We start from the raw sequence: 144,179 nt of genomic DNA on the forward strand, positions 1-144,179 counted from the left end.
TGGCTTTTAATGTGTTTGCTTACACTTAGTGTTTTTACATGGGGCTGATTTCTATGATTTTATAATTTTTTAGCTACATATTTTGTTTTTATTCTTTCAAATGTTTGTGCGCTGCTTTGAGTGCCATTTTAGTGGAAAGGCAGAATATAACTGTCGTAAATACTACCTACCTACCTACATGCTTTTAAGTTAGATTTTTGGGCATAAGGGTTACATCCAGATTTTGAAGTACACGGCGGTCTGGCACTTGTAACACCAGCACTCCTGAAAGGAGAAGTGTTAAATGTTTTTTAAAAAACAAACCAAAAACATTGCAAAAAGGAATTTTTTTCCTGCCCCAACTTACCTTTCCCTTACAAGTAGGTTAGCAAAGTGCACCTCTCTTTTAACATCACAACCAGCATGTGAGGAGGGCTAAACTGAGAAATTAAATGGCTTGTCAGAAGTGAGCCTCATTTCCTTAATTGCATAAGTCCTGCCTTTTAAGACCACGTCTTATTAAGAATGTACCAGAATATACTAGACAGCTTAAAAATTCAACATCAGTGAAACACGGACAGAACACCTGCATCTCCAGAAAATAAAATATAAGAATGGCAGGGGAGTTACAACACTCCAAAGCAAAGCAGCTAAACACCACCTTAGTTTGCAAGAACCAAAACTGCATATGAGTTTTTCCACCCTTATGCATGGACAGTATGTGTTCTGCTTCAGGTCCTTTTACAAGTCAGAGTCAATATTCTTTGTCAGCAAACAGTGCAATTCTGTATCTGCCTACTCAGGAGTTTAATCACTTACACTGAGAGGCAGTGTGACATAGTGGTTAAGTACTGATGAGCCATGAAATTCACCAGCTGCTCAGCTATTTTCAGCCTGACTTACTGCAGAGTTGTTCTGAAGATAAAGTAGGGACAATTATGCATATTGCCTGAACCCATTAGAAGAAAAGATATAAATGTAACTAATTATAATGAATGAAATATTTCCAGGTATGTATATGATTCCATTCCAAACTACTCAAAGAACCTCTCAAAGCCTCTATGCAGACAATATACAGTATCTTCAAAATATGAAGACCATGAAATCTTCCACACATTTTGGACCCATTAGATTGGCTGCATGGAATTCTTCCTATGGCTACCTCTGTATTCTTGGATAAATAAGGTTCTATCTTCATGGAATGAAGTTTTTGAGAGCTGCAACAATTTGTTATTTGAATACGCATTTTAATACTGTGTTGGCTGTACATTTTTGGTGATAAAATGTATGACTGACTGATAAAAATGTAAAAATATGCAGATTTATGAAAAATAATTTTATTACGTTAACACCTTGTTTTTAACAACATTGATTCTTTAAATTCAGAATACCTGTGTCATTCATGTAAAATAGTTTGATACAGTACGTTGTATGGTATAATTTTTCCTCAAATTCTAGGGTCCTCCTAATACTTTAACCTTCTGCTTTAATAATGGCGCCCCTAAACAAACGTGCGAACATATTTAAAAATAATTAATAAAATTTAAAATCCACTACATCAAGCCAGCTCTCAAAAAATAATGCCAAAAATATCTGAATGAATGCCGCACTGTTTGTTTTTTTGCAGGGAACATCATTCATGCTTTTTAAATTCCAAAGCATGCTCACAAATCTGTTAATACCAACAGGAAAAATAAAACACTGCCTGTGACAATCATTTTAGTTTGTTTGCTGAACCAAACAGGTTTATCTTAGTAACACACTCATTTTACTATCAAATAGCAGCTTTAATACCAGTCAAGTCATAGATCTGAGAACAAAATAAACATACATTGCAAATTAATCTTTGGGAGGCTTGTAAATCTGCTGGAAAAATGCTCATGTTTTTCTCATTGTGTCTTTTAAAAAATCTCTTTGCAGCAAATTTGTTGGTCAAAAAACATTGATCAATGTGGAAAATGAATCAACCCACAAAAAAGTCACTAAAAATCAATGTGTATCAAAACTTCCTCAATTGGAGCCACGGTTAGTTTGTATTCATCTCCTTCACACATACTGTATGCTTCAAATACCAGTTAAGAGATTTTGTGTACTATTGGTCAGGTAACGTTGTTAACATCAATAGAATTCACAACAACAAAAATGCTTGCCCCTAGCACATTTCACAGCTTCAACTGCTACAGACTGTCACTGAAAACAATGCATTGGTCAGTCTGAACCATGTCAAGTAAACTATGGAAGTAGCATATCCACAACACAAACTGTGCTAGTACTTTCTTTTCAAGTCTAATTCCATAAACGGGTACAATCTGAGGGAGCCACTACTCACAGCCTGTGAAAAGTAGTGGAATGTGGCTATCAGACATTTTGAAAATGCGAAAGTTACAGTACATTCTTGCGGCCCAAAGCCAGGTTCCAGGCAGACAGCAGTACGGCCAGTCCTGCAGCCTTAGCGACAGTGCATTGACTTTATTCGGGTGCAGCTCAGTACCGGTGCGTCTGGTGAGAGTACTGTGGAGGCTGCTGGGAGGTAGTTGAATATCCCATGCTGCTCTGCGGCTGTGATGTGCTTGGTCCAGGGTTTGGATAGGCAGCATGGGGATTGGAACGCTGGACAAAGCATTGGGAAAGGAAGAAAGAGAAGGAATTAGTTACAAAAGTGTTGCTTTTCAAGCTGCACATGTATCTGAAGACCTGCAGTGTATTTTACAACTGATATTAAGGCACCTTCTTGCTTAGAATCATTACTCTCAATATTTGGCAGTGGCTTCAAAAAGTTTTCTGATGCTCCACTACCCTGTTAAGTCAGTGTTCACCTGTGGACTCAAACTCATTACATGGCCATGTTTCTCAAAGCCACTGGCCAATGGGCAGTAAGATTTTGCGAGTATCTAAGAATTGTATTATACTACAGAAACCTTGGGGCTATTTGGCATTTTGTTTCCAGGCATACAGTAGATGACTCTGCATTTTCAATTTCTCCTCATAGCTGTGATAAATTGAAACATCACAATATAGCGAGTGTGCAGGGATATGTTGCCTAGCCATACTCCAGTTATGGCAATGGGTGATTGCGCATCTACAAGATATATTTCCAGAATGAACAGACACAGATGAAAAATTTACACTGTGGCCCTACAGATATTTTGGGGCTGAAACTCCCAAAATTGCTCACCATTTGCTATCCTGGTTAGGTCTGCTGGGAATGGGAAGCTAAAAACCCCTGGAAGACTACAGTTGCCCATCCTTGCTCAGATTTACTTTTTTCCCGATGAATTATGCACCATGAAATGTTTTAAAGGAGAATAAAAATCTCTCTAGAAAGTCACATTATTAAAAATGAAAGAAGTACTCAACTATGGCAAGAAGCAATTGGTTTCAAGACAGGCGTGCTGTCAACGAAATACTTTTCCTTTTAAACACATTTCTCCCAACACTGAATGCTCTGATTGCTCTGATTTATATAGTTAAGCAGATAGTGAGTACCTGGCATCAATATCTTTCTCAAACTTCTGACATCTCAAATTTGTCTTAAAGAGTTTCCTATTCTATAATTTAGCAGACAGAAACTGTTTGGTGCTGTTTTTCCTCATGCACAGAACTTCTGCTGGACATCTTGAACCTTGTCTTAAAAGAGTTTCTTCCCTCTTACCCAGGTGAGAGGGGAGTGATTATGTGGTTCTGTTTATTTTTCTTTCCGGATGAAATCCTGAACTTGTCTTAAAGTTTCCTATGAAACTGCTGGCTATGAATGAGCTCTTTCCTTGTTATGTTGAGCCAGTGTCTCCTGCAACTTAACTAGAAACCATGGATGTTTACATTACTTACCCACATGAAAAACTCTCCCTTCTATATGCATCCTCATTCCCTACATCAATCCAAGTAAGCTGATTTAAGATATTTATTGGAAATGGGAGGTAGGAAAGCCCAATTCCTTGAATGGAACTTGGTTTTGTTTACAGAAGGAAAGACATGATAAAAGCCAATGTCCCTACACAATCTCTTCCTAGGATACATTCTTAGTTTTCAAGCATTTCCTTGCTCTATTTGTTCTTATGTTAAAGAACCAGAAGACCTGGTGAACCTTCCACTGTGATTTTGAAGGCTATAATTCACTTCCAAAGGCAATCCATACTGCCAGTTAACTAATGTGACATCAAACACTTCAAATGTAAGTAAAACCTAGCAACTGCATTGCAGAATACAATGGAAATTTCAACATCTATTTTGTAGCAACACGTTTGACAGATGCAGTCCCTGCACTCCAGCCAGACACTCACAAGCAGAGTATGATGGTCATTTCCAGTTGATTTTTTAAAAAAGAAGATAGAAATAAGACCTACTTTGGCACATGCAGAAAAGCTAGTTACTTCTGCTTTTGTCATATGCCACTATTAACACTGTCTGTTGTGTGAAGTTTAATTTAGAGAGACTGTCCTAAGTAAATTATTATTTACTTATTTTGTATTCTAGACCCCAAAGGCCTAGCCCCTGAAGTCCACCTTCAACAAGGACATTATGTGTCCTATTTTGATAGTTCCACCAGCTGTTTTTGTTGTTTTTGAGATGGATAACCAAAACCACAACTTCTCCCCTTTAGCTACAGTAGACTTACAGGTTTTGCTTCTTTTATATTTCCTCACTGACCTACAATCCTGCTGTGAACTATAGAGAGAAAGAAAAGAAAAAGAGAGTTTACTTACCTGTAACTCTGGTTCTTCAAGTGGTCATCTGTGAATTCACACTAATGGGTTTAATCTGCGCTTGCGCAGAGGTCTCCGGAATATTCTAGAGCTTTTTGATACCGTCCTAGTAATTACCTGAGTTCCCAAGAATAGCCCGCCGCTGCATCAAGAGATACAGGAGTGACAGGCAGAGAGGAAGATGGACGGGAAGTGTGAATGCACAGATGACCACTTGAAGAACCAGAGTTTCAGGTAAGTAATCTCTATTTCTTCTTTGTGGTATCTGTGAATACACACTCATGGGTGATTAAAAAGTTGACTTACTGGAGGAGGGGCGTCACGGAAGAACAGAAGAAAGTACAGCTCTCCCAAACAATGCACCCCTCTTGGCTCTCCGGTCAAGATGATAGTGGGAGGCAAACGTCGACGGTGTTGCCCATGTGACAGCTTTACAAATGTCCAAGAGTGGTACTCTGCAAAGAAATGCTGCAGAACTAGCCGTAGCCCTAGTAGAATGGGCTTTAATACCGATAGGTATAGGCTGTTTGGCAAGTTGATACGCCAGTTTTGTGGCGGAAACAATCCAATGGGAAATCATTTGAGAGAAGATACAAGAACCTCTGTGCAGGAGGTGTGGCATTATAAACAGTTGTTTCGATTTGAGGAAGGATGAAGTCCATGATATAGAGAAGGCAAGTACACATCTGGTGTCCAGCATGTGTAGAGATCGTTCTAGATTAATCGTAGGTGATGGGAAAAAAGTAGGTAGGATAATAGGTTGAGAGAGGTGAAAGTGCGACACAATCTTTGGCAGGAAGGTGATATCAGGGAAGACGGTGACCTTGTCGGGGTGAAACTGAAGAAATGGAGGATCAGTCCTGAGGACAGTGAGCTCAGAGGCTCATAGTACTGTGGAGGCTCATAGAGCGTGACCCGTTCGAAATGTCAGTATCTCCTGGAAGGCTCTCGAGATGCCAGAGACCGAGTTGCGGTTATGGGTTGTATGGCAAAACTGACAAGTGGAAGGTTGGTAAGATTCTCTGAGACAGAAAAGGGAGAGAATGTGGCCGTCTGAAAGGGGGACTTTGTTGGAGCACGATGTGCACTTCTTGAAAGGGGGAAGAGGGGCCATAAATGGCGGAGAAAGGGGAAGGGGCCAGTCGGGGGAAACTAGAAGTCTCTTACAATTTCCTTTATTGTAGAAGACCGCAGAATCAATAAGGATAGCATTTTAAATCAGATATCGAAAAAGACAAACGAGAGCTCGATTAGGGGAGAGACCTCAGTGGTGGCAAAATGGAACTGAGGGAATTACCAGAATGGGAGGACCATGTGGGCTAGGGGGGCAGTCCTTGATGAACATATCATAAAGCTCTAAAATATTCCGGAGACCTCTGTGCAAGCACAGATTAAACCCATTAGTGTGCATTCATAGAGACCGAGAAGCAGCAGCTCCCAATTTGACATACTTTTCAATGTAAAACGTATTTTCGATGAAACCGTCACCCCTGAAATAATTGCATATCAAGCCACTAGGGGTGGGTGGGCTTCCTCAGGTTGTATCTATGTCCCTAGGATCCACCCTGTGACTCATTATTTTAAATAAAGGTGGGATTGAAATAACCAATCTAGCTGGAAGTTTCAAGCATTTCCCCCCAAAAAACTAGATTTAGAATTGAAGGTGCCTCTTTACAAAACCATCTGACTGTGCCATTTTAAAAATGGAAATCTGGTGTTTACAGGGAGCTGGGAGAGGGCACAGTGAGGCTATATGCAGCATATGGACCATATTTTGCCCATCCCTAATTTTGGGCTTGAAAGGTAATATATTTTTTATTTTATTTATTGCATTTATAATCTACTTATTGCTTTAAAAATAGCACTGAAGACAGCTGAAAAGACTAACAGACAAAACCTCATTTAGCTAAAAATCATAAAACCAACCCACTGTAAATCCATTAACATTGGTTAAAACAATAGTGGAGGGTTAGTCTAAAAATACTTCCTTCTTAAAATCAGCCAATGTGGAAGCAGATTACAACTCAAGAGGGAGTGCCTTCCACAATTAGGAAGCTAAACAGGAGAAGGCCCTTTCCTGCATGTTTCTTAGATGGACTCTGGAACTGTTGGTATTTTTAAGAGGGCCTTTTTGGATGATTTTAAAGTATAGACAAGCTCATAGCAAGACAGGGATCCCTTAGACAGCTGAGCCTCAAGCTGTTTAAGGCTTTAAAGATTAAAATGAGTTCCTTGATTTGTGCCTGTAGGCAACTGGTGACTGGTCCAGGACTTCCAATACCAGAAGCATATAATTACAATACTGTGGCACCTCTTAGCAACCTAGCTGCTGTGTGCTGCGTTACTTAAAGTTCTTAAGACTCTGTTCAAGAGTAAAACCATACACAGTGCATTGCAGTGATCAGGACACAGTATAACAAAGGCATTACTATGTCAGGTCAACTCAGCAAAGGTTGTAGCTGTTGCATTAGGTGGGACTTGTGCAAAGGCACTTCTCATCACTGTTGCCATCTGGGAATCCAACAACAGTGCAGAGCCACGGAGAACCCCCAGACTACAAATCTGACCTGTTTGGAAGTGTATCATCTTCTATAATAGGTTGAAGCCCAATTCCTGAATTTGACTTTCTATTGACCTGCAGCACCTCTGTCTGGTCTGGGTTTAGTTTCAGCTTGTTAAACCTCACCCAGTCTACTATCAACATTCAAGTGTCCTGATTGCTTTCTCAGTGTTAGGGAAGGAGGAGGAACAGAACTGGGTGTCATCAGCATATTGGTGACACTACAGTCCTAAGCTTCACATGACCTCTCACAGTGGGTTTATATAGATCAGCGGTCTGGGAACAGGGGTAAATTACCCCAAATGGGGTAAAAATGAAAATCCTGGGGGTAATGAGCAGAGTGCTACCATCCACCCACCCACTCCCACCCCCTGCAGCCGAACCTCAAACTGGAGAATGATTAAAGTAGTAGGAACCCCCCCCCCCAACTCTGTGTTGGTTGTCCCTAACAAACATGTCATTGCTAGCACCACTCTGGCAGCCACTGATGATGATTAAATCCTCTGCGAGCTAGCAAAAATGTAATGCAACTTGCTAGGCACATTGGACACCTTACTACTCCCTATACTACCCCATGGCTGGAGTGCAATGTGTTCCAGCAAAAACAGTGCACATCTTTATTAAATTTGGTGCATCCTGCTAGTTCAGTACATACCCTGGCAGCCATTGATACTGATGATATATCCCGCCAGTTCGGTACACAGCCTGTGTAGATTCAATAATATTTTGAATTTAAATAATGTATGATTTCCTTTCTTTCAAATCAAGGGGGTAATGTTGGCGTATATAAATTTTTGGGGGGTAAAAGGTAAAAAAAAGTTCCCTGACCCCTGATATAGATATTAGGTAATATACAGGATAAGATGAAGCTCTGAGGACTCCACAAGCCAATGGTCATGGCACTGAACAGTGTTCCCCCAACACCACCTTTTGTGTACATCCTGACAGGAATATGGTGCCTCCAAGACCTGACCTAGCCAAGTGATTGAACAGGATACCATTGTCAATGGTATCAAATGCCATTTATAAGTCCATGAGAATTAAAGAGACTGCTCTCCCTTTAATCAGTCCCTGATATAGGTCATCTATCAACACAACCAAGGAAGTCTCAGTATAGATAATCAGTATCATCAGGAGTTAGAGGGCCATGACTTTCTAAACCAGCCAAAACCTGTAAATTTGAGACTGGCCTATAGGAATTCTGGGTCAAGGGCAGGTTTATTTAACAAATATTTTGTGACATCTTCCTTTAGACAGGAAGAAACAGACCCTTCTCTTAAGGAAGCATTTATCACCTCCCTTAACCATGGCATCAGTCCCACCTTGGCAGATCTGATTAGCTAAGAGGGGCAAGGATTGGATGAGCAGGTGGTAGCCCTCATCATTCCAAACACTTTGTCCACATGCTTGAGATTTACAAGCTGAAAAGAATCCCAGCTAAAAGGACAAATGGTTGCCAACATTACATCAATATGACCTACCCCAATATCAAAGTCCAAGTCAACGTGAATCTGACAAACCTTGCCTGCAAAACCCAGTACCCCTGTGAAGGAGGCCTGGAACAGTTTCAAAAAGTAACTGGTCTGCTTTGCACGGATGCAATTGTACAAGATACACAGGTTCTCTCACCAGTCTTTCTCTCTCCAGTGCATTTTTTAAAATGTTACAGCAAGTTTATGATTAGACTTGTTTCAAGTTGTTCTACAGTGGTGCTCTAGCCTTCACTTATTTGGTTTCTCTGAAACAGGGAGATGATCCAGCTCAACAAGTGGGGAAGGAATGTTTAGGAGTGATACTGTCAACCACCCTAGCTATTTCTGTATTCCACTAATCAGTAAGGGCTTCGACACAGAATGTATCTTCTATGGAGGGCCTGCTGCAGGTGCTCAGCTATTTCAAGAATGATTGAAGAACACACTGAAAACATCACTGAAATATTTTAATATTGATCATATCAATTGAAAGGTTCACCCGAAATACTGAGATGCCTGGTGAAATACTGTCAGACAAGGGGCTAATGAATTTAAATTTAAAAAAACCAAGAATGCAAAAGAGGAAGTGAAAAACCAATGATGTGACATCATGACAGCTCAACAAGCCCAGGATCAGCTAATCTGTTCCACTGTTTCAGCCAAGCTTGTAGACAAGCTTGTAGAGGGCTAGTTAGCTGCCTGCATGTCCACTATGCAATTGCTCAATTTTCACCGCTTACTACAACTTCTCCCCCCCCCTCCCCAAATTTTTCCATTTGAATCTGATAGAGACAATCTTCTTTGAAAAGTAAGTATGGACTACTACATGGGCTTAACAGTACCAACCAACTAAATATGAAGATCTCAAACTGAATTCAGGAAATTGTTAGGATCCATCTTGAACAGACCACAGAGGTTCACACCAGCAGCCTGTCTAAAACTAACCAGATGGTGATCTGCCCTCCTTCCTCCTCCTCCTCCTCCTCCTCCTCCTCCTCCTCCTCCTCCTTTAGATCACCACTTCAACCAAATAAAAAATATTAGATCCAATGTATGCTCTACTAACTGGGATAGGTCCATGGTTGTCATGGCAAACATGGAATCCTGAGCCATTTCTAACTGAACAACTTCAGTATGCTAAATAATAGTAATATGCCTGAGGTAGTTCAGTGCCACACGAGATTGCCCTGGATAGCTCAAAGAGGGAGACTGTTTGACAGTGGGGTAGAGAGTATACTAACATAATCCCAACACTGTCCTAGCTACCCAGTCAATGCAGCATACATTCAAAACTTGCTGAATGTTGGATGGAACATTTGGTTTGTGACTGGAGCCATACCATCTCTAACCTGGTGAACAGAATTGGGTGAGACAGACCTCTTTAAAAAGAGGAGTTCTAGACTAGAAGATCTACCTTTGTTTCCACCACACTTCCTTTGCCTAGATTCCAGCCTGAAAAGAGGGAAGGCCAGCCAACAGCCTGCTTTCATTTCCCTGTAATGTCCAGGTTGGAATCTCCCATTGTATCTCCCCTTGCTGGTGACTGATTACCTCTCACATTCTCTCTAAATTTCCACTCTCCCAAACACATCTTCCTGGTCTATTAACACAGAACGAAAACTGAAACCTTCACCTTGTCAACTCTGTTAATCAGGGAGACTGGCCTTCAGCCTTGTGACCCACAAGTGGCACCCCCAGCTTCCTGAAATGCATTTAAGAATGAACTAGTAGCCATCAAACCTGATCCCATGAAAGGCTTAGATGAACATAAAAGTCTGCCTCAATCAAGACTGCCACAGCATTCTACACTGCACAGTCTCCTAGGGAAGCCACATATTCAGTGTGTCATAGTAGACCTGCTATAACTGCAACTACTATAACTCTATATTTACTGAAAGGCAAAGTGTTTATGCTATTCAAATTTGGGACTACCATCCCTCAATAAATCATGAAGCCAGAACTTTTTTTCCTGAAGAGGCCACTGTTTCTGTTGAAGATAATAGTTTCATTAGCATTCCAGACAGATTTGGGAAATTGACTTGCTTTCCCATTCAATATTGATTGGTACACAGTAACAGAAAACTGCAATACTTCAAGACTTAACAATTTATTGTAAAAATCAATCAGAAAAAAGAAAATATATTAATGAACAAATATCTAAATCCACAGTGCTCCCTCCCATTAAAACCATTTTGGAGTAACAACCTATATGAGGAAGGCCAGAAAGAAAAAGACAAGGAATTGAACCGTTTGGGTGGTGGCCCTCAGTGGTTACTAATGGAAATATGCCGGGCTGAACATACCCTCTAATTTTCAACCCTGCTGGGTGGGGGCTCCACCTCTGTCGTGTGACCCCCCCCATGCACAGGGTCTCCTCGTGACCAGAACCAAAGAGGTTGAACGTGATCACTACACGGAAGGAAGTGGAGTCACACGCACCCAGCTTAGAGATCCTTGGCCAGGGTTCTTCATCATCATCACCACCACCACCACCATCATCAATTTATTTGCTTTATGTACTGCCCATCTGACAGCCAAGGCCACTCTGGGCAGATGTTCAGGATATTGATGAAAACAGAACTATTCAAAGCTACCTTAACAACTGAGTTTCCTGGAGGCTGTTAATGTTAATATTTAATTTTTCCTTCTAGAGTTTTTTTTTCTTTCTTCTATGATTTTTAAAAAAATCATCATACTGTTGAATTTATTGTTATGGGGGAGGGATATCTGTGAGATATATAAGTGTTAACTTGTACAGTGCCCAGAGTAGTTCTTATATTAATGGAGTGGTACATAAATCAGATAAATCAATTAATAAATAATCCTTTGTGTGTATATTTACAGAACAGTGGTGACCACTACTATGATGAAGCTCAGTGCAGATACTGGAAACAAAGCCATCAATTTCGACACATGGGCTGACTCCACTGAACGTCATTGCACTTCAGGAAAGGTAAAGTGATGTAGAAGTTCTCCTGGAGACGGGTCATTCACGTTACCAGGGCCAAAAGTCACAGGGAATCATTACTGGCTGAGGGTCAAATTAGCCAGGATATATGTGATACAACATACCTGCCGCTGCTCAAAATAGGGAGACACAACTGGTCCATTTTCTCTCTTAGATAGATCTGCAGCAGACTGGAAATATGCTTTTTCCCTTCTCTCAGCAAAATGGCACAGAAAGGTCTCATTTCCAACCTGCTTCTCAGAGATGGGACCTTCTGCCAGGGGAGAGGGGACAGGGCACAATGAGGTGGACAGAGAAACCCCCCCCCCAAAAAAAAAGGCTTAAAAAGGCTTATCTGGACCAGGGACTCCACATGTCTGCACTGTCAAGTCAAATAATAAAGCCAAGTGGTGAGTGGTGGAAAATGGAAAAAGACCAGAAGCTGTAAAGATGGCTGGTTTCGACACTTAATTATAGTCAATCGTCATGATTGCACAAATCACCTTATCAAGGTCAAAGAAACTGAACCATATGTACAAATATCCACTTGCTTGGTTTGAGTTTGACTGATTAACTAAATTCATATCTTCTCTCTGACCCACAGTGGAGCAAAGATACCAAAGTCTATTTTATATTTTTAAATAAATTGGGTTACTGGAGGTAGAAAGAGGTCATCCATATAATATAGCCCATGGAACATGGTTACTATTGACAATACCAAAGAAAAACTTTTAATTTAACTATTAAATGCTGATTCATATAAATGAACACACAACAACTTTTACTCAGTATGGACTGAAACCCTCTGTTAATGTAAATTGTTCACAGTTCAGTATACCCAAGCCAAAATTAGAAAGCTGAAAACGGAAATACCTGATAATCTGAGGTCATAATAAGTCCACCTGAGGTAGTGGTAGGAGGAACAACTCTGACTTTTTTCAAGGGAGGCCCTTGTGTATGACTGTTGTCTTGGTTCCCTGGATGACCAGTTCCATTTGTATGGTTATTGCCCTGCTGCTGCTGCTGGTTCTTCTCAATTGGTTAAAGAAAAAATGTAAGATACAACTCAGTAGTAGTTCATGTGCAAGGGACTTTAAAGCCTGTGTAATGCTAAAATAGGTAGAGAGAAGTCACCAACTACTTAAATATTGTTTTAGATCTCACAGTACTTGTCAACACAAATTACATCCAACACAAACACACCATGCAATTCTATAAAAGTATTTATTTATAAGTCTGAATTTATTTATATAGGCCATATTTTCCAAGAATTCATTATGGAACTAGAGTTTTAGGCAGATGAGTTCACAAGAAGGAAATTAGAATAATCACTATTTTCCCTCTCTAAAATTGTAGGTAATAAAAATGTTTCCATTCAGAAGTCTTCTTACAACCACCCTCTTGGACCTTAATAAATAAACCAGTACTAAAATTCTAATCATGTTTCACAATATCTGGCTATTGGGACCATACATTTTTCTGCAGCTTCAGTGAAAGCAAAGCAATAAATATGGCTGCATTAATTTGTGTTTTTATTACTGTATCTATTTTCTTTTAAGTAAACTGGTCCTCAGGGAATGTCTGTCCCATAAAATTAAAATTAATTTTCATTCTGCAGTTGGGATTGAAATACAGACTTTCACAAAAAGATAGGATCCACAATATGTGCCAAAAAAGCCGCCTAGAGTGGCCCGGTGGGCCAGATAGGCGGGGTATAAATCTAATAAATAAATAAATAAATAAATAAATAAATAAATAAATAAATAAATAAATAAATAAATAAATAAATAAATAAATAAATAAATAAATAAACAAACAAACAAACAAACAAACAAACAAAATGAGCTCTGTCTCTAAGCTAATCTCAAATTGTTTCAGTTTTGTCCTTTAGTGTCTCAACACTCTGCTCTGCACATTTTTCATATGTATCCTAAACTGTGTCCACATGCCATTACACAGCCCATTAGGTTAGCTACGCTGTTAAAAATTGTGCAGTGGTATTCTTATAGAAATCAACCCTGAGTGCTCACTGGAAGGATAGATCCTGATGCTGAGGTTCCAACACTTTGGCCATCTCATGAGAAGACTCCTTGGAAAAAACCCTAATGTTGGGAAAGTGTGAAGGCAAGAGGAGAAGGGGACGACAGAGGGCGAGATGGATGGACAGTGTCATTGAAGCTACCAACATGAATTTGACCCAACTCCGGGAGGCAGTGGAAGACAGGAGGGCCTGGCGTGCTCTGGTCCATGGGGTCACGAAGAGTAGGATATGACTTAACAACTAAACAACAACACTTCTTATAGATCAAGAAAATACTTCAGTTATTTTTATCTAAGTCTACAAATAATGTGAGAATCAAATATTTGATTAATACAAAGTCTTAATTTCTTATATTTTATATTTTACCTGTTATCTACATATTACTGTATTTTCTATATAGTACTGTATTTTCGCTTAAACTAAATTTTTAGTGATTTATTTCATGCTACTACCTTTTTATTTTGGCATGATTAATTAATAAAATGATAATAGTCAAGGATGTAACGAACATGAAAAGAACAACTCAACCAAGTATTCCTGATAAATTATTTGAAACAGAACTATTAATCCTTCCGTAAACACGACTTTCCCAATCAGGCAAATTATAACATTAGACAAACAGATTAACCAAATAGATCTTCTAAATGTACGTCTCTCATAATGGCTTTTAATTCAATACCTACTTTGTCTCCTTTGTCATCAGGCTCTTCTTCAGTTAAAAACTCTCGTTTTGGATATGGTATCTGACAACCTGCAAACACACTACAAAACCCCACAACCAGTTTTAATGGATTAGAGAACAGATACAAGCAAGGTATATTAGAGCTGTACATCGCCCATCCATACAGTTTATCTTAAGTATGGCCCATGGTTAGTAATACAGATGGGGATATTCATATTCATAAACGAATGCAAATACTCCCATCCCAGGCCTACCTAATGCAGGTTTAGCTCTCAGAACCGGCCTGTCTACTCATGTGCTCCTAGCCTCCTGCTCTTCCCACCAATCACAGAAGTAGTTCCGCCGTCTCCTGACTTGGCTGGCCACTTGAGGCAGGGGGCAGGAGGACAAATCTCCCCGCACGGCTGCTGAGTGGCCAGAAGAGTAGGGAGATAGCAGAACTACTTCTGTGACTGGCGAGAAGAGCGGGAGGCTGGTGGCGCAGTGGCGTGTGAGTGGACAGGCCAGTTCCGAGGGCAGACCCACATTAGGTGTAATATAATGGCTATCACACTAGTCTAAGCTGTGACCTACTTCAAAAAACATATACAAAATCATATGAAGCAGGGAGTTTATTTATAAAGTGTTTCATAAAACCAACCTTTTAAAGTTATTATCTTCTAGAGAAAAAATTATACCTTTGTGCACTAAAGGTTTGTTGGAATAGCTAACAGCCAAGGATAGACCATGCACAGTTGTGCTCCCTGTTTACAGACCTTCCTACCTAGGCATGTACAGTTAGTCCCTTCAAACTTGGTTTTCAGAAGTACTCAAAACCCCTTGTTTCAAGTGGTTTTGATTTAAATGTGTTTTGACTTGAATCAGGCTGCTTGATTCAAGTGGTTTTGGAGAAACTTAAAAAACCAACCAACCAACCAAAAAACCAAACAAACCACTGATTGGATTATTTTTCAGTGTGGTGGGGGACTTGGCGTTCTGTTTCTTAAATTTGTAATAATTTTATAAAAGTGCTACATTCTAGATAATCCAGACAACTCGCTCATGGTCAATCAAAAGGTGATGAGGAAAAGAGAACTTAAACTGTGCTGAATGGAGTTACACTTCCCTTCAAATACAGGTTTGCATCTTGGGTATACTCCTGGACTTAACCATGAGCCTGAATGCCCAGGTTTCAATGGTGGACAAGAATGCAGCTGCACAGTTGAAGCTGGTCCATCAGCTATCCATGTTCCTTGAGATGTCTGATTTGGCTACACTGAGACATGCTTTAGTTACATCATACCTGAATTACTGCAATGTGCTCTACATGTGACTACCTTTGAAGTCATTTCAGAGATTTTAGCTGGTTCAAAATGCCGCAGCCAGATTGCTGACTGGGACTAGTTACAAGGCACATAAAAGTTCCTTGTTACAACAGAGTCACAGGCTACCAGTCTGTTTACAAGCCCAATTCAAAGTGCTGGTTATGACCTATAAAATCCAATATAGCTTGGGTCCAGCCTATCTGAATGACTATATACAGTATAGTATTTTCAAATGAGCATTCCTGACTCCTAAGATTTTCAGTGTCTGACGGGGACATGAGAGAGGACCATCTCTGTGGCTGTTCCCAGACTGTGGAATGCTCTCCCTTGGGAGGTTAAACTGGCTCCTTCCCTCTTTCCCTTTCAGCAACAATTAGAGACTTGCCTTTTTAGGTAAGCTTCTATTATCTAAATTGGGCAAGACTGAATCACTTCTTTTTAAAGCTTTTAAATACTTAGATAACCCTTTTAATTACTATTACATGTTTAGTAGTTTTTTAACCTTATAGGTTATTGTGTTTTTAATTTAACTGTTTAATCACTGTGAGCTGCATTCAGCCGCCATACCAGGAGAAAAGTGGCATAAAATGAAACAAATGAAGTGTATAAAATCAAAGAAAAACATGTTATTTAATTCCATCCTTATACAGTGGTGCCTTGCTTAGCGATGTTAATTCGTCGCTATGCGATATTAAAAAGCCCATAGAAACGCACTGAAACTCCTTCAATGCATTCCTATGGGCTTAAAACTCACAGTTGAGCGAAGATCCTCCATAGCGCCGCCATTTTTGGTGCCTCTAAAGCGAGGAATCCATCCCAAAAAAAGTGGGCGGCCATTTTGTTTACTCGGCGGCCATTCTGAAACCGCCATCAGCTGTGCGAAAATGGGGGCTTTGCAATGATCGCTTCCCTGCGATCATCGCAAAGCCATTGCTTTTGCAATCGCAAAAAGTCCATTGCAAAGCGATTTCGTCGTAAAATGGACGATCGCTATGCGAGGCACCACTGTATTATTCCTTTGTCTTGGATGAATCTTGTTCAGAAAAGCAACTTGTACATATCTAAAGTTTAAAAAAATAAACAAAGGCCTACTATTTATAATGAAGAATAAGTAATCTAAGGAGCCAGGTGGGAGAAAGTAATTACTAGAACCTGTTTCAAGACATTTGAAGTTATCCCAAACACATTTCCCCAAGTTATGACATATCATAAAAGTGATGCAAAGCAACCTAAACAAGATCAGATACAGTATTCTACTCAATGATGGCACTTTCTCTTTCTATTCGTATATTCAAGGCTTAAAATAAATTTAAAAAAGCTGACGGTGTCCTTCTTGCCTATTAGTGATATGCATGGTGAAACCATTCAGGTTTGATTCATTTGGGGTTCTTAGGAGGGGATGCTTCATTCGTTTTCGTGTCTTTCGTTTACTGGTCCTTACTTTAAACATGAAAGGGGCTGGCTCTTTCAGGTTCTTTTATTTCCCCCCAATGTGTGTTTCTGCACTAGTCCAAATTAAGCCCTACAGAACTCTGAAAACAATTACAAAAAAAAAGCAGAACCAAGGCAAAAGGCCACCATCGTAAGAAAGAAAAATCAGTCATCAACAGACCTCTGCAGGTGCTAATTGTGCTTTAAAGTCCACATTCATTATTATCCCACCACCCTCTTCCTCCTCAGTTCATCATCAGGTAACAACAGGTGAGAAAGAGGCATCATCAGTCATCATCAAACTCATGAAGAGTGGGAGGACACTATTTTATATTATCATATTCTTCTTCCTCTTCATCAATGATGATGGCAGGCTGTTGCCTTGCCTGCTTGGGACTGGCAGCCCAACTCCCTCAGTCCCTAATCTTTAATGCACTGCATATGGTGTTACAACTGCCTGCAAACCACAACAGCAACAAGTTCCTGTCAGACTCCACCAGTAACCTCTGGAGTACAAGAAAGGATACTTGTTGCCCTCAGAAGTGGGTAAAGGAGGGTTAGAATTCATTGGCTGGCATTGTGCACAGTCATTTCCTTCCTCCTTCCTGAGGCTTGGCTCCCAGCAAGTGGACTATGCACTGCCTGGCCTCGTGGCCAAACCCAAGTCTCAACATAGTACACTCTCTTTCCCCCACCCATTAGTTACACAGATAAGGCCAACAAAAAGACCAGTCCTTTTTGCCTTATGTCATGTCCCTAACTAGCTACATTTAGGCTCCTGGAATTTCCTCTTCCATCCAAAGGTTACTGGTGGGATCTGACAGGGATGTTGTTGCTGTGGGTAATAGTTACTGATAAGCACTATATGCAAGTGCATTGAAGATTAGGGAGGAAGGGAACTGAGCTGCCAGCCTGCTAACTTCTCTAATTTCTCAGGAAACTAATTTTAAAGTTTTTTTTTTAACTTTTTTTCAGTCTACAGGTGGGAAAAACTTCTCATTTTTTCCTGCAAGTCTAACGAACTTTTGTTTTATTGCTTTCTAGACTTAAGCTGGGCCAGTAGTAGTGCTGGGCAGTCTAAACTTGTTTTACAGGCAGGGGTAACTCTGAATAGGCAAATTAACCTTGCAGAAAACCAGTTCTTCCCCACACCTGCCAAGAATGCAGGAATTGTGTGAACTCATGACATCCCATGAGAGACCCTATGGTGCACTGTTTAAACAGCAGTACTGGATTCAAGCCTCTGCTCAAGATCCGAATTCAATACTAACAGGTTCAGGCAGCTGGCTCAAGGTTGAGTCAGCCTTTCATCCTTCCAACGGTGGTAAATGAATACCTAATTCACTGGGAAGCCAGTTGTTTTTGCATAATTATGTAGTAAACCACCCAGAGAGTACCCTACCACAATAGCGTGGTATATAAGTTGAAACAACAGGCCATCTTTGGGCCTGAACACAAAAGAAGAAAATCAAGGAAAATGCAGCATTACACTATCACCCTCAGCACAAACTCACCCACAGACACAAACTCAGAACAGTATGTCACTCCAAAAGCTGCCAAAATATATTACCATCAACCAAATGTAAAAAGATTGTGAAAGAACTCCCTGAAACAATTTAGCAAGCAGAGCAATAATCACCCCCAAATTCAACTTTAAACTGCACCAATAATAAAATAATAAATTAACCAAGTAGCAGTGTAATATCCAACTGGCAAAAACACAGAATCAGTTTAGCAAAAACACTCCAAAATTCAATTTTAACACAACAAACATATACAGTGGTGCCTCGCATTACAATGTTAATTCGTTCCAGCGAAATCGCTGTAGAACGAAAACATCATAAAACGAAATTAAAAAGCCCATAGAAACGCATTAAAACCCGATTAATGCGTTCCTATGGGCTTGAAACTCACTGTCCAGCGAAGATCCTCCATAGCGCGGCCATTTTCGCTGCCCATGCAGCGAGGAATCTGTCCCAGAAAACAGCAGGCGGCCATTTTGTTTACCCGGCGGCCATTTTGGAACAGCTGATCAGCTGTAGGAAAATCGTCGTTTTGCGAGAATCGGTTCCCAAAGCAGGGAACCGATCATCGCAAAGCAAAATTCCCCCATAGGAAACATCGTTTTGCAATCGCTTTTGCGATCACAAAAACTTCATCATTATGCAATTTTGTCATAAAATGGAGCGCCCGTTAAGCGGAGGCACCACTGTATAGTAAATAACCGCAATGTTTAAAAAAACCAAAAAACAAAAGAGCAGTGTCCCCTCCTCATACACACAGGGGAAAATATCAAAATAGAAACCTACACACACAGCCCTCTCCCAAAAACCAGTAAAAGAAAGCCAAGCAATAAGGACTGGAAATATAACCCACCCAACCCAAACTCTTAAAATATGGGTTTGAGGAGATTTCTCCCTCCCATATCACTTTGATATATTATCACTCAGTCCAGCAGGATAGGTACTCCAGGCAGCAATGGGAGAAAAAACAGGAAAAGGGTGAAATATAAAAATATTCCTCCTCAAAAAAGAAGGAATCCAAAATTGAGTCCTAGGCAGTGGAGCAAGCAAGGAGTCCACCAAAAGAGAATATAAGGAGCCCAGTGTAGCAGAACATCAATCCCACAAGGAATAACCACTAAACAGCAAAGAGGAGACATTTCTCTTTTTCCAGGTCCTTTTAAGGATTCAGACTACCAGCCCCTCAAGATGTTCTGAATTCTGACTGGCAGCTGACACCCTTGTCATGAGGCTTGTGACACCAGGAATGGGGACTCGACTCACAGGACTCGCTGTAAAGTCAGACTTCAGTTACACAGGTGACTTGACTCAGACTCAATTCCTGACTCAGAACCCATCCAGTCTCCTTCTTTTCGGGGGGGGGGGGAAGCTTGGTTTTGATAGGGACTTGGACATGGGACTCAGGTCTTGGTACCAAAGACTTGGACTCAGACTTGGGGGACTTGGACCTAAAGACTTGGCAACATCCCTGTATGACACTATCTGATAGAAAAATCAATGAGGTGATTTTACAGAACGGATCAAATGAAGGTAAAACAAAATGGGAAATCCAAATGACACCCAAATCATTCAAGGCCCTCTCACTCATCAAAACAGATTGTTTGGATTTCAGAAGTTCTTTTTCAAAAATTAACGAATGGACACGAAAACGAAAGTATCTTTAGTGTTGCTTTTAATTAGCGACAACACAAAAGTCCTATCCATCTGGCTTATTCTATTTCCTGCACCAAATTAGTTCGCAAGCAACTTTTTCTACTATTTTTACCATTGACACTGCACTAAAATCCATACTGAAGCCATTTTAAAGGAAACAGTGAAGGATTTTGATTTCTAACTAAAGCACAACTCCTCTAGATCTCCTGTAACTATCATCAAGTTTATTTTTCATATTTAGGTCTACTGAATGTAAAACAGTATCAAAATCTCCAATACTAAAATGGAACAATAATCTGAGTTTTCTGTTCTGTAACTTAACTTACACATCATTAACTAACCTTTCAGTTAAACTGTTAAGGAAAAACACTATGGAACTTTCATGGTTCTACAGCAGTTATACTCGTGTATAACGTGTGTTGGGTTGTATTTGCTTCCAACCATGAGATTATACAGCATGAATATCTATTTAAACAAAATGCATTGATGATCTGTGTTATTAGAGAGAAAACACCTTTCAAAGGGTCACACTGCATTATCTGTTTTATGCCTCTGAATGAGAAAGTAGCTTACGAATGGTCCTAGGTGACCACCCACCCATGAACTTTATAAATCTACTTATAAGCCCTTTTGATTTTCCCACAATCTGCATCATGCAGCTTGAGACCACTATGCTAGGCATTTTATAGAGAGCTTAGTTTTATATGTGTGTTATGTGCCATCTATTTAGAACTGATTTATAGATACCCTAATCTGGTTTTCAAGATGAGAAAGATGTTTAAAGAATGATTTTACCAGTTTCACCACCACTGCCCAGTGAGTTTTCATAGCCAAGAAGAGATCTGATCCCAGGTCTCCTGGGCCCTAGTCCACCACTCTATCTACTTCACCACACTGGGTATCATAGAGAGTGTAGAGGGTGAATAATTATGCCTTATACACAGTAGTTCCTCCCTTTATGTATCTGTATCTTTCAAATTGGTCAACTACCTATAAAAGCCTCTCCAGAATTCTTTGGTCAACTATTTGCAACTTATTGTTTCCCTTGAATTGCAAGATAAGATGTAGAGTAGAGGACTGGATGGGGAAAAGGTTTCCTCTAAAGGCAGCCAGGTAAGACCAGACAGTTTGATGTAATACTACCATGTTTATTTAGAACTTGGTATGCTTCACTTAATTTCATTCTCTGAAATGGATTTCCACAGAATTTAGAAACTTAACATGCCTATGCATTAATAAATATAAGGCAAAGCAGGTTCGAATACTTTTGCCAATTTGCCATTAAAAGGTATTAGTCATATCTGCCAGAGACTAATTTGAAAGTCTAGCTCACATGCATAGAGTAGGAATACTGAGGGGAAAATTTACTCCCTTCTATTTTTAAAACCATAATGAAGAAAAAAATGAATATTCTTTACACCCCAAATCCAGTTGTGATGTAATGTTTTCCCTCTGAGTCTATCCAGTGAATTTACAAAGAAATGTAAACTAATTATAAAATCATCTTGCATTTGAGAAGGAAGAATTGGGCCTGCATGCAGTAAGCAGTTGACTATGAAGATCTGTAGCATGCATAATCAACCTGTCAGATAATAACAGGATTTATGTGATGACTAACAGGATCAAAGAGTCCTTTAAGAAAAGATTAATAAGAACATTACATTAAAATGTCAAATGGCACAGTAAAGCAAGTTCTCACTGCCTGTCAGTAGTGAGAATTTCAGTTACTGTTATTCTCAGTTGCTCCTACTCCATTCCACATGTGAATACTGAAAGCAATAAAGCATTGATTTAAAAAAATGTAGCTATTATGTTGACCACTTACTCAGATGTAGGAAGTGGATCTTCCAAGAAATAAGGATCCTGCATAGCCTGTTCTGAGGTAATTCTCTTTATTGGGTCCATAGTAAGCAATTTCTGTAGCTAAGTATAGTTAAAACACAAAATATTTGGTGCTGTCAAATCAACTGGGAAAAGATTTTACTATACTTTGAACATGCAAACTTCCTAGGCTCAGACCATGTCCTATGTATCTCTCTAATGTCTCTGACTTAACCTCTAGGATCTCCAGGTAGGTCTGGTAAAGACCCCTACATGAAGTTCTGAAAGGCACTGACAGTCATTATACAAGATGGAGAAATACCTTAGGTTTAGTATAAGCAGGCTCACACTAATCATCTATAGATCCATAACCTGAGGTTTGGACTAATATATACGTAGTGAGTTTTATGAGATACCACCCACAAAGAAGCTGCAATTACAGAATGACTTGCTTGCTCATAGAAATGAGTTGTAGAATATGTCATAGCTATATTTTAAGATATGCAGTGCTTTGTATTTCTACTTCAGAAATTATTCAGCAGTGTTGCCATGACCTGTGAAGGCCAAAACCCACATCACACTAAATGCTGCTGTTCTTTCCCTTTGCTGTCTCTGAGATATGCTTAATATCCTTCTTGATTACACCAGCAATACATCCAACCTACTTGGAGAGATGATCTTGGAAGGTTGTATTTAAGCCAATGGGAATAGAAGGCAACTTGTTTTGTTGGCAAGCAACTTTTTATATAAGACAGCAAGATGAAAAATTTCAAATTTAAGATGAATCAGATATGTATTTTACATACAGTATCTACGGACTGATCAACTGACAGATGTGTAAATATATCTGCAATCTGGGGCTTAGTATTTCCCCAACTGTTGATCTTTTCTATTTAATCTGAATTGCCATAAACAGAGCAAAGAAAAACAGTGGCTATAAAATCAGTATTTCTACAAAACACCATAACTGCTAACTTTTCATCATTAAAGGGCAAGCGCAAAACCACTTTATCAAAATACAAACTAGATCTAGTCTGCCAACACTCCACCATATATTACTTTAAGTATACATTAAGATGAGCCAACATCTACCTTCTCAAGCTTTACATTCTTAAGCAGTTCTAAGAAGACAATTCCCTTATCTTTCTAAGAAAGCAACTGCCTTTTTGTCCCATTTTAAATTGGGTTACTTTAAACGTACTTGGAGAAGTCAGAGCTTACTGTTTGGTTTTAAGGCAGAGTGTCTTTAAATGAAAAAAAAATTACAACCAATTTATGATAAAATGCTGTTAAGATAACATTAAGCTGCATATATTGTCCTAGAGTACAAAGAAGACTAAAATGTTCTAGTGATGTGATGAACAGCAGCATACTTGGGTTATCTATATGTCGAAGTTGCAATGTGATACATTTGCCACACTAATCCATGACTACCAATCCACTCATTTCACTGCATTCCTTCAAACAGTTCAAGAATAGGAACAGAATGAACAGAAAAGGAGGAAGAAAAAAGGAAACTTATCACTGGCCTGCCTGGTCCTAGCTCTCACTTCCCCAGTACAAAGGCTGGCAGAACATATCATACCTGATGGAGGAAAACATTAATACTTACTTGTCAACAGTAAGCTGACTGCCAAGACTGGGAGTTAGTAAGGCTACTGTGGTATCTTATAAGAACAGGATTTGTAGCCATATATTTTGGGTTAACACTAAGAAGCTACATTTCAATTATTCATCTCTCACTGATCCTGTCAGATAATCTGAGTTCTGTGCTGTTAAATTGAATCCAACTCATAGTAACTCTAATAGGTAAGCTTTCAAGGTAAGTGAGATATTTAAGAAGTGGTTTTACTACTTCCACAGGCAGACACCACCCTGTGAATTTCCATGGCCAAGCTGAGAGTCAAACCCAAGTCTCCTGAGGCAATCACTCTATCCACTACACTGCACTGGGTATCTGTCAGATAAACTAGTCCTAATTAATTCCCAACACTCCAAAATAAGGAATTAGATCTTGGGATTTCAGTTCCCGGACCTATACCACTATGAAACAGAAAACTTCACAATAATTCAACTGTACAAGAAAAGTTTTTCTGCAGATACAGAGAAAAGAAATCCTTTTAGCAATTCAAATTACAGCTTTTCGAAACAGTGTACAAGAATTCACTGGTGAGTGATTAGACACTATCAGAAGCTTACCAAATGGAATGCTTTGCTATCTGGCTTAACTTTATGCTTTTCCATATATTTGATAAGGCTGCAGTTGGTATACCTGAAAGGAAACATTGATTTATAACAAATTTCCTTTATATTAAACTGGACAGTAAGTATGGTTCTTTTATGAGACTAACAGGATTTTGTCCCAGTAAAAAAAATCAGTCATTCTGAACTGGCTAAACCATTTATGATTCAAAGAGGTGCTGTAAGAAAGTAGCTTTAGGCCACATACTCATTTTATACATGATAAATAGAAATTACTTTTCATTACCTCAAATCTGGTTCTAATATCAGAGCACAAAATGCTGTGAAAACCCATTAGAACAGTAATCAGCCACTCACATTCTTTCTTATGCAATACTAGAAAACATGCTTCAGATAATAAGGAGCTTGGTATAGGGATATGTCATCCTTTTTTGGGGACTCCCAAATCCCAGAATTCTGCAAGACTTCCCAGAAAGAATTCTGGGAGTTTCAGCCCAAAGCCAGACTCCTATATTTCACTCATCTGGACTGAAGCCTACCTCAGACTTTGCTTCCTGTTCAAAAAAGAAACAAAGCAAAGTATGCTACTAATATATTGCCCCATAGTGCTTAAAGCTCTCTCTGGGTGGTTTAAAATTTAATTATGAAGAATACACACTGTCCACCTCTTGAGAGCTGGGTATTCAATTTACTGACCTCAGAGGGATGATGTGCCTGTGGGTGTCTTCTTGTGGGCTAGAAATCCCAGAATCCTGCTTGGAGAATTCTTGCAAAATTCTGGGAGCTGACCTCCATAAAAAGGCAACAAATGGCACACTACAAGTTTGGTAATGGTTTTCAAAAACATTAGAAGCTCATTCTTTCAAACATATACCTGGAAGCTGAAGAACTGTAATGTTTAATGCTGCAGGTTCTATTCAGCTAAGCCATATTTTTATATATATGTATTCCATACTATGCAACTAAGTAAGGTGGGTTACAGGTTTGTTTTAAAGAGCTTCATAAAGACTTGTAAAGCATACTGCGCAAACATATACAAAAGCCAGCAATTATTTTGAGTCATGGTATAAACACTTCTACCTGTATACAACTCTCCTCTAGCTTCTGGGCTTTTGCAGAAACAGCACAGAACTCAATTATTTTATGTACAAGAGCCCAGAACAAAGTGAAATGTTCATTCCTGCCCATGTTCTCTGGTATTCACCAAAATTTCAAAAATATTAAATTGGAGAAGTGATGTTTGTGTGGCTATTTAGGCCCACAAAAGGATAAATGGTGAAGAAACCTGAATATTGAATGGGTGGACCCCTGATACTACCAGATACATCAAAATTTCCCAGATGATTTTTCGTGAAACTCACGTATTTCTTCGAAAATCTTTCATTAATGTTGAATGTTCAGGCATCTTTTTAATATCTTCCCAGTCTTTATCTATGAAATGAATATTAGTATAGGTTGATCTTTCTTTACATAAAAATATAGTACATCATCACTTGCACAGTGAATTTACACACCTGTACTCTTTTCTCTTAATCTATGTAACTTTTCTTACTGTTGACACTCAAGGAAGCTTAGTGGAAAAAATAATCTCCTCAAGAGATGGGCACGTATTTAAAAAAAATAATCAAATTAGTTAAAAAATCACTAATTTGTCAATTCATACTCATATGAATCAATGGCCCTGACAAATACAAATCAATGAATTTTTAGTGATTTTTGATTTGTTGATTCATTTAGCTATAAAATGACACATACACACACAGCACCTAGAGACACCAAAATTGCAGGAAAGCTTCCTCTGTTCTATAATCCCTCCAGGTTTGGTGAAAATTAGGTTTCAGATGTCCGAGGTATACATCCATAAATAACCCCCCCCCCGAAAAGTTCCACTACAGATACGTAGACCCCAAAGTCACAGAGAAGCTTTCCATGACTCTTCTACAATCCGTCAAAGTTTGATGAAGATTGAGTCTCCCCAAGCCAGCCATTAAAGGGAACTTTCCAGGGTATAACTTGGATGACTGAAGCCTAATCTTCACCAACTTTGGAGGGGTTGTAGCCAGGGGAAGCTTCTCTGTGATATTTGTGCATCTAGGTGCATGGGGGGGGGTCTTTTCGGGGGGGGGGGTCCTCCCTGTGGGTATATAACTTGGACATCTGAAACCCAAACTTCACCAAACCTGTAGAGAAAAGTCAGGGGAAGCGTTCCTGTGAATTTAATGTCTCTAGGTGCTTGAGGGGGGAGCACTTAAAGGTTTTTAAAGTAAAAAAAATATGAAATGATGAATTGATTTATTGAGTTGTCAGCAAAAATCATAAATTCATAATCCATTGACCTGAATGAATCACAAATCAAAATGAATCACCATTTTTCTGATTTGTGCCCATCTCTATTCTCCATTCACAGTTGTCTTATTACTTTAAATGAGCAGGGTCCCATTCCCCCTCCCCCGAATCTTATATCACTTGTTACAAATTTATAAACTTATATGGACTTGCTTTGCTATAAAATAATATCCCAAGTAGGATACACTGAAAATTAAAGCAATCTATGTTACTCCTTACATGCTGTAGTAATTCTATTTAAAAAGTATAACATTTTAACAAGCCATAAAGACTAGTACAGTAGATTTAGAAAGGATACTAATTTGGCTTCCCAATTTATGGTTCTTTATTTCAAGGAAATGAAAAATCACAAACAAAAAGAGATCTGAAGCTGGGATAGTACCAACTGTGTAACAGTTGGAAAAATGTAGATTGATGGTATTTGCCAATGGCTGCTGTGAATATTTTCAAGCCTAGCAACATTTCAGCAATTGCAGCAAGAGTCCAGACATCTTAAAATGATACAGAAGATAGAAACACTGCTCTTCCTCTGCCCCATCCAACTATATTAGGAGTCTTTAATATTTTTATATATAGGCGCCACAAATTAACTCCAACCTACAACATAAGACCCACAACTCTTAATTTATTTCAGATTCCTTTCTTGTCCGTTTTAACTTTGGTCAATCTGTCTTGCTCCTACTCTCTCCCAATTTTTACCCCCCTCTCCCCTTAAGAAACCAAGAAAAATCTTTGCAATGGCTCCGAATTAAACAGTCATCTAATTGGGACTTAAGGGCCCATGTGACAAAGACAAATGAGCTACGTGACAAGTGTTCATTATGAACCAGTTTGACAATTTTTACTTTTATTAATATGAAGTTGCATTTTATAGCAGCACTGAATTTAGCATTAAATCTTGTTTTCCACATTGCATTTGTACATCTTGCTGGCTGACAATTTGATTTGCTAAAACAAAACATATATCCTGGTATATAGACGGAATGAGAGAAATAGAACATATACCTGCAGGAAATCCCATTACATTGAATATTCTGTCCAGCTGATCATGATGATATGGATTACTAGTTTTTATATCCTCTTGTCGGCAGTGGAATATTGGCTCCGATGTTAGCAGCTCTGCAAATATACACCCTATAGCCCAAATATCTTTACAAAAAAGGAGGGGGGAAATCAAATAGGTTTTCTAAAAGGAGAAAGCATTGTCTGAGAAATAGTAGTAGATACTACAGATTCTGCTTAATGTGATTTGAACATTCTGTAGTGTATTTGCAAGTTCTTTTTACATCACAATTCTAGACATGACTATAAAGAATAAGTCCAGTATCTAGCCAGCATAACACAGAACCACATTGTTTGTATTAGTGTTGCTGTGCAAACAAAAATAGTTTTCTCATGGATAGCAGCAACATATGAACAGATGGTTTCTTATCTATAACTAATTTGCACATTACAGTGCTTTCTCCATTATGCTTTTAAGATTTTAGCATGCCATAACATTAAAAAAATTAAATAAACTAGAAATGTCACTTAGATCAAAGCAATTTATACTAAACTAATTATTAAGTGCAGGTTCCATAAAGATCAGTCTATCTAAAATAACACTTCTGTCCCAAAGCAACAATATTTCCCATTTCTCTACCTGTTCTTTCCACTATCAGTAGCTAACAACATGGAACAGAAAACACATTAACAGGAAGATGTGAGTTCTACCACATATAAGATAAAAGAGCAGAAAAGGATGTTATACTGTCATTGTTACTTTATCACTGTGGACTGGGCCACAGACACAAATCTCCTATCCTCCTGTGAATGCCCCCTCACATGCATGCACGCAAGCGTGTTCTGCCCCCCGTGAGCACGACATGTGTATTTGCACAAGCGCCCCCACGGGCGCGACATGCTCCCCCAACCAGTCTGCAGTTGGGAAAAGGTTGGGACTACTGTATTAGACCACTAAAAATCATACAATCTGCTAACTTTTGTGAATCAAAGTCCACTTTCTCAGGCAGGCACCCGTGTCTTGTAAACAGTGCAGAGAAATTACAGTGGTGCCTCGCAAGACGATTGCCTCGCGGGACGATTAATCTGCAAGATGATTGTTTTTTGTGATCAATGTTGTGCTTCGCAAGACGATGGTTTCCTGTGGACGATTTTTGCAAGATGACGATTTCCCCCATTGGAATGCATTAAACAGATTTCAATGTATTGCAATGGGGAACCGCGTTTCACAAGACGATGTTTTCTATGGACGATTTTCGCAAGACAACAATTTTTCCATTGGAAGGCATTAAATGGATTTCAATGCATTCCAATGGGGAACCCCGTTTTGCAAGACGGTGTTTTCGCAAGAGAGCATTTTTTGTGGAACAAATTAACATCGTCTTGCGAGGCCCCACTGTAAGAGTCCCAACATTTCGTGGCAGATGGTTGTGCCAGCCTTGTTTCTTAACAGTAAGTTAGAAAATGTGCAGGCTGATTTTCAAATTACAGGTCTGATAGCTGCTGACTGATATCACACCTCAACTTCAACTCTATGTGGGAGATAATGGCTAGGTTTCTTTTTTTGAGAAGCTGGGTCTGATTCTTCTCCTCAAAAGTCCTCAGGCTCCCTGGGGATCCCTTTCATTGTGAGGAAGGTATTGGAGGCTGTAGGATGGGAAGGGACGTGGTGGTGCTGCAGGATCAGAAGACCAAGTAGTCGTAAGATCGAATCCACGTGATGGAGTGAGCTCCCGTTGCTTGTCCCAGCTCCCGCCAACCTAGCGGTTCGAAAGCATGCAAGTGCAAGTACATAAATAGGGACCACCTCGGTGGGAAGGTAACAGCGTTCTGTGTCTAAGTCGCACTGGCCATGTGACCACGGAAGATTGTCTTCGGACAAAACGCTGGCTCTATGGCTTAGAAACGGGGATGAGCACCGCTCCCTAGAGTCGAACATGACTGGACAAAAATTGTCAAGGGGAACCTTTACCTTTACCTAGGATGGGAAGGGGAAGTTTTAATTTCTGAAAAACACTGCTGCCATTAAAGACTCTCCCTTCCTGCCCTGTGGCTCCCAACATCTTCACCACAATGAAAGGTATTCCAAAGAAGCCTTGGGATTTGGGGAGGGGGTGAGATCAGACATTTTTCACTTCAAAGGAACTGCCATGGCTAACCATGTTGTCAACCTTATGCAGTGTAAGTTAAAGCAAAAGGATTTCAGCTGTAGTTTGGGAGAAAGGAAGGAAGAAAATGCTTTCTTTAGTAATATGAGCATTTAAAGCTGAAACTGGCAACTATGACTCTCCAGAAGTTGATTTCAACTGCCTGAAGTCTCAGACATCACTGGTAACCGTGATGGATTATGGGAGCTGCAGTCCCAAACCTGGAGAGCCATGGTTGCACCCCCCACATTTAAAACAACTTAATAAAATTCTCCTGAATCTGTCAAACAAGACTAGTTACCACAGCTTTAAAAATATCTGTTTCCCCCTCCCCCCGCCCAAAATATCCTATGAGCACTTTTGCAGTTACTTAAAATATCTAAGATTTAAAGAGAGAGAAAGATTGAGAGAATGTTGATGAACCAGTCAGAAACATTTTGGGGGCGGGTGATGGGTGGGACAGGTATGTTCAGTAACAGTAGCAACCAAAACACATATTCAGCTGATTTAGTTCTAAATATACACCTACTAGAAACAATGGCTGCAATCCAGGCTTGGGCAAACTGAATAATTCTTTTACAATATCTCTTCCCTCAGCTGTAATCACTGCCCTATCCTGACTGCCCAAAAAACTGCTCTTGAGGGGCCACTTCAAAATTGCATGTGGTCATTCTGCTCTCAGATGTCTGGATCAAAGGCAACATTTTTCTTTCATTGTTCAATAATGCAAGCCAGTAAATAGCTAGGGTAATTCCATGTCTAATTAATGAGAGCATCCTTGAATTTAAGAGAATTTTTGCCAAGTAGGTATACTGAAATCACCTGTGTCCTATTTTAGATAGAATGATGATGTTTGGGCAACCTGTAGAAGTGATGGAAGTTTCAACAAAAAGGAGCAGTAAGGTACAACTGACCAGTTCCCCTAAATCTTAAAGCATAAAATGTTTTACTAAAACTCTAAAATGGTAGGACAGAACACCTCTTGCATGTTTGAAGCAAATAACCCAATAAAAGAGTCACAAGAAGAGACTACAATATAAGATTGTAATTCTGATAAATCAAATGAACTAGCAAACACTTACCAATAGCTTTGGTATAATGTCTTGCTCCAAGCAGTAATTCTGGAGCTCGATACCAGAATGTTACAACTACTGGATCCAAATCAGCTAAAGGCTTCAAAGGTGAATTAAATAGCCGGGCAAAGCCCATGTCAGCTGTAAAAAGGAGGGAAACGTGCTTTAAATATAGGCATCGAGGCTATTTGATATGAATGAGATCGAATGTAACACAGTGGCAGAAGTCCATTTCAGTGTAATGTTTCAAAATTTGAATTGAGTTTATTATACAGAAAGTGAAGCATTACTGAATTACATTTAACATGAACTCTTGATCAGGATTCACCAACACTCTGAATCAAAGCTGATCAATTCTCAGAAAATTGAGAAATCTAGAGTCCAACCCACTGACAAATAGTGTGGATGTTTTGTAATATATAAGGAAAAACAAAAGCAGGTCAGTTTTAGGATGAGAAGATTTCTAATTTTTATAAAACAGATTAGTAAACTGACAAAATTCAGTTCTTATGAACAGAGACAATAAAGCAGCTGGTGTCTTTCAGATAATACAGAAAACTGATACAGGCAATTAATAGAGGTCATTATAAATTAAAGCTGGTTTTTCTTCAGGGCAAAATGGGAAGAATTTGTAATTCCTGGTGTACTCTAGTCCTATTCAGGCATCATGAAAACATTACCACCTACCACTTGAACAGGAATGGTTACTGCTTACCAGGAAAGCCTTTGCACATAATGCTGTATTTGGGGAGACTTCCATGAGATTTAGAACCCACTATGATAAAGTTTCTGAATTATATGGCCACTTCTACAAGTAAAGGTAAAGACCTTCCCATTGCAGCCATTCATTTTTTAATTCTGGAGGCCTCCAGTTAGGGCTATGCAGTGATTTCATATCAATAGCAGACCTTGTCTCTATTTTCAGGGTGAGTGTTACCATTTCTATAATGCCTGAATAGGGCTTCTCTTCTGTTAATAATTCTCACATTTGGAAGAATTGTCTCTGCACTTATCATCTTAAAAAAGGATGTGTTACTTCAACAATTAAGTATTTTTCTTCTGGTGTAAAACCAATGCTGTTCAACAGCAAAGGTGCAAATGTTATGCCACTTACTCATCTAATGGCAACAGATATGAGACTCTAAGGTTATAATTAGAGGGAATATATAGAACTGAGCCAGCTTTAAGAACATTAGGCATAAGTGTTTTCAAGGAGCAAGACCACATATTTCCACCACAGATAAACTCTGTGTAGTTTGATCTACAGGCTGAAAGAGAGGTTACCTACCTGTAACCATGGTTCTTCTAGTGGTCCTCTGTGATTTCACACAAGTGGGTTGTTCTGTGCCTGCACACAGAAGTTTCGGAAGTTTCTAGAGCTTAAAAGAGATTTGACAATAAGACATCCCCTCGTGGAGTGCATGCTCCACCCTCCAAACTTCCCCTCAGTTCCTTCCAAAAGTCCGCAGCTGTCAAAGTAGCAGTATATATAAAAGACAATGTGACGGACAGAGGGGAGGAAGGGAGGGATATGTGAATTCACAGAGGACCACTAGGAGAATCCTGGTTACAGGTAGGTAACCTCTTTCTTCTTTGTGGCCTCTGTGAATGCACACAAGTGGGTGACTGACAAGCTCACTTACTGGATGGTGAGACATCACGGTAGAAGAGATGTCAGGATCACTCTGCCAAATGCAGCATCATTCTTAGCTCTGACATCAAAGCGATAATGCTTGACAAAGGTCGATGGATTGGACCAAGTCGCTACTCGGCAGATATTTGGTAGTTCTATTCCATGGTGGAGAGCAACAGATGTTGATAATGCTCTGCTGGAATGAGCCTTTAAGTGTTCAGGGGGTGATTTGCCTGAAAGTTCCTAGGCCCTTGAAGTAGTCTGAACTATCCAATGAGAGATGGTCTGAGCTGATGCTGGAGCGCCCTTGTGAGGACCTTGGAAACAAAGGAAAAGTTTTGGATACTTCCTAAATGCATTTGTCCTGTTGATATAAAAGGCTAAAGACCTTCGGATGTCCAGCATATGGAGCATGCACTCGATGGATATAGAAAGAGAAGGGAATAAAGTTGGTAAAATTAAAGGTTGATTCAGGTGGAAATCAGAGACTACATCTGATCTGTTGATCGTAATAAAGTAAATAGAGACAATCTTAGGCAGAAATGACACATCAAAATACATGGTGACTTTGTCTGAATGGAATTGCAGGTATGGTGGGTCTGATCGAAGAACTGCTAATTCGCTAGCACGTTTGGCAGATGTTATTACCACTAGAAAGGCTGTCTTCAGAGACAATAGCTTTTCATTACACATAGCCATTGGTTCGAAAGGTGGTTTTAGTGAGAGAATTTAGTACTAATTGTAATGACCATCGGGGTACAATTTGTTGTCCTGGAGGTTGAATATTTAGAAGTCCTTTAAGGAATCTTTTTAAAGCTGGGTGTGAAAAAAGTTTCGCTGATTGTGAATGGAGTGATTGATGGGCCATGATAAGGTTGAGTCTGAGAATCCCAGATCAAAGAGGTATGGAATGAAGGTAAGTATTGTTTTAAGAGAAGTTGGAGCTGCAATCAGGTTTCATGATTGTGTAAATGCCTTGAACAATTTCCATTTATTTTCATAGAATCTTTGTGTAGATGGCTTTCGAGCTCGGTCTACTATGCTTCGGAAGGCGGGAGTATCCTCCAGGCCGCCAGATTCAGAGACTGGATCTCTGGATGGAAGATCGTTCCATTGTTCTGAGATAGGAGGTTGGGTATTGACGGTAGGTGAAATATGTCCGTCACCATCGACCTCAGATGGGTGAACCACGGTTGCCGTGGCCACTATGGAGCAATGATTATGGCATCTGCTTGGTATTGTTGGATTCGAATGATGGATCTTTGGATCAGAGGGATTGGAGGGAACATATATAGTGCTCCTGTCCAGTTTATCATGAAAGCATCGCCCAGTGATTTGGGGTCGATGCCGGCTCAAAATCCGTATCTCTGACACTTCGTGTTATGTTCTGATGCAAAGAGGTCTATGGTCTGGAAGATTTGATCACCTAAAGTCCATTTGTGTAGGAAGCTGGCTTAGTTGATCCGCTATATAATTTTCTTTGTAGAAATGTGAATAAGCCACTGGGAAAATGTGGTGATAACACCATTTCCATAGGTCTATGGTAAGGTATAGAAGTGAGAGGGAATGTGTGCGTCCCAGTTTGTTCACATAGTACATAGCCGTGGTGTTGTTTGTGATGAGCTGTACTGCTTGTCTTTCGATGCATGGTAAGAAGACTCAAAAGGCTTTTATTATCACTAACAGTTTTGAAAAATTTCATAAAGTAACCTCTTTGAATTATGGATAGAACCCATTTATCATTGGTGATTTTTTTTCATACCGGTAAAAAGTTGTGAAGTCTTGTATGAAATGTTGACGGTAAAAAATTATGGATATTGCTTACCCTTTTTTTGTTGCTTCCATAAGGGCTGTCTCCTGCTTTGTGATTGTTGGTTTTGAAATAGTTGAGAGGTCGAAGTCGATGTTGTAGGGTAGGGTCTGTCATAAGGATGTGGTCGATATGAACAAAAAGGTTGTTGATATGGATAGTGCTGTTGTTGGTAGTATGGCTGTTTTTGGTACAGGGTCCTCTGGTATAAATAAGACTGTTGTGGCGTGTGAGATTTTGCAGTCTTCTTTAATTTATGTGTATTTTCAATTAGCTCATCTGTTTTTGAATTGAAAAGTCCAGTAACATTGAATGGGAGATCTTCTGTTCTTGTTTTTGTGTTGTCTAATATGTTGGATGATCTGAGCTATGTGTGCCTTCTGAGTGTGATGGAAGTGGCTATTGCTTTGGATTCTGCATCAGCTGTGTGTCGTGCAGCTACTCTTTGTTGCTTTGCAACTGTTGATCCTTATGTGTAAGTGTTGACTAATTCTGTTCTGGTGGTTTCTGATACGGTTTGGAGTGTGGGTAAGATTTTATCCCATAAGTGTCTTTGATAAGTCCTCAAGGCTGCTTGATAATTAGCGACCCGTATTTAAAAGGAGGTAGGAGAATAAAGCTTTCATCCTAGGGTATCAATTTTACATCCTTCTTTGTTGGTCGATGTCACTTATGATTCATTACGGGCTTTGTATTGAGTTGATTCGATAATGACTGAGTTAGGTGTTGGATGTTTCAGAAGGAATGTTCCACTGGGTCCATGAGTCTTATAATGATTTTCCACTCTGCATGGAATTTGTAGGGATGATGGAGGTTTATCCCATGAGTCCTTCACCAGTTGAAACATAGCTGGTATTAAACTTAAGCACAGTGGCGGAGTTTTATTCTGGTCCAGGTCATGAAAAACTAAGTCCTTTTCTTCAGTCGGTGGTTCTTGGATGTCTAGTTGTAAAACCTGAGGATCAATTGGGAATATGTGTACTCTTCTGAAGGTGAGGGAGGGTGATTGTCTCCAATATCGGATGTAGGAGTAGGGAGGTTGGTATGTGATTCTCTGGATCCAGTGGAGTCAGAGTCTTCAGATGATGTCGAAGAGATAGGTGGTGAACGTTGTAATCTAGATCTCAATGTTATCGGTATTGATTCTTTTGATGATTGGATCAATTTCAATTGAGTTTTGGTGCTGGTATGTAAGGCTGGACCTGTATAGGCTGTGGATATTTGAAAAGAAGGTTGTTTTGATTGCTTTGTTTTTCTACTCGGTATTGGTGTTTATGATACTGAAGTAGGTCTTTTAAGGACAGACTTTGATGGTGGATGAGTCTGTGCTTGGATTGAATGTGATGAGTGAAGACATAAGTGTTAGAGGAGACGGTGATCTTGACATCAGATCCTTGGTTCATTGTAGCGCATAGCATGAGGGTACATCCCTGGGTAATACGGGTCGTAGTACTGCTGCCCATGATAAGGTATTGGAAAAAATTGATGGTGTTCCAGGTAATAATATGTTTGTTCATGTCGAGGGGCATATAGAGGTGGAGAGGTATGCTGTCTCTTTTCCTTGTGTTTACGCAGAGAGTGTTGGGAGGTTTCTGATCCCGAAGCTTGCATACTTAGCGCCTGCCCTGATGAACAAGGACTGGAAAGGGCCAAGGCGGGGCTGGAATGGATCTCAGCATGTGAGTGGCCCGTGCTAGGTGAGAGGCTAGCTATTGATGATGCAGCTTGTGCTGAAGTTAAGTTATGCTGTTCTCTATCAGATGTTGAAATGGGAGCTTCTCTTGATGATTCCTCAAAAATTGGTGAAGGAGAAACAGGCTGTGGTGGTTCTATATGTGTTGATTCTGATATTTTCTTAAAAAATGATTTCTATTTGTCTTTTTTCTTTTTAGTGCCTTTGTCAGGATGTATCTGTGTCTTCGCGATGGACTTCAAGCTTGATTTCAAAGAACCATTAGAAGATCCTTTTTGCCTTGTTGGAGTTGGTGGCGGGCTCGATATAGAGTGAGCTGTCGGGCTCGATATTGATTGAACTGGTTCTGAACGTGTTGAATCCTTTGGTGAGGTAAGTGTCTCCATAGCTAGGTGAAGACATGTCTCCCACAGATGTGACTGTAATCATTGTAACCTTTGTTTTATTGCAGGTTTTGTTAGTTTTTTGCACTCAGGGCATAATTGAGTTTGGTGTTCCTCCCCCAAGCAAAATAAGCATTTGCCATGCCCGTCAGAATTTTCCTCTGGCAAAGAATGCACCGTTTAAACGGTCCCCGAGGGGCCATAAAAATGAAAGAGAAAGGACACCGTCGTTGTGGGGAGAAAAGGGGGGAGGGAAAAATGCGGGAAGCTGAAAAAAGTTGTATGCGGGGAGAAAAGTAGACGATAATCACAGGGGGATATAAACAATAATAATTCTGTAAGAATCTGAGGTATTTTAGAAGGTAATTGTATATTTTAGAAAACTACTTGCTATTCACTCTAGGTGTTCCAGTACGTCCTACCAACACGGTGGAAAAAAAGGAACTGAAGGGAAGTTCAGAGGGTGGAGCATGTGCTCCACGGGGGGGGGGGGATGTCTTATTGTCAAATCTCTTTTAAGCTCTAGAAACGTCCGAAACGTCCTGCGCAGGCATAGAACAACCCACTTGTGTGCATTCACAGAGGTCAAGAAGAAGAACATATTCATTTCTGTATAGGTTCCTATTTAAAATGTTGTTATGTTTCATTTTAAAAGTTAAACAATTAAAAAATTATATTAGAAAATAAATATTTAGTTGCTGGAGAAGAACAAACATACTAATAATCCTCCATGGCTCCACAGAAACCTAGAAGTTGTTTGAATATAAAACACGTGTTTTAAAAAATTCTACATTAGTTGTTTCTCAAACTTAACAGTTAAAAAAAACCCACACTGCCAGTGGCACTGGATGGCTCGAGTGGATTAGAAGAGTGGCTCTTTCAACTCTTACCATTTTGCATCTAAATATCTTGGGGAGTATTCAGAAGTATTTGCTGGATGGTTGTCCCCCCCCCCCCCCAAGAATACAGTGGTGCCCTGCAAGACGGGCACTCTGTTTAACGACGAAACCACTTGAAGTCGATGATTTTGCGATCGCAAAATCCCCCTATGGGGGAATTTCACTTTGCGGTGATCGGTTCCCTGCTTTGGGAACCGATTCTCGCAAAGCGATGATTTTTTAACAGCTGATTGGCAGTTTCAAAATGGCCATCGGGTAAACAAAATGGCTGCCCGCTGTTTTCTGGGACGGATTCCTCGCTGCACAGGCAGCAAAAATGGTTGCGCTATGGAGGATCTTCGCTGGACGGTGAGTTTCCAGCCCATAGGAATACATTAACCGGGTTTTAATGCGTTTCTATGGGCTTTAAAAAATCGCTTTATGACGTTTTCGTTCTACAGCAATTTCGCTGGAACAAATTAATGTCGTAATGCGAGGCACCACTGTATTGTAAAGAACTATTGCTTGCAAAAAGAGTGGGTGGTCAATTTCCAGGTAATCATAGAGAACTGTCTTCATCACAAAAAGAAGTGAATACTATGCAAGTTTGGAGTAAAAAATAAGTACCCTTTAGCCTTTCATGCTTTGCTGACAGGCAGCTTTCAATGTTCCAGGGTTATTACCACTGTACATTTACAAACCTGTAAGGAGCTAGTGCTCAGCACTCTCTGAGACCATTCCTTTTCATAAGAATGATGAAATGCTCACTTTAAACAGGAAAAAGTGTGGAGCTGCCAATAAGCACAAAACTCTCCTTTTAGCAGGCTTTTTATAAAAAGCATGCAATAAAAAACAGGTACCTATGGAATTATTTGTAAATGAGAAAGCAAATTATCTCAGAAAATAAAGGGAAAAGAAGGGAAAAAGAAACACCTTGTAACAGTTAATAGTGACTTCTGATTAAATTAGCTAAAAAATCCAGGATGCACATTAGATGTCTCCCAGTACACTCACCTATGTCCCAATGATACCAATGTGCATCAATGCTATATTGGGACATAGTGTGAGATGGAATTTACTATTATGCTAGTATTACATTTAGATTTTTAAGAGCCTTTTTATAGTATATTCAAGTTTTGCATTATAAATTCTTACAACAAAATCTTGTCCAATGTTTATAGTTTGGTTCCCATTTTGAAATGTATTGTTTTGTGTATTTCATTTAACAGATGTTTGTGAGTCTTTCTTCTTTGCCTCCTATAACAGAAAATACAATCTACCATCACAATAGTATGTTAGAATAATGTATTTTTCTTATTGACTATTTCCCTGATATACAAGGACTTGTACCTATTTTTGTGTGTGACAATGGGCCAAATTTTAGCTTCTCCCTTCTTCTACGTCCTTTCAGGCTATCTTATATTTGTCCCACATTAACAGATATTACTTCTCTTCATGGAGTAAGGTTTCTTTCATCTGTGATCCAGCAAGTATTAACAGTTAAGTATTGACCTAGCAACCACACCTTTAGAACATATTGTCTTAAATGCTACACTGGGACTTATCAAAGATATAAACATACCAATTTTTACTCTTCCTCGCTCAGGACCTTCACCCATAACTAAAATATTAGCAGGTTTCTGTGGAAAAAAAATAAATACACAATACATATACCAAGATAAACCTAAACATTTGTGCCTGAAATTAGCAGCTTTATTTTCCCAATTTTAAACCAGAATGCAGTGGATGATAGTGACCAAGCCTATTAACTACTGATTTGTTGTAAGGCCATGCAAGCTGCCAAATAAATTTTTTTTGCCAATTTCAACATCTCCCCTTTTAAAGGGCTTCCTTACAATGATTCTTATCGTTGTATGTCTCTAAGTAGGAACAGTTCTAATCCAAAATTCAGAGAAAAATTGTATTTCTCCTTGTCAACTTCCAACATTAGCCAGAAACACAAAACAATCTACCACATATAACTGGATACAAAACTTAATTGTATGCAAAACTAGGTATTTATTCTGAAAGTAGGCCAAACACCTGTAATTCAAACTTCTGTCTAGATAAATTGAACTTCTCATGTGAACATCACTTTTCAGATGCCTTGCGTTTGCAATATTTTCAGAACTAGTTTCTTGTCTCCCATTTAAAGGTTCACTGTATGGATTTCCCTTTTTTCCCCTAGCCAATGTTCTTTTTAGCTCTCTATTGTGCACACAACCTATTTTCCTATAACTATAGGAACTACAGAACCACACCAATGCTTTATCGCTATTCGCTTATAAGATCTATGAACCTACAGAAAATTATTGTTAAATGTACTATTTAACTAAAAATGCACTAAACACAGTAAAATATTCCTTCCACAGATGTTAAGACATTGAAAACAGTCTCAAGAAGAAAATACCATTGTTATTTGGAAAATAATTGCCATCAGCTGCTCACACTTTGAAGTAGGCTATTGTGAATATGTAGAAAGTGACTCCCTCTAGTACCATCACAACTTGAAAACTACTAGGTGACCATGCATCTGTGAACCTTTATATTATGTTAGATAAAGTACTTAAAGAAGACTTTCTTGGATGAATGATAATACCTTTGATGGGAAAACATGTAATCTGGTATCATTAAGATTACAGCATAAATATGTGAAAAATCAGAAAACAGAAGATTTTAAAAGGAATATGCACAGCTCTAGATGGGACTAAAAAGGACTACAGTGGACTTTTAATCAGTCAGATGTCTGCTCCTAGCTAAGAAAAATAAAGAAATTACCTAATGACACCATTAGTCCACCTGATTCTGATAATGACTGGTAGACAGAATTTCCTGTATCTAACAATAATACTACTGAAATGCAAGGCCTAGAGGCTGCAGTTTTTGGGTTAGAGCAAGGGTGGCCTCCAATACAGTTCTTGTACACATGGTTGTTCAACACAGCACTTGAACGATGTAAAAACATGCATTTATTTTATAACAAAAACAGTATTTTTTGGGCAGTTGAAGAGGGTTGAGGAAATCAATTACAGGATAAACATGATTTAATTTTTCAAAAATCAATTTTTTTATTTAAATTGTAAAAAAATCTGATTTTTATTCAAATCATAATTTAAATAAATAGATTTAAATCAAATCCACCCTGATTAAACATGATACCAAGTACCTCCTTCTTCTTTTCCTGATTGCCAAGACATACGTTATTCTAGTCATCATTGTTATCCCCAGTTTGCACATAATTTTATCACAGCATTCAAGGATATATCTTTCAGTGATTAATGTCAAGAGGATGCACCAAAAGTCCACTCAAATCCAAACGCCAGAAAAACATTTTGAGTGTTAAAATTTAAATACTAAACTCCCAAGAGAGGACAGGCATTAAGTCTCAACACAGGTTTCCAATTAAAAGTCTTCCAACACACAAATAAGCCAAAAAATTAAGATCAGAATTTTGTTTGCTTACTTGATAACTTAACCATTGGCAGTATTTTTCAGGGTCTCTGTTCTATACCTACAGCCACATATGAAGAATTTAAGACAAATCTATATGATAGTGGTCTAGTAACAATCACAATATAGTTTGGCAGCTGCACACCCTGCAAGGTTAATTCATCAGAGCAGATAGCTACAACCAGACTTAGAGTTAAAGACAGTTTCCAACTAGCCAAGAAGCTACTCCCATTGCCCATCCTCTCAACAACATCTCGCACCATCATATTGTTTTACCACACTGCTTTCCAAAAAAACAAGGAATAAATGAAAAAGATAATCTGCTTTTACTTGGTCTATATGCTTATACTGTAATTTTTACTAGTTTTACTGCTAATTTTGTACTAAATTATTGCAACTTTTTAATTTTAATTTGCTTTAGGATGATTTGGTGAGACCTTGAAAGATAGGTTTCATATACAGTAGCACAAATCTGTCTTAACACATGAAACCAAGAATCAAGAACTGTGAAGCTGAAAAGTATCGAAGGCTCATTTAATCCAACCCCTGACGACACAGGAAACGGCAAGTCCAATAAAATGGTTTAAAATTGAAATGCCAAATGTCCATGTGAAGGAGTTGTAATTGAGAGTGTGCCGTCCCCTAGTGACAGAGAACAGGAGGGAGGGGAGAAGGTAGAGAGGGGGCAAGTACAAGAGGACCGAACTGAGAACGCGACTACGGAGACAAAGAAAGGAAAGGGCGGGAAGTTTGAAGTCAGTTTGGTGGAAGAACGCAAAGGCGCGAAAGGGGTGGAGCAGGAGTTGTCGGTTTGGGAAGAAAGTATAAATACCCAAGGGGAACGCTGCTTCGAGGTAGAAGTGGAGCTGAGGAAAAGAAAGAAGGAGATAGAGAGGCTAAGAGAGTACGAGAGGGTGAAGACCCCAAGAACTACTGATGGACTTCCCGAACTTGAAGCTAAGCGGGCTGCTTCCTGACCCTTCTCCCCAGGAAGGTAAATAACTAAAATATGAGACGCTTGAACAAGGGAAGGGGTCGACAGGTGATTCAACCAGACACGAGGCACAACACCCCTCTGCTAGAAGGTGACTGGGCTAGGCACCCATGTTGCGGCACCATCTGCGCGGTGCAAAGCACGCCTCTGCAGAAGCCGACAGACGCGGAGAGATTTGGCCCTGCACCCCTTGAGTTCAGTTGACGGGAGACCTGATTATGCATTGGACAGTTATGGCTTGTTGCCCGAGTAGTTTCTTTGACCCTTTTGCTAACAACGTTGAACCCCCTGTTGTCAATAAAGATGAAGTTATTAAGGTTAAGAAGACGACTCCTGTGGTATTTCCAGCGCAAAATGAGGAGCCGCCTAAATTTGAACCTGAACCCATTCACAGTCCATAAGCATAAATAAAAAAGCAATAAAAGATGTAATGTAGCATCTTTAATTAAATGCAAACGGAAATGTTAAAAAAAAGGTTTAAATACTCAGTATAACAGTACTGTAGATAAAACAAATTAAAACTTATTTCCCTCAGGAAGGGAGTCTTACAGATATGGGAGCACTACAAAGATGGTCTTGTTTTAATACCTACCAATCTAATCATTTTGTAGACAAACGAGACAAAATATACTGCTTCATTAATCTAATTAATTTGTTGAAGATACAAATTTAAAAGCAGAATCAAAATAGAGCATATCCATACAGTAAGATTCTTTTTAAGTCAGGGAATTCTTTCAAAGTGCATTAGATCAAATCAGCTGACAATGGTGTTAGGTATTCCAACATTTTCTAATTTTTCATCAAGGAGTGAGTCTATGTGCTATACCAAGTGACAACACTGTTCTCACCTGACACAGCTAGTTGCCTGCAGTGACTTTCATTACTTCCTGTAGTAACATGCAGTTAAAATAAATTATGATCCAGCTTTCCCTGCTTCCCTGCTTCCCATTCTGCCTACTCTTAAAATCTGGCTGATGAAGAGAATGTTTTCTTGAAAGTTTCCATAGTTGCCTGCACTTTTGTGTACTTTCAGTACACAAAAGCAATACTGTCAAGTGGCTAATTTTCACTATGAGTCTAGACTTTTAGAAATGTCACATAATGTGAACCAGTCAAAGCTCAGATGCCAGACTAAGATGCATCCATTTCCTTCAGGAATTAATGGCCACATCAGCAGGAGAGAGAATTGGTAGAGAAATTCTTGTAGGGAAGTCATTGGACAGCAGCAGCAGCAGCAGCAGGTGATACTCATAAAAGATCTTCCACAAAGAATCGTAGTTTCACTCAAATTAACCTTGTTAGTACTGTGCAGAAAGCAATGATAAACCAATTCCAAGTATTTTATATCTCAAAAACCATTATGAGATGATCCGAAATAAAACAAGAGACAATGCTAGAACTTGAGACACCTAGGTCAGAAGGCACTCAAATCAGCTACTCAACAAAGAAAGCAAAGGACAAGTACAAAGTGCTTTTGCTAATAAAGCAACTAAATTAAACCAAGTCTAGTTGCTGACATGCACACAGCTAAAAGAAAAGTCCAGTAATGCACAACATATATAATTGGGACATGGAAAGTAAGCAGTATGAATCAAGGTAAGCTCAAAATCATGCAACAAGAGATGTGATGTTTATGCATTGTGATTATTGCAGTCAGCATTCTAAAGTGAACTGGAGAAGAACATTTTCAATCAAATAATTACAATGTTTTGCTCTGGAGAAACACACTCCGAAGAAATGTATTGGCATTAATGGTGATACGAAATGTAGCACAAGCAATGAAGGCTATAATAAAAAGTCAAATAACAGCCATCAGGCTTCATGGAAAGCTTATCAATACAGTGGTGTCCCACGAATCCGCTTTACGATGCGTTTTTTGTGATCGCTATTGCGATCGCAAAACAATGATTCAATGGCGGAATTTCGCTTAACAGTGATCGGTTTCCTGCTTTGGGAACCGATTCTTCGCATTCCGACAATTTCAAAACAGTTGATCGGCAGGTCACAAAATGGCCACCCACTGTGCAAAATGTCTCCCCGCTGTGTTTAGGACAGATTCCTCACTTTACAGGCACCGGAAAATGGCCGCCCTATAATCTTCGCTGGACAATGAGGTATTTCCCCCATTAGAACGCATTAACCGGTTTTTAATGCATTCTAATGGGTTTTTTACTTTTGCTTCATGACGATTTCGCTCTACAGCCGCCTAGAGTGGTCGAAATGACTAGATAGGTGGGGTATAAATACAATACAATACAATACAATACAATACAATACAATACAATACAATACAATACAATAAATAAATAAATAAATAAATAAATACAGAGATTTCGCTGAAATGGATTATCGTTGTCAAGCGGGGCACCACTGTACAACCAATTATGTTTCAATTATAGATGCTGAAAGAGGAGGAACTGAAAGCTTTTATGCATGTGTTGCGGGGGAAATGGACCACACACCAAAATAAGACGGTATGATGATCACAGGTGACTGGAAAGCAAAAGTAGGAAATAAAGCAAAACCAAACTTTGTCACAATTTAGCTAGGAGTCAGAAATGAAGCAAGAGACTAACTGACAGAATTCTGTGAAGGCAACTAAACAGAAAATTATATATATGGATGTCCCCACACGGCTAATGCAGAAATCAGTAGGCTATATAATTGGAAGTAAAATACTAAGTCAAGACAGACCATGAACTGTTAATATCTATCAAAATATTTGAGTAAAGCTGAAAAAAAAACACTAGAGATGGGTATGGACTGCTGGTTTGGCATGGTTTGCTTCCCGGTGAAACAGCTGATACGCGGTTTGGTGGACCACCTCTTCAGCAGCAGCGCCACATCTCCTGGAGGGGGCAGGCACTGAGCTCAGGATCAGCTGTTCAGCCAGGAAATGATGAACCAGCAGTTAATGCCCATCTCTACACTAAACCAATCACAGTGGCATAATATGGCTTAAATAACATTCTTGAATTTAAACATTATATACAAAACTGTCTTACATTACTAACTTCTACTGACCATGAACTAGAACTATGTATTGAAACCAGAGATATTAAAACGCAAGGAGAAAAGTTTCTCTGAGCACTAGAAAAAAAGCTTTAATAGATGCTGATAAAAATCCTGAAATTGTTAATGACAGATGACAAGCAAAGTTATGTTACGTTATGTGCCATCAAGTTAGAACTCCATTATAACAACACAAAAGGGCTTCCAAGATAAGTGAGGTATCTAAGCAGTGATTTCACCAATTCTACCCTCCCAGTGAGTTTCTACAGACAAGCAGGGACTCAAATCCAGTTCTCTTGAGTCCTAGTCTATCCATTACACCATGCCGTGTACCTCAAACAGGGTTAAAATCCTAAATACAACATTCAAGGAAAAAAACAAGAAGAGTGTTCCAGTGGAAAGATTAAACAATAGTGGCTTTTGTGAAGTTGTTCATTTGCAGTGGTAATCTTGAAAATATGGCCATTAAAAAGTGGCATAAAATGTAAAGTTCTTTTACAGAAGTATAGATCGTTCTTTCAAATGACAAGGTTTTCTCCATCAGAATCAAGAATAAGTTTAAACTAGATATCCAGACATCTTTTTCCTGTCAAGAAGAAAGGGGTTTTCACAGGTTATTCATGCATTTTTGTCGATTTAGAAGCAGTTCTTCCTGCCACGTCATATTCTCTGGCTAAAGCATCTGCCTTGATTATTTTCCAGTTGAATGTATACTGGACATGTGTTATGAAGAAATATAAACTGCCTTTATTAAAGATTTGCCTGTTTGAATAATGACAGTAATTAGCAGCAGTTGTCTTCACAGCAGCAATGTTGGCAATCTGTTGTCAGAGTGAGCAATAGGTTTGTAACCTGCCACCATTTAAGGCTATAATTGTGTTCATCAGCATTTTAAAAAGTCAATGTAAACAAGAACCAACTTTTTTTTTTGGAATTAACTGTATACCTTTCATAGTTTGTGATGAGGTATTAATCCTGGATACAGTCTCAATCTTCAGTTCCAGGTTGATCCTGAGAGTCCTTTCTGGAAGCTTTCTCTTATTTTATTTATTATTTTATTTATTATTTTATTTATTATTTTATTTATTATTTTATTATTTTATTATTTTATTATTTTATTTATTTATTTATTTATTTATTTATTTATTTATTTATTTGATTTGATTTTTACCCCGCCCCTCTAGACAGCGTCTACTCAGGGCGGCTTACATAGGTTCTCTTCCTTTTGTGCTGAAGTTCTTGTAGATTCAGCTGCTCTCATTTTTTATTGACATCTGAAATCTGAAGGCCGTTGGAATCGGAAGCTGTGGACGTTGCGCATCATCCTCTTCTTTAGGTTTATACTGTGTGTGTTCAGAATGAAAGTTCCCTTTTTAATCTTGTGTTCTTGTGGATGAAAATCCCTTTCCTTTCTTACATCCAAGCCTCTTGCTGAGGTCCACTGATCAGTATATTGTTGAGTTTTTCTTCAGTTATATGGTTGTTGCCTTAGACATGGTTCTGGTCTAGAACATCTTTCCTCTGAAGGGCCAGCTTCTGAGGATTCCTCTCTTGAGTTATAAGGTATTTTCTTCTTTTTCCTCCCTTGTGTACTTAAGGATTGGTATCAAATGGCATCCAGCAGATGAAAAAACATTCAGTACTACAGGAGGGACAAAATGTCTGCTTGATTTCCCTGTTCTCCTTTTTTAGGAACAAACAAAAGATCTTTCTTTTTAACTCTTTAATTCTTATTAACTGTGGATTTTTTCAAACTACTGGAGGGACAGGACAATTGACACTATGTTTGCACCATTCATCCCTTATAACCTCTATGATTATGCTTGGGAAAAAGGCACCTTATGACACCACCTTTAAAAAAAAATCTTCATACATTAAGATCATGATCAGTGATGTTGACAGGAACCTTAGGAAACTCTAATAGTTCAACTGCTTTATACAAAATCAAAGTAAAACGGTCCACCTGAAAAAGGCAGGACAACTTAGGCATTTGAAGGAAGATTGGGTCCTCTTCTGAGAGTTAACAATTGTTCTTAAACAAGAGACAGTAGAGACGCAGGAATCCTCAACCTTCCTCTGAAGATAAATGGGACGAAGAGAGCTTTGATACATTAGAAAATAATCCAGGGAGTTTGGAGGCTTGATCAGTGTGACAAACCCAGACCTACTGGGATATGCCACAGTTTCACTAAGCTGCCACCAACCATTCCCTATAAGAAGTCACACAGACCAGGGATGGATTTTTAACAAATAAAGGAATAAGGTTTATTTAAACAACACACAGGGAAAATAAAATGATCAAGTGAATAAGATACAGTAACGTGGCTTAGTCTCAATCATACATACACCAGTTTGGTTCACACAGAACACTTAACTTGAAGCACAGACCCTGAACCTATCAGTTCTGGCTAACCATACAGACACCTGAACCTATCAGGTTGGTACTGACTGACACACAGTAGTACCCTGTCTGACACACAGACTCCCACTCAAGCTTCTTCTCTCAGCTCTTCTCCAGCTTCTCCTAAACTTCTCCACACAGGTTCCACATATATATACAGTACAGCCCCTCCTCCTGATGTCCCGCCTTCCACTCCCCATAGGATGGAACTTTCCCTCCAAACCCATGACAGACAGGTAACATCAGTGCTGTATGTAACAATCAGATCCTAATATTTCAAACTCTACAGGTTGCTCTGACTTCACTAAGCAATACTTCAGAATGGCACTTAACAGTAGCACATTTGCTCATGGAAGATTTAAACAGAATTCCTGGATAGCTCAGTGGTTCAGGTATCTGTCTGCGGAGCCAAAAACTGAGGGATCAATCCTCCAAGGTGCCTCCTTGACAGGGGCCAGATCTGAAGATCGATCCACAGGGTCCCTTTCAGCTCTAAGATTGTGGGGTTTTTTTAAAACTGGCTGGTGTGAGCAAAGCTGGATTTAAAACATTCTCTGAGGCTGGAATAGCTAAGCAAGAGGATGGAGGGAAAGAGTAGAGATCCTTTTCTCTTGTCTTTTGAATCAAATTATAAACTACCTTGGAGGTACAGAGGGTGAGCAAAAGCACCTTTCAGATCACTGGAACACCTTCCTTTACTGGATGAAAACTGAAATATCACTGAATAATCATTCTGACTACACAAGCATCAGTGCAATAATCAGACTCAAAGTTAACTGATACATGAACTATAACTTTATACACTTTATGAAAAATACAATAGACAACAAGGGAGAAGTGTATGAGGCTGTTACAGAATGTTTATTACCAAAGAAAAGATGACCTAATGAGTTCTCAAACCACACAAATACTACCAGTTAAACTTATATGTGAGCAAGATTGGACAATAATGTTTCTTCTAACACTGAGAAGTTAGGTTATTGTGTCAGACACATAAAAATGTAAATATAAAGCAGCATGTCTGCATGTCAGATGTAATGTAGTGGGAGTAATGTAAAATAGTTTTAAAACAATACATAGAACAAAGTTCAATGCTTAGCTCAAAAATGAAAAGATGTCTGCAAAAGGTGATAACATCCAAGAATTGAAAAGACATAGGTTTTCTACCAATTTACTGTTTAATTATTATTCACTAGAATATATATTCAGTACATCTAAACCAAAGTACCCTCTAATTTTCAGCCCCACTGGGAGGGGCTCTGTCTCTCTCTCTCGCACAACTCTGCTCCTCTGTGCACAGAGTTCCATTGCGACCGGAATAAAAGGGACTGAAAACAATACAGTAACTTCCACACACCCACAGCGATTTCTTCCAGCCCCCTTGGTTCCAGTCGTGATGGAACGCCATGCGGGGGAGCGGAGTCATGCACGTGAGGGGCCAAGTGTTGCCCATATTTTTTAGGCATCCTCCAGTCTCAAGAGACTACGGTAACGTGCTCTGTATGGAGGACTTGGAACAGGTCTAGTGTGGCTGAGAACAACAATTTGAGACTTACAATCCTTTCCACACTGAAGACAAATACAATCTGCCCCCTGTCCAGCTCCCTGATTTTGCTGGTTTCAGGACTGCCTCTTTGCCTTGGCCTGCTGGACAAGTGCCATGATGCACTGCCTGCCTCCAAGCTGCAGTGGAAAGAAGTGTTGCCCAGCAGCACTGAAAATTAAAAGATTATTGTCTGGAAGAGAAGCCGAATGCACATCCCTGAATTAAATGCCTCGGAACCAATGTTACTAAATATGTAATTCAACCTTCAATATGCATTTTATCTGTTCTCTGAATTGATAATAATTTACCTAGTCTTTCTAAAACAAATTCTGAACTTTTACAATATCGCCAAAACAAATAAAGCTTCAGAAAAATAAACTTGGAATATTACTTAATTCATTACTTAATATAAAATGGAACTAGTAGGTTACAACTTCTATTCTATCATTATATATTTGATACTTAAAATCATTGTTGACAAAGCATTAAAAAAATTAAGAGTCTGAGAAAAGATTCTAAAATTAATAGTCTGGAAATGATGTAAGAAAGGTTTCCCTAATTCACACAGTAAAACAACAAGCTTACATGCAAAGTGAGTTGGATCCAGAATCTGCCTTTTGCAAAAAGCAAAAGCAAAGCGTGCTGCTTATATACCGCCCCACAGTGCTTCAAGCACTCTCTGGGTGGTCTACAAGTTAATTATGCAGGCTACCCATTGCACACACACCCCGCCCAGCGAGCTGGGTACTCATTTTACAGACCTTGGAAGGATAGAAGACTCAGTCAACTTTGAGCCAGCTACATGGGATTGAACCCAAGTCGTGAGCACAGTTTTTGGCTGCAGTGCAGCAGTTTAAACACTGCACCATGAGGCATTAAAAGATATGAGAGCTAAACTCACAGCAAGTTCTCCCACCCAGTTTCAGGAAACCACCCCCCCCATTTCCACATTATCGTTTACACATATTAGCAGGGTGCCCTGAACCTTTGTTTAACAGTTTTGGGGAGCTGCAGTGGAAAGGCAGGGCAGGGAAGTTTGTTTCTGTTACTACTATTCTCTGTGTTCAGGTTTTTATTAAATCCAGAAAGCTTTCCTGCAAAACCTAGGTATTGAAGCACAAAAAGTACATACAGTATTAAACAAATGTATGCTCCATTGAGCATGACAGATATATGTGCATTTTTGATAAGCTACCCTGTTTCCCCGAAAATAAAACCTAACCTGAAAATAAGCCCTAGCATGATTTTTCAGGATGTGCGTAATATAAGCCCTACCCCTCAAAATAAGCCCCAGTTAAGTGACCATTGTACAGCAACCAGAAGATGATGACATGATTGTATTTGAATAAATGTAGATCGTTGTACATGAAAAAAATAAAACATTCCCTGAAAATAAGCCCTAATGCGTTTTTGGAGCAAAAATTAATATAAGACCCTGTCTTATTTTCGGGGAAACATGGGTAACATTTTTCAGAAGTATCAAAAAATACCACACTCGTGAACACCTCAGTATATATTCAGCTTGTGTGAGTAAGGCTCTAGCATCATGTCCTGAGATGTAAGCAACCTGCAGCAGATACGTGTATCATAATCAATTCCTCTTGTTATCCAGGCATGTCTCAAACTTACTACAGTACTACCTCTGCTATTTGCCCTTGCAAATAGAAAGAATACAGTTTGACTATCTTAATTAAACCCTTGCCAAATGCAATGATAGTGTTTACATGAACTGAGATCAATTTGTCTCAGAACAGCTCAATAACTATAAGGAGAAAGATCTGCTAATCTACTTCATATTCAAAACTGATTTACAAGATTCTATTAAAAGGCTCTATTCAATATACCCAGCTCTTGCGCCATCCAGCTTAGATTTTTTTCACACCTGCAAATATTTTAATTCCTCAACAAGTTTTTCTAACAATTCTATACACGAGGGGAAAAAAATACTCTTAATGCAAGTTGTTCTCTGCTTTCTATGCTGCCTGACCACTGAAGGTCAAAGCAACGGATGTGCACAAACAGTTGAAAAAAAATTAACCTTGAGTTTGAAACCAATGTGCAAACAGTTCCAAGAATAGCCTCCCAAAAGCAACTCTGAATAACATCCAGTTTTTTCATGTTTACAAGAGTTCATTCAAAGCATCAACCAATCTGGTTTACACGTATTTATTTTACTTAGAATGTTCTAATGCAGTTTTTTCAAGCACTCAAAGAGACTTACAAATCAATAGAGTCAAACATTTATCACTCATCCTAGTAGAAAGCAATACCAGCAGCCAAACACAGAGAGCAAAAAGAAGATTCTTGTGGTCCAAGAGGATGAGTCCACACATCAGCACAACAGTTGGACTTTGATTTCTGGACTTCAGGAGCAAAAAAGGCTCCAAACTGGTTAAGTCCAAAAATACAGTATAAAGAAAGCTGTCTGTTACGTTCACTGGAGAATGGCATGAAAGGCAAAATATTCATGATGAAGAACATTTCCAAAGAGGATTAATACTTGGAAGCCCTAAACACTACAGATGCTGTTTTGAAGGTCCTCACTCTAATGCAATATATGATTATAAATTAAAAGTATAAATGAAAACTAAAACACCACATGTTTTATGTACGCAAACAGCTACTTCACAGGCTGTATCTGCTATAAACTGTCTGCTCAGAATCATTTTAGAAATCATTATAAAGGAATTTGTTTATTAACATCTCAGTTGTTGAGAAAACTACTCTGTGACAGTCCCATTCAAATAATTATAACTTCTAATTAAGGACATGCAAAAGAAAACATAAATAATTTTAGTCATGCTGATTATTTAGAGTGTACATGCCCTAGCAGACCTGCAGCAAAACATTCAAGATGACTTGGGGACACAGACGTTTTTGTGACACCTCTTTCCCTTGCCTGACCTCTTCTAAGTGTCAGCAATCCACAGACATTTCATCTCCTGATTCTGTGGCATCAAAGGTGAGCAATGAGGTAGACAAAGGCCCCTTGCACACCAAGCCTATCTGGGACATCATCTTTCTATGCCTGCCCTGTCCACATATCCCTTTCTGTAGGTCAGGAATATGACCGTAGAATAATCAGCAGTGCGATAAAAAGGCACTGCACCTCAAATGATTCAATCAAGACTCTTCTCTCATTCCAACATTGCATACAAAGGGTGAAAACAACAAGTCTGGTCCTTTGTCATATTGCGGAAGCTTTGTTTTTGGTGAAGAGTTAAGAATCATAAAATAAGCAAGCAGATGTGGAAATCCTAGGAAAGAAACTACAAGCAGACGGTGGGCTGGCAGGAGGGGACAGGATGGCCAACTGCTAAAACACAAGTTCACTGACAGCACAGCATTTAACTTTTTTAATTTAAATTTTTAAACTTAATATTTGTACTATATTATCTAAAACCAGCTTTCATCTACTACAACCAAAGTAGCATTAAAAAAAAAGTAAAGTATGTATCAGAAAGTAACATAGCATCTTATAAGGAAACTGGCAGAACAAACATAGAATGCCACTTGTGGCACAGCTATATTTAGAATATTGTGTGCAGTTCAGTCATTCTATGGAAAAGGTGTATGCCTCACATATGTATTAGGAAACTGGCGCTTCTGACTATACTGACGGAAGAAGTACATGTGAACAGATCCCCTTTCAGAACTCTCAAATGAAAGAAATAAGTGACAAGTTCACCCCCAAACCTGCTAACATATGTATCTGAGTGAACTGACTGCCACATGATAACTAGCTAGTTATTAGCTAAAATAGCATTAACAGAAAATTATACAAAATTATGTGATATTTAACACTGGCTAACAGGCATAAGCTATACCATGTCGAGAAGTCAGTGCACCAACACTGCATATTAAAATCAAAGATGACTAAGTCCCCCATATTGATTATAGGTCTACAAGAGATATCCAGCTAGCTGCAATGTTAATTTTTGCTGATTCAGCAAAGCAATTTTTACATTCTTAAAAGACATGAAATGAAAATAAGTCCCTAAGGAGTATCACTTATATGACTAAAATGCAAATATCTAGTCAATTTTAACTTTGTTCCTACTGTGTATTATTCTGTTTTTCTCGATATTGCAAGATCAGCTACTGGAAGAAACTATTCTTCTTTGCTAAGTAACAGAAAACGTCGTAAAAAATAAATATCTATTTATTCACTAGATATTTGTAGTGACAAGTTAACTTCTGAAACAAGCCATTAGCACCCCAGAATGTAAATTGCCTATGTGAAACACCACCACTAGCCTATACCTGTTTCTAATCCCCATTGCAGATCTACTTACCAAATCCCTGTGCAACACCCAGTTAGCATGTAGGTAATGAATACCATCTAGGATCTGATACAACAGAGATTTCACCATTCCCCGAGGTAACTGAACTGGCTTCTTGTTTGCCTTAGAAGCTCTGTGGAACTTTATTATGTGCTGAAAAAGAGAAAACAAACATGCATAATAGGCACAGGTATTAATATTTTGACACAAGGTATCATGCAAATCAAATCCCCCTCTGAATTTATTATGCAAGATGGCATCGGATTACATACAACATTCCCATTACAAAACTTTCTCCCTTCGGATTAAATACTATACTGTATTCATGTTTAGCAGCCCAGTAATCACCAATATTTTGTATTGTTTTTACCTTCCCATTTTACATTTGATTGACCCTCTCATACGCTTTGTTATCACGCACAATTTTTTTTCATTCTATTGAAAAGATAAATCTATAAAAGCATCCTGTGATGTTCTAAATGTCTAAAGGAGAAGTATTTGATAATAATTGTGCATTTCTTTTAGATTTCCATCCATCATGATAACATAAACTACAGTTACTGAGAGCAATAAGCATAATTTAAAGTGTGTCCATCAAGGCTTACAGGCCCTTGAAAATTTGTAGACACAGCATGCATATTGTCTCACAGCCATCTTCATTCCTGAAATTATAGAAGTCTGAGGAGACTACAGCTTCACAATGGAACCTAAACACTAGATTTTTCAAACTTCTGTGTTACAAAACCAGTTAAGACTGCTGGTTATATTTAAAAAATTGATATCTACCTACTAATAACAGTTCTCATTTTCTTCAAGGCCTTTTGTCAGTAAGAATACAAACAAAACATGCAGAGTAAGAAGAAATGGCCTTTCTACTGTAGTATCCTCATGTTTTGCTGCATTTTAAATACCAGATAAATGTGGAGAGAGATATATGTAAAGAGGTTCCTTGAAATAGAGACCAGTAACTGGGAAAAATCAAGATCCCTGAGGAATGCTATCATGATCCCAGATGCCAACCAAATGATGAGAGAGATACGGAGAAAAACCCCCAGCTGCACAGATTGAATGAGCTTGGAGACCACCTTTAAGAAAAAGAAAATAGAAGTCTCCTCCTCCTCATTCACTTCTCAAAGTGGTCTTCAGGCCAAAATAATTGCTGACTAAATGACGACTCAAAGCTTATGCTACTTCTGCATTCACGAATGCTTAGTGCTAACCTTGCTGTTGTTTAGGAGGGAGATAAATGTTTGTTTATTTAAAAAATAAGCCTTTAAAAACATTTCCAAAAAATTAAAAGCAATGTGCTCTGACTATTGTGCTTCCATCTGCTGCTCAGTCTGTACATACTGCCTGGCTTTCTTATTTTTAATATTTGGAAACTGCCTTTGAGATCACTGGGTTGGATTCAGATTGATCATTTAGCAAATAGAAGGGCTTCTTTAATTCACAGAAAGGAATGAGATCCACCCAAAATTGTCTAGTCCTTTTATATCTCTCGGGGGGGGGGGGGGGGTTAAAGTCACCCTTCATGCTGCTCCAGAAGGAACTATTAGAATTGCTCACAAATGTTTTGAACAAATAAGTAATGCAATGGTCACAGGCTTTTTTAATGCTACTACAGTGTTTTACAAAGCATGTCCCTGCTGCTTCATGTGCCTCTCAATGTGTTTTTTTATAGGCCACAACCTTCCATTGGCCCCAAAGTTCCCTCTAAGTTGTGCATGTGCAGTCAGATCTATGTTGCTGCCCATTTACTTCCTGTTGCTGCCGGAGCCTCCATGAATGGCCATTCACATTTTAAACTAGTCACAGGGCTTCCTGTTCTAGCCATTTTTGATTTCCTTTCTTTTTTAAAAAAAGAGAAGTTACCTACCTGTAACTCTGTTTCTTCGAATGCTCATCTGTGAATTCACACTAATGGGTCTAGTCTGCGCTTGTGCGGAGGTCTCCGGAATTTTCTAAAGCTTCTATGCTACGTTCGTGAAGGACTGCCCCCCCCAGCCCATAAGGTCAGCCTTTTTTTAAAAAAAAAAGTTGGGTTTTTTGCATCTTTAGGCTTACTGGTCCATCTCTATGCTTGACTGAGGATCACGAAAGAAGAAAATCGGCCCCTTAGTCTAGCAGAGTTGTCCCCCCGTTCCGTGTTATTTATTTGATACTGGCTGTTCAAATTTACACTGGTCCAGCTTTTCACAAAACAACTGCCATTTTTGATGGACACAGACAAAGTTGTCCTAAATCAAGGGCAAAACTATATGTTAAAGAATGAAGAGTAAAGCAACACTCTGTACAATGTAAAATGCCTACAGTCATTCATGTAATTTTCTTTCATTGTAACAGGCCCCAGAGATGATCAGTGCATAGTGGTACCAGTTTATCTGTTTCTAATGGATGCCTGCTAGTCCATTGCCTATGAACCAAAAGACTTCCTTACCCAGAGATCATGTTCCGCATAATCAAAGAGAAGCCACACTTTTCTGTCTGCATGAGAAAGGAACACCTTTTGCAGAGAAATTACATTTGGATGCTTGAGCTCCCGCAGCAGCTGCAAAATAAACAACCTGCGTTAGAAAGGTGTCCATATAAATCAGAGATTAGAACGGACAATTCTTTATAATTTTAAGACCTATAAATAAACTTGAATTTAAGAATTATTCTTTGAAGTATCTAATCCACTAGTTCAAAGACAGCAGGATGTGCTTTAATTACGAAATTCCTTGTAGCCTTAAACTAGACTTCAATTAGACCAAATGTACCTCCTCATGATGTAGATATTATTTACTTCTATAGGCTCCTGTGAAGGCGAGTTCCAGAGTAAAAAATCTTTACTATTTGCAATATATGAACTGCTTTCTAAATGAATAAATCAAACACAGTGACTGAAATCCTGCTGGTATAACTTTAAACCATGCAAACCAGACATCGTCATTTGGTGACAGATATACAGTTAAATTAAATAAAAAACTTCTTATCCACAATCACCCTTTCAAGGTCCCAGGTTTCCTAAGGATCCCTTTGCCCTTGTGCAGCCTTTGAGAGCCTTGGGATGCGGGTGTTCTTTAGTAATGGAAAAACCCTGCTGGCAGCCCTAGCAGGAGATCTGAACCACCAGCAGCAATTTTCTGATATTAAAATCTTCCTCCCCAGCCCAAGGCTTCCCAAAGGCAAAAAGGATCCCCTTCAGAATCTGAAGGGGGTGGATAGGACATATTTAATTTAAACTAATTAAAGAGACTGGTTGCTAGATGACGTCATCATTCAATTTGTATAATGTAAATTTACACCAACAGGATTTCAGCCACTTTGCATCTCCCCGACTGCGTGTGTGTGAAGAAGCAAAGGCATCTTCTGGACATCCTACGAAGCACACAGAGTTAAAGTACTAATGACAATACAGTGGTGCCTCGCACAACGGGCGCCTCGTAGAGCAATGAATTCGCTCTACGAGGCCGTTTTTGCGATCGCAAATGCGATCGCAAAACGATGCCCGTATAGGCTGGGATTCACAGAGCGAAGGTCGGTAACCTTCGCTTTGCGACCCGCCGATCAGCTGTCCGGCGGGTCCAAAATGGCCGCCGGAACAGCCGAAAGGGGCCGGGGCGCAGCGTTTTCGCGCCCTTGGTAAGCAAGGGGAGCGCGCGAAAACGCTGCGGAAGCCCCGAAATGGCTGTGCGCAACCATTTTGGGGCTTCCGGCAGCGTTTTCGCGCGCTCCCCTTGCTTACCAAGGGCGCGAAAACGCTGCGCCCCGGCCCCTTTCGGCTGTTCCGGCGGCCATTTTGGACCCGCCGGACAGCTGATCGCAGCCATTTTCGCGCCCTCGTAAAGCGAGGGGAGGGCGTGAAAATGGCTGCCGGCCATAGAGGAACATCGCACAACGGTGAGTATTCGGCCGAATTGGAACGCATCAAACGCTGTTTAATGCATTCCAATGGCTTTTTACTTTCCGCTGAGCGATGTTTCACACAGCGAGGGTTAATCCGGGACGGATTAACCTCGTTGTGCGAGGCACCACTGTATTCTATACATTTCATCATTCACTGCATATCATATTGACTGAAATCTTATTGCAGTTATATAAATGGTGTAATTATGAGACATGAGTTGTCATAAGTTAAGAAATCTCTGTAAACATTATCTGCTGCGTACTGAGCCACGTGACTATATTTGTGTAACTGCACAACAGGATTTCAGCCAGCAACATGTAAAGCACTCTGAATCTGGCAACATGTTTCACAAGTGTAAAATATATTTGTTTAATAATAAAAAAGATTCCAGACAGATTCTGTACTTAGAAAGGGGGCACACAACCTTATGTGTTTCAATAGACAGGTGTAAATGGTTTTTCTATCTATTTCCTCATGCAAATGTTCCCTAGCAGTAATGTGCCTGTAGCAGCAAAAGTATATGGGAATGCTACTTATTACTGGGTCAAAAGACAACTTCTGAGAGTGAGGACCAATTCTCACTCCCGACACTTATGAGAGGGAAGAGCTAGCCCCTCTTTATCATTTTTTCTATCTGATGTGGGAAGGGGGGGAATGAAGAGTCAGATGCATTCATGTGTTTTCAGCACAACCTGTTTGAGTCCCACACACAAATGTGACAAAGATGTCCCGCAAGTATTATTTTATTCATTGTAGTCAAGCATATTTCAAAGGTGCAATGAATAAATTACACTGAATAAATAAATCTGAAGAGTATTCCCTGTTCACATGGAGAACTGTGTTACCTGGAATCATTTAACAGGTTATAGAATGAAGAACAAAGAACCAAAGTAAACCTAAGAAAATGGGGTTCTCACACTGACACAGTCCTTTGTGAGTGTAGAGAAGAACAAGCAACTTCACATCTACCATATTTGCCAGTGTACAAGACGACCGGGCGTATAAGACGACTCCCCCAACAAAATATAGAGTGGACTGCTCTGCTGCAGCGCCAGCGGCAAGGCCTGAGGCAGGCAAGGAGGAGGGGAAGTGGCCGGCCGGGTGACAGCAGTGGAGTAGGAGGGGAAGCTCTCCGGTGGCTGGTGGGCAAGCGGTCGGCTGGCTCAGCCGGCGATGAGGCCCGAGGAAGAGGGGAAGTGGCTGGGCAGGCTACAGCAGCAAAGGAGGAGGAGGGGAAGCTCTCCGGCGGCCAAGCAGGCAGCTGGCTCAGTCGGCGACGAGGCCCAAGGAAGAGGGGAAGCAGCCGGGCGGGTGACGGCAGCAGAGGAGGAGGAGGAGGGGAAGCTCTACAGGGGGCGGCAGCTGGCTCAGCAGTGCGGGGCAGCAGGCAGCCTGGCAGCGGACTCTGGCCACTCAGGCATGGTCGGCTCTGCTTCCCTCCCTCCGTCCGGACCACCTGCCTTCCTCCTCGGCCGGCGCGGTCCCGCGTCACTCACTCAATGGCGGCGGCTCCTTCCTGGCCCAACTGAAGTGCACCCAGCATATAAGACGACCCCCCCCACTTGGAGGCATGTTTTTTGAGCCAAAAAAGTCGTCTTATACGCCGGCAAATACGGTATGTCAATGTACTCTGTGCTCCTTGAAAAGTATCATAGAAGACATTACCTGCCCTGAATATATATCTGGTATATTTATTAATTACTTTAGTGGTTCTGACAGAAAGAGAAGGAAGGAAAGAGAGGGAAGGAAGGAGGGAAGGAAGGAAAAAATAAATCCGATTTATCTTTGTTTACCTTTGCTGAATCCAAATGAAACACTACTTAAGACATTCTCCCGCTCTTTAAATGTTAGAATTCACACATATATGTCAGGTCTGCCACCATTTGTTGTATTTTAAATTTTGATTGTGCACAGAGCTTATTTTGGAAAACATTGTTTAAAGGGGCAAATACTGACAACCAGGCCTTCTTGTTACCCTTGACATTCTCAAAGTAGATATTTCTAGTGAAAACACATTACTCGTGGTCAGTATATGTATTTTTATTTAAATGTAAGGCGATTGCCTATAAGAATGTGAAAATGCTTTTAAATTTTGGTTGACAGATTGCAGCCATAGCTAAAGTTATATTTACTCACTAATTAAATAATGTTAGTGTAAGGATATTAAAACTACTTACTGCTATTTCTCTGCATGCTGACATAGAAATTCCAGTACCTTCTATTTGTTTTAGAGCATAATCTTTATCATCCTTCCTGTAAAAGAAGAAACACACAAAAAATGCATTATAAATTCAAAGGAATCCTAAGGGCTCTATAAAGAATCATCCACACAATTAGCTATTTGGAATAAGGATGGCTACTAAGCACATGAAAGAAAATATATTTATAATGGTTTTAAGCTATTGCTGAATTCGAGCTATTCTGCAAAAGAAAGTGTGACATGTGAGCAACCTATACATTAAATTGATCTTTTACTTGCTACTTATACATCACTGCAGAAGCTTTGAGATTATCACTAGAATAGTAGAATAATATATTTGGAAAGGCCGTTGAGTCCAGCATTCTGTTCAACGCAGGAATCCAAATCAAAGTACTCTTCTCCCTTCAACAACACTGGGGTTGGGGCGCCTGATGCAGAAGTAGTTCAAAATCTGTGTATAACTTTTATATATACAGTGGTGCCTCGCATAGCGAGGTTAATCCGTTCCGGATTAACTTTCGCTATGCTGAAGCATCGTTGAACGGATCAAAAAAACCCATTGGAACGCATTAAACATCGTTTAATGCGTTCCAAATGGGCCAAATACTCACCGTTCAGCGAAGCTTCGTAATGGCTGGCAGCCATTTTCGCGCCCTCGCCTCGCTTAACGAGGGCGCGAAAATGCTGCGCGCGGCCATTTTGGGCCATTTCCGGGCTTCCGGCGGCCATTTTGGCCGCCGAACAACTGATCGTCGGGCTTCGTTTTGCGAAGATCGGTAAGCGAAACGCTTACCGGGCTTCGCAAAGCGAATTTAGCCCTATTCAAAAAACGTTAAGCGATCGCATTAGCGATCCGAAAAAACAGATCGCTATGCGATTTCATCGTTATGCGGTGCGCTCATTAAGCGAGGCACCATTGTAACTATAAAACATAAATAATTAATTAACACAGAGAGAGCACTCTCTATTGAGGTTCTCTTCCATAGTGTTGATCATCCTTTCCATACAATACCATATTTAATGAGCCTTAAAGGTCCTTATGAACCCATGCTCTACAGCAGTCATTCTCACCTTTTTTTGCCACAACCATAAACACAATATTAAAGAAATACAGTCCAAATCAGGATTGTAGAAGTCACATAATACACCTTATAAGGTGGTGTGTGAGAAATTGTTTCCAGCCTGTGGCTCCATTCAAATGTGCCAGATCCCCCCCCCCAGTGGGCCATACTGGCCCCACTGAGAATGGCTGATCTAGAAGCTGAATTAGGCTGCATTTTGGGGCAAGCAGACTACTTTGAGCTGTTTAGTTTTGAACTCATGCGATTGGTTCTGGGCAGACAGAGACACAGTATTTATTGAATACTTATTTGCTGAATATTTATTTATTTATTTCATTTTTATACCACCAATCTGGCCGAAGGCCACTCTGGGTGATTTGCAACATATATAAACAACATGCTTAAAATACAGTTTAACAAAACAGAAAACAGAAATAATAAAATGCAAATAAACAGTACCATCAAAACATAAAAATACATTTGCATAAAACATTCAGAACATTTCAAATTGATCAAGTAGGCCAACAAGCTCAGCTGAGTCCACAGGTATAAAGTATTGGAATTCCTGTATAAATAACTAGGTTTATAGTAGCATTTTAAAAATCACCAGTGAAGGGACCAAATATTTATTTATTTGCTTACTGGAAAAAATGTGTATAACCAAAACCATACTGTTTAGATCTGTGCAATTCAAGGGACCAATTACCAATTTGTCTGTTCTTCTGTTTAATGTCTTGATTGTTGTTTATTACTGAATTTTACTTTATGTTGTTGCTGATCTTATTACTGTACTAGCCACTCAAAGTACAGTGGTGCCTCGCATTACGATGTTAATTCGTTCCAGCGAAATCACTGTAGAACGAAAACATTGTAAAGCGAAATTTAAAAGCCCATAGAAACGCATTAAAACCTGATTAATGCATTCCTATGGGCTTGAAACTCACAGTCCAGCGAAGATCCTGCCCATGCAGCGAGAAATCCGTCCCAGAAAAGAGCGGGCAGCCATTTTTTAACCTGGTGGCCATTTTGAAACCGCCGATCAGCTGTAGGAAAATCATCGTTTTGCGAGAATCGGTTCCCGAAGCAGGGAACCAATTATCGCAAAGCGAAATTCCCCCATAGGAAATATCGTTTTGCGATCGCAAAACTTCATCGTTATGCGATTTCGTCGTAAAACGGAGCACTCTTCTTGCGAGGCACCACTGTAGTGGGTTGGCCAATAGATGGGGGCAAGGTAAACATTCAAATAAATAAAGTTTCAAAAATCATGTTTAAAAGTTCTTGTCTGAGTAAAATAGTTCAAATCTATACTACAGATTACAGCACTGGCTAAAACAAACTACTTCGACGATATACAAAAAAACTGTGGCATGCTCAAGGACGTCTTCTTTTCCAGTGTAGCATGTAACAAGATCAGCACAATGGCAAACGTGCTTAATAGAGAAGCATTTCTGTATCCTGTCCAATTACTCTAAATGTCAAATTTCAGCAACAAGTGCAGAGAATGAATCCTAAGATAAAATATCCAATTGCTCATATGAGTTTCCACAAAAAAAACCCTAGTCTCACATGCTTCCTATAAACTCCTACACATTTTCATACATTTTTCAATATATCTCTTTATATCTACAGTATGCATGTTTATCTTCATCACTGTCTACCCCAAAACTTATCCATTTCATAGAATTTGTGCATATCTTTGCCTTAGTACTGTTCATATCTGCTGGTTTGTTTGAGGAACGCTTCAAGTCTTCCAGTTACTGGTTCCCTATTTGCTCTTCACAGATATACACAACTGTTACATTTCTTTTCATATCCAGTAATGTTTGTTAGGTCATAAAAATGCATTACCTGCTTGTTTTAAAACTAGAAATTCTAGTCACTTAAGACAGTGGTTCTTAACGTGGGCGATAATGCCCCCCAGGGAGCGATTTCATTTTTCAGGGGGGCAGTAGAACGAAAAGGGGCGGCGTGGGGGCGCTGGCACAGAACGGGGGTGGTAGGGGGGCGCTGGAGCAAGCCAAACCTGTGAAGATGGCTGCAGCCTTTTTACAATGTGCATAATATATATTTTCCTCCAATCTTAATTTAGTTTCAGAGTTTTCGTCTTGAAATTTTTAGTTCCTGCATTGCTGTTTGTTTTTATGCCCTTTTTATATTTCTTTTTGCGTCTTAAAATTCGCTTGCAACTAAATCATTAAATGTTACTTTTGGGGGCATTTCATTTTCTTGGAATTGAATTTTGTTTTCAGGGGTCATTGGATTTAAGTGTCTTAAATAAATAAATAAATAAATAAATAAATAAATAAATAAATAAATAAATAAATAAGATATCATCACCATGGGGAGGGGGGGCGATGATAACTTCCTCAATGGCTCAAGGGGGCGTTTCTTTCAAAAAGGTTAAGAACCACTGACTTAAGAGTCCCATAAAATGTACCACTCTTTTGTACTATCAGCTGAAAAGTTGCTAGCAACTGTAACCCAAAAAGTCTCAGGTTTCTGATTCCATGTGGGTTTGGACATTTTTCTGCTTGCTTGTTTTTGCAAAGAGCAAAAAAGTGGCTACAACAAAGGCCCCAACAATTCTCTTGATGTTTGCTACAGATGCATTTTTATTTTAACCAATACAAGCATACTGAGGCCAAAAGAAAGTTCTATCCATTCTTCAACAAGCAACAATGCAGAGAAAGAAGTCCCAAATTGTTTGTCTCCATTCAGGAGATAGAGTAATTCCTTTGCTGCAGGGAGGGTGTGGCCACTGGAATTCTCATCCAAGTCAGAAAATATGCCACAATTCAAAAAATGTAAGTACTTTGCACTGCAATGCAGAAAGGCTAAAATAAACAACTAGATGTGAATTACTATTGGATCTGCTGGTTAGGGAGAAGAGAGCAGGAAAATTATTGGCAATATGCTACCCACAATCTTGTTTGCTACTTAGAAACAAGAGCATGTTCCATCAACCAAGTAATCATTAATATAAAACTGGCACAGAACACCTTAAACATAAACTAATCTTATTATAAAACAAATGTGCAACAGCTTAAACTCTGGAAAGGAAGACTGGTAAACATTTTTTGAATCAAACATACAAAAATGTCAGACACTTCTAAGTGTTCTTTCTCCACCTCTATAAAAGTGTATGTTGTTCGAATCAACTTATTCTTTTGAGTTTTAAATTTACATTTAGTATAATAGTAAGCACAGCTACTAACAGATTTTCTGATTTGCTGGCTAGAACAATGATTTCCAAACTGGAAGGATATCAACTGCTGACAAAATTGTCTGTCTCCACTAAATGCATCAACCTTTAATTACCATATTTTTCGCTCCATAAGACAGTTTCCCCCCAAAATAGTGGGGGAGAAAGTATGTGCGTCTTATGGAGTGAATACTGTAAAAAAGGGTTCAGCCACCACTGCCCAGAAGCCTCCCACCACAGTGCTGGGAGGCCTCTGAACTGAATCCATCTCCCTTTGCAAAGAACCAATTGCACAATTAATAAAGTTGCCAATTATATTCTTAATATTTTCTACTTTGCTTGAGGTCCACATATTTTGGAATCTGGAACAGAGAAACATGCTTTCCCCTTAATCTGGGATTGAAGGGAAAAGAGTGGACAGAAGAAACTCTCCACTTAGAAAAACCAGGGCATAGCAGAAGCAAAGAAGAACCACAAGGAGAGTTTGTCTATGTGTACAAGCTTCTGAAGGAAACTGAAGTTGCATTAGTCTCAGTGGGAATACAGTATATAAATCCTCTGTTGAAGGATTTACAAATAAACTTTACAAAAAAGCAAGAAATCTGTGGCCCTCCAGATGATGTCAGAAGGCAATTTCCATCAACTCCAGGCACCACAGCTAATGGTAAGGGATGGTGGGTAATATAGCCCAAATAATCTGAGACCATAAATTGCCTACAGTACTTCTAGATAGTAAGCAGAGGGACGTGGTGGTGCTGCAGGTTAAGCCTCTGTGCTGTAAGGTCTGTAGATCTTCAGCTGTAAGATTGAATCCACATGACGGAGTGAGCTCCCATCGGTTGTCCCAGCTCCCTCTAACCTAGCGGTTCGAAAGCATGCAAATGCGAGTAGATAAATGGGGACCACCTCGGTGGGAAGCTAACAGCGTTCCGTGTCTATGTCACACTGGCCATGTGACCACGGAAGATTGTCTTCGGACAAATGCTGGCTCTATGGCTTGGAAACAGGGATGAGCACTGCCCCCTAGAGTCGAACACTACTGGACAAAAATTGTCAAGGGGAACCTTTACCTTTACCTAGATAGTAAGCTAGGAGACATCTGTTCTACCCTGCTATCAAGAATACAATTCTCAGTTGTGAACTTGAGTAAGCAATAATAGAAAAGTAACAAGTGAACAATTTTATTGTTCAAATTTTCTTCTAAAGTTTTTTATAGATAGAAATATCTTTCATAAAGCAACGCTCTGAAAACAGGCATTAATGGGATGCATAATGGAATCAAATACTGTACAGTAAACTGCTTGGTTGTCACAAGGGAAGAGCATGACACAAAGGGTTTCATTCTTTGAACACTGCAGTCTTTGTAAGCATTGCAAGATCAATTAGATAGGCATAATTAGGAGCTCTCCTCTCTAGACTAAATAACAGCTATACTGTATTAATATATTTTTTCAACAACAATATCTGGTTCAGGTACTTGGCTCATTGGATTTACAAGATGACTGGCAACACTAAAGACTATAAACTTGCTTTTTCTTCCTTAATGTGGAAACTATAGTTCTCAGGATTTTGAACCGGCTCAATACAAAAGAGACTTGTTGAAGTCTACCAATTCTGAGTTAAAATGATTTCAAAGAAAGGAGATGTCACAGATCGAAGCAACCAGTGCATTAATTTTCCAAGCAAAGTGGAGCTCAAGATTTTACCACAAAGACTTTTACCATATATGGTTTGAAAAATCCCAGATGTTTAAACTAGATTCAGACACAGAATAGAGACTTGGAGCTCATATTACAAATACACCTTGGTTGCTGGAGTGCACCAAAGAATTCCAAAATTCTTTGAAATCTATAAAGCATGAGTCCATGCTTTATAGATTACAACAAAGACTTTTATTGCACGGATCACAAAAAGCTTCTAAATGAAATGGTCGTCAGACAACATTTGATTGTCGCATATGTAACCTGCACTCTGGACAAGAAGCTATTATGTAGATATGAGAAACAGAATAGTTCCCCACTGGCAAAAGCTGCAGAAAAAAGTGCAATTTATTTCCCTACCTGTTCAAATTGTATGCCAAACAGGATATATCAGTAAGTTAAGATATTGAAATTGCATTACATTAACTGGTACAAAACAATCAAAATCCTGTTTCTGTAATCTATGCTCCATAAGGCTCTTGACGTCAGCAGTACTGCTAATTTTTTGGAAATTAAAAATTCCATCTTCTGTCCCAAAGTACCTGAGGCTCCTGTATAATCCCTTTTCCTCCTTGGGACATCATAGAAGCCAAAGGACAGGAGCAAAAAGTCTTTCATTTCACTGCTGGGATTACTTTAACTTTAATGCTGCCAATGGAGAAATCAGAATAGTCAAAATATCATCTACAACTTAATATTTATTAATCCCAATGGAGACTGCAGCCAAAAAATCAGAAGAAAACCAAGAATAGGAAGGGCACTTAGAAAGGAACTAGAAAACATGCTCAAACGTAAGGATGTTTCGCTTTATACCAAGGCTAAGGCTATCTATACAGTATTTCCAATTACTATATACGGATGTAAAAGGTGGATAATGAAACTGGTACTGCAGGAGAGCTTCATAAACACCCTGGACACATAAATGGATTCTACAGCAAATTAAGTCTAATTCTCTTGAGAAACTAAAATGACTGAACATAGGCTCTTGTACTTTGGATGCATTGTGAGAAGACTCATCAGAAAAACTAAATAATGTTAGGAAAAGTGGAAGGAAGGAAGCCATGGTCTTCAGTTTGCAAAACTTAAGGTCTGACAAGACCTCAGGGAAGCAATTAAATAACAATTAAATATCAGAAACACCTTAGCAGCACATAACAATTAGCTCAGATCCATTTGGACTTAGATGCTAAGCTAATACAAGTTATGTGGATATAACTTTGTCTCCTGCTAGTCCTGTTGTAATTGGTTCAGGTTGAGCATGTGGGCAGGATTCTTGGAGATATGAAAGCCACCAGTTGTATTAGCATACTCTTGCTCTTCCTGGCTTTCAAAAGTAGCCAGAGAGGAAATGGCCAAGAGAGTAAAGAGAGTGATGAATGCCTCCTTGCACCAGGGTAGGATCCCAGCATGTTTAAAAGAGGCAGTAATAAGACATTACAGAAAAACTCCTCACTGAATCCTACTTTACTGGACAACTATCAGTCAGTCTCAAATATTCAGTCTCTGGGCTAGGTACTTGAGCTTTTTTTAAACTCAGGGGATTCCAGGATGAAATAGATTATGTAGCCTCATTTTAATCTGGCTTCAGGCCTGAGTATAGGACAGTGATGGTAAACCTTTTTGAGCCCGAGTGCCCAAACTGCAACACAAAATCAACTTATTTATTTCAAAGTGCCAACACTGCAAATAAAACCTAATACTGAGGTTTTAGTTTAGAAAAAACAACTGCTCCTGAACTGCAAGAGTTAAATGCTTGCATTCTCCCCCCCCCATGGGCAGAATTAAACAAATACCAGTTCTCCAATCCCCCATTGGGCTAGACTGGTAATGGTTGCCATTTCACCCCTCCGCTGGACCACTGCACCAGCAGAGGGGAGTGCCGAACTCCGGGATCGGAGGACAGGTAAGTATTTCTCTATAGCAACTTATGGCTCGCGTGCCCACAGAAAGGCTCTGTGCGCCAGCTGTGGCATGCATGCCATAGGTTCAGCATAGCTGGTATAGGACAAAGACAGCTTTGGTCACCTTGGTAGATGACTTATGCCAGGAACTGACCAGGGGGTGTATGCCCATTGGTTCTGCTAGACCTCTCAGCAGCTCTTGATGCCATCATCCATTCTATCCTCCTAGGCTATTGAGGCACGGCTGTACTGTGGCTCCACTCTTTCCTGAAGAAGGTGGTGCTGGGAGACTCCTGTTTGAAACCATGGCTGTTGGCCTGTGGCATCCCTCTGGGTTCTGTTTTGTCTCCCATGCTACATATTTGACATAATCACTTGGAGAGGTTGTCCGGCATATTAGGGTTTGGTGACACCAGTATCTCCTTTCCATCTAATTCCAAGGAAGTTGCTTTGGCTCTAAAACTGGTGCCTGGCATCAATAATGGGCTGGATGGACAAATTCAGTCTTCATCCAGATAAGACAAATGTGCTCCTGGTCAACTGAAAGGGAGATGAGGGAAGAGGATGCAACCTGTACTGAAGGGGTTACACTCTTCTTGAAGACTCAAGTGTACTTGTTGGTTCACCCCGAGCCTGGATGTCCAGGTTCTGGTGGCTGCCAGGTGGTACACCAGCTATCCCTGTTCACTGAGATGTCTGATTTGGTTACACATGACTTAGTTACATCCTGATTGGATTACTGTAATGTGCTCTACAGTGGTACCTTGCTAGACAATGACCACGCTGTACAATGAATTCGCAGGACGGTGTCCTTTTGCTACCGCTATAGCGATTCGCAAAACAGTCATTCCTATGGGGGAATTCTGCTGGACGTCAATTAGATCCGTGCTTTGAGGACTGTTTATTTGCAAGACGACGATCTTTACAGCTGATCGTCAGGTTCCTAAAATGGCTGCCGTGTTTTCCGGACCCATGCTTCGCAGGGCAGCCATTTTAACAGCTGATAGGTGCTCGGAAAATGGCTTCCTCTATGGGCGATCTTTGCTGGACAACAAGGTAATTTCCCCATTGGAACACATTAATGGGTTTTAATGCATTCCAATGGGGAATTGTTTTTCGCATGACGACGATTTCACGTAAAAGCGATTTTCCCGGAATAGATTATTGTTGTCATGCGGGGCACCACCGTATGTGAGATCATCTTTGAAGAAGATTTGGAAAACAGCTTATTGAAAACGCAGCTGACTGTAGGCTGCCTATAGCCAGTTTTAACAAGTATATAATGTTCCTATTATAGCACGTAGGCACAATACAAAATGCTGGTTATGACCTATAGAGCCCTATACAGTTTGGATACTGGCTATCTGAAGGACTATTATCTCCCCATATGAGCCTTTGTGGCCCTTAAGATCTTCTCTTAAGAAGAGGCCCTCTTGGTCCCATTCGCAAGGCATGTTTGATGTGGACCCATTTTAATAACTAAGCTGTGTTCCTGGATGCTGATCTTATGTTAGCAAATTAAGATTTTCAAAGTTTTTAGTCACTCAGTATAGTTTAACTACTTTTATATGTGCAATTTATTGTCTTTTTAATTTTTACGTATTTTAACATTATGAGCTACTAAACAGAAAGGTGGCCTATAAACTAAAAACAACAAATCCAGAATCTAAATCTAAGTACTAGTCCCAAGTAGAGTAGATTTATTTGAATCCATTGTTTAAGAGCATGTTTACTGATTCAATGGATCTAATCTTAATTGGGCTACCATATTTTTCTGTCTCTAAAAGAACACTGTTTCCTAAATTAATTAGAGGAAAAATTGAGGGTTATTTTGTACACAGAAGTAAGGAGGGGGAGGATCTGATCCCTGCTTTCCCTCTCACTTTCTTTGCAAAAAGCTGCTTTCCCCCTTGCAAGAAGTGGAGGGGGAAAGCAACTTTTTGCAAAGAAAGTGGAGGGGGAAAGCACTTCCCCCTTCACTTTCTTGCGGGAAAAGTGATTTCCCTCTCCGCTTTCTTGCAAAAAGCTGCTTTTGCCCTCCACTTTTTGCAAGGGGGAAAGCAGCTTTTTGCAAATAAAGAAATTTTGGGTTAGAAAAGTGGGGAGGGTCTTATACATAGGGGCGTCTTATACATTGAAAAATGTGGTAGCTACTGGATTTAGAATACTTCATACCAGAAGAAGAAATTACATTTTTAATTCTGTAAGAATAAAATAAAAAGCCACCTTGGAACGTAAATCCTGATATGAAGACATTCTTTAGTGATTTTGGGGACCCAAGAAAGTTACAAGTGAATTAAATTACCCAAACAAGATAATCAAAAAAAGCCACAGACTCTATACTGTTTCTCTGAAAATAAGCCCAAGTATGATTTTTCAGGATACTCGTAATATAAGCCCTACCCCAAAAAATAAGCCTCAGTTGAGTGAAACCCCGGCCTCCACCATTCTGCAGCAACCAGATGATGATGACAGGACTGTATTTGAATAAATGTAGACTGCCATACATGAAAAAAATAAGACATCCCCTGAAAATAAGACCTAATATTTTTTTGGAACAAAAATTAATATAAGACCCTGTCTTATTTTTTTTCAGGGAAAGAGAGTATTACTCCCCATTCACTGAAAACTTCTAAGGGAGCATGATGAACCTTGATTCCTCTCCTACGTTGCTCAAAGCATGAAACCACAATGCTAATTACAGGTCTTTGCAATTTACTGTAAGTTTTCCATTTTGGCAATAGATCATTGGATTTGACAATTATGCCGCCAATCTCCTGACAGCAGCCTCAGAATATCCAGAGGTTTTTAGCTGGCACTTGTAAATAAAATATGGCAGAAAAAATGTCATTTGTTGAATGGGCAGTTGAAGGCAAGGCAAACCCTGATTTAACGATAGCTTAATGAGCTAGATATGTCATCCAGTGTCAGAAGTTGAGAGTTCAATTGTACCTCCAGGGAGAAGAGCTAGCTTGTGTGGCTTTGGCCAAACTGGACAGTCCTGAATTACCCTCAAAGGAAGGGAATTCTAAACTACTTCCGAGTACAGTGGTGCCTCGCATAACGATTTTAATTGGTTCAAAAAAAAACGTTATGTGAAACATCGTTATGCGAAACACCATTTTCCATAGGAATGCATTGGAAACCGGTTAATCCGTTCCAAAAGGCACGGATTGCCGTCCTTAAGCGAAAAAACCCATAGGAAACATCGTTAAACGATACAAAGTTTCCTCCATTGGAATGTATTGAAGCTGACTCAATACATTTCAATGGCTTTGCGAAGTCAATTTTTGCAAATTTAAGTGTGTCATAAAAGGGTCAAAATGGTTTTAAATGCTTGGATTAGCTTCTGCACCCTCTAAAATGGATGCAAAAGTTAATTTGGCTTTGATCTGACTTTTCGTTAATTTTTTCTGAATTTTTCCCCCCAGCTTTTGACAGCTGTCAAAATCTGACAGCTCCATTATTTCCTATGGGGGAAGAAAAAATTCACAAAAAATTAATGAAGACTCAGCAACTGTTCTAAATGCTTGGATTCGTTAGAGGACCCCCTACGTCGTGTGCAAACCTGATTTGGCTTTGATCTGAACTTTCGTTAATTTATGGTGAATTGTTTTCTCCCCCATAGGAAAGCATGGAGCTGTCAGATTTTGACAGGTCCATTGGTTCCTATGGGCCAAAAAAAAAAATTAACCATAAATTAACGAAAAGTCAGATCAAAGCCAAATCAGGTTTGCACATGACTTAGGGGGTCCTCTAACGAATCCAAGCATCTAGAACCATTTTTGACCCTTCTAAGACACTTTTTTAATTGAAAAAAGAAACATCGTTAAGTGAAGCAGGGGACCTAAAATCGCATTCGTTATGCAAAGCATGGTCCCAAACTTTGCTAAGCGAAAATCACCCATAGGAAACATCGTTATACGGTGCATATTATTTTCTTAAAAAACACATCGTTATGCGAATTCATCGCTAAACGAGGCAATCGTTAAGCGAGGCACCACTGTACTCTACACCTACAAAACCCTGGAAATACCGTAAGTCAGAAAGTGATTTGATGATGCATTATAATGATAACTATAAAATATCTATGGGCTGGTATAGTTCAGTAGGTAGGAACACCTGGATGAACAGTTAGGACTGGGAGTTTGAATCACCTCTATGCCTCCTGGGAGAGAGGCCATCTGAAATCATCCAGAGTTACATTATCTGCCACCTATGCAGCCACGAAGCAGCTGCATAGCCTCAGAGCACTACCAAAAAGCAGTGGTAAACAACTTTTGTGTATTTCATACCAAGAAAATCCTGTGAAAATTAACGTAAGTCAAAATTTACTATATCTAAAACATCTATAGCATGACAGTAGTGTATAAAATACATACACATGCAAAGCAATAGTTTTAAAGAACCACAGGGCAGTGTAACAGATGTCCCATTTTAGCATGATGCTATCATTGTAAAGGGAATTTGAAATACTGGCCAGAAACCACCTGCAATTCCACTCTGGTTTAAATGAAATCACATATGTTGGAAGGAAAATGCAGCTAATTAGCAAAGTACCAGTTGTGTGTTCTTGTTAATTAGCTGCCATTGCCATCACAATTTACATGACTTCACTTATCCAAGATAAAATATCAACAGGATCACTGACTGGATCAGCTTAGTGCCTGAGTGGAGACTTCAACTTGGTTATACCTTACCAAGCATTATAACTGCAACATACTCAGTTTTTTCTTCAAAGAGAAAGTACTCAGTTAATTACTAGAATGATTAATGTTGACAAGAACAGATTTTACTATCTAGTACTTCAACCATAAAAGCATGCCTTATCTTACAAGATATAATGCTTATGGATAGGATTTGGTGATTGTGCATTGTAACACTAATTAAAGATGTTATCTCAGGATGTGGTCACATAACTTGTCAGCTCTACTACCTGCCTTCACACTAGCTTTCCAAAGTGCAACTTCCTCCACATCATCTTTTACCCTGTTTCCCCAGAAAAAAAAACCTAACCTGAAAATAAGCCCTAGAAGGATTTTTCAAGATGCTCATAATATAAACCCTACCTCAAAAATAAGCCCCAGTTAAAGGAAACCCTGCCTTCCATCATTGTGTAGCATTGTGCAGCAAATAGATGATGATGACATGACTGTAAAACAAAACATCACCTGAAAATAAGCCCTAATGCATTTTTGGAGCAAAAATTAATATAAGACCCTGTCTTATTTTCAGGGAAACACGGTAAATGAAGGAAGCTTCTGTGGTTTTAAAATGGCACATCAAGAAGATGATCAAAAAATAGGACAGTTTCAAAACTCATGCATTTGCAAGTAAAAGCCACAGAAATGTCATACTAAGCATCTTTATTCTTGCCTCATCAAAAGCAACACAAAGTGTCAGTGTACCTGGAATTTCTGATTCCTAATATAAGTTACCAAATCATAGGTGATCTTCTTTTTAAATATAATTTATAGTAAGTTATAATATACAATATAAATGTATTTCAAATGCTTGCCAGACTATATAACAGCACAAAAGACAAAAATACTGAAATTTGCATCCTTACATCTATTCCTACATTAGTAAGTCCAGGCTGCTAATGCCTGGAATACCACTCACCATGTCCATGGAGTCCAAATGGAAAGACTATAAAAACTGTACAAATATAAATGTATTTAGTCCTGGTCTCTGTAAGTGAAATAATTAATCTTATTTCTCAATAAGAAGATTTAAACTTTGGCTACCAAATGCAGACATTTTGTTTTCTCCTGAAAATAAACTGCTCTAGCTTGCTCAGTAAATATCACACCTTTCTTCATAAGCATTTAATTTTTGTTTACCTTTTTTCAGATGTAGGACTCCTCCAAGGCAGAGTGAAGCAGAAATATCACCATAGATTCTTATACAATAACTTTACAAACTGGCGACTGGTGAGCATAATAATTTATACAAAAATGTTTCAATTAACAAAGCACAATGGAGAAATTTTCATCAGTTTTCCTTCTCTGGTACATCTATGTGCAAAATCTGTTTGAAAGTTGGGAGACCTCCTCCATAACAGATTTGGGGGAGTGCAGAAACCAGTCAAAATACTTCCCTTCCCGTTCCTATGGCAATCGTTATTTTGGTTTACAAATTTTTTGCTTTGCATAACGTCCCGCAGAACGCATTAATTTTGTAAACCAAGGTATGCCTGTATGAAATATTATCAATAGGGAAACTGTTTTGGTTCTAAATCAGTATCTGGGTGTCAGTAATGGACCAGATGAGAGCGAATAAACTGAAATCCAAACAATACAGAGGTGCTCCTGGTCAGTTGAAAACCAGGTGAAGGAATAGGGTTACAGCCTGTGCTGGATGAGGTTATGCTATCTCTGAAAACAGAGGTCCACAGCTTGGAGGTGCTCCTGAATTAATCTAAGCCTGGATGCCCAGGTTTCAGCAGTGACCAGGACTGCCTTTGCACAGTTATAACTAGTGCACCAGCTGCACCTGTTTCTTGAGAAGGCTGTTCTGGCCACGGTGACACATGCCCTAGTTACATCTCAGCTGGATTCTGTAAGATGCTTTACATGGAGCTGCCTTTGGAAAGTATTTGGAAACTCCAGAGGGTCCAAATGCAGCAGCCAGACTGCTGACATGAGCTAGTTACAGAGATAATTTGACACACACACCCCATTACGGCAGCTCCACTAGCTGCCGATCCATTTCTGGGCACAATTCAGAGTGCTGGACATAACCTGTAAAGCCTTAAACAGTGTGGGTCCAAGCTATCTAAAAGACTGCATCTCCATGAGCCTTACCAGAGCTTTAAGATCATCAGGGGGGCCTTTCTCTCAGTCCCACCACCTTCAGAGGTACGCTTGGTGCGGACATGGGAGAGGGCCTTCTCTGTTGCTGCTCCCAGACTCTGGAACTCCCTCCCACGGAAAGTTAGGCTGGCCCCATCATTGCTGTCCTTCTGCAATCAGGCAAAGACCTTTCTGTTCAGGCAGGCTCTTTCTTAAGAACTGGTGGTCTGAGAGGGGTTTTCAAATGAATGGTTGTGGATTGTTATTTTAAATGTGTTTATGTATTAATTGTATTGCTGTTTTTAACGTAATCTTTATTTAATTCTTTTAAAATATTTGTATACCTACTGTTTTTAGTTTCTACATATTATCCTTTTAATTATGGGTACTTTTTAAGGAGAAAGGCAGAATAAATAAATAAATTCCTTTGTTTGATTATCTAAATCAGTGGTTCCCAGCCTTGAGTAACCCAGGGGTTCTTGGATTGGGGCTCTCAGCACAGCTGGTGGTCTCAACACAGGACTTTTATCAAGGCACCAAGAAAAGCTTCCATCCTAAACTCCAGTTGGAAACAAGAAGAAATTGGTCAGGGTGGTAGGGGTGCAATTCTTCATTCTATGAGCCCCACCTGAGACACAGAAACTTGCAAACATCTAAATGTGCCTCACAGAAACCTGCAAACACCTGAGAGGAAGGCTTAAACTGGAAGGCTTTGTGGCTTAGCATAGGCCTAGGTCTACCAAGCATCCTGTTAGAAAAGGGAGCTGCCCTCATTCTTGCTGGAAGCTTCTTTTTTGACAGGAAACTAAGTATTTTTTCCAGGTGAGTCACATTTATGTGTTCTGTAGGTACCAATCAGGTGGGACTCCCAAAATGAAGTATTTGGGGATTTATAGTGTAAAAAACAAAAACATGTTCCTATCAAATTTATGTAAAGATTTTCTAAATCTAAATATTTACCAACACCACTGGTACCTATACATAACCTGGGTGACCATGGATGCAACCGAGAGGATTGGCTCTTCCTCCTCTTGTCAGCTCAATTGGTTTTTGTGCTAGATTCAAAAGGTTGTGAAAAGCATATAAATACATATGGTTAGGGAGGAAGGGTCACACTTTTCCTCTTGTCTGTTTGATAGGCTCCCCTCTCCTCCCCTGACATGCATTTCTGTTGAAACTACAGAGAATTGGATTTTGGGATCTAAAAGCTACCAGCTTCAAACCAGTCCAATAACTATTTTGAAGGTCAATAAATTTTTAGAAGCATTTCAAATCTCCAACATCCACAGACCCCTATGCTCAGTTCCCAGAAATACAGGTTTTTCTGCTTTTTAAGCTCAGTCCCCATTTAGAAATGAAAGCGAACTGAGAATTTTTCAGAGGAAGACCTGATAGCAAGCCTATAGAACAGCTCATATTTTTTAAAAGACTGAAGTCTTTACTTGCTCAGTATCATTATCTGAAAAATGAGCTAACTGCAGAGCTAAGGTGATTAAGAAACACACAGTTACTACTACATATAATCATTCACATAGGCTTATTTAGATTATTGTGGTAGCGTTGTACAGGATGACATCTTTCAGGGTAAAGAAACGGATTCTAACTCTTAGAATGACTGGTATTCTCATGGACAGCTATGTCAGAGCAGCCATGCAAAATAAAAACCTGTGGTAGATGTCTCAAAGAGATTACAAATGACACCCTTTGAAGTTGCCATATTGTCACCCGTACTTTGATTTTCAAAAAAAAATCAAACAAAAAAACTTTTTACAATCAAGGTGAAAAATCTGGAACTGACAAAATCAAAATGTTAAGTTTATTAAAATTATATCTATATTTGAGGCAACTTACAAAAAACTACTATCAGCAACAAAAACATGTTTGAGCACACATATATGTTTAATGTGAAATGTACATACTAACTAGTGTTGAAAACCGATTCAAAATATTTTGCTAATCAAGCACTCAAGCACTGTGAGCAGCAAGATTTGGAATCCCTGCAAGACGGATGGGGAGATAATGGTGCACGAGAAGCATGCAGCAGAAGCAAACATAAAAATGGAAGGACTGTAACCAAAAGATACCGCATTATTACAGAACACTGATTTCAACCGCATCACTTATTGATGCAGTATATGTGAAATGAAAGCAAACTTGCAGGATGTTTGCTATTTACAAGATATTTGCAGAAACCTTTGTTAAAATGTTTGCAATATCTAGAATGTTCACTGCAAGTAAGAAATATGGAGTGCTGTTTTTTTTAAAGGTAAACCTCCACTAGAGACAAGAAAAGTCACAAGTTATATTTCCCAATAGCATCCAGCAGAAAATACTTATTTTTGTCAAGAGTTTCTGTGATGAAAAAGCAAAAAATAGCTGGCCATATGACAAGGGAAAAATCACCCAACTCCCTATTATAATGGCAAAAAGCAGCCACCACTGAAATGTAAAATGGTGACCAGTCAATAAAATTAAATGCTGCTTGGCAAAACAGTGTAAATTTTGTGCACAGCCAACTAGAGAGTCCTCTCACAAAAGATTACACAAAAGGATTTTTACAATTGGATATATGCTGACTCTTACTTGAGGGACGTAGCATAATGGAATGTTGTGTACTGTGTAAGATTAGAAGTACTAAAGAAACCACTAAAAATAAAATCACCGTTACCAAGGAAGCCAGGTATGAACTCAAGAATGTGCTAATAGTAGGTAAGAGACAAGCGGCATTGTTAAAGAAAAGGCCATGCATAGAACTGTAAGAAAATAAGCAGGAAGAGAAAAGGCATATTCTGAAGAACATTTAAGGATCTACCCTCTTATTACTCAAGTAAACTCAGCATCCATCCCACTATAGACATTTTCAAACAGAAAGCTGTTCTAAATTGTAAGAATAATGGAGGTGAAAGTTAGTACCTGATAATTATTCCTGGGTTACTGTGTTAGTCTTCGCCTCCCCCGAACCAAATAAAACATGAGACGTTTTTAAACCAAACAACTTGTCTTCATTTATTAACTTGGGCAAGGGAATAGAAATGTCCACTAATTTGGGAACAAACTTCTCCTGTGGGAGCAACGGCTCATACAGGGGCACCCAGTCTTCATCAAATGGGTTGCTTGACCTCGACGGGATCTATGGTCAATAACGGTGTTGTCTCCTCATACCCTGTATATCCCCAGGGTACATGGTTCTCTGCCCTGGTGGCATCCCAGGGACCTGGTAATAACCCAGTTTTCTCAACTCCTCCAGATGCCATGACTTCTTTTCCTCCCTTTCCTTCTCTATTCGCTTTTTCTCTTCCACCAACTTTCGTCGCCACTCTCTAGTCTCCCTTTCTCCCCAATAAGAAGGCCGAACTGTCATCTCCCTCCTTCTCTTCTCCTCCGCCTCCCTCTTAGTGAGCCGCACCTGCTCCCACTTGCCCGTCCAAGGGTCTTGGATGGACACCCATTCCCATCCTTCCTCCTCAACGTCTCTCCTCCGACTGACCTCCCCCACAGCTCCCTCTTCTGGATCCTTCCAACCTCTTCCCGCCCAAACCTGAGGAGTCTGGGTCGAGATATTTAAGCCCTTCATGCCCCGTTCTAAATCCATAGTGTCCACTGCCTGGTGTAACATCCGGGGTGGGAAAGGCTTGGGAGCTGTCTGGGTGCCCACGGAGGCTCTAGGGCGAGACGGCACTCCCAACATCACCTCACGACCCGGGGTGCGGGTATCACAGTTACTGAATCAACAACTTTACATAAAAAGTGAGTTGTTAATCAAACATGTGGTTGTGAAGAAGATAGAGAACTCAATTGGAAAGGAAGGTGAGAGAAGCAGCACACATGCACACAGTGAATATAACTGAGATGTGAACAACAGAAACAAAAAGAAATGACAAAGGTGACCACAACTAAGCAGAAAACCACATTCTTTGCTTGCAGACATACTACAGTTCAGTCCCCACCACCTTCATTTTAAGGAGCCAGAGATCAAGTGAGCCTTTATGCGACAGAATAGATGGAAGAAGTACTCCAGTCTCCTAAGATAGCTTCCTAAACACATACAGTTCTGACAAAAGATCTGCACTGTAGTATTTTAGAGTTCAGTGAGGTAAGTTTATGGCTGCAGAGCCAGAGGTATAGGAGCTCAGTTCTCCACTGTGCATCCCAGGAAAGCCAGCCTGTGTGTCCTTGGCCAAGCTGCACATTCCCAGGGCAATCCCAGAAGAAGGGAAGAGTAAACCACTTCTGAGTATTTATTTATTTATTTGATTTTTACCCCGCCCCTCTAGACCATGTATACTCTATCTGAAAAACCCTGAAGAAAGTCATCCTAAAACAGAATTAGCTTGATGGCACAGGATGATGATAACGATCATCATTATTAATGTTATTATATACCTGAGAGCATTGCCTGATAACATGGGCTCTGATCCACAGTATCTTGCATATCTTAAACAGAGTCCTGTGCGGCACCTTAAAAACTAACAAATCTATTCGGGATACTGTAGTTTTCTTCAAATAATGGGCTCCAGACCATTGAAAACCCAGCAAATAAAACTTGTAACTCTGAGCAACAAGACTCTGCTGGACCGGACGAGAGGCGGCCACAGCTAATCCTGGGGAAATTGACGACCCAACGAACCTGTTCTCCAACCGAAACACAACGCCCTGAACGTGTCTGCTGCGGGACACCCAGCAGAGCTGCCTTAGGAGAATTCCGCGGGCATAACGGAGCCAGGAGGAGAAGGGAAGAGAAAGTTCCTGCCTCAGACAGAGCCCATCCATTCACACCTCTCGCGCTCCTCGCCTGTGAGCGAGCAGCCAGAGGGAGGGAGGGAAGGAGGCGGACAGACAGCGTGGCAGACGGGAAAGCCGGGGCCGGGGCAGGCGGGGGGGGGGAACTCGTGAGACCGGCGCGGGGAGGCGCCGTTACGATCAAGAGCGGAAGAAAGCGAGAGAACAAGGCAAAAGAGAGAGAAATACATTTGAGGAAAAGGGCGGAGAGGTTTGCCCCCCCTCCTTCCCCGTCTGGGTGAGGGGGGCCGCCCTGCCCGTCCTGACTCACCCGTCTTTCCGCTTGGCCTTGTAGACGTGACCGTAGGTTCCCCTCCCCACCTTGCAGCCCTCGTACTCGAAAAGGTCCTCCACCCGTTCGCGCTCTCCGGTCAGCTTCACCTTAAAGTCATAGTCCATCTTCATTCAGCGCCTGGACTCTCCCTCCGCCGCTGCCTCACACGACACCCCACCCTGCGGAGTCTCCACCCGCCGCAGGCACCAGGGAGGAGGAGGAGGAGGCCCCGACGCCGCCGCGACGCGGACCATCCAGGTGAGGGGGCCGGAGAAAAGGGGGAGGCTGTAGCGGGCGGGCGGGGGGGACGACGAGACGAGGGGCGGAGACTACGGCCGCCGCTGGCTTCCCTCTCTCCCCCTCCTCCCGTTCGCCGCTGCCGCTGCCGCCCTTCCCTCAGCCGGCTTGGAGAGCTAAACTGGCAAGCTGCACAAGTGCCGGTATCTCGCGACTCGCAATACGGCAGCCGCGCTTGACCACACTGCTGAAAAAAAAGGAGAGCGTCGTCGTAAAAATTCTCCCCACCCCTCTCTTTCTCTGGTGGTTCCCACGTGGAATCAACCGGCTTCGAGGCCACGCCTCCTCTTCGCACATTCGCTCGCTCGCTCCCTCCTGCCAAAGTTACCAGTTCCTCTCTCCCAGGGTGCATCGCGTCCTAACGGCCAGCTGGGCTTATGGGAAATGTAGTTCAAATGGCCAATCTTCGCTCCGAAAGCGTTGCCGAAAATAAGCTTTGCCTGTATCTTGGGGAGTCGTAGTCCCGGGCCAACACCGGTAAGGGCCATGTGCGAGGGACGGGTTTAGAGACAGAGGGTTGTAGCTCGAAGCAACTGAGGATGGGTGGCACCAGACATGAATTGAAGCATGATAGGAACTGAAGGCTACCGGTGATGGAAGCTCTGTTGCCATGGGGACCCATTTTGTGTGAAGCGGAAGAAAGGAATGCTTGTTGCTGGATTTAAAGGCGCGGAGAATCACAGTACAGACTATGACTTGAAAAATCGATCAACAACGTAAAATGGAGCATGAATCAAACGGACCGCAATTTTTGTGGCAGCAATTTTTCGAGAGTGACTTCCGTTAGGGCCCTGCCCAGGTTATCATCAAAATCTGGTTTTCTGCCATTGAAAGGCACATTGGTGTCATGAAGAAGGAAAGGACACAGAGTTACATGGGGGTAACAAAGTGTTTGGTCCCATGGCCGCTTTAGGGATTTTCCCGGGGAAGGGGTGCTCTTGAGAGGATGCACCTTGCAGAGATAATGTTGAAGGATTATGAGGGTTGCAGTCAGTGTAAACCATGGAGAACAAAACCAGTGAAGTGGGGATGATGGGAGTTAGAGGCCAGGCACATCTGGAAGGCTACATTTTTCCCCACCAACACTGATCACAGAGGCAAACCAGGCTCCAAACAAGACTAGTTCTTCACTGTTACCTTTCAAACAAAACAGAACCCCCTTGAGGGTATTACAGAAGTAGTTACTGGTGGATGGCCTGTGTGTCTTACTCTCAACATTTGGAAGGGTGGCCCCATACTTCAGGTAGGAACTGTTGATGTTCTCTTTATAAACAGTTAAGCCCAATGTCACATAGCAAGTCACAAGATTTACACTACAGTATCTATAAAAGGAAATGTTTCTCTATTAGTGGCTTATTTTTTTTTTCTACTAATATTGGAAGGTTGAAATGGTGAAGCACACCTGAGACACTACTGTGCGGCCTCTCTTGCCGTGCTATATGTGACTCTGTAGTGCCAGAGTCACATTGCAGATTTCAAAAAAAAGACAGTTTAAAGTGTCATGTCTTGCTCTCATGAGTTGACATCCACTGGACCACCATCTATTGCTATCGCTGTGCCTTTGTTTACGAACATCATGATATGGACACATAAGCGGACAATAATGATTGTTGTTCATAAAACCTCTGAGGTTTCCTTATTCTTCTTTTCTTTATTATACTAAAAAGATCAGAAAAAAACCAGCAAATTTTCCAGTATTACTATAGTTACTAATCATTCTATTCCCTGATTATATTTTTTCATATTCTTTAATCTATGCTTTTTCTTCTTCGTATGATTTTAATCATATTTTAATCACCATATTGTTGTATGTATTATGTATGTGGGGTCTGTGGGATTTAAACTTGTAAACTGCCCATAGTGCTTGCACTAGTTGTGGAATATAAATCAAATAAAAAATAATACACTGCTTTCATAATTTAATTTGTAATGTGATCATACCCTGTTCACCAAAAAATAAGACCTCACCTGAAAATAAGCCCTAGCAGGATTTTTCAGGATGCTCATAATAGAAGCCCTACCCCCAAAATAAGCCCTAGTTAAGTGAAACCCCGTCCTCCAGCATTGTGCAGTAACCAGCAAAAGATGACATGACTGTTTTTGAATAAATGTAGATTGTTGAACATGAAAAAAAGTAAAACATCCCCTGAAAATAAGCCCCAATGCATTTTGGGGGCAAAATTTAATATAAGACCCTGTCTTATTTTAGGGGAAAGAGGGTAGTAGAGAAGGCCTTTGAACCTTGCAATGAATGCAGTCTTTTAACAAAATTCAAAATGACAGTTCTGTCATGCAGGAAAGTTCACATTAATGGAATTTTTAAAACAATCTAATAATAAATAAGAAACAGAATAGTTAAAATTCTATCAAGGAATTGAGGTATAGAAATGGGTATATAGTACATTTAATAGCAGGTCTGTGACTAGCAATACAGTAGATGTTTGTATTTGAGATCTGCTGCCCCCTTTAGTGTATACACCCACATTTTCTAAGCAAAGGCTTGTGTTTTGTGTTGGGGGAAAGCATCCAGACATACTTTTGTACAGTACATGTCTATAACGATGCAGCTAATCTAATGTAAACTGTTTTGTATACCACCTGAAATGAAAGGACGGAGGCCAAAATCATCTACTATGGTATTTTTTATTACTATGTGTGGATGTTAAAGCTGGACTGTGAGGAAAACTGAGAGGGAAAAACTGTTTCATTTGAACACTTGTGTTGTAAGAGAGCTTTATAGATATCATAGATAGATCACCAGAAAGACAAATAAATGGGATCTAGATCCAATCACACTAAACTCTTTCTAGTTACTAAAATGACTAAACTGAGGCTATCCTTGCTTGGGGGCCGTATTATGAGAAGGCAAGATTTAGTGGGGAGAAAATAAGTGAAAGGCAGTAGGGAAACAGAAAGATCGAACATGAGGTGTACTGACCCAATAAATGAGTCACAAACTTTAGTCTACAGAATATAAACAGGATTGTTAAAGATGGGACCGTGTGCCGACTATGTTTTTCGCAGATTTTCCGTTAAAGTTCCCGTAGAATTCCTCGTTCTTGCACGGCAGGAAACGTGAGCTCAATGCGCGCGCATCTTCTTTACCGGAACCATGAGCTGGGGCACCGGCACCCGCCGGTCTGGCATTGGCGTTGCACCTCCGCGTTCGGGAGGTGATTGCGAGTGACCGTGGCTGGCTGGTTACCGTGGCTACGAGGCAAAGAAGGCGTTCGCGTGCTGAAATTAAAGAAAGCCGACCTTTCGTGGCGAATTGCAGTTTAGCCGCCTGGGAGGATGAGGGGGGTCTGTGGGTGTCGCCGCGCAGCCGGTCCTCATGAAATTGCGATCACCGAGCAACCGCCTGCTCTGTCTGCGCACACGTATTCCAGGGCAGTGTGTTCCAGTGATTGCAGCTGAGGCACTCTGATTGGTCACATTCTGCCTTTCCTGCGAATGGGCTGGCTTGGAGTAGTGTCAATCATTCTACCCGCCCTCTGGAGATTCCAACGTAGCCTGGTGCTGAGGGAGGAAGTCGATGGTGCAGCCAAGATGCTGTGATTGCGATTGTGATGTTTTATTGTCATTCAATGATATTTTATGATTTTTGTAAGCCACCCTGAGTAGACACTGTCTAGGGGGGCGGGGTATAAATCAAATAAATAAATAAATAAATTCAGGGATACCCCGGCGGGTAAAAAAGTGATGCTGAGGTGGAGAAAACTCTCTCTTGATGTGTAAGGGTGTTCTGGCACCTTGGAAGACCTGATGCATAAAAGCATATGCTAAGACCAGTCCCTAAATTTGTGATCCCCACCCCCTTAATTCTCTTGTGTAGTCTAAAATGCCACCTCCGGAATTTGGCTTGCAGTAGTGGGTGGAAAGCTAAGACCACCTATGAGCTAAGATTGCCAGTGATGAACCCTAAAATATGTCACACAGCAAAGGAATGGAAAGGCTGGGAAATACATTGTTTGATAGTTGTTGTAAAAAAATGGGTACACATGTTAGAAAGACCTTTAAAATTTGCCATATTTTCTAAATAGATCCTGATTTCTTTTTTCATAAAAGGATTTCTAGCCTTGAAAATTCTGTAAGTAGTAGGCTTTTTAAAAAAAACTTTTGACATGGGGGTAGGGACTGAGAGCTGATCAGAACTGCCTTATTGCCCGCATGCAGCCTGTGCATTACACTTATCCCTGATGTAAGCAATGATTCCTGGAGAATTTATTCTGTGGCTTTTTTTTTTAATTGCAGATTCCTAGACTGAAGCGAAAATTCAACCAGTGACTCCCTGATGGAGTGCCTGAACACATTCCATCATAGAGGAAATTCAACCCATAGTGGACACAGTGGGAATTGAATTTGGAAAGCTGTCTGGACTGCTAAGAATTACATCTGACCCTTCCACTCTGCTGCTGATGGCTGTAAATGTGATAGTGTAAGAAGTTCCTGAGTATCACTGGTCCATCTCCTTCATATTGTCCATACCATCCTGCCCTAACCAGCTACACTTTGCTTGTACTTAACCACAATTCCCATCATCCTCAGCCACCATGGCCTGCAGTCAGAAATGAGAAGAACTGGGTGCAACAGCACATTGCAGAACACATGTTGTCCATTCCTGCTGTAGGTAATAAATAAAATAATCAATAGACATGTTACAAAAATCTAAAAATCTTGTGTTTTCTGTTTTGAGATGGGAAGTATAGCTGAATTGAAACCTGGCCAAAAAGAAGAAGAAGAAGAAGAAGAAGGAAATCTGTGGTGATAGTTTAGTGTAATTTGTGGTTTAAATCAATGAAGATTTCTAAGCGCTACATAAAGCTTAATTGAATTAAAGGTAAAGGTCCCCCTTGACATTTTAGTCAGTCATGTTTGACTCTAGGGGGCGGTGCTCATCCCCGTTTCCAAGCCGTAGAGCCAGAGTTTGTCTGAAGACAGTTTCCGTTGTCACATGGCCAGCGCGACTTAGACTTGGAACACTGTTTACCTTCCCACTGAGGTGGTACCTATTTATCTATTCGCATTTACATGCTTTAGAACTGCTAGGTTGGCAAGGAGCTGGGACAAAGCGACAGGAGCTCACTCCGTCGCGTGGATTCGATCTTACGACTGCTGGTCTTCTGACCCTGCAGCACACAAAGGCTTCTGTGGTTTAGCCCGCAGCGCCACCACATCCCTAATTGAATTAAGTTTTATCTAAATGAGCTTTCATACTTGAGCCAAGTTCCTCCATATAGATACCAATCCTCAAATAACTTACTCTACAAAAAATCTGATACAACAGATTCAAAATCTACAACTTGACTATTATAATATCTGCATGTGTGCCTGTCCACAGCAATTACAGTACTATATTTATATCACCATCCGGGATCTACACCTGTAAAAGCGCATCTATTAAAAGGTCTGTCATTATAGCTATTTTTACTCTAATCCATCTCTGAGCTAGATTAATGGATAGCTCATACTTTTGGCCTTTAGTCTGAATGCTCAAGAAGTGATTCTGTCCCAGTAGAGTGTGTTTCTCTTGATAGCATGATAGGACCATTATTTTTAAAATAATGGGGCAAACCTGGTAAATTTAATTGCACTTTTGTTATTTTAATCCACAACCGAATTTGAGCCAATTCAAGCTTTGATCCTAAGCATGGACTGATGAAAAATCTAATTGTAACTAATGTAACATATTTGAATTACAAATAAATTATGTTGTTGTTTAGTCGTTAAGTCATGTCCAACTCTTTGTGACCCCAAGGACAAGAGAACGCCAGGCCCTCCTATCTTCCACTGCCCCCTGAAGTTTGGTCAAATTCATGTTGGTAGCTTTGATGACACTATCCAACCATCTCGTCCTCTGCCATCCCCTTGTCCTCTTGCCTTCACATTTTTCCAACATCAGCGTCATTTCCAGGGAGTCTTCTCATGAGATGGCCAAAGTATTGCAGCCTGAGATTCAGGATCCGTCCCTTCCAGTGAGCATTCAGGGTTGATTACCTTCAGAATGGATAGGTTTGTTCTCCTTGCAGTCCAGGGGACTCTCAAGAGCCTCCTCCAGCACCACAATTCAAAAGCATCAATTCTTCAGCGGTCAACCTTCTTTATGGTCCAGCTCTCACTTCCATACATCACTACTGGAAAAACCATAGCTTTGACTATGCGGACCTTTGTTGGCAAGGTGATGTCTCTGCTTTTTAAGATGCTGTCTAGGTTTGTCATCCCTTTCCTCCCAAGAAGCAGGTGTCTTTTAATATCGTGGCTGCTGTCACCATCTGCAGTGATCATGGAGCCCAAGAAAGTAAAATCTGTCACTACCTTCATATCTTCCCCTTCTATTTGTCAGGAGGTGATGGGGCCAGTGGCCATGATCTTAGTTTTTTTGATGTTGAGCCTCAGATAATTTGTTGCGCTCTCCTCTTTCACCCTCATTACAAAGTTCTTTATTTCCTCTTCACTTTCTGCCGTCAGAGTGGTATCATCTGCATATGTGAGGTTACTGATTTTTTCCAGCAATCTTAATTCCGGTTTGGGATTCATCCAGCCCAGCCTTTCGCACAATGTATTCTGCATATAAGTCAAATAAGCAGGGAGACAATATACAACCTTGTCGTACTCCTTTCCCAATTTTGAACCAATCCATTGTTCCATATCCAGTTCTAACTGTTGCTTCCTGTCCCATGTATAGATTTCTCAGAAGACAGATAAGGTAGTCAGGCAGTCCTATTTCTTTAAGAACTTGCTATAGTTTGCTGTGGTCCATACAGTCAAAGGCTTTTGTGTATTCAATGAAGCAGAAATCGATGTTTTTCTGGAACTCTGTGGCTTTCTCAATAATCCAGTGCATATTGGCAATTTGGTCTCTAGTTCCTCTGCCCCTTCGAAATCCAGCGTGTATTTCTGGGAGTTCTCAGGCCACATACTACTGAAGCCTACCTTGTAGGATTTTGAGCATAACCTTGCTAGCGTGTGAAATGAGTGCAATTGTATGGCATTGCCCTTCTTTGGGATTGGTATATAGACTGATCTTTTCCAATCCTCTGGCCACTGCTGAGTTTTCCAAACTTGCTGGCATATTAAGTGTAACACCTTAACAGAATAATCTTTTAAGATTTTAAATAGATAGCTGGAATGCTATCACCTCCAGTGGCCTTGTTGTTAGCCATGCTTTCTAAGGCCCACTTGACTTCAGTCTCCAGGATGCCTGGCTCAAGGTCAGCAACCACACTAACTGGGTTCTCCAGGACATCCAAATCTTTCTGATATAATTCCTGTGTGTATTCTTGCCACCTCTTCTTGATGTCTTCTACTTCTGTTAGGTCCCTACCATTTTTGTCCTTTATCATGTCCATCTTTGCACAAAATGTTCCTTTAACATCTCCAATTTTCTTGAACAGATCTCTAGTTTTTCCCTTTCTATTATTTTCCTCTATTTCTTTGCTCTGTTTGTTTAAGAAGGCCCTCTTGTGTCTCCTTGCTATTCTTTGGGAGTCTGCATTCAATTTTCTGTAACTTTCCTACTTTCTTCAGTTTAAGCTTGAGTTTTGCTATAAGAAGCTGATGATCAGAGCCACAATCTGCTCCAGGTCTTGCTTTTGTTGACTGCATAGAGCTTCTCCATTTTCGGCTGCAGAGAACATAATCTGATTTCGGTATTGCCCATCTGGTGATGTCCATGTATAGAGTCGCTTCTTGTGTTGTTGGAAAAGAGTGTTTGTGGTGACCAGCTTGTTCTCTTGACAAAACTCTATTAGCCTTTGCCCTGCTTTGTTTTCAATTCCAAGGCCAAACTTACCTGTTGTTCCTTTTATCTCTTGACTCCCTACCTTAGCATTCCAATCCCCTAGAATGAGAAGAACATCTTCCTTTAGTGTCAATTCTAGAAGGTGTTGTAAGTCTTCATAGAACTGGTAAATTTCAGCCTCTCCAGCATGAGTGGTTGGTACAGCTTTTCCCACTCTTTTGTTGACTATGAGGGCTACTTCATTTCTTCTATGGGAGCCCACAATAGTAGATACGATAATTGTCTGAATTGAATTCGCCCATTTCTTTCCATTTTAGTTCACTGATGCCCAGGATGCCAATGTTTATCCTTGCCATCTCCTGTTTGACCACATCCAGGTTACCACGGTTCATAGATCTTACATTCCAGGTTCCTATGCAGTATTTTTCTTTGCAGCATCGGACTTTCCTTTCACTTCCAGGCATGTCCACAGCTGAGTGTCCTTTCGGCTTTGGCCCAACCACTTCATTAGCTCCGGAGCTACTTGTACTTGTCCTCCACTTTCTAAAAAAAGATTCAAGAGTCTTTACGATACTGAAAAGATGGGGCATATCGGAAGCACACTTGCAACAACGCAGTATAGAACCAGCTGACCTGTTCGGCTGATGAAGAGGGATCACAGTAAGCCTGTCTCAGAGAAAGCAGTATTTGTAGAAGGGGTAGTCATATTAGTTTGTGCAAGCATTATATGTGAAAACAAAATAAAGAGTAAAAGACAAAATTGTGTTGGAAGTTTAAAGACTTACTTTTATATTCTTTAATATGAGCTTTCATCCACTTCATCAGACATCGGAAAGCAATTACTCATCATTGGCCCATAGTAATCCATTATGCCTGGAGTGAAAAAATAGAATCAAATGGAATGAATCACAACCCATTGTTAACTCAATATCTGTATGTGGAGTGTGTTATGCTCTTGAAAACAGAAGGCTAAATGGATATAAATTGAACCACTACATCTTAAATGATCTGTGGGTCACAGCCTGTCTGTCCTCTCTAATATTGTTTTTTAAAAAGTGTTCAATGAACATAACAGCAAGGGAATGCCTCATCTCTTCTTTTAGAAACAAGCTTATCACATTTTTTAACCTTCCCATTCTTTAACAATACTGACCTCTAGTGTCTTCCTGCAGTTATCTCTGAATACAACTGAGTACAAAGCACAAGAAGTGCCTGCTTTATATCAGGATTCAGGACAGTCTGAAAAACTCTGTGTGTATACGTGCACACACAAAATAAGCAATCAAATTGGTAGGCAGTTCTCCTGAGGGCAACTCAACTTGCGAGATGCTTTTACTGATTAAAACAGCATGTGATGTGATCCCAGGATCTACAGAGGAAAGAGGAACTGGGGAAAATATATCACCACTTCCTACTGCCTGGAGAAGCCTCCACAGGACTTGAGTCACTTCCAAGAATGGAACAATTTCTTTCCATTATGGAAAAGCAACACAGAATTCAAGCGTCTGTCTGTTTAGCCCCCCCCCCCGTTGTTGTTTTTTTAATATAATGAAAAATAGACAGATCATGTGAGTCATTGCACATGTGCATACATGTTAGCTAATATGCAGGTATCTTCAGTTTCAACATTCAACTATTAATTAATAGTTTGTATGTTTGATTGTTGTGAATGAGTATATCACAATGTTGTTTTACATATATAGTAGTAGTAGGCATCCTTCAGTCTCGAAAGACTATGGTATCGTGCTCTGTATGGAGGACTTGGAACAGCGTCTAGTGTGGCTGAGGAGGCCAATTCGAGAGTGACAATCCCTTCCACACTGGAGACAAATCCAATCTGTCCCCTGTCCAGCTCCCTGGTTTTGCTTCCTTTGTGACTTCCTCTTTGCCTCAGCCTGCTGGACAAGGGTCTCTTCAAATTGGGAGAGGCCGTGATGTACTGCCTGCCTCCAGGCTGAACGATCAGATGTCAGAGTTTCCCATCTGTTGAGGTCTATTCCTAAGGCCTTCAGATCCCGCTTGCAGATATCCTTGTATCGCAGCTGTGGTCTCCCTCTGGGGCGATTTCCCTGCACTAATTCTCCATATAGGAGATCCTTTGGAATCCGACCATCAGCCATTCTCACAACGTGCCCAAGCCAGCGTAGACGTCGCTGTTTCAGTAATGTATGCATGCTGAAAATTCCAGCTCGTTCTAGGACTACTCTATTTGGAACTCTGTCCTGCCAGGTGATACCAAAAATCCGTCGTAGGCAACGCATATGGAAGGTGTTCAGCTTCCTCTCCTGCCGGGCACAAAGGGTCCAGGACTCGCTGCAGTACAGGAGTGTGCTCAGGACACAGGCTCTATAGACCTGGATCTTGGTATGTGTTGTCAGTTTCTTATTGAGCCATACTCTCTTTGTGAGTCTAGAGAACATGGTGGCTGCTTTCCCAATGCGTTTATCCAGCTCGGCATCTAGAGAGAGGGTGTCAGAGATGGTTGAGCCGAGGTACACAAAGTCATGAACAACCTCCAATTCTTGTGTGGAGATGGTAATAGAGGGAGGTGAGTCCACACCCTGGCCCATGACTTGTGTTTTCTTCAGGCTGATTGTTAGTCCAAAGTCTTGGCAGGCCTTGCTGAAACGGTTCATGAGTTGTTGGAGGTCTTCAGCAGAGTGGGCAACAATGGCTGCATCGTCTGCAAAGAGGAAGTCCCTCATGCATTTCAGTTGGACTTTGGTCTTCGCTCTCAATCTAGAGAGATTAAAGAGCTTTCCATCTGATCTAGTCCGGAGATAGACACCTTCTGTTGCAGTTCCAAAGGCATGCTTCAGCATGACAGCAAAAAAGATCCCAAAAAGTGTTGGTGCGAGGACACAGCCCTGTTTCACTCCGCTTCGGATGTCAAAGGGATCTGATGTTGAGCCGTCAAAAATTACAGTGCCTTTCATTCCATCGTGGAAGGACCTGATGATGTTTTACATATATAGTACTGGCATCTGATAATAGACTTCAGAGGCTGAAAATCTTTCGACATCTTTGTAAAGTATTATTTGGGTAGTGAGAGAAAAAAGATGACAAAGTCATCGCAAATTGAATTTAGACAATTTTATTTTATAACATTTTGCAGAAGGCATTTTAAATAAAGTAAGCTACCACTAGGGCTTGGGTGGAAGTCCATATTTCCTACGCAGGAATCTGAGTTTTGAAGTGCATTGTGAGATAGTGTAAAGAAATGGACTTACGTATTATATGTCTCTGCCTTCGTTCTATTTCCAGTCAGATAGACAATCGAGGTTATCATAAAAACATTTTTTCCAAACTAAAACATGGATTTTTCTTTTCTGCATCCCCATCAGGGCATAAGTCATACCTGATGGCATTTTGAGAGAGGCGAATATCATGATTTAATCATGCTATGATTTGATTGTTTAAGAAAACAGAGTATTCCTAGGCACATAATGGCTTATGCCACCAGAAATGTCATGATCCCAAAACTGCAGAAGGGATTTTGAACGACTGGACATAGCTCTTTTCAAATTAATAGCAGAATGTGTCAAAACAAACACTGTGTTGGTTCTTTAATAACCTGTCCTATGATCAGCTTCCTTCAGAACTTTATGCTAAATTTATTCCTCATACACTTGAAAAAAAATTATGAGGAAAATAATGAGGTAAGATTCTGCTTTCTCTGGGGAAAAATCTGCTGTTTCGATTTTACAATTATTTCACATTAAAGGGAATTGTTCCTACCTACAGACTTTCATTTTGAAGTAATTTTATCTTATAATCAATTGCACATGAGGTTAATGAATAAGATTGCAGAAATGCTGAGGACTTGGGTTGATGCTGCATTATGTAGCAAGACTGTTTTTGGGACTGCCTCAGAAACATTCCAAACATGCTTAATAAAACAGAGAAGGGAGAAAAGCTTGTAGGCTTGTTTAGGAATAGCCTGAACTATCTAATTAAGTGAATTTTGTGATATGATTAATTTACTAGACTTTAAGTGAACTATCTCAGAAGTATATTGCCTTTCAATGCTCAGTTAGTTTGTATTTGAAAACCAAATTAAATCCAGTTTGCCGCCAATATTTTCAAAAGATTGTTTGGAAGGGTTCTGAAATTCTAGAGACCCAGAATTTTGCACTGATGCTACTCATCTCCTGATTTAAATAACTGCACAGGTTATGTTCAAAAATTGGGCCCCCAGAACCCTAATTTGACCTACTAAGAATTAGCTCTTAGTAGCACCTAATCATAGCATTTGCTGGAGTTTTCTGTGTTCCAGATAAACTTAAACTACAAGATTCCTTCCCTCTGGCTACAAATTAAATAATGGTAGATGTTTTCAAAAGCTTGTTTCTCCTGAAAGATCTCAACAATGGTAACAACTAGAAATGCATACATTTGTATGGATACCAATGATTATCCATCTTAAATACCTGGACTGGTTCTGTTTCAGACTGGGTTTTCCTTGAGCCCTGTTGTACTCACTGGTTAACTTTCACTAACACTTGTCATGGGCATTTGGTGGGCTGTTAAGCATATGTAACAGTTCATTGTTTTAGAGCACCTGACTTTCAATTCAAAATTGGGGATTTGATTCCCCAGTGTGCCTTGCAGGAGCACCCAGCCAAGATCAGCTGGAGCATGGGTGGCTGGTGGGGTTACAAGCCCTAACACTGGTGTGGCCTGGAGTGAGATGCATGGACCAAGAATGCAACCCAGAGGAAGGGTTGGTAAACCACCTCTGAATACTTTACACCTAGAAAACCCACGTGATGTAATTATAGGTCAGAACTGACTTAATGGCACATAGTTATGTAATCTTTTCCCTCTGGCTGGAAACTAAGTTGTTCATCTCTGGCCTTTAGCCCTGTTCTCCTTATTTAATCATACATGATGTACGTTCTAATTAAAATGTCAAAAAAATTGCTCAGTTGATAATACACTATGATTAAAAAAAACCAAAACTCTTACAAACAACATTAAAAATATTGTACTTTTAATTGTAACTGCTAGCTGTAATTGTGAAATCAATAGCCCAAACCACATTTCCCATACCTTCTCCAGAATGGCTACTAGCCATAATGGACAAATGATTAGTGTAGTTGTGGGTCCAAAAAGTAACTTTTCCAAGCTCTGTTAGGGGTCCTTAGGGAGTGTCAAGGGGTTTTAAAAACCAATTCTAATCTTTTTTAAAATTTATAAAATACACAAGTGTCTTCATATTTGTGAAGGAAATAACTTGAGGGCTTTTTAAAGTGATGATTTCCCCATCCCTAGTTTTATTTGATCTGGAGGGCACCAAATGGGAAGGGTCTGCTCTAAAGTTGTGCCTTGATGATCCAGATCTCATTTCCTGCTTTTAAAACCATACAGTATATCATGCTTTGAAGAGGGAGAAAAACAAAAAGATTTCTCAAGTCCTACATCTTTGTTTATGTCGAAAATGCACTGCGCACAACACGCCATTGTCCATGTCACCGGACAAAATATGATGAAATAAAAAGGATTTAGGAGCTATTTATCCAAATAGTTTCTACACATCCCAAATGACAGTAATGTTCCAACGAGGCTGCTATGATGGCATTTATTATGATAATTTCTACCTAGTCTTTTGTGGGAGGCACTGATTTCATTCTAGTTTGTTTTATCATGTCTTTTGATATTGTTACCACTGCAATGGCCTGCTGGATTAAATAAATAAATCCCATGTGAATCATCAGATGAGCATTTTTATAGTTTTCATGAAAACAAATCAGAAAAAAAACACCCATCTTTCTGCAAAGAAAACAACAACATAATGCACATTTCTCCAGATTGGTGTCACCCAGATGTTTTGGCCCATAATCCTATAGCCAAATGCAACTGTACATATCTGGAAGGCACAACGTTTGGAAATCTCCTTGTGGATAATTATTAACTGACTTTGCTGTAACTTCCACTAAGTGTGGAGACGGGGGGGGGGGCAGGGAGAAATGCATCAGTCACTCACACCAGGACCAAAGCAAGGAGCTTTTCCCCACAAGGGTCACCTTCACTCACAGAGAGCCTTCTGCCTCCCACTCGAGGGCAGATATGGAGATATACATACTAGAGTAAGTAGGAGATCATGTCTTTCAGTATACAGAGCCTGCAAAAGTTACTAGAAGGATTAAGACATGGGAATGCATAAAAGTGGGTCCATCCCTGTCTTTAAGGAAGTGAGAAGTTGCTGCCACAAGCAGCCAATTTGGAATGGCACAAACAGGCAGCAAATTAAGCCAATGTGTCATGATTGCATTTTACTGTCAAGGATAGAGTGAGGTGGGACATTTCAGTTCATTTGCTAGAATAATTCACCAGGAGTTGGGCACTCTGTAATTTGGCCCCAATGGTGTAGGATGCCATTTGCTATTCTGCCTCAGGCATCAAAATGTCTCAGGCTGGCCCTGCTTAGGAACTGCATGTAAACGACCTTATTTATTACTCACCTGTTCCATTTATATCCTGTTTTTCCTCTAACGATGTCAAGGAAGCAGGTGTGTCTCACTTTACCCTCACAACAACCCTGTCAGGTAGCTCAGGTTGAAAGGTTTGTGACTGTCCCAAGGACACTCAGTAAGTGTAACGGCAGAGTGAGGACTGGAATTCAGGTCTCCTGAGTCCTAGTCCAATCCTGTCACTGTTTCACCACACTGGCCCCTTGAGATCTAATGTGAAAAGGGGGTGGTTTATAAATACCGCTTTGTTATTTTATTTTTTCTAAAGCGCCTTCCCTAAAACACCTGCACCTTGATGGAAATTCTGCACCCAGTACGCATGGCTAGGCATTTGGGGACCACCAGCCCATGTGATTGCAAACAAGGAGTCATTTGTACTATAACTGGAGCCCTCTGGACATTTGAAAGCAATTCTCCCCAGTTCATCACTCTCTAGGTATTTTCCCTTTTGTAACTCTTTACAAGCTCAAGAGATGGTAGCCAGCCCTGGAGAGTGAGACCTCAAACACATCACACTAAGATCCTCATCAGTCGCCTTGCAGTCTCTCCCTGCTTGTGGGCTGCTCTACAAGTCCAAGACCCATAACCCACGTTTTGAAATGTTACTTTTTCAGACTACAACACCTAAAATCTCCTGTACTGCCTGGGGGGGGGGGTCCATGGAGTTGTAATCCACCAAAAAAACAAAAAGCCTCAGCTTCTAAGGAATTTATTTATTTATTTATTTATTTATTTATTTATTTATTTATTTATTTATTTATTTATTTATTTATTTATTTATTTACAGTATTTTATTTAATTTATACCCTGCCCATCTGGTCTTCCGACCACTCTGGGTGGCTTCCAATGGAAGGTAATTGGACCCAACTGATCTTCTCAAGGAAGGAATCGACCTCCAAAGAGCAAGCGTGGAAGACAGCAGGACCATCACCCGTTTTAAGCAAAGTAGTTAGAAATAAGTGGACTTAAAAAAAAAATCCCTCCGACTTCCCAACGGCCAGCTCCTCACGTCCTCCTGCCAAGACTGGATCCAGGAGGGAACCGCTGCAAGAGCAGAACAGCGATTGGTTTCGGCTGTTTAGGACTCCGCGACTCATTTCTGGACAGAGGCGGTGGGGGCGACTCGCCACTTTCCAAGTCCAGGCGCACCAACCAACCAACCCGTGGACTCCTCCCTGCCGGAGACCCGATGCCCATGGAGCCGGGGCTGCCCTTAGGTAATACTTAGATTGCGCGTTGCACGATTTTACAGGGGGAACTCTCTTTGGGTTTGGGACACACACACACATACGGCCTGGTTTTATTGGAGATAAAACGGGGGGGGGCGGTGAGAGACCCGAGGCTTCCTCCCTCGAGTCCCTCTGCATTGGCCGCGTTCTGACGTGCCGGTGCAACTTGCGCGCATTCACACCGTGCCTAGTTTTGGCTAGCGGCAGCTAAATCAGGCCTTCACGTAACACCACGGGCGGGAAATCCACCCTGTGCCTCAGGGGCTCGCATCCTGCCACCTTTTAGGAGGCGGACAAACCGGTGTGCCGGAAAGCTGGCATAAAGAGGGCGCCTCTCCCTGCAGGGCTAACGGACCCATGCCTTCAGGGCGCCCCCACGCCGTCCACCGAACCGCCGACTCTCTTCTCCCCGTAAAGCTCCTAACCGAGAAGAACCTTAAGGTCGCCCGCTTTTTAACCCCGAGGCGGGCCCGATTCGCACCACGGCGGCCCAAAGCGAGCAGCATCGGCCCGGCCCCGCTCAAGGGACAGCAGCCCCTTGGCCGGAGGCCAGTCCGCAAAGACCATCCCGGCCATGAGCCCGCAGAATCCTGGCCGCCTCCGCCAGCTTCCCCCCCCCCTTGTTTCCGAGCTCCCCGTTCGCATTGCGGCCTCAGGATCCGACCCTCCCCTGAGCAATTCCCCCCCTCCCGCCCTCCATTACCTCCAGCTGCCCTCCCCCTCCCCCCTCCGCAGCCCAGAGCCGAGGCCAAATCGGGAGCCGCGGGCTCAGCAGCCGCTCCCGCAGTCCGAGGCGGAGGAGGGGAGGAGGGGGGAGAAGCAGCCAACGCGAGACCCGCAGTACCAGCCGCCCCCGCCCGGCCGCGTCTGCGTGCCTGCCAGCGAGCGAGCGAGCGGGCGAGCGGGGGCCGGCGGGTGGCGGGGCGGCCGCCCTCTTCAGCCGGCCTTTGGCGCCCGCCTCCCCGCCCCCTTCAGCGGCAGGAGCAGCGGCGGCGGCAGCGGCAGCATGCCGAACCCCACCAGCCTGGACAAGGCGCTGAGGATGTCCCTTCCCCGGAAGACCAAGATCCACTCGGCGGCGGGTAAGAGGAGGCGGCCGGCCGGCGCCGGGGGGGGGGGGCAAGGCTGGGCTGGGCTGGGCTGGGCGGGGGAAGCGGGGGCCGGCGGGGAGCCGCGCCCCCGGGCGCTCTCCGCGTCTCCGCTGCCCGGCTGGGCTGGGGGCGCGGTTCGGGCGCGTCCCCGCGGCGGCATCTCCGGCGCCCCCCTGAAGGTCGCCGGGCTGGAGAGCTTGGTGACGCCGACGACACCCCTGGCTTTTGGGCGAGCTCTCGGAAAGGAGTCCTTTTAGCGGGGCGCGCGGGGGGGGGGGAGAAAGAGAGGAAGAACCTGACCCTTTTTGCTTTTACCGGGGGGGGGGGCTGGACCAAAAGGGAGGGAGGGAGCGAGGGAGGGAGGGGCAAGGGGAGTCGCCAATCGGATCAATGGGGTTCCCGTTTCCATTCCAACCTCCTGCGAAGGGCGGAGGAGGGAGCGGAGCGGAGCCGGGGGGGGGGAGAGGGAAAGGGCTTCTTCGCTCGGGGTTCGGGGCTGAACGGCTGGGGGCTGAACGGCTTCGGGATTTCAGCGGCGGCGCCTCTTTCCGTCTGTCGGCGTTGGTGAAGGAGGGCGCGGGCTGGAAGGCAAAAGGAGGTTCAGAGCAGACGATTCCGCCGCCCTCCCCATCTAAACGCCTGCTTCAGAGGCTCCGGAGCCGCTGCAGCAGAAAAGGAAGCGGTTAGAAGCCCCCTTCTGCGGCCGGGGTCCTCCAGATTACCAGCCCGTGGGTCTGGTGGCGTCCCTATTCCAAGCAAACACCCTGTGCATTAAATACCAATATGCCGGGTCCTGTTGGACTCACAGGTTCACGTCCAGACCCATTAAGGCCATCGGGATGACAGGAGCAGTTGAAGTGCATCTGTCTGTGGGGTGTTGGTGCTGCTGTGAACTCCTCTCCACTTTTCCATTTGAGGAAGTTGATGCTGATCCGTCAGGGCTACGATTCCAGCTGTGCTGATCCGAGAGTAAATCCAAATGAATAAAATGAGGTTTGCTTTAAAGTAAACTTCTAAAGGAGAAGCTTGCGCAACTGGTCATTTTCCTATTGGATTATTTGCTTTCCCCACCCTCTTTTGAAGTGGGAGTCCATTACCTGCACTCCCCATCAAATGGTGTCTGTGTGTGGGTTGTGTGTGTGGATTTTGTGTTTGCTCCATGGGGTATGGCAGCAGGAAACCAACTTTAATCTGATCTGGGTTGTAGGAAGAAGCAGAAAATGAGCCCCACTGAAATCAACAAGACTTTCTTTCAATTAATGGATGCTGAGAAGAGCAGGTGTTCAGTTAGGCTGTAAACGGATTTGCCTGGATTCATTGGTCCATTTCAAATAATATCTATGGTTTGTGGGGTTGTACCCTGTTTTTCCTCCAGGAAGCTCTTCTTTCCTCAATTTTATGCTTACAACTTTGTTAGGAGAGCCATGTATACCCACTAACTGGAGGCAAAAGGGTATGTATATGCAAGCCCCAGACCAAGTACCAGAATGCACTGGCTTCATGGGATGTGGCTAAACAGAGCTAGGACATGGTATAGGCCAGGGGCTAGAATGTTGAACTAGTCCTTTAGATGCCTGGCCTACCTCATTACATTGTTGTGCGAATGGGGGAGGGGAGTCTTGTAGAGTGCCTGGAGTTTATTGTACCAAATACATAAAATAAAAGGTAACAATGAATTAATTAGCTAACCAACATAGAGCATGATGTCTCATGAAGCTTTTTTGCAAGAGACTGATAAAGATAAATGTGACTTAAAAAAAGAGCATATGAATACTCTTGTGTTTCCATGTGTTTATTTCAGTAGCAGAAAACTTTCCAACATAATGTGGTCCAACTTAGCTTCTAAGAGTGTAGGTTTGTGGGTTTTTAAATCAAGGCATCTGTGGTTTGAACAGAATGCCTGTGCACAAAACTAGTAGTCCCCCCCCTTGTGAAGTTACATACACATAAATAGAAAAAATACAGAATGACAGGCTGATAGATTAAAAAGACCCTAGCAACCCATCCAATGCTTCTAATTTCTAAAAGACACCAGATGCTTGTAAGTTTTAGGAGTCCAGTGGGCACCTATCGTAGTTCTACAAAATTTTTGAAGGCGAGTATGTGTGGAAGTTTTCTTATGATTGCAAGCACTCTTGTTGACAGTGGCAGAAAACATTTTGCCATCTTACTATGTGTGTGTGTGTGTGTGTGTGTGAGGGTCTTTGTTCTCATGCACAAGAATGAGAGAAAGTGAGGACTGTAGTTCCTATTAGTAAACAGTTACTCCCAGGCTCTGTTGGTAATCAGTTATTCCGAAGGACCTTGGGTAATATATAAGAAGTTGTAAGTTGATTGAGATGGATACTAATCTAGTATTGTCAATTCTCACTTGTCTCCAGTGTTTCAAGCATGGTATCTCCCCCCCCCCAAAGATGCAAGAGATCAAACCCAACATCTTCTGTACGTGAAGTGTGTACTCTACCACCCACTGAGCTATAACCCCACAAGGATATAAAATATATGGACAGCATGATAGTTTGCATAAAACAAAAAGACAGTTGAGAACGTATGAGGTACTTAGGAAGTCTTCTGCTACCCTGTAGAGATGTCACAAGGATCATCAACCCACCTAGGAAAGTTTTCTCATAGAGTAATTCTATATGTCAGAGAAGAATCGAGGTATGCTATTAACATCTGCTCACTAGAACAGCGTCTACAAAGTCATTTGGAAATCCCAATCATCTTAGCCTTTCACTTTGGTTGTATCCATAAAACAACTGATGCTAGGTAATAGTAAATGTTCTTGAATAAAAAACATAAGAAGAATCCAGCTGGATCAGATCCAAGGCCTGTCTAGTCTGATGTTCTGTTCTCACAAAGACCAACATAATAACTATTGGAATCTCTCTAATATCATATTTGGCTATATGGGACCCTTTGATCCTTTGTGAACAGAGTATGGCTTACACATTTTAAAAATGAAAAGAGGCAAATTAATGAATGGTAGTGGGAAAAGCATCTAGCCTGCATGACCAGAGTTTTTAGATTCTGGTCCTGGACACTAGAAAGACTTTTGCTTTAGTTCTAAGGAGATGTGGGTTATATTGATGCCCATGCTTGTTCTGGAAATTGATGATTCAGAAAGTTGGGAATGGGATTTAAATCAGTGCTTTAAATGAACTCATTTTCTTAGTTATTCTAAATCGGGGACTTGACTGAAATCAATCATTTCAGCTGCTTCATAGAGAGAGAAGATTCTCCCAGACAGCATTAGGAATTTTAGTTTTTATAGTTATAATAATCTTTGAACTGGAGAGCTGGAAGGGCTCCTATGGGTCATCAAGTCCAGCCCCATGGTGCCTCCCCCTCTTATAGAGGCACCATGGGGAATTGAACTCCCAGCCTCTGACCCCACAGCCAGAGACCTAAGTCACTGAGCTAACCAGCAGTTTATCCACTCTTACAACTCTTCTTCATAGCAGAGGCCAGCAACTCTGATGACTTGAGAGACAGGATGAAGGGACTCGGAGGCTGAGGCTGACAGTCAAAGGAGCTATCCAAGGTGCTGCACCTCTTTTTCAGAAACTTGGACAACTCCAGTAAATCCAGAGTTAAACTTGAAGTGAATTCATAGCTTCCATGGCATCAAAGTCACCAGCCTCTTCTGGTTCCTTAAAGGACTTGGTTTCCAGATCCTTCATCCTTCTGTGGACATACTTGGGATTGATGGTTCTAATGTCCTTGTTAAAATCTGTCACCCAGAAAATTAATGTATAATTACTATGCTACTAGCATGCAATGGAGAAATACTATTTTAATGCACACTTCAATTTGAACCTAGGATGAGAATATGGAAATAGTTCCATCTCGATTTCATTGTATTTCTCAAAATTCCACAAGTTTCTTCCCATCCAGCTTTTGTACCAGAACCTCATGGTGCAGTGGTTAAACTTCTGTACTGCAGCCAAGCAGTGCTCATGACCCAGAGTTCAATCCGAGGTACCTTGCTCAAGGTTCATTCAGCCTTCCATCCTTTTGAGGTTGTTAAAATGAACACCCAGCTCACGGGGGGCGGGGAGAATCAATGTCTAGCCTGCATGATTAGCTTATAAACCACCCAGAGAGTGCTTGAAATGCTACAGGATATTATATAAGCAGCACACTTTGCTTTTTTTTTTTTTTCTTTACCAGGTTAGGATAATTTTCTTCCTGCATTGAAATTCAGTTACTGTACATGTGTGTGCAATTATGTAAAGAATTTATCTGATGCATTATAATTTAAAACGTTTTATGTAATGCATTTATTTGTTAACACATTTTACATAATGTACACATTTCCTCTCCATTTATTAGAACATGTTTGTGCATTTCCCCCCATTTGTATAGATTTAGCCAATCTCGTTACAAAGTATGTGCAAACATTTGGTGCACATTATTCTTCCAAAACATTGCTTTATAATGAATCTTGAAAGGTACAAAAATGCTACTTCCTCAGAGGCTGTAAAATCTGGTGGGGGGGGGAATCTATTGGATCCCTTACTTCCAAGAGCAATAGTCAAACAAACCATAGTCAGCTATGACTCAAACCAGGCCAAACCTGGTGTGTCAAAGCACTGAAAAATCCATATGATAATCTCTTAGTACAGGGTTGAGTAACAGGTAGCCACCGAGTCCATTTTTGTATCTCCTATACCTTCCCCACAGCCTGTGCCATCAAAAGTTTAATGACAAATTGTTCCATTGAATTTTGGTGACAATGCCGCTAAAGGCCATATAAGATAATGCTTGCTTTAACTGGCTTTGTACAATTTTGCCGCTGAAAGCTTATGTTGGTCATCCTTGCTTTAGTGCTACAAATTTAAATAGCCTTAAGAAAGAGGTCCAAATGGATTAAAATTATTATGTAAGGTGCTTGCATCTCTTTTCTGTTAAAGTCACAAACAGCAGAGACAGACATTCCTTCCATCCTGGCTCTTTTAACTTCCCTAAAAATAAGCCATTGTCGATATCATACCGGGTGGTTACAAAGTGCCTTTCTTTCTGTCTTTCTTTTAGACAAACATCACTTGCAAAAAATCTAGAGGTCAAATGTTTGTGCCATTAATATTGATTAAAATAAAAGAGTGCTAGCTGCCATCCTTTGTGATCTCAGTCCAATGGAAGTCAGAGCATTGTTATACTAAAGCAGCAATTACAGTATCTCTTTTCTAGGTTTGCAGCATTAATCTATAAATGTTAGACAGAATGGTGCAGAACCATTAATTCTTACAACAAACATTTGCTATCTGGTCTTCCCAGCAGGGCTAACCTTCCACCTTTAAAGTCTTGCACATGCCAGTAAAAAAATGAACTCCAGTTTTGATTTGCTTTTACTCTCTGCTAAACAAACAAATACTCTTGCACCCTGAATACCAAAAAAAATATAGCACAGTTAGGTCAGTTCTTGGCAATATTGATGTGCAACTAAAGTTTCACCATTCCCAGTACAACATGCCTTCTTTTTTGATCGGGTCGCTTCCAGCCATGAGCATCAGTTCTTTGCATCTTGATCCTTCCCTACAGAAATGGCACCACAGAAGGAACTGATCCTTGTATAGCAAGGCGCCATAGTGACCTTCTCTGCAGCATGAAAATGGGCAGCATGCAAAAATAAGTGGTTTACAAGTCAAAGAGACCACAGTACTCTCCGAATGTCACAGACAGAGCACCAAACACTGGCTGCCTTCTTCTCGAGCCTCTGTTAAGAACTGGATTTGCTTCCCCTTTGGGTCAGCTTATATTAACTTTCCTTCAGTATCTGTTTGCTCTGAAATCTATCCTTTTGCTGCGAAGCCTCTGGGAGAGATTGCATGTGGTTTTATTCAAACCTTTATACTCATTATCGTTGTTAACCATTCCAGAACACTTTTCTGCTCTTATATAGAACCAGGAGGGCATGTAGTTCCGGCTGCACCTTTCACACAGTGTCAACAGCAGTAGTTCTGTTATTCTTTTACAAGAAAAGCTAAAGACTAACCACTTTTAGTTGGTGTAAGCTTTTGTGGGCTTCAGCCTACTTCATGAGATGCATGAATAACTAGCCTGTAGATTAGAGGTATATATACAGCTATAGAGCTATACAAAAGGACAGTAAAGTCGGGGGGAAAAGAAACTGAAACATAAAGTACACACAGTGATCCCCATCTGATTAGCTAATTCACAAGACAGTTATTGGGGAGCAACACAAACATCCTTGTCTTGGTGAAATGAATAACACAAGTACTATGGTGAAAAAGTTCCTACTCTGTTTAAGCTCCAAGGGGTGGAACTGACTTTTCAGAGATGGACATATATAAACATAAAACAATACATTGAGGGATTAACAAAGATAGGAGAAGAATCACCTGATATATATACAGTATATTATATTATATATATTACAACAGTTTCTAGAATATCTTAGCCAAGTGGAGTATTCTGGAAGATCAGGTGATTCTTCTCCTACCTTTGTGAATCTCTCAATGTATTGTTTTTAGAGGTGTACAACCACACAGGAGGAAAACTGGAAAAATTTAGGAAACAAACTTTCCCTCCGATTTTTCTGGAATGGGAGGGCTAAAGGAGAAATTGTGGGTTTTGTTGGGGATTTTTTGCAAAAGTTTCCAGTTTTTTTCTGGGTCTTTATATTTGTCAGCTAATGGTTTTGCATGAAAAACTGTCTTAGATGTTCTTTTGTCCAGGAATGGTGACTTTAATGTCAGAGATAGAGTGTCTCGGGATGCTAAAGTGTTCTGAAACTCTTTTTCGAATGCTACCATTGCTGATAGATGCGTGTCTGTTTATTATGTCATCAAGCGCTTGGCTGTTTGTCCTGTGTCGAGCATGGCTAGCAAATATTTTCAAATGTTCTAATGGGATGGTTTTGATACCTGTGTCAATCGCAGAATTGGAAAGGTACTGAAAAGACATGTCATCCGTCCCCAATGGTGAGAGCAATAGATTTGCACTTTCCTGATTCAGCTAACACTATCCAGCTGCAGGTTGCTGCAAACAGAGATCAGTAGCAGCCAGACTGCAAATGCCACAGGCATAGGTAGAAGCACTGGGCTATATCTCGTTCCTGGATCTCAGGATAGGTTGTTACCCTGTGGCTTCCATCAACTGACATGCTTAGCAAGGTGGCCTAAGGCTGACGAGGGCTGCAGTTTAACAACATCTAGAAGGCTGTGTATTTTCTACCACTGGTTTATGATGATGATGGTGCTGCATCAGCAGTTCAAATAGTCAGTGTGGTATGGTGGTGACCTGGGAAATTGAAGTTCAAATCTCTACTCTCCATGGATGACCTTGGACCAGTCACTCACTCTCAACCTGGATTCTTGTGTGGCTCAAATGAAAAAAAAAATCAAAACCATTTATGTCACCTGTAATTCTTTGGAGAAAAACTGAATTACAAATTGAACATGCCATATATACATAAACACATAATTGTTTACACATATTTATCTCCTGTGCCTGTGACATGCCAGAGTGGACCTGCTCTTTAAAAGGCCATACAACAGCAGTTGGCAACTGTGTGCTTCTAGAGGATTTTGACCTAAACACTCCACCACCCCAGCCAGCAGCTCTAGCAGTGACTTGATGGTGGACAACGCAGTCCAGTAACATTTGGAGGCCTGCCATATAAGGAGGTGGTTGTGACCCTGAAAGGTGCTGAATGTTGTCTGCAACAACAGCCACAAATGGAAAATTGCTGTTAGGTAACCCAGAATCAGTACTAATGGCTTAAGTGATCAAAAGGAGATCAATAGAGCTTTCACCTACAGGCTAATTCACACAAATAAATTGATTTGCTGAAAATGTGGGTTGGATGGATCTAAGAAAAGTATGGCACCCGAAGCAGCTGTTTTGGGCTGACTTTGCCTTGGGGACAGATAGAAAATGCAGACATCCAGCTGCCAAAGTTGGCTTGAACAAGGAAATTGTTGCTTTCTATAGAAGGGAGTGGGAGATCTGCAGTTGTGTTTTGAACTGGATCCAGTAGCACCTTGTACACACCATGGACAGACCAGAAGCCACAGACCAGGTGGAGGCAGAGGTAGCAGCAGAATATTGGACAAAATTCAGTATTCCTACACATGTGCCCAAGGCAAGTGAATATAGCAGATGGGAATACAAGCAGGGATTTGATTGAGCACTCAAGGAAGTGGCTGGCAGGAATGAGAAGGCTAGCGGTAACCTGGGGCTGCACCCCATTTGTGGTAGTGGGCCAGCCATTGCAGATTAGACCTACTACTTTTGTATTTCTGAAAGGGAAGGACAATTCTAGGCTTCTGCATGCACTTGGTCTGCATGCTGGGTTGGGAGGCCAACTGAAGTAGATGCATGTCTCTCCTGTGTCTGTCATTTTGTGTGCCTCGATCCCATATGGAGATTTTTGATAAGGAAACCAAATCAGTTTCCTCTACACTTCTGATATATCAGTTGATTAAACTAAATAACTGGCTCTCAGCCCAAGTCTTCCAACATTCAGTAGGCATGTAAGAGAACTAGCTACACAACCAGGTGCTCTGAGCTAAGTTGTTAGACTAATCTGCAACATCGGTATAAGGACAAGGGATAACACCACAGAGTTGTTTTCAACCCAACTAAACCCAGTTGCAAAAGGGGCTGTTGCCACTGGACAGCACTGCAGGACTGTTGCAAGTCATTCAGATCCCAAATTATAGTATCCAATGTGAACTCTACCATTATGAGTCACCCTCACCCAACCATGGCCCCTTCCAATCTCTAATACTATGACAATGAACTCTGATTTGGAGTTTGTATTAGCTGAGTTGTCTCTTAAACATTTCATTCTAAATGTGGATGGCCCTCTTTGATGTTACCTTTTTGTTTGGGCTTGCAAAGGGCACCTTGGTGTCTGTCTCTTCCCCTCCCTGCAAACTACATTAAACTCTTGGATTTCTCCATTGATTTCTATGGGCAGCTCTCACTTCCTTTGCAGGAAACATTAAAAATAGCTACTTGGTGTGAACTAGAAAATCAGTTGGTTCCCTTTGCCTTTTTAATTTCTTCCAACATCCTAATTTGTTTTCCTTCTTTTGGAAGTGGGAAATGAAGGAGACAGAGGACAGGACAATGGAGAAAAGACAATTAGAGGTATCGCCTTATTATCTTTCACTCTTTTCTTTATACCCTCTGGACTTCTCTGGGTTAGCCTCTCCTGCCACCTGATTAGCCAAGTTTTGGAGCCTCCTGCAGTATATGTAATATAGCCTTCCTCTTCACTGGCCAACCAGACAACCAATTACATCCCTCCTCTTTTGATCTGAGTGTAATCAGTCTCAATTAGGCTAATTTCAGGATCTCCCCTAGAGTTTTACTGCACTGCTTTTTCACTTTCTGCCTCTCTTGTGCACAGATAGTGATGTTTTGGTGCTATGAGGCTTGACATTCAGGGACAAAGATCCATTGTCAGTACTGAATAAAGATTCTGTTGCCAGTCTAGTCTTCTTTTGCACACAGAATAGAGAGGTGCCATCTTCTCATTTTCATAGCCATGGGCTGTATGGCTGTGCAATTCTGGGAACTGTAGTACAAAAAAAAAAAGTAACATTCCTGAGGTCTGGGCTTTGCCACCATCATAAATGCACTGAACATATGATCTGGTTCGTGACCTTTTGATTGTAGCTGGGTTGCTATAAAAGAGCTTTTAATTTGGGCGATACTCTTTAAAAATGGTCTATTTTAAATTGCTGTTATTGTTATTTATTTATTTTAAATAATCAAAGTTCTGTTTTTAACTTGTACTTATTTCTTCCTTTCCTTAGTAGCTGTTTGCATTCCCTTTTTGAAGCAAAAATAGGGATAGAGATATAAACCTAGTAAACAAATATATTTAACCATTTCTTCATTCAAGTCTGTTGTCTCTTCTCTAGTTGTGTGTGGAGCTATACTAGCCTGTACATGAAGCACAACTCTTAGAGGACACTTGCAATGTCATTGGCCAAAGGTTAAAAATGGAAAAGGTAGCTTAAGAAATTAAGTGCAGAAGATGACTTTAAGAAGATTGCTCAGGCTTTAGCCATGAGTCAATTCTCTGGCTGGGTTACATTTCCCCAAATAGAATTGCAATAGCTGAGGAAATGGATTCATCAGAAAGACAAAAAGGAGTCACATGAAGAGACAGAAAACTTCCCTTCCCCCAGGTCTTAATCATGACCATCACTGTTTTCAGTGACAGTGATGGGCGGTCTCTTTTTAAGTGTCCAACTCAACCAAAAGATGGAGGAATGATGTACTCAACTAAAAGCACCAGCACCAGGTTCTTAATTTTCTCTGCTGTTATTGGGTAGCTGTAAGCTAATGGCAGGAAAAACCAACCCAATCAAAATGTAAATATATATACATTAAAATAATGTGCTTATCTACTCTTTAAATAGAAAATGGCTTTGGCACAAAGGAAGATACAAATGGATCAAAGAGTTTTCAAAAGCCAATTAAAGGATCAAGGACCAAGTTCTGAAAGTGAGAGATAATTATAGGTGGTGGAAATGGGATTAAAATAGAAGGAGAGAAGCAGGTGTAGTGTGTCCTTAACAACAAAGTGATAACATTTAAATTGCTGGGACTGAAAGCAAGAGGGCAAAGGCAATGTAAGCATGAGAAGGAAGAGAAGGTGGTGGGAGGGCAAAAAGAGACAGAAATAAATTGAGAAAGCAATTCATGAATCTAACCAACTAAGAAAAAAAATCTTGAAAGGAGAGAGGTTACTTTGTTGGCTGTATTCAGAATGAGAGGAAGAATTACAAACATTACATTTGTGTTGGACTGGCTATGGAACAAAAGCAAGAAGAACATAGAAACATGTCTAAACTACTTGGTCAGCATGTGACTACTTAGTGGATTAGGCCTCTGACTACGGGGCCAGAGGTTGCGAGTTCAAATCCCCCCTGTTCTTCCTTGACAGGGCCAGGACTTGATGATCTACATGGTGCCTTCTAGCTCTGCAGTTCTAAGTTGATGATTATAAATGCATTGGCCTAAACATGGCAGCTAGAGAAAGGGGCGGCATCCACGTTAGTAGATAGGGCAAGCATTCATTTATTCCATGAATTACATTGATAGCCTGCCTTTTCTACAGTGAGAAGAAAGAAGTGGTAAATCACATCCAAGTACTCTACATCTAGATCCCACACAAGTACTCTACATCTGTTTGACGGCATGTAATTAAAAATGGGTGCCCCTTGTTTTAGAGAACAAATAGGTCCCCAGGAGCTTATTTCTTCTCTAAAACTCTCTCTCTCTCTCTATAGGCTCGGAATCAAAAATGGTCTTGAGTGGCTACATATAGTATATATACTCTTTGACGTCATATAAAAACCCCTTTCCAGCTTGTCTCCAGGTGTTGCGCAAGGGTGTGCCTTGTTATTGGATCATCTATGGTGTGTCTGTGTTTAAACATTTCTGTTCTGAAGTTCCACACAGGATGCTTCTGAGGCTGCATTTTAGCTGCCTATATGAACACACTATAGCTCTTGTCTCCAAGAAACCTTTTTCTTCTTTTACTTCCTCTTCCACACCTGTCTTTTGGCAGTTGTCTCCTCAGTTTGTATTCTGCCTTAGCAGAAACACTGAGTAAATCTGCTCTCAGCAGTACCACAATGTACTTCAAAACAGCTTTTTTTTTGCACATTGACACCCTTCCAAAGTGTTGTTTTGCAACTCTCCTTATACGTGGCCAGCGTAGCCAATCTGGTGAGCTCCAGACCAACCAGAAGGAAAAGGGGATACATTATCTTTGCACAAGACCCACAAAAATGCACTGAGTAAATGACAGGAGCAATCTGGTCTGCTTGTTGCACTCTTGCATGGCTCTCATTCAAGGGAGTAAGGTAAAGGTAAAGGTTCCCCTTGACATTTAGTTCAGTTGTGTCCGACTCTAGGGTGTGGTGCTCATCCCCAGCTCCAAGCCATAGAGCCAGCGTTTTTCTGAAGACAGTTTCCATGGTCACGTGGCCAGCGTGACTAGACACGGAACGCCGTTACCTTCCCACTGTGGTGATACCTATTTATCTACTTGCATTTACATGCTTTTGAACTGCTAGGTTGGCAGGAGCTGGGACAAGCGATGGGAGCTCACTCCATCGTGTGGATTCAGTCTTATGACTGCTGGTCTTCTGACCTTGCAGCACAGAGGCTTCTGCAGTTAAACCCACAGCGCCACCATCTCCAACTATTCAAGGGAGTGGGATTATGCAAAAAGCCAAAAAGGTTCTCATCTAATCAGTGGTGCAGAACACAGAGTACCTATGGGAGTTTGCTGAATGGTCACTGTGAATGGCTCTAGCACACTGGATTTGCCCGACTCCTGATGAGCATCACAGGCTTTGCCAAGAATATTGCCATGGCTGTGGATTCTTTGGAATGAGCAATTCATCTGCAAAAGATCTGAGGATCTGAAGTGAGTGTGGAGCTTAGAAAAGTTAATTCTTTGCACTAGAACCTTCAGAACCCCCATGCCAACATACCTCTTTTTTCATACCTGTGAATATCACATAAATTTCACACTATGGTATCCAGCTGCAAAAGAGGTCCTGCACCTTGTATCATTGTGTAGAAGAGAATGCTGTAATACCTGGAAAGCCACATGCTCCTCACTTCTGTCTTAAATCACATCAAATGTGCACCACATTAAGGTGTACAGTTGTGTTTCATTTATTTATTTTGAAGAAACATGGAGAAGGCGTCTTCTATCGACTGCAGCTTTGTGCAGAACAAAACTGAAAAATCCAGTAAAAGGGTCAGTTGTTTTAAATGGGTGTAGACAGGTCTGTGCTCAGCACCTGACATATAAAAACATGAGCAAGCAAATATTTTAAGAGGGATCTGTTTATCAAAGGACTGTTTATCAATAACTGGGCAACAGTTTGAGCCCAGGCTAATAAATACACCATATCAAATCAATTTTGTGACAGAGGCAGTGACAGATTTTACTTTCTTGGGCTCCATGATCACTGCAGATGGAGACAGCAGCCACGCAATTAAAAGACACCTGCTTCTTGGAAGGAAAGTGATGGCAAACCTTGACAGCATCTCAAAGAGCAGAGACATCACCTTGCCAACAAAAGTCCGAATAGTCAAAGCTATGGTTTTTCCTGTCGTGACGTATGGAAGTGAAAGCTGGACCATAAAGAAAGCAGACCGCCGAAGAATTGATGCCTTTGAATTGTGGTGCTGGAGGAGGCTCTTGAGAATCCCCTGGACTGCAAGGAGAACTAACCTATCAATTCTAAAGGAAATCAACCCTGAGTGCTCACTGGAAGGACAGATCCTGAAGCTGAAGCTCCAGTACTTTGGCCATCTCATGAGAAGAGAAGACTCCTTGGAAAAGACCTTGATGTTGGGAAAGTGTGAAGGTAAGAGAAGAAGGGGGCAACAGAGGATGAGATGGCTGGACAGTGTCTGCGAAGCAACCAACATGAAATTGACACAACTCCGGGAGGCAGTGGAGGATAGGAGGGCCTGGCGTGCTCTGGTCCATGGGTTCATGAAGAGTTGGACATGACTAAACGACGAAATGACGAAACGATCAAATCAATTCACTTATGGCCATCTTTTCCAAAGGTGTCTAGGCAGAGAGTGCTTAGAAGTGGTTTGCCATTCCCTTTTTTTTCCAAGGCACTCTGGAACCATATAATTTGCCCAATAGCACATGCTGGCTCTTCTTCTCAAAAGCACAGTGGGTGACTGAACTCCCAACCTCTGGTTACACAGCCATGTTCTCCATCTCACTGAGCTATCCAGCAAGCTGAACCACCATTAGGCAGTTTTTAAACCCCTGCCTGACTTTGTCTATAGAGTAAAAGGTTCAGATTGGGCATTGCAACAAGCAGCCAGACAAGATCATTTGGAGGACTTAAATCAAAAGATTAACCAAAATCTCACCCTTGTGCTAAAATCCGTATGAATCAGCGCAGGTGCACCTCATAATATAAAATGACCACATACTAAAGTATTCATTTTAATTACACTCCATTTCCCCCAGGCAACTCACAGAGTCAGGGATTTTGTTTCTAAATAAAGACAGAGAAGGAGCCTGCCAGCCTGTGGAGATGGGGAAGAATACTTTTTCTTGTCACCCTGCCACCAGTAAATTCAGTCTCCCAGAGAAAATAATGTTAATAAGAAGATAGTTAATAACAGAGAGAGAGAGGAATGTTAACATTTTGAGGTAAAAAAACACAAAGGAGTGGTTTTTAATTTAGTAGAATCAGAAATGAGTGGCAGTAATTCATACAGTACACCTTGCCTTATAAACATTTTAGTAATTTTATAAGTTTTTATTGACATTCAAACTCCTCAAATAAGTATGCTTTGTCATATAACTGATAAGAGAACTTCCATTTTGGCGTTGGAACTGCAACTGACTTGGCTGAAATAAAAGTAAGGATGGTATTGTTGAACTGTAACTAACAGGTTGTGAATAATGATACAGAACAGCTGTAGCAGAATAAGGAAGAATTATCTCAAGAAGGTTTGAAGGCTTTAGATATTTCCATAAGTTTTAATGTCTTGCAAAGGATACCTGTTTGTTTCCCAATTTGGTCATGCTTAAAATTAACCCACTGAAACCCACTGGACTTCATATTTTCATCACTAATGGAGGTCTCATATATGTCAACGGGTCTGCTTTAGGTTTCACTAAATCTGGATCCATCTAATAATCTATACCTACAGCTGCTTATCTACTTACAGTTGCACATCTATCACTATATGAAACCTCAAATACTTTAAAACACGCCTGAGGAGACCTTGTGCTTTCCAGATGTTTTAGACTTCCATAAACCATCTCTGTTGGCCTTGATGGATAAATGTGATGGAAGTTGTAGGCAAAAACATCAGAGTGCTAGAAGCTTCCCAACTTTAAAGGACTAAAAGTCAACTTTGACAAAATTGGCATGTTGGAAATACCTGTTTCCCCGAAAATAAGACCTAACCTGAGAATAAGTCCTAGTATGATTTTTCCGGATGCTCACAATATAAGCCCTACCCCCCAAATAAGCCCTAATTAAGTAAAAAAAAAAACCCCTCCACCATTGTGCAGCAAGTCAGGTGCGCCTTAAGACAATGCGCATGTGAGGATTCTTTCAGTGAGAAATGAACTGAAACTTGTGACTTTGCCTATGTTATGGAACAAGATTTTGGCCTATGTTTCTATGTATGATGGGATTACAAGTTTGTCTCTCTTAAAGTGGCTATAGAGAACTTATAGTATATTTTAAACTGACTACTGTGTGACTTTCAGTCCTCTTTACCTTTGAAACCAAAATTGCAAACTTTGATATTCCCCTCATCTACCTCATAAACTCCTTTGGAAGCATGATAAGGAGCTACATTTGCATTATTTTGTTTTCATTTACCAATTCAGGCTTGGCAATAAGATGCAAAGTATGCTGGAGCCAGTATTGGCATGAAAACCCACCTAGCAGGCAAAGGATCCATTGGGAATCATACTTTTCTCATACACAGTATTGCCAAGATCCTTTAGTTGTTCTTAAGCCAGCTGGATAGCAAAAACATCCCCACCATCCCTCCCTCAACAGTCTAAATCTCAGGCAACCCAGTTTCCAACTCTAAAAACATTATATGGAAAGGTTTGATGATATCTTGCAGTGGTGTCCAACCTTGGCCCTCCAGATGTTCTTAGATTACAGCTCCCAGAAGCCTTCACCACCACCTCTGCTGGCCAGGATTTCTGGGAGTTGAAGTCCAAGAACATCTGGAGGGCCAAGGTTGGACACCGCTGTCTTAGAGGATTAGCTCATAAGGAGGCAGGTGTCTGAAGCCTCATTTTCATTTTCATTGTTGTTGCTTTTTCATTTGGTGCTAATTTTTGCTTTTTGTTGACAAGATCAACAGATGGAAGGAGAAAGGAGAAAAACAAGCAGCCTAAAAGGCTTAGCTGTTTTCTGTGGAGATTGCTTCTCCTTCAAACTATTGCGTGGATCACATATAAAAACATGAAACGGTCATTGCCTCTGCTGTTAAGAAGTGTGACAAACCCAGACCTACTGGGATATGTCACACAGTTACACTAAGCTGCCACCAACCATTCCCTTTAAGAAGTCACACAGACCAGGGATGGATTTTTAAACAATAAAAAGAATGAGGTTTATTTTAAACACACACATAGGGAAAAATAAACAATCAGGTAAATAAGATAAAGTAACGTGGCTTATTCTCACTCATACAAGCATACAGTTTGGTTCACCCAGAACCCTTAACTTGAAGCACAGACCCTGAACCTATCAGTTCTGGCTAACCAACAGACACCTGAACCTATCAGGTTGGTACTCTGACACACAGAAGTACCCTGTCTGACACACAGACTCCCACAACAGCTTCTCCTTCCCAGCTGCTGCTTTGTCTCCCAGCGTCTCTCAGTGTCTCTCTGTGTCTCCCAGCATCTCTCCCTCACCACACAGGCATCACATATTTATACAGTACAGCCCCTCCTCCTGATGTCCCGCCTTCCACTCCCCATAGGATGGAACTTTCCCTCCAAACCCATGACAGACAGGTAACATCAGTGCTGTATGTAACACCTCCCCTCTTTATAAGTTGTTTTGTAGGGGGAAAGCTAAAAGTGCTTTTCACCAAAAAACAACCTAGGTAAAATACACAACAACAGTTATACATACCATATTATACTTACTTAAACTTACACTCTAAGTTAACCATAGCAAATAGGCATTTAAACATTTACCATATATATTACATCAATTTACCTTTATTCATACAAACCAAATTCAAAACCAGGTACATTTACTTTTTGTCACCAATATATACATATATAGTCCATGTTCTTTCGCCGTCTTCATTCTTCAGGTCTTCTTGATAAGGCGTCAGCAACACAGTTCACTGACCCTCTGACCACCTTCACTTCAAAGTCATAGTCCTGTAGGTTTAAAGCCCACCTCATAAGTTTGCTATTGTGGGTTTTCATTGTCTTTAACCATTGCAATGGTGAATGGTCAGTACACAGAATAAAATGTCTTCCCCAGATGTAAGGCTTGGCCTTCTGGATCGCGTAGACTATGGCCAAACACTCCTTCTCCACGGTTGCCAAATGTCTCTCACCTTTTTGAAGTTTCCTACTCAGGTAGGACACTGGATGCTGGTCACCATTCTCATCCTCCTGGCACAGAACTGCTCCTACCCCGCTGTTAGACGCATCGGTGTAGATGATGAACTCCCGGTCGAAGTCTGGAGCACGCAGGACAGGATAGTTGATTAACGCCTCCTTCAACCTCTGGAACGCCGCCTCACAGTCGCTGGTCCACGGGATGCGGTCATCAGCCTTCTTCCTCGTCAGATCGGTCAGCGGAGCCGCAATCTCGCTAAACCTCGGGATGAACTTTCTGTAGTAGCCCACCAACCCAAGAAATGATTTGACTTTTTTCTTGGTGTTGGGTCTAGGCCAATCACGAACAGCTTCTATTTTGGCCTCCAGGGGTTTTATCACTCCTCCCCCTACCATGTGACCCAAGTATTTTATTTCTGGGCTACCCAGCTGACACTTGCTGGCCTTTACTGTTAGCCCTGCTGCACTTAACCTCTGCAGCACTAACTCCAGGTGTATTAGGTGATCTTCCCAGGTATTACTGAAGATCCCTATGTCGTCAATGTAGGCCACTGTAAAGTCACTGAGCCCTACCAAGGTCTGGTCCATCAGCCTTTGGAATGTGGCTGGTGCATTTCTGAGACCAAAGCTCAGGACTCGAAACTCATAGAGACCAAAAGGGCTGCAAAAGGCAGTCTTTTCTTGATCCCTGGGATCAATTCTTAATTGCCAATATCCCTTTACCAGGTCCAATGATGAGATGAACCGACAACCCCCTATGGTTTCAATCAGGTTGTCTAGCCTGGGCATTGGGTAGGCATCAGGAGTGGTTACACGGTTTAATTTCCTGTAATCGACACAAAACCTAATGCTCCCATCAGGCTTGTCCACAAGGACTATCGGAGAGGACCAAGGACTAGAAGAGGGGACGATTATGTTCTCCCTCAGCATCTCGTCCAGCTCCTTCCGCACCTTGTCCCTATAGGGTCCCGTTACTCGGTATGGGGATACTGCCTGCGGGGGTGCATCCCCTGTGTGGATCCGATGCATCACTCCCTTCACTATCCCCGGCTTGTTGGAAAACACCTGTTGATATTTACTAAGCAGCATTTTTAGTTCTTGCTGCTGGTCTTGGGTGAGTGCAGGACTGATCTTTACCTCCTCTGGGTTGTATTTTACTTCCCCTCCACCCTCCCAGAAGGGTAATTCAGCTTCCTCACTCTCAGCTGCTTTTATCGCGAATAAAACCCTCTGTTCCCCTCTGTAGTAGGGTTTTAGGGCATTCACATGAACCACCCTCCTTGCTTGGTTCTCCTCCTGCTCTATTAGGTAGTTCAGGTCTGACATCTTGGAAATGACCCTATATGGTCCTGCCCATTTGAGCTGCAGTTTATTCTCTCTGCAGGGCCTAAGCCAAAGCACTTCCTCCCCTGGGTCAAAGTGCCTCTCTCTAGCTTTGTGGTCATACCATGTTTTCTGTCTGACCTTCTGAGCTTGCAGGTTTTCTGCTGCCAGCTCTAGATTTCTCCTTAGGTCATTCATCAAGGTGTCTATGTATGTCACAACGTCTTGTGGGTCATCCTGGGTGATCTGCTCCCAATTTTGTTTGATCAAATCAAGGGGCCCTTTCACCCTCCTCTGCTGTGTTTTGTTCACCCCTAAGTGTGCAGCAAACATGTCAGAGTGCCCCCTTTGTAAGATCATGGGGCGATACTTTTCAGGTACCACCAGCTGATTTCTGATCCCATCTCCCCCTTTTGAGATATTCCTCAGGGTTTCTCTATATAAAATCTCCTTTTTCTCCAGAAATCTCACTGGGGTTTCAGGTGTTAGCTGGGCGTCAGTCACCTGTTCAAAACACTTTTGGAGAGTGGCGTCTGCCTTTTGCTCCTGTCCAAATCTGCTGTCTGTGGTTAAGGTTTCCACCACAGCTTCTGAACTCCCCTCTGCTTCCGTCTCTGGCTCATCATTACCCCCCTGAACTGTCCCTGTGGTGGCTTGTGAGCGTGTAATCACTAGCACCCGTTTCACATGTTCAGCCAGGTCATTTCCCACGAGCACGGCTGCTGGCAGAGTCGATGAAATCGCTAGCTGCCAATCTCCCCTCCAGCCTTGAAAGTTGACAGGTACCTCCGCGACTGGCAGTGAGATTATCTGCCCCTCAATCCCTGCCACCTTCATGCTCTCATTTGGGATTACATATTCCCTAGGAATAATATCTGGATGGCACAGGGTTACCTGGGAACAAGTGTCCCGCAGCCCCCTATACTGACGGTCAAGTATTCCTACGTCCACCCCTGCTGTCTCAAACAACTGAGAATCTGTTTTCACCAGCAAGCAGCGCTTCACCTCCACAAGAGGACCATTTTCCTCAGCCTGATCAGCAGAGGTAGCTGTTCCAGACTGAGTAGTCATGGCAACAGGCTCCCTCTGTGACACTGAGCCTTGCTCTTTCTGGACACAGAACACAGCTTTTGGCTTGGTCCCACTAGAATTCTGAGGCACCATTCCTTTTAGCTGCTTTAATTTCTCACACTCTGAGATTAGATGTCCCTTTCCCTGACAAAAATAACATTTTCTGGTGTATTTTGATTCTCTCTCATCTTGTTTTGGTTTTCCCTCCAAAATCTGAGGTCTTGGTTTCATGTCTGAGGGCTTCCCTTCACCATGGGCCCCTCCCCCTTGCTGGCTTTTCCCTGGTCCCTGAGAGTACTTGCTGTAGGTTTCTTTGGGTTTACCTACAGATTTCCCCTCACCCAAGGGCTTTCTTATTTGGGAAATAAAATCTGCGACCTCCGCGGCTTCTGCCACAGATTTCGGTTTCCTTTCCCTCACCTGGAATTTCAATTCCCCATGCAGGACTGAATAGAACTGTTCCAGTGCTATCAAATCTTTAAGCTGCTCATAGGTCTCTGTTCCCTCCTGCGATAGCCATTTCTCAAGCAGCCTCACCAATTGGGCCCCCACTTGGGTAAAAGTCTGTTCTGGTTTCTTGGTAAGGGACCTGAACCTTTGTCTCAGCTGCTCCGCATTTATCCCATGTCTGGCAAACACCAGTTTTTTAAACTCTGCAAAATCTTTCATCAGTTCCTCAGGCATCTCGGCATAAACCTCAGCCAGGCTACCACTGATTAAAGATCGCATGATGGTCATCTTCTCAGTTTCCCTCACTGAGAAGTCCACAAACGCTCTTTCCACTAAGGAAAAGAACACCTCAGGACAATCTCCCTTGTGGTACACAGGGAATTTCTTCAGGTCAGCCTTAGACAATTGGCCTCCCTCAGAATCCCGATTGTTATTATTGTTCTGGTTCATCATTTCCAGTCTCCTTAATTCAAACGCCATCCGTTCTTTTTCCAGAGCAATTTTCTCTCTCTCTAATCTTTCTTCTTTTTCCAATTGCCTCATCCTCAGTTCATGCTGTTGGGCTATGAGCAATTTTCTGAGTTCTGGGTCTTGCTCTCCTGTGCTGTCACCTTGCACTGAGCCAAATTCCTCCTCAGAACCTTGGTCAATCTGGGGGTCTTTCACTTCACTCATGTCTGCTATCTGGCTTCGAGTCAAGGGCATACTCCCCCCTCAGAACAGGCTGCTTTAAAAGTCAAGCCTCAAAATAAAACGACCACTTTTTTTCCTCTTGCCTCAGAACCAGCTTTCCCTAGAGATTGCTGCTGTTCTTCAGCACTAAACTTGCAACAGTATCGAGTCAGAGCCTACCCCCCTCTGCTGGGCCTCTCAGCTGGCAAGCTAGATCACTGTTGCTACGCAGTTTTGCCTCAGCTTTTTCCCGCCAAAACTAGGCTGCCTCAGAGCACCTTAATCTAAGTCTCCCCAGTTGGCACGTTCTTCTACTAGCGCACCTCCCCGTGAGGTACACCTAGAAGATTACCTACGCGCCTCAGACTGTCCCTGACTAGACCCCCCTTGCTCTGGGCACACTTGCCAAGGCTTTGCTGGACCACTGGACAACTGGACCAGTCGTATCCCACACGCTGGACACCAATCAATGTGACAAACCCAGACCTACTGGGATATGTCACACAGTTACACTAAGCTGCCACCAACCATTCCCTTTAAGAAGTCACACAGACCAGGGATGGATTTTTAAACAATAAAAAGAATGAGGTTTATTTTAAACACACACATAGGGAAAAATAAACAATCAGGTAAATAAGATAAAGTAACGTGGCTTATTCTCACTCATACAAGCATACAGTTTGGTTCACCCAGAACCCTTAACTTGAAGCACAGACCCTGAACCTATCAGTTCTGGCTAACCAACAGACACCTGAACCTATCAGGTTGGTACTCTGACACACAGAAGTACCCTGTCTGACACACAGACTCCCACAACAGCTTCTCCTTCCCAGCTGCTGCTTTGTCTCCCAGCGTCTCTCAGTGTCTCTCTGTGTCTCCCAGCATCTCTCCCTCACCACACAGGCATCACATATTTATACAGTACAGCCCCTCCTCCTGATGTCCCGCCTTCCACTCCCCATAGGATGGAACTTTCCCTCCAAACCCATGACAGACAGGTAACATCAAGCAAAGAACATGAATGTTTGATCACTGCATTTCTTAATAATAATAATCTTACAACTGTAGAACTGGACGGGACCCTATACATCATCAAGTCCAGCCCCTGTCAGGGAGGCAGATTGGGGAATAAATGATAAACGTTGTGTCCTAAAATTACAGAACCACAATTTTTTTTCGGTGAAATTTTGCACAGCAAAGTTTAGCAGCATTAAATCAGCAGTCTGAGGTGTCATTATTATTTTTGCTTTAAAAGGATACAGCAAAAATATTCTACAGTCAGCAAAAACCTAATGATACCTATTTGCCCTAATAAGAGATTATTTCTGCTCATCTTGTTTAAGTGGCAAAATTACAGATGAATCTAAATCCCTAACATCAGAACTAGTAAGAGTATACTGGAAGTTTAATCCCACGCCAATTCAGAGAGATACAGTGTAGATCACTTACCCTGAAAGCCATATTAGGGTTGTTATAAGTCAGTTCCGACTTGAGGGCACAGACTGCACAAACACAAGGATCACTCATGCAGCTAACAGGGCAGATTCATTCCTCTGTTCATTCTATAATCTGTATGGTAAATATGGAGTGCACTGCAATGTGCCTATCTATGGAGAAGCCACATGTTCCATCTTACGTTGGCTCAAGGATTCTGGGAGAAACAGTACAAAAAAGTAATTTTTTCCCCAACTCTGGCTTCACTGCATGCTAACTCTACACTTTTACTACCGTGTTTCCCCCAAAATAAGACAGGGTCTTATATTAATTTTTGCTCCAAAAAAACACATTAGGGCTTATTTTCAGGGGATGTTTTATTTTTTTCATGTACAACACTCTACATTTATTTAAATAAAGTCATGTCACCTTCTTCTGTTTGCTGCACAATGGTGGAGGGCGGGGTTTCACTTAACTGGGGCTTATTTTTTGGGTAGAGTTTATATTACAAATATCCTGAAAAATCATATTAGGGCTTATTTTCAGGTTAGATCTTATTTTTGGTGAAGCAGGGTAATTGCATTTTTATATATAACTACAGCACTCTAAACCCTTTTAAAACAATTTAACACCTTTTAAAAATAGCAAAAACGGAGCTGTCAAAAACATTGCTAAGCGAAACAGGAACCTAAACTGTCATCACTAAGAGAAGCAAGGTCCCGAACATCGCTATGCGAAATTCCCCCATTGGAAACATCGCTAAACGGAGTGCAAGATCGCTCTTAAAACCTCATCGCTAAGCAATTACATCGTTAAACGAGGCAATCACTAAGCGAGTCACCACTGTACTGTAGTAGGTTTGTGCTTTTGAGAGCTATACCTGCTTTATTTGCCATTGTTGCAGATTGAAAGTTGCAGCTGCAAAAGATAGCAGCTGGATTGTAGCATTTACAGCCATCTCTTCCCTCTTGGTATATCATGTTCCTGTTTGGATGGAAGCAAATTAGGGTTTGGTAGCACATAACAGCACATGAATTAAAAGCATATTTGGCATGGGTTTAGAGGAGATTTGCCAGTAACAGCACTGCCTAGCGGAGGTCAGTCCACGCACGTGTATTAATTAGCTGTCCTCTAAGCACAGAACTATTGTTATTAAAGCCTTCTCATTTGCTTTGTCTGTTCCTCATTCAGGACAGTGGGGAGATTGGAAACAATCTTCCACATATCCTCCCTTCTCCGCAGCATTTCAGTTTTAACTGACCAAGTCAGATAGTTCTGTTCATTTAGCTTTGTGAGAGGGAATCCTCCCATTTCTGCTGCCCCAACTGACTGCATTTTGCTGCCTTTTTATCTCTGTCCTCCATCCTTTACCCCTCCTGGGCTCTGAATGGCAGGACGCTCACCTTACTGGACCTTCTCTACTTCTGGACTGGTTCCTCTGGCCTCTGTGGTACCCTCTGGCACTCACCGGCTTCTCTGGCACAAGGCAGACATCTCTGGGCCCATAACCCCTTGGTGGTGTAAGTTAGCAGAGTTTTTGTCCCAGCCCAGGCAGTCCAATTGATTCACACACAGACAGCTTCTTCCAGCACCAAGTGTATTTACAGTATATACAAAAGTTCAGCAGTACAAACCAGCAGCATGACATTCATAGAAGAGATCCGTACATCTTCTCCACATATCTACACAGTTATACACATGCACAGCCATCAGTGTGACATTGCATCATCTCAGACTGCATGATTCAGCATTTTGCACACCTGTCAAGTATGGCTGCTGATTACCATAGGCCTTGTTCTCCCTCAATGTGAAATTATCCTTGACAGGATCAGTATTATCTACAAACCCCCATGGTATATTTCAATACAAACCTAGAGTGCCAGCAAAAAAACTGGAATTTATGGCCTCGAGGTGGCACAAAAGTTTGATAAAGAGTTGGAGGAATATATGGCATTGGGGACCTGTGCCTTTCCCACATTTACTCCTGGGAGGGCTCACCTAACAATAGTAGTCTATATCTTTTTGTGTGTGATTGTCTTTAATGCACTTTTGATTGACCACCAACTGGTCAGGGGCCTTTCTCCAGTATTGTTTAATTGTATCAGTGGAAGGGGGACTCCACCCACCCTGGTCTAGTATTATGGGAGACGTGAGCCCCTGGCTTTCAGTATCTGGCATATAAAAACATGGGCAAGCAAATATTTCACTGGGATCTGTTTGGGACAGATCTGTAATAAAGCATCTGCTTTACCCACAAAGGGTGTCAGACTCAATCTCTAATCTCCAGATAGGAATAGGAAAGATCCCTGCCTTAAACCCTGGAGAGCTACCGTCAACTCCAGTATTTAATCCAGAAAATACAACAATGCATAATTAATAATTATGTGCCATCAAATCCATTCCAGCTTATGACAAACCTTTCCAGAGCTTTCTAGGTACAGTATAGAGTACTCAGATGCAGTTCATTGTTCTCTTCTTTTGATGAGGCTCTTGGACTGTATTGCTTGCCCAAGACCGCACAGGTTGGCTCTTCTCCTAAAGACATAGTTGGAAATTGACCCCTAACTCTGCAGTCAAGTCCTCCAGCTCACTGAGCGATCCAGCCAGCTTAATTACAATGGCTGAAATCCAGTAATAAGTCTCAACTAGAGTAAACCCACTGAATCAATGGCACATAAAGAGGAATTGACTCATCAGATCCCCACTGAATCGATGGGCCTATTCTAGTTGCAAATTACTACTAGGTATCATCTGCCATGTACTTGAATGTAAATATAGAAACCAAAATCAGAGAGTAATCTGATCACAAGAGAGATTAAATAACTTGAAGGGACGAAACACTTTACAACTACGTAACTACCATAAAAGCAGAAACCAACATGTTAATTATCAGTATTTGTTTATTACTTATTGAATGCATGTCTTTTCTTTTTTTTCCCTACCTTTGAGCCCAAGGTCGTTCCAGGCTAAAATTCTTTCATATTGGTATTTTTAAATTCAGCATATCTTACAGGTTTTGGAATTTAATGTCTGCTCAAATTGTTACTAAGTCTTGTGTTACTGATATTGTTTATTTTATTTCTTCAATGGATTCCATTAATTCTGTATGTGTGTTTGTTTGCATGTGTCAAGTTCTTTTCTTTTGCCTTTGCCAGGACTCTGTTATATATTCTTTAATCTCTGAGCAGGTTATTCATCTCCCTTAAGTCACTTCTCTGCACTGCAGAAAAGACATTTAGTGTTTGAATGAATGCTCACTTGTGTTTTATAATTATTGAGGTGACAAATAAGATATCGGCTGCCAAGATTAAATCCAACTAGAGACATTCTGTCTGAATTATGACATTTTCATTACTCATATCTGAACATTTGCTTTGTTTAATATTTTAATTGCAGTAGAACAGTTTTGTCCAACTATGTTTTGAACACATCATTAATCCAAAAGCAAATTTACAGCTATGGATCTTGGACTGAGGTCTAAGCTAGATGTCATCCTCTATGCATCCATTTTTCCCCACCCATAGCTGGGTTTGTGGGGGCATCATCATTGGGGTCAAAGTTTTTGGGAGCATGTGGACATTGTCAAGTCGTGGTCTGAGCAGAAGTCTCTTCACTCTGCCATTTGTGGTGAGGTGCCATGCTTCTCAGAGGACGCACTATCCCCGTGTGCTTACGTCTTCCTCCCCACAGTCTTCCATGCTGTCAGGCATATACTGAATGTTCCTGTTTTGCAACTGTTCAAGATGCAGATCTTCTGTCCTCATTGTTTACCATTGTTTGCTTTGAAAAAATCTATCTGAAAGTAAACATCTCTGCAATATCCTCACATAATTGAGCTCTTTGAGAGACCTGTGGAAAAAGCACATTAGACACAGCATTCTTGAATAACGTTAGGAAAAGCCTAATATTGTCCTCCTTTTAAACACAATCATAGATCCACTTGAGAGTTTTCTTTTGTACTTTGGTACACACTCCTTGAGAAAGACTGCCACATACTTGGCTGGCCCTCCCTAAATGCTCCAGATGCTTTCCAAACCACTGAATGTTTTTTCAAGGTTAAAATGATTTCTCTTATTATAAAATTAGCCCAGAGGAACTCTCAAGTTTTGCAGGAAGGTATTGATCATTTTTGCAATAACTGCTTCTCCTTTTGATTTTTCTAAGTTAATTGTTTCTTATTTCCGCTTATATTCTTGTTTTACAGCAGTGTGGTAACCAAACTAAATGCAAAGCAGTAATTTATTTTGCTGCTTTCAGTAGCATGAATAGATTTATTTTTTTCAGCAGGGCTCTTTTTTTACCAGCCTGGATGACTGCTTCTTTAATTGTGCCCTGGGACAATGTGTTCCTTTGTGCATTCTTCTGAAGACCACAATGGAAATGATTAGAAGAGTACATGGAAGAGCAACACATTGTTCGGTGCATCCCTTGTGTGCTGAGAAGACACAACATGTTTCCTAATATAAAAACTGAAGTCTAAGCAGCTTGCTTATAAGCAGTGCAAAAGGTTGCAGTGGAAGTCAGACCCATGCCAGCTATACTCTCAATTATTTCTCAAGTGTACGCGTATGGCGAGGTGGGTGGTGATGGCAGCTATAGAGGGCAAGTGCAACAGTGAAGCTCTAACTCAAAGCCCATCCACACTGGGCGTTGTTCAGCTTTCCTTGCACCCATGATACCTGTACTGCATCCTGGTGCCCACACAGTATAGGGCTTAATCTGGTGTCAGCAATCATGTTTCCTTATGGATATTTTTTTGAGTTAATAACTGTCTATGTCCCGTGGATGGGTAAAACAAGGAGGAAAGGGAAGAGAGAAGGAAGTAGGCAAGAGAAAGGACACAGAAGATAGGCAAAATAGGAGGACAATCAATGTTGAGAGTGAGCCACCAGGGAGCAGTTTTGGATGTGTGTGTACAGGTGTTACTGGGATGACCCAGTACATTCCAGTACACCTTGCTCTCATATGTGGAAGCTAATATAAGGATGATGTATCCAAATATGCAACAAAAATACCAGAATGACCCAAGAATGATTGGAAACAATCCTACTGTCTGAATGAGCCCTGAGAGGTTTTTCCTGTAATTCTCAATGTTTTAACTGATTAGCCAATTAATTGATTATGTCTATGCACACGCATTTCCAGGTTACATATAGCTGTCAGAGTTTGAAATGTGCTTACCATTCTGAACGACCCCACTTAAGGTCAATAGTGCACATTTTCCATATTAGAAATAGATTTCTGAACCCTAGAGCCTCCTTCTGCCCACTTTTGCCTTTTCCCTCCTGGCTACACATGGTGACCGGCAGGTCCAAGACCTCGGAAACAAATGGTTTATATGTGCTCACCGAGTTTCCTTGCTTGCTCCTGGTTTTAAACAATAGTCTCTGAAGTGCCAGCACTTTAACCATTATTTATTATTTTACAGCTGGTTCTCTGAGTCAAACAATTGAGAGGGCAGAGAGAGCACCAGCTAAGCAGTGTTTTTCTGTATATTTTTTTAAATAAATGAAAGCTTTTTCTGATGAAGGAAGATACTTGTTCTCTCATGCTTCTCCTCACTCCAATATTTAGCCAGCTGTACTGTATCAAAATGCATTTTAAAGGAGAGAAGATGCTGAACAGAAGAAGCTGTTGCCAGAGCATGAAAGAATTACAGTACTTTATTGAACTGCAACTGGTTTGCATATCCTGTGCTGGATTGCTTTCCACTGATGTAGGATGTTGCACTCTTTCCAATGTGGAAGAAAGATTCCTCTGTACCTGGAATGGAGAAGGTCATTGTTAAGACTCATTTGGCAACTAGGATTTTAAATAATAATACATTTGAAAGGTAATCCAAATAAAATGACACATTAATTTGACTGCCCTAATTTTAAGTCCTGCATTTTCAACAAGTAAGGTACAGTGGACCCTCGACTTACAGACACCTCGACTTACAGACTTTTCGAGTTATAGACTTCTCTGGCTGCAAAATTTAGGTTCGACTTGCAGCCAGAGAATCGACTTACAGACCAGAAAAAAACCAAATGGAACAAAAACGGAACAAAAACGGAACAAAAACGGCCGGTTATGGGATTAATCGGTTTGCAATGCATTGTAGGTCAATGGAGCCTCGACCTACAGACTTTTCGACCTGCAGCCACCGTTCCAATACAGATTAATTCTGTAAGTAGAGGGTCCACTGTATTTTAATGAGGGCAAGGCTTAAATTTTCTTTCTCTAGGCCAGTTGTTAACAAGAGATGGATCAACTCAATAAAGGAAACAATGGCTTTTAGTTTGCAATAACGGAACAGGGCTGCTAATAATAAGACCTGGATATCATTAATTCATAGGGTAACCATGAGTTGGAAATGACTTGACAGCACATTAACAGAAAGAACAATGGTTCCTAAAGGTGGAGCTCTGAATGTTCTGCTACAACTCCCAAAAGCCCTAACCACCAGCTGTGCAAGACCAGGCTTCTTGAAGTTGACATTCAAAAACATCTAGATTGTAAACACTTGCTCCATAAGTATGGACACACGATTAATGTTGATCTCAATGAGGATCAATGAGGAGAAAGGCAAAATGCTATACCAATATTCTATGGATAGAACTTTGCCATATTGTCAAAAAAACAAGCTGAAAAGAGTTTCTTTGTCCCACAGAGGTGCTTTCTGGGGTCAAAAGGTTGCTGAGTGATTGCTTCCCTCAGAGTTCTTTGTGGTTTCACAGTTCTGCCATATGAACCCTTAGAATGCCCAGCAGCCCTAATTTCTAAACTAACTTCATGGTGCTTTGCAGTACATGGCTAGACATTGCACTTATCACAGGAGGGCTAGTTGGAGACTAGTTAAAATCAGAGGAAAGAAAGAACATAATAGTGCCATTATGGAAAGGAGGACAGATGAATTTTATTTGGTGTCTGGATGTCACTGTGTAAAAAAAACAAGTAATGTTCTTTGAGATTTCACTTATTTGCTTTATGGTATCTCTCATGCATTATGCAGTAGTAACATTAAGAGAACAAACAAATGCATTGTGTCCTGAATATTCTCAGCAATGAATTGACAGACAGAACCAAAACAAAAAGAATGAACAATAATGTTATCAGCCAATGCTTAATGGGTGCCCTAGATGCCTTTTGTTTGTGGGGGAAGACTACATGGTGGCAAAACTTGTAATTGTACTGTTTATCCTTACTGATTGGCTGTCTCAAATGGGTTTTTAAATTGAGTGTTGTGCCTTGGTGCTTTGAATTTGTTTTTGGTGTTCATTTTATTTACTGTTTTGGTGTGGTATTGGTTTGATTATTTTTAATATTTGTATATATATTGTTTTTAGCTTTTAAGTATTGTCTTTTAATCATGTAAACCACCTAGGGTCCTTTTTAAGGAGAAAGGCTGGGTAAAAATATTTTAAATGAATATATAAATAAAATATTTCAGAGAAGGAAAAACATTTAGCCTCATAATTTAGCTCAGTGGTCCCCAACCTGGAGCCTCCAGATGTTCTTGGACTTCAACTCCCAGAAATCCTGGCCAGCAGAGGTGGTGGTGAAGGCTTCTGGGAGTTGTAGTCTAAAAACATCAGGAGGCCCAAGGTTGGGAACCACTGATTTAGCTGATGCCATTTTAATTGGGTACAGTTGCCCTTTAAGGATGCTCTAATTTTTCCGACAGCAGCCATTTTGAAAAGTAGCAATATTCACTCTGGGAAGGGTTTATCACCTGGGAGGGTAGGAGCAGGGTTAATAACAGCCTCTGAAGTATACAGACTGTAGAGAGATATAAATCTCATAGCCTCATTGAGAGAATGTTTAGCAGATGAAAGCCAGCTTGATTAAAGATCTGGAACTATGGGCATAGCTCCATATTTGGAGTAATTGAGGGAATTTTTGATGCTGTAACTTATATCTCAAATGTTTCAGTTTCTTCCAAAAAAACCTCCTGAAATTTGGCACATACATAGCCAAAACCTTACTGGTATCCTGAAAAATTTGAAAGGGAGATACTTACAGATTTCCTACAGAATTTGGAAAGTTATTTTTTAAAAAATAATTAAATACAGTAATAGTGCTAATATTTTTTTAAAAGTAGTTACCGTAGTTATTATACTAATTATAGTTTTAAAGCAGGCCATTACTTTTCTGTTTCACAAAAGTAGTTAAAATATCTGTTTGGTTCCTTTTACAAAATCTGAATGATACAGGACACCACCGGCCCTCAGTACAAAACCACATGAGTCCCTCGACAACCACGACCAAGCACAAGGCAGAATGTCAACCAGCATTTGAACTGCATCATTTTCCTCCTGTACCATTTAATGAGTACACATCTCTGTAACTATATTAGAAACTTTTAAAATGACACAGTAAAAGAAGTGATATTACCCCTCATGAATTTATAATTGTAGTGGAGGAAGACCAAATAAGAGATAGATTGCCTCCATCAAGGAAGCCACAGCCTTGCGTTTCCAAGAGCTGAGCAGGGCGATTAAGGACAGGACATTTTGAGGCCACTCGTTCACAGGCTTGCCATGAATTCTGAGACAACTTCACTGCACTTAACAGTAACAACAGTAAAACGTAGGTACGCCTGTATCATCGAAAGAAGGAATTAATGTGCAAAATCTTGCTGGCATTCACTTGCAAGCAATCACTGCTGCGTGTAACACCTCTTCAAGTGTTTTGTTTCATGCAGTGTCTGGCTTGCAGTGGCATAAGCCAGAGATTGTCCACTCAAAACAACAGGGTTTTCTGCTTGTTAACGTGGATAGCTAATACTCACTTAAAGAAACAGTGATAAAGAGGAAATGTGTCCATAACAGGCCTTTTATGTACACAGTTAAAAGAAAAAAGCGGCCAACTGTTGACTGTGAGTAACTATTTCCAAGCACTGATGTCCTCATAGGAGTGGAGGCAAGAAAGGTACCCCCAAAACCAGGGGAAGAGAGTCATAACGGGGGGGGGGGGAGGCAAATTCTTCCTCCGCCATAGACCTCCATGTAGAAGCCTAGAGTTTAACTACGTACAGTACTTTCAGATTGAAAAGTTTTTTCTAAACATTTGCCATACAGTGGTGCCTCACTTAATGACATTAATTCATTCCAGCGAAATCGCTGTAGAGCGAAAACGTCGTAAAGCGAAAATAAAAAACCCATTGAAATACATTAAAACCCGATTAATGTGTTCCAGTGGGCTGAAAACTCACCGTCCAACCAAGATCCTCCATACGGCGGCCATTTTCGGTGCCTGTATATCGAGGAATCTGTCCCTAAGCACAGCAGGGAGCCATTTTGAGCACCCGGTGGCCATTTTGAAAACCCAACAATCAGCTGTTTTGATCATTGTAATGCGAAGAATCAGTTCCCGAAGCAGGGAACTGATCTTCGCAAAGCGAAAAAAAACCCATTTAAAACATCGTTTTGCGATCGCAATTGCGATTGCAAAAATATCGTCGTGAAGCGGATTCGGCGTAATGCGGAGTAATCGTTAAGTGGGGCACGACTGTACATCCAAGCCCTTTAGAGAGCTGACATTTGGTATACACACAGCCCTGGTCACTTTGATTACTGGAAGAGTCTGCAGGTGAGACATGTTTATATGTAACTGACAAACCTGAGGTGTAGGGCAGAACAGAGGGCATCACAGAGCAGGCCAAACTTAATGTGCATCAAAATGTAAGGCTGTAGAAGTTCCATTACCTCTTCAGTTGGACCTTGCAAGAGTGGGCAGCCTTTCAGAATCCTATATCTGAGCTTACAGAATACAAGCTTCATTTGCGGCTGTGTGCACACATGCACGTGCGAGCGCACACGCACGCGCGCACACACACACATGCTCATGCAAATCCATCCCACTCTGCAAATCAAACACAGAACAGTTGGAAACATCCCTTCTGCAGCTTTACCACAGGGATCATTTTAATCAGCCTCAAGCCCGTCTAATGCTGCAGTGGCCTTGGGAGGACTACCGCTGCTTCTTTTATCCTGCTGGGCCGAAACCAGGCTGAACAACGTGCCTCTGATGCTGCCACTGCTGGGGGAGGCTCATGTCTGTAGGTAAATGTCCTTTCAGTGGTTTTGCTTTTCTTGTGCTTTTGATTGAAGTTGCAAGTTCTGAATGTCAAAGCGGTCAAAACAGGCTAGCGTGCACAGACAACCTTTCATGTTGTAGTGTATTTAAGACTCATGGGTCATATTGGCCTCAGAACTGCTACAAAATTGGGCACCACAGTTTTTCACACTGGAGGTATGGTTAAGAATAATTTGTAGAATAAATTCAAAAGGTTGAAATAGTTGAATGATATCTATTATTCACCTCAATAAAAAGAGACAGTAGGGAGTTTATGTGTCACAATAAAATAAGGAATAATGTTCTTTTCTCTGGTGGACATCATGTCAGGATGGGCCATCTAATAAGGGGGACAAAGCTGTGCAATCAGTATATAACTGACTCATTATGATCCACGCTTTCTGTGATGCACAGGCAGCCGTTCTATTGTGGTGTCAAGCCTAAACGTGTCTAGGGCTAAATGTGGTGTGATGTGTGGGGATACAAGTAGGTTCTGCCCCACATGCCCTCATCTCATTCAAAAGTCAAGCAGAGCATGTATTCATTCATTACAAAGGTGAGCTGAGGCACTTGTAAGCCTATTCATCTGACAGCATTCTCAACATTTACGTTATTGGATGTTTGGTTCGTATGAACACGTGGACAGCAGGTCTTTAAGCGCACAGTCTCCAGCTAAAAGGGATAAACACAGACTAGGCACCCCTCATAATATATGCTGGTTCAGGCAGCAATTTTTGGGGGGAGGGTTCTCCTTCATTGTTCCCTGTGAAATGCGCCCTGCCCATGTGCCAGGTTACTGAATAACAGCTATTAAATAAAGACTCCGATATTTGGTATGGCAGTGTGTTGAATAATTCAAGTATGATAGCAAAATAGGGTGTAGGTCAGGAATTGACAACTTTTGATATTTTTGAACTTTGTTTGTTTATTTGTTTGTTTTCCTCCCCTTCCTCTCCCCTCCCCTCCCCTCCCCTCCCCTCCCCTTCCCTCCCTCCCTCCCTCCCTCCCTCCCTCCCTCCCTTCCTTCCTTCCTTCCTTCCTTCCTTCCTTCCTTCCTTCCTTCCTTCCTTCCTTCCTTCCTTCCTTCCTTCCTTCCTTCCTTCCTTCCTTCCTTCAACTTGTGTACCTTGCCAGTTAGTGATAAATACTACTCTGGGGAGTTTACATCCAGAGTGAGACAAACATAAAATAAGACAAATCAAAATGTGATAAAAGAAACACCACATATAATCAGACAAACCCAACAAGTGAATCAATGAATCAATTGACTACCCTCCCCATTAACCCTATCCAACATGGCCAATGGTAAGAGACTGTGAGAGCTGTATTCCAAAATATTGGAAAAGCCAAAGTTTCCTGAGCCGGTACAGAATCTACAAGGTCACATCTATCTAGCAGAACACTCATTGTCTGTATTTTAAAGCAAACATGAGCACTGAAACACTGCCAACTAGCTATGCATAGAACGCATGACTGGCATGATAACCACAAACATCAGACAGGTTGGGTGATGGGATGTATTCAGTTTATTAGCTCATATTTTGTGCATCCCTGTTCTTTAACCATATTGCCAGAATGTAACTGGAGTCCTTGCTTACAAAACTTGAGGAATTATGGAACCCATCTGGCCTTCATTTAATTAATGTGTGGGGTTAACACACATTTTGGTGCATTCATTTTTAGGTTAGAAAATTGTGTGTTGAAACCCTTCTTCCAGTCTTAAAATGCAAGTCCATCTTCATCCTTAGATAACACCTCAAGCCTTGGACATCTGCTCATGGGTGGTTTAGGGCTGGACTCAATGATCCAGCTCTGTGGCTCTAAGACGATGGTGAAAATGATGATTCAGCTTAGAAAGGAAGTGCATATGTGAACCCTGTACACCTATCTTGAAGGTCAAGGTCTGCATGGGGATCTTAGAACAAGTTTGGCTTATTCTACTTCATGAGAGTTTCTAATCATGGGAACTCTGCAAGAATATTTAGTGGAACATCCTTACACCTTTGTACTCAGTGCGTGAAAGTCTAAAAGGCAACTGGATATGCAGGGACATATGGGGTCAGGATATACATGTGCACCCCATAGTTCACTCTGAGCATAGAGAAGAACAGGCAATGTCATACCTACGTAGTGTACTCTATGGCCCTCAAATATATACTATGGGATATTTGATGTTAGTTGCCCCCAGTGTCTTTGATGTCTAGGCAAAAATTGTCTGACATATTTATCTAAGCTTTACAACTATTGCATTTTATTAATTGTGTTGTAGTGCTTCTGATACGAATGAAGAAAGCACTCTTAAGCATGAGCAGATAAATGCTGGCATTGGGCACCAAGTATTGGCGGATTGTCTGGGATTTGTTAAATGAGGTCAGGAGAAAAACAAGAAGGATGATGATAGTCTGAAAACCTGATAAATCAAAAATTGAGATAAAATTAAAAATAAATAAAAAAATTAAAATGAACGTATATAATACTGAATGAATTCCACATTTATAAAAACAGGTAACAAATCGTAAGGCCACAAAAATTAAATGCAAGCAACCTGATGTTTCTGCAGAGTAAATAAATGAAAACATTCTCTCTATAAACACCTTACTATGTTCCAGGCTGCTGAAAGACAAGAATAGGATTGTTCCTTTGAGAGACTGGGGACGTTTCTTATTGCAGGCCCTGCTTGTCCCTCTTTACCTTTCTCTGATGCTTAGGGAGGGGTATGAGGTGAACCTTAATAAGCTGCTTGCATTTGCTGAAGAAGCGGTGGATTCCTCAAGAGAAAACAGCTGGGAAGCTTTTTTTCTGTATGGAGTGTATTTCTGAACTGTACAAACCTGTTTATGGTACTGATGAGAGGGGGCAAGCTGCTACTTCTCTGAGACAGGCAGTTTCTTCTTGTGTTCACAGGATGGGTTTTGCCAGGAAAGACTCTTCAAACCCTGAATTCTAGCAAACCTTGTCTCATTATTAAAATAAAGGGTGGAAACAGAAGCAGCCTACAGTTAAGCAGGCTGATGGGAGGGATAGGTTCCTGCATGGACCATGAAGTGCCCCTAGGTGGAGAGAAGAGATACAGAGGTGTACCTGGAAAAGTGTTCATAGTTTTTGTGTGAAACAATATGTGAGGTGGGGTGGGAGTGCAGTTTTTCTTTCTTTGCCTTACCTTTTCTTTTTATTTCTTTAATTTTGCAATCCCACAACAGTGTGGGTTTTACCTGTTGCTTTTTAAAGGTGAAAGATACCTCCTTCCAATAAATGCTCATGTATATTCATATGCAAGCCACTAAAAGGTTTTGTATTTTTGAACTCTTGCAAATATATGTGAAAGCCTGAACAGAACAGGCTCTCAAATGAACAGAACACATCTTTTTCAGGACCATTGACTCTCAGTTTTTCTGTGTGTTCCTTCTGTTTTTGGTTAGATCATTCTTCTGGTCTGGCATTCTTAACAAGCTTGTTTCTTGTATTTATTTATTTATTATCATTGACATACTTTACATGTATACTTTGTGTAGATCTTTTTATTGTTTTGGCTAAGTGATGCATGCATAATTCTTTTAACCAGTCCCAGCTGCTTGGTCTCTTTTGTTTGTCCTTTTAATCCCCTCTGCTTTATCTTTTTCTTTTGGGGCTGTTCTGATGAGGATATGCTACTTTGCATTTGATTTCAGTAGACACATGTAAAGTAAAATTATGAATCGACTAGTGTTTCCCTGTATACTTGCAAATCAAAATTATATTCCATTATGCATGTAATAACACTATGATCTTCTGTGGAATTGGTAATTTCCGAACATCTGTTTCCCATTAAAATCTGTGGTTTCATTTTCTTTCAGTTCCATTAGTGCAACTCCACATTTTACACAGCAAACACAATTGCTGTGTATATTTACATTTATTTAATGTATCTATCAGCTATATTGATATTTTGCTTTTTTTTCAATGGGCTCAAGGTAGCATATTTAGCTCTCCTCTGTCTTACTTGATCATTACAATTACCTTACAATGACCTTTCAAGGATGTGAGAGAGAATCCCAAACTGGAATTAAGATTGCCAAAGGGAAAAAAAAATATCAACAACCTCAGATATGCAGATGATACTACAGTACTCTGATGGCAGAAAGTGAGGAGGAATTAAGAACCTCTTAATGAGAGTGAAAGAGGAGAGCACAAAAAATGGGTGAAGCTCAACATCAAAAAAACTAAGATCATGGCCACTGGTCCCTCACCTCCTGGCAAATAGAAGGGGAAGATATGGAGGCAGTGACAGAGTTTACCTTCTTGGGCTCCATGATCACTGCAGATGGTGACAGCAGCCACGAAATTAAAAGACACCTGCTTCTCGGGAGGAAAGCGAATACAAACCTAGACAACATGTTAAAAAGCAGAGACATCACCTTGCTGACAAAGGTCCGCATAGTCAAAGCTATGGTTTTTCCTGTAGTGATGTATGGAAGTGAGAGCTGGACCATAAAGAAGGCTGACCACTGAAGAATTGATGCTTTTGAACTGGAATGCTGGAGGAGACTCTTGAGAGTCCCCTGGACTTCAAAGGAGAACAAACCTATCCACTTTGCAGGAAATCAACCCTGAGTGCTCACTGGAAGGACAGATTCTGAAGCTGAAGCTCCAATACTTTGGCCATCTAATGAGAAGAGAAGACTCCCTGAAAAAGACCCTGATGTTGGGAAAGTGTGAAGGCAAGAGGAGACGGGGACGACAGAGGACAAGATGGTTGGACAGTGTCATCAAAGCTGCCAACATGAATTTGACCAAACTCTGGGAGGCAGTGGAAGACAGGAGGGCCTGGCGTGCTCTGTTCCATGGGGGTCACAAAAAGTCGGACATGACTAAACGACTAAACAACAGCAACAAAGGTCACTGAGTCCCACGGCTTAGTGAGACTAGAATCTGAATTTCCGTAACCTCAGTCTAGCTGTCACACTGGCTTTAAAGATTTTATACCTCAAAAACAACAAAAAAGAGGTACTTTCATGTACACATGTTTTTAAACTATGCGTATCCTATGGCAAACCTAATACTGTACAGTAGTGCCAGATTTTCCAGATGTACGTCTGTTTAAGTGGGCATACATATATAACTGGATTTAGTAAATGCTCTGGATAAAATAATTTGGGCTTTAATCCTATTGCTAATTCTAAGTAGAATAAATTGACATAATTGGTATGGTAAGTTAACCTATATGTAAATGCCAGTGATTCAATGGGTCTACTCTTGTTGGGACTAGCAATTGGATTTCAGGCTTGGTCTTATCAGCTTGAACTCCCATAATCAGTAGTAAAAGTTTTCATCACACAGTTGTAAACTATTATTATCAGAACTGTGTTTTCCTAAGCATGCAGGCAGGGTGATAGGGAGGATTCATCTAGAGCGGTTGGGCAGCTGGATCATGGGCCAAGCCATGCCAAACTCTGTGCATTCTACCAACAGAGGGTCAGAATCGGTTTTTACCCAAAATGGGACTTTATGTAGCAATTTAGCTGTCATACATTTGTGGCCACTAATACACCATGCCAAATTCAACACAACCTAGCTTGCATGATGACATACCTTTTGCATTAGAGATTTGACAAGTTACTTTTCTGGACTGTGCCTCCTAGAATCTCCTAGCCTGTATGGACACCACTAGGTGGGGGCATTCTGGATGCTGAACTTTCACAAGCTCTGCTTCCTACCACACCGCAATACCACCTCTCAGAGATTAATGTGTGTATCATTCCATTTATACTTACCACAAGTCAACACACTACTTCACATTTTGCTGAAGAATAGTTGGAATAATTTAAGCAAATTAATCATTTAGCACGCCACTATTCTCCACAAGCTAAGTGTCTGGTGTGCAATGTTGAATGGGTTAACACCTTCCAGGGACTGCAGCCCAAACTGTGAGCCTTCCTCAAATGGGTCTCATAACTGGGCCTAAAGGGGCAAAACTTAATTCTAGATTAAAAAAAGTTTCATTAAATACCACTTTCAATATCTTGCTTATTCACTTATTTTACAAACTTGGCCATCTAAATGTGAGTGAATTAAAAAGTCAACTGCAGATGTTATCTTTTCTGCCTTTTTCTTCTTGTTGTGCTCTTTTTGCTAGTATGGTATAATGCTTTTCTTCCTGATTTCAAAATACATGCTTATCCTGCTTCCTGCGGAAGGTTTACTTTATTGCTTGTACCTCCTGAAATGTCTTAAGTGGTGGTTGAGGCATTGGCAGGCCAGGAATGATTACAGGTTCATTTTGTGGTAAAACATTGCCTTTTCAGCAGCTATCAATCAAATCAAAGTGACAGTGAGCACATTTCCCTTCTTCTAGGCATATTTTCCCCTTTGAAGGCAAAAGTTTTGAAGGGCATAGCTTCTGCCCTTGTGAACTAGGGTCAAATTGAAGTGAGCAGAAGTTAATCAGCCTACCCTGGCAGTGTGCATTTGACAGCTACTTGGGAATCAATTGATCATGCTGCAGCATCCCTTGAATTTTGGCAGCCCAATGCTGCACATGATTGGGAATGTGTTATTTCTATTGAACATTACTCTTTCCCACTGAGTAATGGCCAGAATCGGCATTTACTAAATGCAAAGCTACAGTCCTCCATATGCTCACAAAGGCTTAAGCTCCACTAAACACAGCAGGGCTTATGTTTCAAGTAAGATACAGCAAAATATAGCAAAGCTATGAAAAGGGGGCTAGATTGACTTGTAAGACCGAAAAGGAGGACTAGATTATGTCACAGGGCAAGGCTCCACCAATACAATCCCTTCCCTTCTTCTGATATCAACTTTCCCTTTTCCCAATGTGACATCCTTTTTTTCCACAGAAAGATTATCTTCACACCTCTCTATTCAGCTTTCCCATTGGTAGCAGCAGGAGCTTCTACAGCACGGAAGCACCTCACTCTTGATCTTTATAACTGCATTGTAAAGCATGCACAACATTTTTGCCCAAACACCCTTGGTAGGTGTACACCAATGACTCTCTTTCCCCAACCCCTCCCGGATTTCTCTTTTAAATATTACCACAGATTTAGTAGAGGATTTAAGAAAAAAATTATTCAAATCACAATCTATCTGTGTCTTTCCTTTTATCAGGATATAGATTGCAGGTAGTACAACCTTAGGACTAAATCCAGTTACTAGTCCCAAACAGAGCAGACTCTGAATCAGTGGGATTTAAGTAAGCCTTTACTTATTGATCAGCCATTAATTCAATGGGTCTGTGGTCATTTGGACTACCAATTGAATCCGAGTCATAATATTTTTCCTTCAAGTGTAAAGGTTTATAGTATCTGTTTATAATTGCCTGTGGCAGCTTTCATGAACTTGGTGCCCCATCCAGATGTATTGTACTAGAGTTCTCATCATCTCCAGACAAAACAACCAATAGATCTGGAGGACATCAGGTTTGGGGCAGACTGCTGTATGACCTTGATAATTATAAGTGATGGCTGGGGGCTCTGTATCCAAAAGCAATCCTACCACCATTTGAAGATGAAGAAAAAATGGGAACAGCCTTGTCTGCAGTGTAAGGAACTGTAAAAGAATGAACTGCTCAGGAAAATCCTGGTACAATTTACAAAATCTTTCTTCGGATCCTGGCCAGAGTTGTCATACTGAATTTCCATGGAAACAAAGGCGGCCGAATGAAGCAACGGATAAGACTGTTGTCAGTACATTCGTAGCCAGGCCCACTTTCCCCCCAAAGTGCAAGAGTCTAGGGGTTGTGAATGGTGGAAAGGTCTTTCCCTGGTGGCAGCAGTGAGAGGGAAAGAATTTGGTTTGGTTTTCATTCTAGAGACTTTAAAGGTGCTGAATCTATTTGTGGGATAAGCTTCAGCACCTTGGATAGCTTCTGTGACGTTCAGGGTAAAACCAAAAACAGGTTCATCGCTTTCGTGAAATCAGAATCACCAATCAGAGGATCACCTTTTTAACCTTTGCCCTGGTGGCAAAGCATCCGGAGCTGATCCTGCACCCGAGCTGCAGTTTCGAGGGAAAGCTGATAGGAAAGGAATACAGATGCTGAGTTGTTTGTTCTTATTCCTGCACTCTGCGATATTAGTTTAATTGTCCCTCACTTCTTCAGTAGTACCAGCAAAGTAGGACTTTGGGACTGAAGTCCAGGGCTTTACTCAGCAGAGCAAGTTCACCGACAGCCAGTTCAGTTAAGGCAGCAAGGAAGAGCACACATACACAGAGAGGCACACTACTTAAACTATAAGGTGCAACATCTGAAATTATCTTGGTGCATTGCTGCTGTGCTTGAGGTATAAATTTGAACAGAAAATCGGTGGTTTGCAAATTCTGCCTACTTCAACAAGACAACCGTCCTAGCCTCCCCCTAGGTTGATTGTAGCTGAAGGCCAACCCTACCATGAGGCAGAGTGGGGTGTGTGTGTGTGTGTGTCTGTGTGTGTGTCTGTGTGTGTGTGTGTCAGACAGCAGATTTAGGGTGCCACTGAAGCTCAGCTTAGGAAGTTAATTTTAGGAAAAACAAGGATAACGCCATAGTGTAGCAACTCATAATTGAGCAGTGGCAGGATGATGCTCTGTGTCCTGAAGCATCTTCCTCCCTGTGCTCAGTCATGAACGGGTTCATCACACTACTGTTCTGAAAAGTAACTTCCCAGGTTTTGTAAAGAGGGGCAGAATTTTTTTAAAAAATCAATGTTATCATCATCATCATCTTCTGGGAAAGATCTTTATCTTTCGGGTCCGGGAATACCACGTGTGCCTTTGAGAGTCAGGCACCGGAGCACTGACCCTCCGTCACTAAAACGAAACCCTCTCCGACAGCCGTGGCAAGGCAACCGAGCCTTCGCCTCCACTCCGGGCTGCGGTCGCTGCCAATCAATAAAGGGGGTGGGCTCTCCGCCCGGCGCCGCCGCCGCTGCCGCTCGAGGGTGTGCCATTCTTTTGTTGTGTGCGTGGGTTTTTTTCCCCCCTTGGAACTTTGATTGCTATTTATGATTAGCCCGGCTGGGCGGGAGCGCGCGGCGAGGTGTGCGCCTCCTTCCCGTTGCCTCGTAGCCAGCCAGCCAGTCAGTCGGTCAGTCGGTCGGTTGGCTGCTTTGGGGTCCCCCCACACGCACACGCACACGCACACGAGGGCCGGGGTGAGAGGCACCGGCAAGGCGGAGCGCGAGAGCGGCAGGGGCGCCTCTTAGACCGGGGACCCCCCTCCTCATCCTCCTCATCCTTCCCTGGTGAGCCGCTCGGCAAAAGCGCGGGGGCTTGCGGGGGGCGGGAGCTGCCTGGGGAGGCGTCCACGGAGAGGGGCGCACGGAAGGGTTTGTGCCTCAGGCGGCGCGAGCGGGGGGGGGGAAGCTCCCTCCTTCTCCCTCGCTCCTCTGGGCCCCCGGCGGGGACTCCTTCTGCCCCCTCGGCTAACGGATTGCTCCCTTCTCTTCCCCCCCTCCTTCTCCCTCTCCACCCTTCGCTTCCCGCTCCCGACAGGACCCATTTGCTCTTCGTCGGGCTACAAGAAGGCGGATGATGAGATGTCCGGGGCCACGTCCTCTGCGGACCAGGAGGAGGCAGCAGCCCGCACCATTTACTTGAGCCAGCCCCAGCAGAGCAAGTTCACCGACAACCGGGTCAGGTAAGGGAGAGAGCGCGGGGACGGGCACGGGAGCGCGCCGCCTGGGAAAGCGCGGGAGCGAGCGAGCGAGCGCGGGAGGGAGGTGGGAGCCCAAAGTGGGCGGGTGCCTGGCAGGACGTGGATTTAGAGGCTGCAGACATTCCGGGCCAAGTAGTTCGTGGCAGCAGAGAATTCTGCTCCCAGGCCTTGGGCCCGGCCCGGCCCTACCGTTAGGCAACATGAAGCGGGAGCTGCTTTCGGGAGGGGGGGGCTGGGAGTCTTGGGGAAAGAGCAGGTTTGTTGTTATTTGCATGCTATTACTGTTATGCTTCGACTGCCAGGGAGGGCAGAGGTGCTCGTGAGAGGGGCGGATTTTTGCCTCAGGTGGCAATAGGACTCAACTGGCCTTGGGTGCCTCAAGGTGGTGGCGGGCATTCGCTGCTCTTTCTCAAGCAGAACAATGTACGCCCAATCCTGGCTTTCAGTCAGTAGTCTTGCCTCTCTAAAGGACTAACGTGAGAAGAGGATACCGTGTTTACTGTGGTGTGTTTTGAATGGGAAGAAGCTTAGATTCAGCCCTCAGGAGTGGCTTACTGGCAAGCCCTGTTTGGGCCCCCTCTGCTGCGACTTTAAATTGCAAACGGATAGTGTCTTTACTCAAGGGCCGAGTTTGCCTGCCACATTTCATCCCCAGATCTGTTTACTTTTTGTGTAGAAGGGGAAGCAGCAGCAAAGAGAAGACCATGTGTTAGCAACCAAAAGAAAGCTAGTAATCTGTGCTGATAAATGTCCATGCCAAACTGCTTTCCATCATTGTTTATACTATTGCTGCTAGGAAGGATTACCTTTTTTTTTGGTAAAGTGTTTTTGGTTGAATCTGATCCATGATGAAGTACTGCCTCCCTGAGCAACAACAATATACAATCAAGGGAGTGAGTAACAAGTCAGGGCAGGCAAGGACCCAGTGTGCTAATTCTGACCAGGGCAGTTAAGAAAGGAAGAGAAGGTCAGTGGCAGGTGATGGATAATAGGCTTTTAAGGCACAGGAGATTCATGCCAAAGCCAGTAACAGGTGGGATACAATAGTAAGAGATCAGTTACCAGTGATTGTACAGAGTTTCTCTCAGCAAGACCATTATGAGAGCTAATAAGAGACGGCTGTGTTTGCAGCTCCTGTAATGGGAAGCGATGGGGAGGGGAGATTAGAGAGACAGCAAACTTGATTTAGGATTCTCGCAGGATGCAGAATTGTCTCATGCACATAAAAATTAAAATGTGCAGGGTACTGCAATTATGCAATGCGTGACTGTTCCCCATCTCATGTGTTTCCAATTGCCATGTATGGGTATGAAAGCTGGACAGTAAAGAAAACTTGACAGGAAAAAAAACTGATTCATTTGAAGTGTGGTGCTGGAGGAGAGTATCTACCCTGGACTACGAGAAAGACATACAAGTGGTTTCTAGTTCAAATCAAGTCTGAACTATCCTTGGAGGCAAAAATGTTGAAGCTGAGACTGGCCTACTTTGGGCACATCATGAGAAGGCAGGATTCTCTGGAAAAGACAATAATGCAGGGAAAGGTGGGAGGCAGCAGGAAAAGAGAACATCTAAATACGAGATGTACTGACTCCTTCAAGGTACCACAGGTTCGAATCTGCTCATTCATAAGGTTGCCATACGTTGGAGGCGACTTGATAGCACGTGACAACAACAACTTTTCCTCTTAGGATTCTAAAGAATTGCCCCAAAAATGAAATAAAAATCTGTTCCCAAAATGGAACAGAGTTCTTCACACAGTGAATGGCTTCCTGCAACCACACCGCATGCTTCAAAGTGTATAGCGCCCTCTGACCATACACAGAACTAGTTTTAAAGGAACTTCTTTTTAAGTTGTGTATTCTGTAGAAAGAATAAACAAGCACCACCTGCAGTGTTGTGGCTCCACTTCTGTAGTGATGAAGACAGGGGAACCCCATTCCAGTTGAAAGAACTGAGTTCTTTGTTATAATGTAGACTGTATCCTAGAGATTGAGTCATGCTTCTCTCTCTCTCTCTCTCTCTCTCTCTCTCTCTCTCCCTCTCCCTCACACACACACACACACACACAAACACACACACACACACACACGAACACCTTTAAAAAAATTTAACCATGATAAATTTTGCCTAGTGGAGTCTGGTGTGCTGGGGCAGATGGATAGTGTCCCATTGGGATTCAGAGAGTCCAAAAATCACTTTCCCAAGCTCTGATTAGGAAGCTGCCTTATATTTGCCCAGCAAACCCAGCACGGCACAGTCTGAGAAGCAAGAGCCCTCCTAGGTCCCAGGCAGGAATTGTTTTCGCCCTCTGAATCCAAATCCTTTGGAGCATAAGATGCCAGGGACTGACATTTGCATAAAGCATTTGCAGCACACCACCGGCCTGTGCTGTTCTTAAATTCTTAAACCTACCATATTTGTGAATGTGATTGGGTTCCATTTTAAATTTTAACAACTGCTCATTTTGTGCAGGAAATATCACAGGAGACATCTTAACTCTTAACACCTTTGTCTTTATTATTTACATAAGGATCAGCACTGTTCATAGTTGGATCAAAAACACTTAACTCCGGCAATAAGCCATAACGGTCCGATACAAACTCGCGCCCAAAGTCTGTTGAACTCACAGGGGTGCTGGGCCAAACCTCTCCGTCTTGGTGGGTTTCTGGAGGGGTGCACTCCTCATTGCACAGGTGGTGCCGCAGCATGAGTGCTGGGCCCAATCTCCCTCAGATGGAGGAGTATTGTTTCTCTAATCGGGGTGTATCACCTGTTGTCCTCTTCCCTTCCCCTTTGGGAATACTATCACTGTCCACTCCAAAGTCTCATAATTTTGCCTCACTTGCCTCTTTAGGTGTAGGATCTGGCAGCAATCCCCCTAACTTCAGATTTGGAAAATCCCGCAATAGCTCCTGTTTTTTTTATTCTCTCATACTCCCGCGATCACTCCAGCTCTCTTTTATGTTCCCACTTGTCCAATTCTGCCTCAAACCGCCGCTCCCCCTGACTACTTATACTCTCCTCCCTCACGGTCAATTCTTGCTCCTCCCCTTCTGATTCTCGCTCTCCTCTACCAGGCATATTTACCCCTTCCCCCTTCTTTCAACTCTTTCCTTCTCCCCCTCCTCAGCCATGTTCACCTCTGAGTCTAATTCCACATCAATACTCTTCTGTTCCAATCCCCTTACTCCTTCCTCTGTCTCATGAGACTGCACACTCTCCTTTGGGCCTCCTTCACAGTAAGATATTTGTGAAAGTATTTCTGTTACAGATTTTTGTGCATAGCTATAATGTGGAAATGGGCTCTTTTAGTCTTGATAGTCAACAGAAACTCCAGTAAATTCGGTCATTTGCCATGAGTTCTGACAAAGCTAGAGCGATTGTTCCCTCTTTACATCTTTCTATTGCTTTCAGTGTAGCATATTTCAATTTCTCATTTGGGGGGTAGAGAGGGGTACTCAACACATGGTAAAACTTTGCTTTGGACAGGAATTTTTAAAACCTAAGACAGCGATGTAATATGTTGCTTGAAGGGCACCGAAGACCCTAATAAGTAACAAAGCCTTGGTCAACAAGATTGTTGTTTGATATTGCTATTGCACCAGTATCAGAAAATCATCAACAATTTGACAACAAAGCAACAAAGTGTCTCAGAATGATTTTTTTTACAGTTCTGTAAGAAAAGTTTGATACAGGGTGACTGCTCTGTGGTGCAGCATGAGATAGTCTTAAGTGGTGGATTGTGCATATGAAACAGTGCTGTAAGAGATGGGAACATATCAGGAGATCTGGACAAGAGACTGACAAGCACTAACTGCAAGAAAATTTTGTACTGTGTGGAGCACTGATGCTCACGATTCTGCTGACTCTATTCCCGTTCTTCTTGGATTTTCTTTTCCCTCGCTTCCTACAGTTGAGATTATGTAGCTATGTCCTTTATGTGTGTTATATGTGCATTACAGTGGACCCTCAACTTACAGACGGCTCGACTTACAGACTTTTCGAGTTACAAACTTCTCTGGCTGCAAAATTTAAGTTCGACTTGCAGCCGGAGAATCTACCTACAGACCAGAAAGAAACCAAAATGGAACAAAAATGGCCGGTTATGGGATTAATCGGTTTTCAATGCACTGTAGGTCAATGGAGACTCGACCTACAGACTTTTCGCCCTGCAGCCACCGTTCCAATATGGATTAATTCCGTAAGTAGAGAGTCCACTGTACATTAGTAGTTTTCCAGGAAAGGATTTCTGGTATTTCTTCAAGCTTGATACATTCTTCTTCTGTATGTGCTATTTTGTTTACTTAAATAATGACACTCAAATCCTAACAGTGCAATTGGAAGAAATAATGTTATCTTGGTGGTTGATGAGATGGAGCAAGTGTAGAGGGGAGACACATTTAAAATTGCTTCTAAAGAGATCTATATTGAGAATTTTGGCCTTCTCCTGCCCCCCTTATCTTTTGATCTTCTGTTGTAAGTTATTCTTTTTTATTTGCGCTTCTATGCTTCATGCATTCCTCCCTACCTTTCATGGAATTAGATGCTTCAGGCAAATATAAGGCTAAGACATTAGAAGCCATTGGGCTTTTCCAGATGAGTCTATAGACCACTGCTTGTATTGCTTTTACAGTTTGGTGTGAACCCAATTACAGCATCCACACATGTTTCTATTTTGATTGATCCATCCTGCCCTTTCCAGAGCTGTCCCACTCCTTTCTGACACAGAAGTAGGGACTTCTGTTCTTTTCATTTGATTTGGTGCACTACTAATTATCCCATTGTGTAGCTTGTGTGGATAGCTAGTTTGCACTCAAATGGAGCTCTGGGTGGCCTTAACTGAGGGGATAACCCTATGATGTATTAGGTGGGTTGTGACATTAAAAGGGAGGATGAAGAAACCTCCTTCTCTATTTTCATCTTTAAAGAAAAATTCCTAACTGATGCAGTGAAATTATAATACTGTACCATGCTACATTGATACACTGCTATTTTGATATTCCTCTAGCTTGGTAAAAAAAAAAAAGGGGGGGGAGTCGGCCCATTGAATGATGGCCATGGGGAAAGCCAGGGAAGAAAGTATAGTTGACTTCATGGATTTTGCCCCCACAAAGCAGAGCAGGCCCAGCAGAGCCCCAGCTGAGAAAAAAAGCAGGAAATGGGGGTTTACTTCCTTTCCATCTGCTCAACCTTCACCCCAGCATTCCCCCCCCCATGCTGCCATTGTCTTCCACTGCTGTTGCTGCTGCTTACTTACTCAGAAGTAAACCAGTGATCCAGAGACCTGTATGGAATGGAAGGGGTGGACCTTTCTCCAGTGTGAATGGAAGTATAGTTCAAGTGAGAGATAAAAATAGATTGCACTGAAGATAAGAACCTTTTAAGCACAAACCAAGCCTCTCCAAATTCACTGTCTGGACAGGCCCTTAGCGTCAGTAAGCATTTCTTTAGATCTTTTGGATAAAAGTGCTTTGCAGATCTTCTCAAATCTCTTCACTTTGCAAAGTCCCTAAGGCAGTTTATAAAAGATTTACCCTTCCTAAATGGTCCAGCAATGTTCACAGCTGGTCAGGGATTTGAAGGAACACAATGGCCATGAGTAGGGATGTGAGAAGCACTCACCCTACAAAACTCACCCCCTTTTTATCCCTGTATTTATTTTATGTTGGGTTGTGAGGTTTGTTTTTCTTTCCCGTGTTGGAGATCATAACAAATTTTTGTGCATTTTTCCTTTATGTGTAGTTTCTCTTCATTTTTGAAGAGCATTTCCATGAGGAAAAAAAACCAGAAATGTATGCTTAAGATTAAGCAGTATTGCATTGATGGATGTGCAGGTTCAGAGTTGTCTTCAGTGTACAGTGGTGCCTCGCTTAACGAGGATAATCCGTTCCAGCGAATTCACTGTAGAGCGAAATCCTCGTTAAGCGAAATAAAAAAGCCCATTGAAATGTATTGAAAACCCTTCAATGCATTCCAATGGGCTGAAAACTCACTGTCCAGCGAAGATCCTCCATAGGGGCAGCCATTTTCGGTGCCTGTAAAGTGAGGAATCCATCCTAGAAAACAGCGGGGGGGGGGCATTTTGTACACCCAGTGGCCATTTTGAAACCCAACAATCAGCTGTTTTTAGATTGTCGTAATGCGAAAATCAGTTCCCAAGGCAAGGAACTGATCATCGTGAAACGGATTTTTGCGATCGCAAAAACCTAATTGTCAAGCGATTTCCTCATTAAACGAGGCAATTGTTAAGTGAGGCACCACTACATCCTTAAAGCATTTCTTCTGTTCACCATGAAACTGAGCACTTGCAACAAACTCACTATCTAATAAATATATTCACTCATGCATTTTACCTAATACTGTATATGCAATTACGTAATTGATTAAAAATAGTGTTAGGGAACTGCCAGAGATCTGAGGGCTATATATGCCCACTCCTGGATGTGGGAGGGCTGCAGCTGCTTCAGCACCCCACATACCTTGGATCCTCACAACCTCCAGGGGCCATTTTTTAAAAAAATGTACAAATGTTTTGATGGAGACTGGTAGTCCAGGGATGTAGGGGTGGTTTCAAATATAACAAAGTTGCCTGCTATCCTGACTCTGTGTGTGTGTGTGTGTGTGTGTGTGTGTGTGTGTGTGTGTGTGTGTGTGTGTGTGTGTGTGTGTGTGTGTGTGTGTGTGTGTGTGTGTGTGTGTGTGTGTGTACGCACACACTGTTGTTTGCCCACCCCCGGACAAATGTGTGTTTTTGAACACATTTTAGCTGTTTGCAGTTTAAAATGTGTGCATAGTTCTGAGCATATGTTATTTTTCTGAAATGTTC

At 41.2% G+C, this 144,179-nt stretch overlaps 2 protein-coding genes and 1 long non-coding RNA gene across 10 annotated transcripts in view; 2 read left to right on the plus strand and 1 right to left on the minus strand.

The window, feature by feature from the left end:
• Nucleotides 1-1,300: 1,300 nt before the first annotated feature.
• CDK8 (cyclin dependent kinase 8) lies at nt 1,301-79,038 on the minus strand. Of its 3 annotated transcripts, none has more exons than XM_020788550.3 (13): nt 78,770-79,038; nt 59,036-59,111; nt 55,407-55,517; nt 52,982-53,122; nt 38,866-38,923; nt 30,896-31,027; nt 27,670-27,813; nt 25,680-25,749; nt 24,316-24,388; nt 22,121-22,218; nt 14,386-14,464; nt 12,535-12,690; nt 1,301-2,589 (listed from the first exon to the last, which is right to left on the minus strand). In XM_020788550.3, exons 1-13 carry the CDS (start codon nt 78,901-78,903, stop codon nt 2,464-2,466), a joined length of 1,398 nt encoding a protein of 465 aa, XP_020644209.1. In that variant the 5' UTR covers nt 78,904-79,038; the 3' UTR covers nt 1,301-2,463. The 3 variants fall into 3 exon arrangements, with proteins under 3 accessions (XP_020644209.1, XP_020644207.1, XP_020644213.1); XM_020788548.3 differs by having other exon boundaries at nt 12,535-12,693; XM_020788554.3 differs by lacking the exons at nt 38,866-38,923; nt 55,407-55,517; nt 59,036-59,111; nt 78,770-79,038 and having other exon boundaries at nt 12,535-12,693; nt 52,982-53,121.
• A 427-nt stretch (nt 79,039-79,465) lies between these two features.
• On the plus strand, nt 79,466-83,744 carry LOC140705598 (uncharacterized). Its single transcript, XR_012085003.2, has 2 exons — nt 79,466-80,312; nt 83,324-83,744. It is a non-coding gene; the product is annotated as an uncharacterized LOC140705598 (long non-coding RNA).
• A 10,610-nt stretch (nt 83,745-94,354) lies between these two features.
• The window catches only part of ATP8A2 (ATPase phospholipid transporting 8A2), a 417,881-nt gene continuing 368,056 nt past the window's right edge, over nt 94,355-144,179 (plus strand). Inside the window, exons 1-2 of one of the 6 annotated variants that reach the window (XM_020788593.3) lie at nt 94,355-94,500; nt 137,191-137,335. In XM_020788593.3, coding sequence (XP_020644252.1) covers nt 94,473-94,500; nt 137,191-137,335 — 173 coding nt within the window. In that variant the 5' untranslated portion in view covers nt 94,355-94,472. Of the gene's footprint in view, nt 94,501-95,329; nt 95,595-136,776; nt 136,941-137,190; nt 137,336-144,179 lie in introns of those variants that run through there. The other 5 variants (XM_072993721.2, XM_072993722.2, XM_078390020.1 and 2 more) reach the window with 5 other exon arrangements.

This window comes from Pogona vitticeps, chromosome 3 (genome assembly GCF_051106095.1).
Source record: "Pogona vitticeps strain Pit_001003342236 chromosome 3, PviZW2.1, whole genome shotgun sequence".
NCBI classification, from domain to species: domain Eukaryota; kingdom Metazoa; phylum Chordata; class Lepidosauria; order Squamata; family Agamidae; genus Pogona; species Pogona vitticeps.

Bases quoted from the DNA above. Each gene is read 5' to 3' on its own strand.
- CDK8 (XM_020788548.3), bottom strand. From the start codon at position 78,903: ATGAAGATGGACTATGACTTTAAGGTGAAGCTGACCGGAGAGCGCGAA. The intron at 38,924-52,981 runs GTAAGTAGATCT...TTTTTTCCACAG, and splicing joins GGGTGTTGCACAGGGATTTG to AAACCTGCTAATATTTTAGT. The intron at 22,219-24,315 runs GTAAGCTTCTGA...AACTATACTTAG, and splicing joins ATAGCAAAGCATTCCATTTG to CTACAGAAATTGCTTACTAT.